The sequence below is a fragment of the Saccopteryx leptura genome, chromosome 1 (assembly GCF_036850995.1).
Source record: "Saccopteryx leptura isolate mSacLep1 chromosome 1, mSacLep1_pri_phased_curated, whole genome shotgun sequence".
NCBI classification, from domain to species: Eukaryota; Metazoa; Chordata; class Mammalia; order Chiroptera; family Emballonuridae; genus Saccopteryx; species Saccopteryx leptura.
In genome coordinates, this window is record NC_089503.1 from 309300459 (window position 1) to 309438562 (window position 138104).

The window sequence follows — 138104 nt, forward strand, 5'->3', positions numbered from 1 at the left end:
GCCCCAGAGGGCTCAGATGCCATCAAGTGGGAAGGAAGTTCTTGGAATTACAAAGGATTAAGTAGAGAGAGTGATTAGTTCTATCTAGGGAAAAGAAGACACTGCTCACAGAAGGATCATTTGAGCTAGATTTTTTTTTTTTTTTTTTTTTTGGTATTTTTCCGAAGCTGGAAACGGGGAGAGACAGTCAGACAGACTCCTGCATGCGCCCGACCGGGATCCACCTGGTACGCCCACCAGGGGGCGATGCTCTGCCCACCAGGGGGCGATGTGGGGCGTCGCTCTGCCGAGACCAGAGCCACTCGAGCGCCTGGGGCAGAGGCCAAGGAGCCATCCCAGCGCCCGGGCCATCTCTGCTCCAATGGAGCCTTGGCTGCGGGAGGGGAAGAGAGAGAGACAGAGAGGAAGGGGGGGGGGGGTGGAGAAGCAAATGGGCGCTTCTTCTATGTGCCCTGGCCAGGAATCGAACCCGGGTCCCCCGCACGCCAGGCCGACGCTCTACCGCTGAGCCAACCGGCCAGGGCCTTGAGCTAGATTTTGAAGAATGCATAGGAGTTCAACAGTTTAGATATGACTCAAATAGTAAAGACATAGATGTGTTTATGAGCATAAATTTAAGTAGAGGGGAGTGGGGAAGAGAGGGAAGGATGCACCTGAGCTGTCTGAGCTGGACAGGAAGGGATCAGGAATCTAGTAAAGGGATCAGGAAGGGATCAGGGGTCTAGTAAAACTAGAGCAGGGGTAGGAAAGGGAGGGTCTACTCTCCTCCTCTTGAAACATAAGGGCTATTGAAGATGATATAAAGTTGAGTGACTTCCGCAGTTAGCGCCAGCATCTTAGTCCTGTCTGGCTGCCGTTCTGCAGGGATGGGAGTACCGGGAATACCCCCTACATTCCCAGGCTTTCGCAGTCTCCCCAGGAGGCAGAGAGCATTGTGGTTAAACTTGGGATTCCCTGAGTCTGGGCCTGCCACTTACTAGAAGAGTAACTTTGTCCATGTTCTTTAGCTCATATGTAAAACACAAAAAACCCACCTCACCTCCACATGTAATATTGAGTACTGAATGAAGTCATCTTGGTGAAGTGCCTAGAACATTGCTTGGCCCAGAGAGCTGTCACCTGTAACCCTCAGCTAACCCCATAAGCAATCCATCAGCAAGTCCTTCAAAGTACACTTGACTTGGTCCCCTTTATCTAACCTCCACATCTTCCCTTGTCCCTGGTCCAAACCACTTCTTGCCTTGGTTAACACACCCACCTCCCTACTGGTTTCTTGTTTTTGCTCTTGTCTTCTGTATTAATCACCTATAGCAGGGGTTGGGAACTTATGGCTCACAAGCCAGATGTGGCTCTTCTGATGGCTGCATCTGGCTCACAGACAAATCTTTAATAAAAAAAAATAATAATATTAAAAATATAAAACATTCTCATGTATTATAATCCATTCATTTCCTACTGCTCATGTTCATGGTTGCGGGTGGCTGGAGCCAATCACAGCTGTCCTCCAGGACAACACCAAATTTTTATTGGATAATGCATAATGTACACAAGTTGTTGTGAGGTCAGGAAGTAAACTTCCCTCCTTTTAATCAAGCAGTCAGCTAGCTAATTGCAGAAACCCTTTTGATGAAGAAGATGGCTAAAAGAAAAAAAAAGATGAGGAGTATCATATTTTTCAGCAGGAATGGACAGAGGAATTTGCCTTTGTGGAGAGAGCAGGTTCTGCAGTGTGTCTAATATGCAATGATAAAACTGCATCAATGAAACAGTCAAATATAAAGTGGCACTTCAACACATGCCATACTACATTTGCATCGAAATATCCAGCGGGGGACAGTAGGAAGAAAGCGTGTCAAGAGCTACTGTGCAGAGTGTAAGCTAGTCAGCAGCAACTCCGTGTTTGGACCCAACAAGGTGACTGGAATTTGGCTAGCTTTGCTGGTGCTTTAGCAATTGTGAGAAATAGAAAGCCATTCACAGATGGGGAGTACGCCAAAACATTCATGCTTGATGTTGCCAATGAACGTTTTGACGACTTTTTGGACAAAGACAAGATAATTAAATAAATAAAAAACATGCCTCTGTCGGCAAGAACTGTTCACAATCGTACCATCATGATGGCAAATCAAATTGAGGCAACACAAGTGAAGGACATAAATGCAGCACCATTCTTTTCTCTCGCTTTGGATGAGTCAACAGACGTAAGCCATTTATCCTAGTTCCGCCTGATTGCAAGGTATGCTGTCGGTGACACACCAAGTGAGGAAAGTCTTGCTGTTTTGCCTATGAAAGAGACAAGAAGGAGGATTTATTCAAATCTTTCACTGAGTTCACTAAAGAAAAAAATCTACCAATGGATAAACTTATTCCGGTGTGTACTGATGGTGCTCCGTACATGGTGGGGAAAAACAGGATTCGTAGCACTTCCTCATGAACATGAAAAGAGACCCATCCTAAGTTTTCACTGCATCCTACATCAGAAGGCACTTTGTGCACAGATGTGTGGCGAGCAGCTAGGTGAGGTGATGTCGCTGGTCATTCGGGTGGTCAACTTTATTGTTGCCCCAAGCTTTAAATGATCGCCAGTTTAAAACACTGCTGGGGGCGCCCGGCTAGCTCAGTCGGTAGAGCTTGAGACTCTTAAAACACTGCTGGATGAAGTTGGGAATAGTTATCCTGGTCTGCTTCTGCACAGCAATGTGCATTGGTTGTCAAGAGGGAAGGTACTTAGCCGTTTTGCGGCTTGTCTGAGCGAAATCCGGACTTCTCTTGAAATGAAAAACGTCGAGCATCCTGAGTTAGCTAACACTGAGTGGCTCCTGAAGTTCTACTATCTCGTGGACATGACTGGACATCTGAGCCAGCTCAATGTGAAAATGCAAGGCGTTGGAAATACAGTCTTATCCCTTCAACAAGCAGTGTTTGCATTTGAAAACAAGCTGGAACTCTTTATCACCGACATTGAAACAGGTCGTTTACTACACTTTGAAAAACTGGGAGAGTTTAAAGATGCATGCACAGCAAGTGACCCTGCTTAACATCTTGATCTCCAGCCGCTAGCGGGCTTCACATCTAATCGCCTGCAGTCATTCAAAGCATGCTTTGGAGAATTTTTGTGAGAGCACTCGTCTTTTTAAGTTCATCACCCATCCACACGAGTGTGCAGTGGACAGCACCCACCTGAGTTACCTCCCCAGTGTCTCCGTCAGAGATTTTGAGCTACAAGCTGCTGACCCAAAGGCCTCAGACATGTGGGTGAATAAATTTAAGTCATTGAATGAAGATTTGGAAGGACTTGCACAACAGCAAGCAGAGTTGGCGAGCAAACACAAGTGGGGAGAAATGAAAAAACTTCAATCTGCAGACCAGCTGATTGTCAAAACTTGGAACACGCTTCCCGTCACATACCACACACTGCAGCATGTGAGTATTGCTGTACTGACAATGTTTGGCTCTATGTATGCATGTGAGCAGTCTTTCTCACATCTAAAGAATGTTAAGACCAACCTACAATCACGTTTAATGGATGGAAGTCTCAATGCCTGCATGAAGCTTAAGCTCACCACATATCAACCAGACTACAAAGCCATCAGCAAAACCATGCAGCACCAGAAGTCGCATTAATGGTAAGAAGAACTTTATTCATTATTGGTTAGCAACAGCATAACAATGTTATTAAAAAGAATTCAGAGATTTATTTATTTAAAAGTGTTAGTCTTACATAAAATGCACACATTTACTTGTATTTAGTGTTAAACATACTGTATGGCTCTCATGGAATTATTTTATTTATTTATTTATTTAAATTTGTAGGGGGAACTGGGAGGAAGAACTTCCTAGGATTTTTTTTTTTTTTTTTTTGTGGCAGAGACAGAGAGAGTCAGAGAGAGGGACAGACAGACAGAAAGGGAAAGAGATGAGAAATATCAATTCTTCATTGCGGTTCCTTAGTTGTTCATTGATTGATTTCTCATACGTGCCTTGACCTTGGGCCTTCAGCAGACCGAGTGACCCCTTGCTGAAGCCAGTGACCTTGGGCTCAAGCTGGTGAACCTTGCTCAAACCAGATGAGCCTGTGCTCAAGCTGGCAACTTTGGGGTCTTGAACCAAGGTCCTCCGTGTCCCAGTCCGAAGCTCTATCCACTGCGCCACCTCCTGGTCAGGCGAAATAACATTTTAAAATATGTGACGTTCATGGCTCTCTCAGCCAAAAAGCTTCCCGACCCCTGACCTATAGGTACATAACAGCACAGGCAAACCTTGGAAATATTGTGGGTTTGGTTCCAGACCTTCACAATAAAGCAAATATCTCAATAAAGCTAGATACACAAATTTTTTGTTTCCCAGTGCATATAAAAGTTATGTTTACACTGTAGTCTATTAAGTGTGCAATATTATTAGGTCTAAAAAACAATGTACATACTTTAAAATATTTCATTGCTAAAAATGCTAATCATCATCTGAGCCTTCAGCAAGTCATAATCTTTTTGCTGGTGGAGGGTGTTGCTTCATTGAGGATGGCTGATGACTGATCAGGGTGTTGGCTGCTGAAGACTGGAGTAGCAGTGGCAATTTCTTCTTATAAGACAATGATGAAGTGTGCCCTATCAATTGGCTCTTCCTTTCACAAACAATTTCTCTGTAGCGTCTGACGTTGTTTGATAGCATTTTACCCATAGTAGAACTTCTTTCAAAATTGGACAGCTCTGACCAGGCGGTGGTGCAGTGGAAAATTGGACAGCAGGCAGCAGGGAACCCCCAGTAGACAGGGCCTGGAATCATCATATAGCCCCAAAGGAGAGTTTAGAGAGCCTGTTTCTGGAAAACTAGAAGTCCAGCCACATGGGTCCAGTCTACTAGGTGACTTTCTTCTACTGTAGCTTCCCAGCTCACACTGCCAGGAGGCTAACTAAGACTTTGGCCAGGGGACTGAAGCTGCTTCTCCAGCCCCTTCCCTATTAACCTCCAGAGGGTCTTATCTGAGCCAGGAAGGTCACCTAAAGTGGAGGCCACCCTCTTCTGGCCTGGTTCTGAGTATCACCTCTTCTGAGGCTCCAGGACCTGTGTTGTGTGACACCTCTTTGAACAGTCCCCCTCCACACACCCAGAGCACCCCAGAGGGATGGGACTACCACAGGGGTTGGTGTCTGGCTAGCTGTGGTTTTACTCCTCTCTGGCTCCCCGGGACCCCTTTACCAGGTAGGTCCAGCATGCTCCACCTGCGGCACAACAGGTGGCTTCCCTTGCCAAATCTAAGTAATCAAGTGGCTTCCCCAGCTGGCGGTAGCTATGGAGGTTTCTTTCCTTGGTGGGTTCTAAGTAACCTGCAGGAGCTGGAAATACAGGGGTACCAGGAAAGGGTGAAAATCAGGGAGATGCAGGCAGACAGCAACTCAGAAAAAGTCACATTTATTCCAGTGTTGTCAGGGGAAAGGAGAGCTTTACCTAGTAATTCTAAAATGTGTCACTGTCCTTGGCTGAAGAAGTATGACCAGCTGGCTGAGTTATGGATGAGTAGAGGAGAAGTTCACTGCTCAGGGCTTCCTGTCCTTCCACTGGGACACACGGGTCTCCAGCGGGGCCCGGTGGAACCACTCAAACCAGGAGCCATCGTAGATTGCCACATCGGGCTTGCCGCAGAGGTAGGCGGCCAGGGCAATGTGGCAAGCGGTGACACCCTTCCGGCATGTGGCAATGAGGGGCTTTGTGAGGTCCACTTTCTTGGCCTCGAACATAGCTCGGAGCATCTCTGTGCTTTTCTCGAAGCCATCCTCAGTCAAGAAGTCCATGAACGGCATGTTGACTGCACCTCGGATGTGGCCTGGATCCAGTCCTGGGCAGGGGTAAAGGACAAAGGAAAGGACAGGGTTAGGAAGGCATAGGGGGTGGGAGCAAGTGGGGCCTGGAGACCGCAACCAGCCAAGGCTGTAGGATAGGGTGCTTCGCAAATAAAAATAACTTTGCCCTCCTCTGAGCTCAACTTATTCCCAGCCCTACCTATACCCCATGCGCATGGCTTAAGACAAAGTGCCCTCTCCCCCCAAACCTGCCTTGAAGTAGGAATGTCCAAACTCATACCTGCTTGGGAGGACAGGGATGAGTCTCAGCTCTACTAACCTTGACCTTGGGTAAATCCTATCACTTCTCTGAACCTCAGTTTTCCCATTTGTAAAAATGCGCTCAGTGGTACAGACTCATCTCATAGGGCTGTTGAGAAGAGCAATGAGATGATTCATGTGAATGCTACTGTGTGCTGTGTCAACCGCTGAGAACACAGCCGAAAGGGAGAGGCTCAGGCCCGCTCCCTCAGAATATGGTCTAGCAAGAAAGCTAGATGTCAAAGAGACCCCCAGAATTCATTCATTAATATTAATATGACTCCACTTTTACAGACGAATACACTGAGGCTGGCAGAATAAAATGGCTTCCCTCAGGCCTCACAGAGAGGTAAAGGCAGACCGAGAATTTCATGAAGTCAATCCTGTTAAGCACACAGCTGTGGAAGGAACATATGACCTGGTGTTAGCTATAAGTTCAAATCCCAGTTCTGCCACTTACCAGCAGGGTGACCTTAAGCAAATCATATCACTTCTCTGAGCCATGGGTATATGGGAATAAGAGTAGTCCCTGTGTCACGGCGGTTGTAAGGAGTGAAGCACTGACAGTTGAGGTTGGCCAACCCACCCTCAGATGCTGTTGCTCCTATCACTTCGCCCCCACCCCAGGAAGCGGGCAAACTGGAGGCAGTGTGGTCCCTTCGGGCACTTCCTAGCAACCCTGAGAGGCAGATGGAAGCAGAATGGAGGTCTAGGCTGGCTTTGGGGTCAATTCCAGAACTGTCACTTTACCAGTGAGGCCCCTCTGCCAAATCTGGCTTCAGAAAAGCCAGCAGGGTCTGGCCCATGGTGGTGCAGTAGATAGTACGCTGACCTGGAATGCTGAGGACCCTGGTTCAAAACCCTGGACTTCCCCGGTCAAGGCATATGACAAGCAACAAGCAAACAATGAAGAACTCAGGTGAAGCAACAATGAGTTGATACTTCTCACTTGTTCCACTCCTCTATAAAATCAATAAATAAAATATTTTTAAAAAAAAGTAGAATATTACACATACACACAGAAAAGCCAGCAAGTTGGGCAAAGTGGACTAGACTACCAACAGAGCTGGTGCCACCCACAAGGTGAAGGCCTTGATCTAGCCCCCAGTGTGCCCAGGCTGCTCCTCTCTTCCTCATGCACCCACACCCCAGCAGCTGGGCACTGGGAGTGAGCTCCAAGACACATTCGAGCTCTCAGGGTGGCAGCAGTGGGAGAGAACCTGAGTGAGTCACCAGCATGCACTGGGCAGTGTGCAGCCAGGCAGGCCTTGAGCCTCGAGCCTGTTTCCCCAACTGTGAAATGGGGAGAGAAGCCCATCTATCTCACAGGCTTGTGGGGAAGTCAGCTACAGTAAGTAAAAGCCCCTGATGACCCCTGGGCACACAGTAGGTGTGTATCAATGTGTGTGACTTTGGGGGCAGAGCACCAGATTTCAAATCCCAGCTCTGCTCTGGCATCACTGCATCACCTTGGATGAATTACTTATATTCTTAATGTAATAATGTATATAAAAAAGCCACTTGTAATGTGTAACATGCTTCCCAAAGGCACCCCTGGGCACACAGTAGGTGTGCCATTCCTCCTCACCCAAGGTCAGAGAGGATTCTGAAATGTGCTGGCATGACTCAAGAGTTCCTTTGATTGAATAGATACCCAACTTGTAAAATTATAGCAATGTCTTCCTTCCTGTGGTGATTTCACCTGTCTGGAAACCAACCTGAGGTTAGATATGTGCTGACCCTACCAATGAGGAACAATTCATCGGTTGGATTCAAGGGTGTTCTTCACCAAGAAACCCAACTTTAAAATGTTCAGTGGCCATGCAGTGGGCTGGACTGAGCGCATTTAAAAGCACAGTGTTTGTTGAGTTCTGAATGCTGTTTTTCCTTACACCCTTCCCAATGAATCAGCCTCATTGTTTTCCTCTGATTACATAAAAGGCACCCCATCGGAGTGAAGGAGTCAGAGTTCTGCAGGCCTGGGTCTCCCACAGCCAGCCTCCTGGGCCAGCCTCAGGAGGTGCGGTCCTCCTTTTCATCTCCACCAGCACCTCTGCCAGGGAGGGCTCAGAGTCTGTCTGAGAAACTGAAATGAGCAAGAATGGTCTGCCTGGGGGGGGGGGGGGATGAACCTTGTCCAGAGTGCCTCGGAGAACAGCCAACTGGAGGAAAGGTTGTGGTGGGCCCAGAAACTCCTGTTTCTCTTCTTCCAAGCCCAACTCCGCTGCAGGCTGGGCTTCCCCTCCCCCCAGCAGGCATGTCACCATGCTCGTAACCTCTGGCATCAGGCCCCCAAACCATGGGTTATCTCAAGAACTTTATCCTCCTGGCACTAAAACAGAGCCTAGGCTCTGAGAGATGAGGTAATTTATCCCAGGACACACAGCACAGGCGTGTGAAGTGAAGTCAGGCCTGCCCGACCCCAAAGCCTGTGTTCTTTGATCACCTGGAGCCTTCCTGGGAAAGGAGGCTGAGGTGGAGGGGAATGGACTAGATGATCCTTCATTCTCCTCTGGGACTTTGTGTTCCAGCTTTGGCCAAGAAGATGCCAGTCAAGTTTGTGAGGCTACTGATAGGTGTGAGTTTTCAAGGTCCGGAAAACCTGTTTGGCTATCTTGCTTTTTTTCTTATAACACTAAGGAATTCAGTGCAAGTAGCCCCAGTGGTAGTCTCCAACCCTGGCCACTGGGAGGCATCTTGGAACCCTCCTGCCCCCCTCCGCCCCCAGCCCCCAGCCCTTCGGGGAAGAAACAGAGGAGCCGCATGATCCCATGCAACAAGGCAGAGCTAGGACCACTCTTCCCAGCCCTGTGCCAGCTTCCATGCAGTGGTCTTGGGAAACAGCAGCCCTGTGATGGCTGCAGACCAGGGTCAGGGTTGCCCACTCTGCCTCACTAGAGAAGTCTCTGCTCCCATTCCGCTGCACATGGGACCAATTCTAACTCCCACCCCACCCGCCCCCCGCCGCCTCCCTGTGCAGGGCTGCTGTGAGTGTCAAGGAGAGTCTATAAAGGGTTCTGCAGTGGAGTGTTCGTTAGGTGGTCAATATTCTCCCTCTTCAGCCTTCCCCCTTTTCCCCCTCAGGGGGAAGGTTTATAAAGACACTGAGCTTAAATCAGTTCCCATCTCTGCTTTCTCTCTTCCCCCAACCTCCCATAAGGTGAGCAGTGTTCATGTCATTAAGGGTTCAGAGGTGAAGGGACTTGCTCAAAGCCACACATAAGTGCCACACCAGGATAGAAACTCAGGGGTCTGACTCTCACCTTGTTCCCCATACAAATGGAACCAAAGGCACTGGGGGCACAAAACTGGGGCCAGAGGGGGAGTTGCTGTCTAAGTTCTGCAGGACGTGGCTGTTGGGTTTCTAAGGGCCTGCTTCCAGTTCCTCCAGGGGACATTCCTTCCAGGGATGTCCAAGGACTGCCTGGGTGCTAAATCTGGACTGCTGAGCCCACAGGCTGCCTTCCTGATCCCACCCCAAGCTGGTACCATGAATTCAGAGAAGCCTCAGGTACCTGAGTCCCCAAATATCTTGGACAGAAGGCCAGCAAAGCCTCTTAGAAAATGAGGGAGGGAAGGCCACATCCTCCATGCCTTTCTAGATGGCCCTGGCCTTTGTACAATTAGTTCCTCGCCCTTCTCAAAACACCCTTCTACCCAATGACCCCCAGATGGGTAGGACTGACATTAACTTTTCTTGTTTTATAATAAAGGAATCCAGAGAAACTGAGCAATTGGATTGAGGTCCCACCACAAAGGAGGGACTGACCTCTACTAGGATCCACCCTCCCCAGGGCTCCAGATGGGAACTGGAGGAGATAGGAGTAGGACCACGGGGGGTAAGGGGTGAGACTTGAAAATCCTAGGCCTCCAGGAGGCACCCTCCACAGAAGCCGGTTCCCCTTTCTGAGCCTCAGTCTCCTCATCTCTAAAATGGGAGTTAGAAGGATGAGTCTGGCATCTCTATTCTTTCCCTTCACTTATTCTCAGGGTGCTAAGGGGTAGGTTGCAAAGCTGTTGGGGGAACAATTCCACATTCTTCTCCCAGTGGCAGCTGAAGTCTCAAGGAGAGAAGGTGTCTTAAACCAGGGCCATGAGGGGGCTGTAGGAGATCCCTGTAGTGGTCTCTGGAAGTTACCAAACAAACTTGAATCTTCAACTCTGGACCTTCAGAGAACAAGCCAAGTAAGGAAAACACAGGGCCTAGGAAAAACCACAATGGGAACAGCAGAGATCTGCATTCTCCTGGCTTGTCCACTAACTAGCCATGTGGCCTTGACCCCTCCCCTTCTTCTGTGTGCCTCTGTCTCCCCTCTGTCCTATGTGGCGACCTTTCAGGTCCTCCAGCTCAAAGAGGGTTGGAAACAGCTTTCAGAGTTCTGTTCCTTGGAGGCACAGAGAGGAAGAGATATTTTTTCAACAAGTTAGGCAAAATGTTGCCCAGGAGTTAGATTCTGCAGAGACATCCTGACTGAGGACAAAGCCACTGCCCCAGGAGATGCCAGCTATCCTGAGGACTCAGGCCAGCTGGGGCCATGAGAGGCCCCAAAAGCACTGAGGATGCATCCACCAGAAGTGCCCCACCCAGCAGGGGTGATGGTAAGACCTCTGAGATCTGTTAAGAGGTTCTAGACTCTGCATTTCCTCTCCTGAGACTATCCCCACCCCCAGCAGTGTAGAATCCTCCACAGGAGAGGGAGAAATCATGTGCTATCTCGCTGCTGATGCCTAGTGCGGGGGCTCCCTCCTGGCCCTGAACGGTTTGGGGTGGGCAAAACGGCCATGCATCCTGGTTGAGAACAGTGGTTTGAAACTAGGCAGCACAGAATTCAAATCTTGACTCTGCCACTTAACCGAGCAAGTCACTTAATATCCTGGCATCTCAGTTTCCTGCCCTCTAAAATAGGGATGGGTAGTAAGCCTCGTTGGATGAGATAATGCAATGTCGAGTGCATAACATGAAATGGCAGATGCTGTTATAGCTTTGCACACGGGCTGCAGCTGTTTGGAAAGGTCAGGGGGCCTGGGAAAGCTAGGAGTGGTCCTGGGGGAAGGACATCGCTGATGTCTATAAGGGTTTCTAGGGAACAGAGGCCCTGAGAAGCTAGGTGTCCTTGAGAGGCTCTGTAAGTGATTCATTTGTTGGCTCAGGACACACCTTTGGGCATGTGGGGAGCTAGTGCCTGGGTATGAATGTGGGTGGATATGTCACCAGTCACCTCTGCAGATGCCACCCCACATGGATGCTAAGTTGCCTGTCAGCACATGACTATGGGACCACATGTGGAGGTCCTCATGCACCAGAGCTGAAAAAGCCTTTAGGTTTAGCTCTATCCTCTCATTTTACAGATGAAAAAACTGAGGCCTACAGTTTTTCTATAATACTGAGGGCAAACAAAACCTGAAGAAGGTTCCAGACATCCTTACTCCCCATCCCCCACTGGGTATTATTCCCCAAGAACCATACCACCAACTGGGACACCTACCTACAGCATCTGGCTCTGGCTCGGTGCCCAGGTACCGCCCTTTGGACCGTGAATCCACCAGCTGGAACCTCTTAGATTCAAGGTTCTCCAGCACCTGCTCATAGGTCTTGAACAGAGAGTGATCAAGTGTGGCTTTGAAGACTGCTGGTTCTGGGAGTGAGGGTTCAGATGTCACAGGGTGGCCTTCCTTCAGCCAGTTCTGGAAGCCACCATTGAGCACCGACACCGTGCGGTGGCCAAACACACGGAACATCCACCAAACCCGAGGTGCATAGTAGCTTCCCAGGTGGTCACCATCATACACCACCACATGTGTATCATTGCTGATGCCCAGGCTCCCCACGTAGTCGGCGAAGCCCTCCTCACTGGGCAGCATCATCTCATAGGGTGAGGACTTGTCCTTGCACTCTTCAATATCAAAGAAGGAGGCGCCAGGCACATGGCACTCTAGGTACTCCTTACGGGCGTTCCGAGTGCCGGGGGAGTACCAGGACACATCCAGTACCCGCAGGCCAAGTCCCAGCTTTCCAGCCCGGACCGACTCCGCCAGCCACTTGCTGGAGACCAGCGCGCGGTAGAGCACCTGATGAACCATGGTTTCAGCTCTGCGCTTCACCTGGCGCGGGTAGGAACCGGGAAAGAGATGGGCATGAGGACCGTGTGTTTAGCGCGGTAGGGCCTGGGAGGAGCTTTTAACCCACTGAACCCACCAGTGTGGAATGGGAAGGTTTGCAGATTCCCTAAGGAAAGTCTCTCCGCCCTTTCCTGGGTCCCCATCACAAAAAGGGGTGGGGCAAGAGCTCTGAGGCCTCTGGTGGGGGGGAGCTGGCCCTAGAAGCTAAACTACTTGCCCTTGGAACTTTGCCAGAAAAGATCGGCGAAAAGATGACCAGGACCGGGGAAGATTGCATTTTGGGCTTAGAATCCCCTTTCCTGGGAGGGCAGGGGAGTGGACGCATAGGAGAAGAAGGTTCGCTGGAGTCCTGCATGGTCCCGTCCCCAACCCCCAACCCTCGGGCACCTCTTGTCTCGCAAACCTTCCAGCGGTTTCTTGGCTGCCAGGGCTCGCGCGCCCCCAGGATGTCTGAGTCCAGCCCTGGTTCGGTGCCCTCTGCCTCAGTTGGGTCAGGGGTTCCCGGGGCATCGCGCCCGCCCTCGCCACGGGGACCCTCCCCTGGGTCGCAGGTGGCCTGACAAGCTGCCCAATCCCGAGCGGCCCGCGAGCTGGTCGCCGCCCCCACCCAGCTGCACTTACTCGCCCTCGCTGCCTCCCTGGCTCCCGCCCCTGCCGCTGAGAAGTTGGCTGCTCAAACCCTAAGCCCGCAACTCCCCAACTGGCCTGCACCATCGCGCCGCTGCTCACGGGGGAGAACGCGCGCCGCCCGCCTCGGCCCGGTGCTGCCCGCCGCCCAGCCGCGCCGGTCCCAGACCGCCGCCCGGCGCGTCAGGCCTCTCGGATCCCCCGACCGCCCTGGGGTCACCGGGCGGCACCCGGGAGGCGCGGGGCGGAACTCGGCCGCGCGGGCGTCCCCCAGGCCCCGCCAAAGGAAGGCGCGAGCACAGGCGGCGCCGAGTGGCCAAGGCTGTGGGCTGTGCCCGAGTCTCCTCCTTTTGGCTGGCCGCAGGTTGGTGGCGGGAGGAGGGAACAGCTGCGGGCGCGGGGAGGGGGCACCTTGCGGTGGGGGCTATGGCCGAGCTCGGAAGCCGAGAGCCCGAGACCCGGGTAACAGCTGCAGCGTTGCGCTTGCGCTTGATTTCTTTAGGGGGAGGCCGATCGTTGGGGTACCCGCGCAGGGCTTCCTGCGGGGCTTGAGTTGAGGAGGGGGCTGCAGTCTCGGAGGGAACGCGCGCCCTCCCGTTGGCCCTAAGGATGGCTGTCCGCAGCAGCTAGGGGCGCCCTGCATGGTGGGGTCCGGGTCAGTGGCGGGTGGGGAGCCATGGGTGGGGGAGGGGGCACCTGGTGCCACCAGAAACGGCAGAAGAGAGGGAGGAAGGACTAATAAAGCCTGACAGAAGCTAGGGAGAGGCCAACTCACCCAGAGGTGCCAGGAGGAGAAACTGGCAAAGAACTTGCTGGAGTGAAACAAAACTAACTTTTGTCAGGGCCTGCGCAGTGAGTCATTTAAGACCAGAGTGAGGAGTTGGGCTGGTTGCCCTGAGGGTACTCGATGTGGTTGAGATCAGGCCGTGTTAGAGCTGAAGCACCCGCTGCCTTTGTTTACCTCCCCAATCTGGAGGCCTCATACTTTTAAAAATTATTGCCCTTATTTCTTCATTTAATTTTAAGTTTATATACTTTGTGTGTGGATTTTTAATTTTTAAAATTTATTTTAGAGAGGGAGAGAAAGAGAAACAAAAATGTCGACTTGCCGTTCCACTTATTTATGCATTTATTGGTTGATTCCTGTATGTGCCCTGATCAGGGATTGAATCTGCAACCAGGAGGATGCTCTAACCAACTGAGCTAACCAGCCTGGGCCTACATAAATTTTTAACAATGAGCTGTGTTTAACAACCAGTTGGCATAATTCCTGAATATCTAACAACTGGTGGGACTGCCCTGCCAGACTCGGCTTTTACATATGCTGTTACTTACGCCTAGAATACTTTTCTCATCCCCCTTTAAAATTTTTGTTTTATTCTAAAATAATTATATTCTTGCAGGAAGTTGCAGGCAGCCATACTTTGATAAGCATTTACCCAGTGACGACTCTGAGCTTTATGCTTTGCAGTGGGGGGCTGAGGGGGCTCCAGGAAGGACAAGGCTGGAGAAGTTCTTGAAGAATGTCCGGTCTGATTGGAGCCCTGCTCTGCCAGGGTCCACCCAGATGTCAGCCTGGGACTCACACTTACCCTATTGTACAGTTGTTTACATTCCTGAGATGGACCTGGGGCTGTCCTGTATGTCCTAGAGTCCTTCACTTCAAGAGTACCCCCCCAACTACACTGATCCAGACCTGCCAAACTCACAGGGACCTGATCCCCACCCTTCAGTGACAGACAGCCTGCTCTCCCAGACCCGCTACCCCCCCCCCCCAGTCTTTTGTGAGAACTGCTAAAGGAGCAGGGAGGGTGGGACAGAATGACCTCAGGCCTCTGAAGGCCCATCCAATCCTGAAATTCTAAGATTCCAGATTTATGGCTGTCTGGTCAAAGGCCACCTATAAGAATAACTTTGAAGAACTAAAGAGATTTTTATTGAGTCGTTTTGAATGATTATTAATGCCAGCCGTATACAGTGCATCATCATGGCCCCTGTATGGTCATTATTTAAAGAGGCAAGGCTTGGAAGCCCCATTATTAGAAATGTGATAGGTCACCAAAGGAGGGACACACAAGGCCTGATGAGTTTTATAATAAACTTATTTATGCATCTGTGAGCAGATGGGCTGAGAGACCCTAGTGGCTTCAGCAGCGAGACAATGAAAAGCCTCATCCTTAGAGCAGTGGTCCCCAACCCCCAGGCCACGGACTGGTACCAGTCCGTGGGCCATTTGGTACTGGTCCACAGAGAAAGAATAAATAATTTACATTATTTCCGTTTTATTTATATTTAAGTCTAAACAATGTTTTATTTTTTTTAAATGGCCAGATTCCCTTTGTTACATCCGTCTAAGACTGACTCTTGACGCTTGTCTCGGTCACATGATACATTTATCATTCCCACCCTAAAGGCCAGTCCGTGAAAATATTTTCTGACATTAAACCGGTCCGTGGCCCAAAAAAGGTTGGGGACCACTGCTATAGAGGATAGGGTATTTCCCGCTGCAGGGAGAAACTTCAGTTACCTATGGCAGTTAATCAGTGGGAGAGGGAGGGTGGTGCTCAATAACAGAATGGCCAGATAAGTGAAGGGGGAATGACTAACTGGCAGGATGTCCCAGGGTCAGGGGGAAGGTAAAAGATCAATCAGGATTGCTCAGGTAGAGAGCTGTGGGAACTGCCCTGGCACTGAATCACCTAGAATTCAGCCTAGTTAGTTGAGGCTTTTGGTAGGGGGCCCGAACCCAAATCTAACAAAATGGAAACGGGCCAGGGAGCCTAACATGCCCTTCTGCACATAACTTGTTAAGCTGCGGAGTGGAATTTGCACTGGCTCTGAGGTGGTTGTTGGTGATTGGGGGTGGGGGGTATTCTGACTCCCAAACCATGGTTCTTTTCACTTTAAATGTATTATTGGGGGGGGGGGGACGAGGAGGCCCAAGAATGGTAGGGGTCACCGGTGGTTGTGGTTCACAAATGAGCTCTTCAAGAGGGAGCCCGCAGCATCCCTCAGCATCATCTAGCTGTGCTGCAACCCACAGACTCTGTGATGATTGCACACCCAAAGCTCCTTTGGCAGCCTCCTCATCCCCAGTCCTTGGCCCCTGAAAGGTCAGATCAGTTTGATTTCCCTGTCTTCCAGGAAGCGTTCCCACCCCTTCTACTCCCACCCAGGCTGAGCTGGTGGCCCCTCTGTGCTCCCACTGAACTCCATCTGTTCCTTAATTACACTCTTTCTCAAGCAGACCTATGGCCTGTCTTTACAAACCCCAGGGCTTGGCAAAATCAAGAGTTTCTCAGTATCCAGCACAGGGCCTGCCCCTGTGGGCAAAGTGGGTCCTAAAAGTCAGCCTTCTGTGAGACTGTGGGAGGGGGCAGGGCATAAGGTAGTACACTGTGGACTCATTAGGCCCTGGGCATCGGTGATCTGGGTTGGGGAAGAAGTCCAGCCTCAGGAGTTAAAATCGTGCTTCAAATCCTGAGGCTGTCCCTGACTTGTTGCAGTGCTTAGCTTGTAGCCAGGCCCAACTTCAACTCTGGTTCTTTACCTACTCTCTTCCCCTCAGTGGTCAGTGGCAGGACTGCCCAGTGTGGATGTAAAGGCCGTGCCCTGTGCAAGGGGTGCACAGCTAAGGAGCTTGATCTGGAGACTCTGCCTCCACCTTGCAGAAGAAGCCCCTTTCTCTAGCCTACACAAAGGCACCTGGTGGACTAGGGGCTGCTTGGACAGGGGCTCAGCATGTTAGGAGCATCTCGGCTTTGAAAGGCTGTGGGCTGGTGTGACAGTGGACTGGTGGACTGCTGTACTCTCAGCTGCTGGCCCGCAGGGAAGTGGAGGGGAGAAGGAGTGAGGCACTAAGTCACTTGTTGCTCCTGCCTCAAGAAGATCCAGAGAAAGCTCAGGCTCAAGGGGCAGAAATCTGAACTTGCTGAACTCTGGGAGCCTGCTCAATGCGTCTCAGTGAGGTCTGGATTCTGGTGTCAGACTGCTTAGTGTGTAGCCTGGTGTCATGACTTCTAGCTATTGACCTTGGTCAAGTTAGTGCACTTCCATGAGCCTCAGTGGCCTCCTCTATAAAACAGTGAGAATAATAACAAACCTCTTGAGGGCACTCACTCAACAAATAATCTAGAGCAGGGGTCGTCAAACTTTTTATAAAAACCGCCCACTTTTGCAGTGCTGGTCAACCTGGTCCCTACCGCCCACTAGTGGGTGGTCCAGCTTTCATGGTGGGCCAATCGCAGTGCCTATTCAGCAACCTGCTGTTTTCTAAGATTTGGTTAGATCTGAATGGTATATACCTAGCTAGGACCCAGTGAATTCAGCTACTCTTCCTGTTAGGCTGCTTATGTAAATGTTTTATGAATTAGTTTCTCCAGGGAGCTTCCTTGGTTTGCAAGTATACCTGGGTGCATCTTAGGGAGGGGCTAAGGCTTTTGCCCCACCTCCAACCCCCATCCACCCTTGCTTTAAAATGCCAGCAGGGCCTTCCTCTGCTTGGGCCCTCTCCTTATCTGCCCTGCAACAGGCAGCAGTGAGTGGCCCTCCTGGCCCTCTCTAAGGGTCATGGTCATTTGGTCACTGTGCTGGGTATATATCCTGGCAGAGAAGGGGAGGGGAGGCCCCATGACCATGACCGAAGTCTACATCTGAGTTCAACACCACTGATTTCTTGTGTTCCATGGACTCTGCCCTCCCCTGGCTCCACCTACCCGGCAGGACCTGCCCCAGTACCAGTCTCAGCGGCTCGAGGCGTTTCCTGTACAGGGACCGGCCCCTTTCTAGGCTCCCCCCTGATATATCCTCTTGTCTCCCAGGCCTGCAGCCCCAGTGTCGCCACCGCCACCATGGCCGCACAGCAGCTCTTCCGTGCTCTGGTGTCTGCTCAGTGGGTGGCGGAGGCACTGCGGGACCTGCGCACCAGCCGGCAGCCCCTACAGCTGCTCGACGCCTCCTGGTATCTGCCCAAGCTGGGCCGCGATGCACGCCGCGAGTTTGAGGAGCGACACATCCCGGGTGCTGCCTTTTTTGACATCGACCAGTGCAGTGACCGAACGTCACCCTACGACCACATGATGCCCAGTGCTGCGCACTTCGCGGAGTATGTGGGGAACCTGGGCGTGGGCACTGCCACCCACGTAGTGGTTTATGATGCCAGCGACCAGGGCCTCTACGCGGCACCGCGCATCTGGTGGATGTTCCGTGCCTTCGGCCATCGCGCCGTGTCATTGCTGGACGGCGGCCTCCGCAACTGGCTGCGCCAAGGCCTCCCACTAAGTTCTGGCAAGAGCCGCCCGGTGCCCACGGAGTTTCGAGCTGTGCTGGACCCCACCTTTGTCAAGACGTATGAAGACATCAAGGAGAACCTCGAATCCCGACACTTCCAGGTGGTGGATGCCCGCGCCGCAGGCCGGTTCCGGGGCACCGAGCCCGAGCCCCGAGATGGTAACAGTGATGGCCAAAGGGGCTGGGAGGTCCTCTGGGGCACGGGATCTGGTGCACTCTGGGCATTGCTCTTGCCTTTAAAGGGCACCGCGTGGGGTGGGGGCCTCAGAGAGGTTTGTTAAATTCAGAAAGTCCCTGCCACATAAAACCTGGCAGAGCAATGTTAACATTAGGTCAAACCATATGAAACTGCTGATATCTAACCATTTTTAAACGTACATAGGTGGCAGTTTCATGTTCATCCCAATAAAGATACCACCTTGAACCTGTTGGGTCCTTCAGCTCAGTTCCTGGGAGGCGTGGAGGGGTGGGGAGAAGGAGTGAAGCAACAGAGGCATTGAGCCAGAGCCAGATCTGGGTTCAGAGCCCTGCCCAGATTGCACTGGCTATGTGACACCTGGAAGGTCACCTAATATGAATTGTAGCTTCTGCATGTGTAGAGTGGCAACAGAACATGGAACTTAAGGGATGTGGTCAAATGGCAGCAAGCATGTAAAGCACTCAACTCTGCGCCGGCACACAAGATGCACTCAAGAAATGGGAAGTGATGTAACGTGCTTCTCTGGTTGTGGCTTTTTTACTGGGGTGCTTCATGCTTGCAGCAATCATGCTTGCGCATTCGTGAAATGGGAGATGACGAGATATACCTAGCAGGCCCATTGTCAAGGTGGACGGAGCTGATGAGTGTCAAGGCTTGATCTAAACCAGTGCTGAATATCACTGTTCTCGTCATTCCCATTCCACAGCCCAAGACCTGACCAAGTGCGCCTATAATTTGCCACATCATTCCAGCAGGGAGAGGAAGCTTGCTTTGCTTGGTAGGGTTCAAGGCGTGGGGCAGCCATGCTCTGACAGTAGCTAGCCTGGGTTAAGAGCTCACTCTGCTTCTTTGCTCCGGGCTAGACTCTACGTAATGTTTCTGACTGAGCCCGAGCCAGTTTCTGCACTTGTTAAGTAGAGATGCATGACACATTCCAACCTCACCATGGACTAGAGTGCTGGCTATACGTGACGTCCTGAGAAGAGATAGTGACGTGGGTCAGCAGTTCCTTGAAGGAGTGTCACCCCATAGTAGTGGGCAAACTGAGGCAGAAGCCACCCTAGAGTCCAAATGGCTGAGATTTGAGCCATTGCCTGTTTGGGTTTGTTTTGTTGCAAATCTCAGTCCTTGGTGTGAGAATGGGGATATTAGTAACACCTGCCTAATAGGGGGTGGTGAGAACAAAAGGACCAGTGGTGGAAGTGAAGCATGTGTAGGGAGCCCTGGGGAAGGTCTTGGAAATGTGGGTGAAGGTATGGCTCTCTAGATGAATGGTTGTCCAGCCTTGCCCGGGTTTCTCCTGCTACTATCAAAATGATCTTTTATTTATTTATTTATTTATTTTATTTTTATTTTTTTTCATTTTTCCAAAGCTGGAAACAGGGAGGCAGTCAGACAGACTCCCGCATGCGCCCGACCGGGATCCACTCAGCATGCCCACCAGGGGGCGATGCTCTGCCCCTCTGGGGCATTGCTCTGTTGCATCCAGAGCCGTTCTAGCACCTGAGGCAGAGGCCACAGAGCCATCCTCAGTGCCCGGGCCATCTTTGCTCCAATGGAGCCTTGGCTGCGGGAGGGGAAGAGAGAGACAGAGAGCAAGGAGAGAGGGAAGGGTGGAGAAGCAGATGGGTGCTTCTCCTGTGTGCCCTGGCCGGGAATCGAACCCAGGACTCCTGCACGCCAGGCCGATGCTCTACCTCTGAGCCAACCGACCAGGGCCCAAAATGATCTTTTAAAAATGGAAGTCTGATTTCTTCTTGCAGTCATGTCCAGGCTCCAAGACTTAACCCAGGCCTTCTAAGATGTTCCCATCTACCTCAGTTTCCCCTCGGGCCTCCGCCTTCCCATGTCTGAGCTTTTGCCATGATGATGTTTAACCCCTCTAAGTGTCATGCTGTTCCATGTTCCCTAGGAGCCCCTGTGCTTGGGATGCTGCTGGGATGCTGTCAGCCCCCGTGGCCCAGACCCTTGTATCTGGCTGAATCCTACTCACCCTTCTCAGAGAAGCTTCCCTGACTACCCCATCCCAGGCAGTGCTGTATGATGGTCAGCCCACAGGCTCTGGGATCTCTCTGCCATTACTAACTTGGGCAAGTTAGTCTGCGAGCCTCAGTTTCCTCATCTGTACAAAAGGGAAAGTAGTAATTTCTTTTCCGTAGAGTTTTGGGGAGGATTAAAGGAGAAAATGCAACTGAGGGGCTCCAAACAGTGCCAGGCACAAAGTGAGCGCTCAGTAATGTCAGCTGTTATCTTAGATGAGGTACCCCATGCCGTGAGGCCTCTTGCTAACACTCATCATATTTGTAATTATTCAGTTATTACCAGTCTTCCCTGCCCGACCAAAACTCCTTGACTGCAAGCCCTACTGGTCCTAGTGAGGCAGAGGTCTTGTTTATCAGTGTTGCCCCAGGGCACATAGTGGGTCCTCAGGAAACCAGGGGTAGAGTGTGGCACTGGTGGGCTCTGAGTTTTGGGTTCAGATTGCCGCCAGCAGTTTGCTAGAGGCACGATCCCGGGCAGTACTAAACTTCAGCATCTCTGAAATGGGAATGCCTATAAATTGTTCCTGGGATTCCAGTTGTGAGGACCACGTGAGATGACACATATAAAGGGTTTAGCACCATTGCTGCATGGGAGGCTCTCAGTACTGCAAGGGCTGTTCATAGTGCCCTTGTATTTGCTCCCTCCTCCTGCTCTCCTGCTGCAGGCATTGAACCTGGGCACATCCCTGGCACTGTGAACATCCCCTTCACGGACTTCCTGACCAACGAGGGCCTGGAGAAGAGCCCCGAGGAGATCCGCCGCCTATTCCAGGATAAGAAGGTGGACCTGTCCCAGCCACTGGTGGCCACTTGTGGCTCTGGTGTCACAGCCTGTCATGTGGCATTGGGGGCCTACCTGTGTGGCAAGCCTGATGTGGCCATCTATGATGGCTCCTGGGTGGAGTGGTACATGCGTGCCCAGCCTGAAGAAGTCATCTCCGAGGGCCGGGGGAAGACCTGCTGAGGCTGGGCAGGACATGACACAGGAAACTCAGGTGACACCCAGCCAGCCACCAGCTGTACCCAGCCCGATTGTTCTGATGCTGTTTTCACCAGAAGAATGTTTCTTCCTCCCAACTTATGTGGCACATGGGGCAACACCCCAGAAGCCAGGAGTTCTCTTGACTTGCAGGCTCCCAGTGGAGGCAGGAGAGAAGGTGACGGTGGGCACAGGGGAAGGGGAGCCCCCACACGGTGCTGAGCTGGGCCCCATCTCCCTTCTGTCTTACTATTGAGAAAATAAAACAGCCAAGTGCTAAATGCTTCTAACTCGGGGGCTGCCTTGTTTCCTAAGGAGCCAGGGGCTCCAGCGTGCCCAGCAGAGGGAGCTCCACAGAGCCTGAGGGTCTTGGTCCCTGCCTCTGAGCAGCGCGGGAACCCCAAAGCCCTTTTATTCCTGTAACTGCAATGCCCTCAACAAACCATCCTCTACCCTGCCCCCCAGTGCTGAGGGTTTCCCTTCTGGCTTCTGGGCTGGGTTTTTGAGGTTTTATTAAAGATTTTATCTGTTCATTTTAGAAAGGAGAGAGAGAAAAGGGGGGAGGATCAGGAAGCATCAACTCCCATATACTCCCATATGTACCTTGACCAGGCAAGCCCAGGGTTTTGAACTGGCGACCACAGTGTTCCAGGTCTGTGCTTTATCCACTGCACCACCATAGGCCAGGCTGGCTTCCGAGCTGTTTAAGCTGAATCTTTCCATGATGTGTCTGGAGTCCCACCCAAAGCCCCCTGTGAGTAAGCAGGACATCTCATTTCCAGACAGAAATGGGTCTAAAACTTAATAGAAGGCTGTACCACACTGAGGAGGCCTGTCCCAGCCCATCAGGGTATACTGGAGAATGGCCGAATTTAGCTAAATTGGAGGAGAATTCAATTTTAGACTCTGGGAGCTCACACTTGGAGACTAGCCCCTGGAGCTGCAGGGTTTGGGCAGACCCAGGGCCCATCCTTCTGCTCAAGAAGAACCTCTTCCCCCCAGCTTCCCTAGGGAAGGGACTCTGTTCTCCTCCCTTTGTCTGTTCTTCTGTGCAGAGGTGGACACAGGTGTTTGGGAAGGCCCCAAATGCTTCCTGTCAGAACCTGGGTCACCCACCCCTCCCCATCTCCAAGTCTCAGAGGCACTTCTCAATAGTAAAAGGCCAGTGTTAGCCAGTTTTGGGGAGAACCCTGGAAGGATAAAAAAAATGAGCAGTGACTTTTCCAAGGTCAGGTGATGAGTTTGTGACAGCTCGGACCAGATCCAGATTTCCTGACTCTGAATATACTCTTCACCTACAACCCCCATCACATTTCCTCTGATGATGGTGGGTCATCTCCCAGGTCCCCAGGGGTGGGGACAGAATCCTGGTTTTCCAATTGGAGCTCCAAAGTAAGTCCCAACCTCACCTGTAAAAGGGGAATAATATGTATTTCAGAAGAAGGAATTTCAGACAAGGACCAAACCTGGGGCCCATAGTGGAGTCCCATCTTTCTAGCTCAGGGTTTTTCAACCTCCGCACTGTGACATTTGGGCCAAGCCATTCTTGGTTATGGGGCTGTTTAGCAGGATTTCTGGCCTCTGCTCACTAGATGTCAGTGGACTCACTCAGTTGTGACAACCAGACCTCCAGACACGACCAAATAAATTTCCCCTGGGGAAAGGGGGACAAAAATCACCCCCAGTTGAGAACCACTGCTGAAGGAGCAAATAACATGGTTGACCACAGCAGCCAGGAACAGTGTAGATGAGGACCTCAACATGGAAGTGAGCCTTCCCTTATGTTTGAGTCGCCAAAGGCGGGACACACAAGGCCTGATGAGTTTTACAGGAAATGTATGAATCTTGAAACAGATGGGCTGAGACCCTAGTGGCGTCAGCAGTGAGATGATGAGAGACCTCATCCTACAGAGAACTCAGTGTGGGTGTATTTCTCGCTGCAGGGGGAAAACTTCTGTTAACCTGTGGCAGTTAAACAATGAGGGGGGCAGGTGATAAATAACCAAGCAACAGAATGTTCGGTAAGTGAAGGGGGGTGGCTAGGTGGCGGTAAGACATCAAACAGGACTGCTCAGGTGGAGAGCTACGGGGACTGCCTTGGTGCCGGGTCACCTAGAGTTCAACCTGGCCAGTTGAGGCTTTTGGTAAGGGACCCTGGACCCGGACCTGACACCCTGGAGACAATTTAGCAGGTGCAGAACCTTCCTTTGGTGCTGGTCTCAAACAAGCCTCATTTCCTCTCCCAAGAATGTCCCTGCCTCTTGAAGGAGCAAGGTTTGTCTGCAAACACATTTGAGGTTCTGCTCTGGCGTCTGTCTTCGCTACCCCATGCAAGGCTGCCTGACCTTGGACACATTTCTGAGTCTTGGTTTCTTCATTTAAAATGAGAGTAACAGTACCTTCCTTGAGCAATATGGGGATTGAATGAGAGAATCCATAGAAACTGTTTAGCTTGGTGCCAGGCACAGAGTAAACATCAACAGTCATTGGGGTATTTACTTATTCGGTATGTTGGTGCCTCCTATACTCCCACCATTGGGGATGAGGGAGTAAGAAATGTGAGAACTTTGTTCTGCCCTGGAAAAGCTCCCCAGCCAGGGAGGAAAAGAGGCCTATGTTGTCATATTTCCAGAGAGAATGGAGTACTGTGGAATGATTCATTTTACAAGTGAGAAGACGAGCTCAGAGAGATTTGCCCAAGGGCACGCAGCTAATTCAAGAGAGGATTAACTGGAGTTGAAGTCCTCTGGGTAGGAGCCTCTCTGAGTCTCCACGGTGCCTGTGGTGGTTTTCTGGATCTCAAGATCAAGGGAAGGATGGAGTGTAACGCAGGGTTTGGAAACAAATGTGACAAGATCGTGTAAAATGGCAAGTGTCTCCCCAGCTCCATAGGAGACACCGTGATCTGTGGGATATAAGCAAGGGGGGTTGGCTAGGTTTCGTTCCCCACCCCAGTGCACCCCCAGCAAGGTGCCCAGGTTCCTCTGAGCCAGGGCTTTTTCTGCTGAGGGTCCTCCTCCATGGGTCTGGATGGGGTCAGAGGAACCCTGCTCAGAGGCAGGAGAAAGGTTGAGATGTGCCTTCTAGGATTCTCAGGTCTTCAGCTTAACTCCCCTTGCCCCATCACCTCCTGCATGCCTGAACTCCCAGAATAAGTCAGCACTCACTGCAGCCTCCCATTCACCCCATGCAGTTCAGGCAGGAACTTGCAACACTGTACAATGTGCATGATGAAATTTTTATCTACCCAGCAAATATTTGCTGAGCACCCCTCTGTGTCAGGGACAGTTGGAAGTTTCCCAATCTTGTCTAACCAGCTGCACTGGAATATGGCCATTCTCTGGGTCATTCACTAGAGGGATCATAGTCTGAAGAAGCCCCTATCCCACACTGGAATCAACTCAGCAAGACCCCAGAAGGTCTGCCTTCCAGGCCCTGCTGGTCATGGCCTCAGTCATCTCCTCTGAAAACTGGGAGCAGACAGCCCTGCCATGCACAGAGTGGGTGTGATGTCAAATAAGGTGATGCTCAGAACAATATGAAGTATCACATCTACTAGAATAACCCCAGCTATATAAGGCAACAGAGCTTTCTTATCCTTAACTCATGGCGAATGAGTCATTCAGGTAGAGATGAAGTTTTCAGGTTAATAATTTTAAGCACCAAAATCTTTCACATATTAACCTATGAGGTTGTGGAACATATATACTGAGGGGACTTGAACTCCCAGTGGCTTTGTTTCAGGTCTTTATTGCACAGTGATACCTTCAAGGACTGTTTGCCCCTGAACTAACTGGCCTCGACTGATGTGCCTTTCCAGGGCTCATGTCCCTGCACCTCTGTCTCAGGCCAGCCTTGCTGAGTCCTCCAGAAGCTCCACCTGCTTCTAGGTGGGACCACTGTCTCTGGTTGATGCCACCGCCCATTCCAGTAGCTTACACCAGTGTGTTGAGCTGGAGACTCTCGACTCTGGGCCTGCAGTGGCTGGCTAGACTCAGATATTCGTGTCCACTGCCTGCTCCGCAATCTGTGTTCTCTGACTCTGCATGGTCACCACGCGGGGCCATCTGAGCCCAGAGTTTTCGGAGACTCCACCTCCCTTGTCCACAACCAGCAAGCACTGAGGGCTTTGGATTTCTACCTCTGTTTCTACGGCCTTGGTCCAGGTCCCTGGCCTAGCATCCCCGAAACTCACAGATACAGCCTGTCATCCGTCAGCTCCAGTATACCCTGAGGGATAGGCCTTGCCTCAGGACCTGGGTGGGGCAATGGAGGCTGAAGACAGACCCTCGGGGAATCGGGAATCGGCCTAGGAGAGAGTGGCTGACCAACAGCTCTCGACAGGTGTGGTGAGGAGTACACAGAGCAGGAGAGGGGGAGCTGGTTGCTGGTTTGAGAGGCACCTCTGCCCAGGCTGACAGCCCCTTTATGAATACCTGGGCCCTGTCTCCTCTCCATGTGGAGACACAGCCAGGGACAGCATTCAAAGCATAGCCCCTGGAGGCACCGGTACCTCCTACTCCCTGGCTCTGAGTGTGGGTGGGCAGGTGCCTCAATTTCCTCATCTGTGAAGTGGGGATAATCCAATACCTGCCTCATAGGATCAGTTTCCTACACTGAGAACAGAGAGCCCTTACTCATAGCCTGTCCTGCTCCCACTCCTGCCCTTGAGTGTAACATCTTTTTTGTTTATTCTTTATTTTATTGATTTTAGAGAGAGGAAAGGAGAGATAGGGAGAGGCAGGAACATCAATCTGTTCTTGTATGTGCCCTAACCTGGGATCAAACTGGCAACCTCTGTACTTTGGGGCAATGCTCTAATCAACTGAGCTATCTGACCAGGCCAGGGTAACATCTTATTCATGGTTCTTCTTCCTGGCCTCAGCACAGTGATGGACATGAACAGGGCTGAATGAACGTTTGGCATATGCATAAATATGTAGGGCTAAGAGAGACCCTAATAATCTCTCCTATTTACTGAGCAATTTTCATGTCCAGGGAGGATGCTAAATGCTCTGTATCCATTTAACCCAACAACTCAGAAGTAGGTATTATTAACCCCAGTTTTACAGGTAAGGAAAATAGGTCACATGAAGACTAGGGCTGGGATTGGAATCCTGGCTAGAATGACTATAGAATGGGGGAGTGGGTCATAGAAGAGGAGTGGGGTTCTCTCTGGATGGGGGGGGGGGTCATAAGCCCTTCCTACAAATGCATTCACATGCACACATGCTCACACCTTTGTTCACAGATGAGGAATAAGGGGGAACCAGAAGCTAAATGACTTCCAGGCTACATGTGCATTCCAATCAGTTTCTCCAGGACTCTTGTATAAGAGATGTATTCCCTCTCTTTAAAGTATGTAGTAACAATCAGCAGAGAAGAAAGCAAAGAAAAAAGCAATCATCAGGTGCTAAAAATCAGGCACAATAATTGGCTGAAAGAATGCGGTAAACTGCAGAATTGTATGTATCAGACTGAGATGGGAGGGGCCTCCAAGAATTTCCAGGTGAGCTGGGTACCCCGAGCTGGAGCAGAGGGGAGAGTTATTACCCCAGTGACACTGATTCATGTGCACTTTCTTCTCATCGCTTCTCTGACAACCTTTGCTCCCTCTCACTTCTGCGTCTCGTAGCCTTTCCCCATTTCTGAACCATGAAAGGCTTAAAAGTCACAAAAGTATCTAATGAAACTATATACGCACTTACCTTATGATCCAGCAATCCCAATTCTAGGAATTCACCCGGAAGATACACTTCCAACAGTATGAAAATATTTATGCATAATTGAGTTACTTGTAATAGCATTGTTTCTCATTGTAAACTTTTGGAAACCACCTAATATATACAGGGACGTTTGAATAAACTATGGTAAGATCCCACAATGGCGAGTTGTGTTGCTGTGAAGGAATGAGGAAGGGCTCTATGAAATGTGTGAACTGATTTCTGAGATGTATTGTTAAGTGAAAAAAGAGCAAAGGGCAAAAGAGCAACTATACTCAGCTGCCTTTTGTGTAAGAAAGAAGTAAGAAAGTATGCATGTATCTCTTCATTCCAGTGAAGGAAAACACAGAAAGAATAAACCAGACACTAGTGGGATTGGCTGCCTCCGGAGATGGGTGGGAATAGAGTGGGACAGATGTGGTAATATCTGCCTACTCTTCTGTATGTGATTTCTTGCATCCTTTGACTTTTAGAATTGTGTTATTATGTTTCACATATTCAGAAAAATAAAATAACAAGGAAGGGCAGGATGAAATGTTAATACATATAGAAACAAGCATAGCAAGCTGTCCTTCAAATAGATCATATAACCACACAGAACAAGGGAAAATTAACCCAGTGGCTTCCCCTGCCCACCCAAGTAACTCTTGAATGTGGTATTTGGGGCTATTTTGACTGTGTCCTTAGCAAAAAGAGCAAACAAAACATAAATGCCCTGGAAATAAATATTGAAGTCTTCTTATTTGTTTGTTTTACACAGTTACGGGTCACCATTATGGAACTAAGACTGAGCAAATATTGTGGATATGAGAACTGACATTCTCCCTACTGGAGAGAGGAAAAACAAAGATGGAAAGGGGAAGCCAGGGGTAGAGTCTGTGGCGCTGGAGTGGAATTGGAGGTACCAGGGTGAACTCAGGATTCCTAAGACAGATATAGAAATAGATATAATGTGTGTGTGCACGTGTACTTGCACATGCATGTCTCCTCGCTCTAGCTCTGTTCCCTGAGAGGGCCTGGAAGCAATGCCCTCCGACTGCAATGAGCCTCCCCAGTGCTCAGATCTTGGCTCTATCTACCATTCCCCATCGAAAGGAACTGGCACTGCTGGGGCAGGCCAAGTGCAATGTGAGCCTGGGTCGTTTGGGTAAACCAGAAACTAAGGAAGTGCTCCGAGAGTGATGGGGACAGGTCAGAAAGATACAAGACACTTGGGGGAGGAGGAATAGAAAGTCATTATTTGTGGATAAAGATTTCAGTTTTTCAAGATGAAGAGGGATAATGATGATGATGATATCACAACAGTGTGCATGTACTTAGTGCCACTGAAATCTACATTTACAATGGTGAAGACGGTGTCAGGGAAACTTGTCCTCTAACCTCGTAGAGGTTTATGCTTGAGATCCTGCGAGTTGTAATGACAAAGGACAGATTAGCAAGAGAAAAGACAGATTTCTCTCACATATAACTGTACACCCATATGGAAGTTCACAAAGAAATGTGACTCAAGGAGGGAATTTTGGGTTTATGTACCATTTTAGGAAGGGGAAGGACAGGGGGAGAAGGGAACTTTGAGGAAAACAAATGACTTCTTTTTTTTTTTTTTTTTGTATTTTTCTGAAGCTGGAAACGGGGAGAGACAGTCAGACAGACTCCCGCATGCGCCCGACTGGGATCCACCTGGCACGCCCACCAGGGGCGACGCTCTGCCCACCAGGGGGCGATGCTCTGCCCCTCAGGGGCCGTCGCTCTGCCGCGACCAGAGCCACTCTAGCACCTGGGGCAGAGGCCAAGGAGCCATCCTCAGCGCCCGGGCCATCTTTGCTCCAATGGAGCCTTGGCTGCGGGAGGGGAAGAGAGAGACAGAGAGGAAGGAGGGGGGCGGTGGAGAAGCAAATGGGCGCTTCTCCTATGTGCCCTGGCCGGAATCGAACCTGGGTCCCCCGCACGCCAGGCCGACGCTCTACTGCTGAGCCAACCGGCCAGGGCCACAAATGACTTCTTAATAGAGGATAGAGAAAGGACACTTATGGGAAAACAAATTACTTTTAAGAAAGATAGCCTGACTAGGTGGTGGTGCAGTGGATAGAGTGTCGGACTGAGATGTAGAGGACCCAGGTTCGAGACTCCGAGATCGCCAGCTTGAGCGCGGGCTCATCTGGTTTGAGCAAGGCTCACCAGCTTGGACCTCAGGTCGCTGGCTCAAGCAAGGGGTCACTCTGTCTGCTGTAGCCCCCCAGTCAAGGCACATATGAGAAATCAATCAATGAACAACTAAGGAACCGCAACAAAGAATTGATGTTTCTCATCTCCCTTCCTGTCTGTCTGTCCCTATCTATCCCTCTCTCTGACTCTCTCTGTCTCTCCCACAAAAAAAAAAAAAAAAAAAAAAAAAAAAAAAGAAGAAAGATAAATGGGTCCTTAGGAGACTAGCTAGGATATATGATAGTTTTGTGACAATACCTATTTAGGTGTAGTTCGTACTTCCAGTCTCCAATGATAAGAATCAGTCTTTCTTGGTGGCTCCTAGAGAGGGGACTTAAGACAATTAAGTTCCTTTGAATTCTTTTGGGGAGTCTGTGCTTTTAGGAGTTCAGAGAAAAAATTTATTCTCAAATATTTTCAGCTCAAAAGAATTTTCATGCCACGGTGCTGTATTCTGGACCACGTCAATGGTAAATTTCATGTTAGGTGTGTTTACTACAATTTCAAAAAATATGAAGTGTTCTATGTTCTAAAAAGGATATATAGGTGCCAGCTTAGAGGGGTTTCCATTGACCAAATTGTAGACAATTTGAGCACCAAAATATATACATACTAACAGTAACAGTTTATAACCCATATAATACAATAAGAATCCAATAGTCCATTCTGAAATAAATGAATGAATGAGAAGGGAAGTATCTCCCTTACAACAGAATGCCACCTGATAAATGTAGAGGAGATGTTAGAATTAGAAGGAAAAAAAAAATCACAATTTGGCAATCATCGTAGTCACAATTTTTTTTTATTATTCATTTTTAGAGAGGAGAGAGAGAGAGAGAGAAGGGGGGAGGAGCTGTAAGCATCAACTCCCATATGTGCCTTGACCAGGCAAGCCCAGGGTTTTGAACCAGCGACCTCAGCATTTCCAGGTTGATGCTTTATCCACTGCACCACCACAGGTCAGGCCCATAGTCACAATTTTTATGGCAAGAATCATTAATGAAGAGGTAAATAAGTTTGATATGGAAAGCAGGATATTTTTGCAACTTTTCTCTAAGCCTAAAATTAGTTCAAAACAAAATGCTATTTTTAAAACATAGGTATTTCTGATTCAGTTTCAGCCAGGGCTGCTAACCGCACCCACATTCTAAAACAAGGTGCTGGAGCATCTAACACAGTTCTTGCCAAGGTGGTTAGGAAACCTTAGGAACTTAGAAGTTCAGAAATCTTAGGAAACCACCCCCTCACCCCGCCTAGGGCAGAGACAGGGAAGATGCCAGGGGGAGCACCGGAAGGCGGACAAGGCTTCCTCTGGAAGTGACGTTGGGATGCTGAGGCACTTCACTTCTCCGGCCTTAGGTGGGGAGGCGCCTCCACCTCTGCAGGCTGAGTGAGAGGGGTTTCAAGCAGGCCCTTTGCTGAGCTTACCTGTGTGTTCTGGATTCTGGGGGGCTCCTAGGCTGGGTGGTACCCAGCGGGGGGGAAGCCTGCAGGTGGCTTGTTGGCTGCTCAGTAGTGGAGTCAGGAGACAGGGAGGTGCAGGCTAAACCCGTCGGGGGAGGGTGGGAGGGTGTGGGGCTCCCGGGGGACCAGCTGAGGTCCTGGGTGAAGGGAGATGGCTTGGGGCTTTATGCATGCAGGGTGCAGGGTGGGTGGGAGGGAGGTGGTCCTTGAGTGGAGTGTTCCAGGAAGCTAACCAGGAGGAAATTGCGGTGTGAGCCACTCCTAGCAATGGGGGCTCCAAAGAACATTCAAAAACAACCCTCCAGGAAAATAACAGCAAAACAAAAAACGAGCCAGTGTGAATCATTGCTCTGGCCTGAGCAAAGCCACAGTGGAGGACGTGGGCACTGGGCAAGGGCAATCTTTCCTATTTTTTCCCATCCTTATCCCACGCTGCCACGGAGGAAAAGGGCGGTGGAGCGCAGAGGAGCAGGAGGAGAATCCGGGCTGGGAAAGCCCACAGAACCCCCCCTGGGCTTGTCCTCTGTAAAATCGGAGTTGCAGTCCATCTCCCTGTGGGGTTAGGATTAAAAGAGATAATGGAGGAAAGGGCTTGGCATAGACCCTCTCGCAGCAGGGCGAGGTCCGAGGGACCCAGGGAATGGAGAGTAGCAGCTGGTTCTGTGTGATTCCTGTTTCAAGCTGTGGAATGACAGCCACAGGAGCCAGAGGGACGTTTGCATGAGAGTGGTATCCCTGGAGGAGGCTGGTTAGAGCTGACTATTATTATTTCCAATTTGGAAATGGGGCAACTGGGGTTCACAGAGATGAAGTGACATTCCCAAGCCGCCCAACTGGCAAGCCACAAAGCCTGGGCCGGCAACCTTGTCTGGGAGCTTTTGTCCCTTAGCGACTGCTGTCTTGGCTCACTTTCAAGTTGATTTCAGAGCCACATTAAAAAGCACCTGGAGCTGCTCTTCCCGGAAGGGACAGCAGGGTGGCAGTGTAACCAGCATTTGGCTTTCCTCCGGGGTAACTGTCAACCCAGAAAGCATCTGAGGAATGTTTGGCTTTATCCTCTAATGGGGAAGGCTGCAAACAACTCTGAAGAGTCCCCGTCTGTGGTTACAAACAGCACTGTCTGGGATTCTGAGTTATGTCAAAGCCTCTTGAACCCACCTCCCCAAACAGAAGCCCCCTCTAGACCAGGGACCACCCTTGAGATTTTTCTTCATCTCTGTGTTTTAATGTCTGGTACACAGTCGTCACTCAACAAACAGTGATGGCACTGAATGATGGCTGGTTGGGAGGGAGGGGTCCGGAGTCCCTTTCCAGCGGTGAGTGTACCCCACCCCCCAATCTCTGCCACCCAAACATGGCTTCCTCCTGACAAAACCCAGCCACAGGTAAGGATGTGTGTCATCTGTCAGCTTTATTTAAGGACCTTGGGTCTTGCCACCTGGTTCTTAGTTGCCCTCATCGGTGAGGTTTTTGCTTCAGGTGGGAACATTTTAGATTCTGGCTGAGGGTTGCTGGTGTCCTGGGATTGGGAGGGTGGGGAGGGCTCTGAGGAAGAAGGGGGGTCAGGCTGGCTCAGTTAAGCTTTCCCCTTTACTTTGAAACCAGAGGTGCTGGCTCAGCCTCCATTGACACCTCCAGGGCCACAATCAGCAGGGCAGCTGTGGTAGGATGGCAATGAGCCCCCAAAGTGATCTCAGTTGCAAACCTGACTATGTCACCCCCTGCCTGCAACCTTCAATTTGCTCTGGTTTTGTTTTAGCTAACAATGATTGAGGCTCGCTGAGTGCCAGGAGCCCTGCTGGTCTTTCAAGACCAGTTCTAGCTAAAATTGGTTGAGGCTCACTGAGTGCCAGGAGCCCTGCTGGTCTTTCAAGACCAGTTCATAACTCCATTCATTCATTCGTTCATCCATTCATTCAATATACTAAAACCAGGGACTATGCCAGGTGTTTTCCAGACATTATTATATAATTTGATTTTCACAGCAATGCTCTAGGACTACCACAATTCCTAATTTTCAAAAAAGAAAACTGCCCTGGCCGGTTGGCTCAGTGGTAGAGCGTCGGCCTAGCGTGCGGAGGACCCGGGTTCGATTCCCGGCCAGGGCACACAGGAGAAGCGCCCATTTGCTTCTCCACCCCTCCGCCGCGCTTTCCTCTCTGTCTCTCTCTTCCCCTCCCGCAGCCAAGGCTCCATTGGAGCAAACATGGCCCGGGCGCTGGGGATGGCTCCTTGGCCTCTGCCCCAGGCGCTAGAGTGGCTCTGGTCGCAACATGGCGACGCCCAGGATGGGCAGAGCATCGCCTCCTGGTGGGCAGAGCGTTGCCCCATGGTGGGCGTGCCGGGTGGATCCCGGTCGGGCGCATGCGGGAGTCTGTCTGACTGTCTCTCCCTGTTTCCAGCTTCGGAAAAATGAAAAAAAAAAAAAAGGAGAGAAAACTGAGGTTCAGAGAGGAAGTTGCTTTATGGAGAAAAACAGAGCCTTGGGTGGTAACAGAGAACCCTCCCCCAGCATGGGGTCAGGCTGCGCAATGTGCAGGGCCTGTGTGTGTAACACTGCAGTCAGTGCGGGTAGACTCAGACCCTTCCCTCTCAGTCTAAGACCAGGACTGAAACATCAGAGAGAAAGTTAAGGACAGTTGCCCTTTTAGCCCTTGTGCCTACTTGGTCCCAGATTTCATGAAGAGCTGCCCCTCTCTTTCCCCATCCTGCAGTATCTACCATGTCAGTGCCCCCTCTGGAGTTATCTGGCTCCTCCTATCCCTTTCCTAATTATAGCTAGGAAAACTGAGACCTCTCTCCCCTTACCTCATTTTACAAAAGTCAGGATGAAAACCAGTTCTCCAGACTTTGATCCAGTGCCCCGTCCACTTTTCCTTCCTAGAAATCTTGCCCAATGAGTGCTGACAATCCATGGCAAGGAAATAGGAGAAAGGCAAGGTGCTGGAAATGCACTTGGAACCCACCTGGGTTTGGGCCAGCCTGCCACTCACCAGCTGCCAGTCACTTCACTTGAGTCCTCATCTATACGATGGATATAGTAACAGCAGCCTCACAGGGCTGCTGAGAGCTTCAGTGAATAATATAGATACAGGAAGCATCTGGAATACAGTGGGTGCTCAGTCAACTTTAAGCCCAACTATGTTGCCTTCAAAGAACTGATGTGGAGAAAGAACCAGCTCCCCTCTCTCCACCCCGCCCTCATACAAAGGGCAGAAGGAAAGAATATTAGAAAACAGATACAGGTAAGTGTTATGGAATTCTTCCCACATTTATCAGCTGTTTGATAACCCAGCTTGGACAAAGGGAAATCAATAACGTGGAAAATAAATGGGAGGATTGCTGATTTAGGGTATCACCCACTATTTTCCCAGTGACTCCGAACTTGACTTTTGCATAAACACAGTAATTTGCCCAACTGGGCTTCTTCAAGAGACCCCAGTTTGTGGGCCTCCCAGAAAGGCAGATTGCGGGCATCCGGGGACCCTCAACCCGGGCGCCCCAGCTCCCGGCGGCGCGGACTACATTTCCCAGCATGCCCCGCGCGCAGTACCTGCCCGCCTCCAGCCCTCGGGAGCCGGGAGGATGCAGAAACGGGGCCCAGAAATGAGGATGGAGGCCGGGGAGGCAGCGCCGACGGCGGGGGCGGGCGGCCGCGCTGCGGGCGGCTGGGGCAAGTGGGTGCGGCTCAACGTGGGGGGCACGGTGTTCCTGACCACCCGGCAGACGCTGTGCCGGGAGCAGAAGTCCTTTCTTAGCCGCCTGTGTCAGGGGGAAGAGCTGCAGTCGGACCGGGTGAGGCCCTTTAGGTGGGCGGTGTGGGGCTCGGGGTCTAGGGCTTTGGGCTCTCTGGTCCGCCACGGCCTCCGGGCTGGGAACCGGCAGGTTTTATTTACAAAGAGCCAGAAGCGGGAAGAACTGGCTGGAGGAGGGGAGGAGGAAGTGGATCCGAGAGCGAGGAATATGCCTATTGCCTTGGCAACGGGAGAACGCCGGGCCTCGGTCATTTGTAGCTTATGAGACTTCCCTGGGCTCCCACTCCAGGAGGCTGGTGGATGGGATCCAAGTCTCCCCCCTTCTTTGGGGCTGTGGGGACAGACAGACAGACACGTAGGGCCCTCAGTCCTTCCCAAACGGGACTTTCACACTGCACGGGGGAAGGAGTGGGTGAGGCAGGCTGCTTCTCCCTCCCTTTGGGGTGTGGGAGGCCTAGGTGTGCAGGGAGCTGGGTGGAGAAGGCCTAGGGCGCTCTCTGAGCTGGGCTGCATTGGGAGCGGTGCTCGGCTGGCAGGCACCTGGTCTGGGGTTCCATCTGGTTCTGCTGTAAACTGCTTGCCTGACCTTTAGGGTTGGCCCCTTCCCTGGTCCAGGCTCAGCCTCCTGTCTGTAACGAGGGGACACTGGTCTGGAGATGACCTCAAGGCCTCCTTCTGCCCCAATCCCTGACCATCTGATGTTGTGACCTTGAGCCAGCTCCCTCACCTCTTGATGCTCTTTTCTCCCTATAGACCTGCCCACTGTGCCTCCCTGCCTCCCTGCAGGCTGAGGGTGTCCAGTGAGATAGCGGCTCCTTCAGAAACCTACAAACACCCAGAATGACTGGGGATTTGGTGGAGACAGTGTAGGGCTTGCTTCAAGGGAACAATACCTCTAAGGAGCCCTACCTTGGGTCGGGTTCCACTGAGACCTCACTGGATGCTCATAGTGACCCCTAGTTATGGGGGAGAGGAGTAAGATTCAGAGAGGCCAAATTACTGGCCCAAGGTCACACAGTCAGGGAGAGGCAGAGGCAGAATTTGAGTATTTTTCCTCCATCATGCTACTTCGTTCCAGGGAATAACAGACTCTGTGCTCTTATTCCTTCCTTCCTTCCTGTCCTGAAGTGAGGGGTAGACAGGGGGAGACCTCACTCTTCCCCTCTCACAGCCTGTGCCCCTCACCTCTAGGATGAGACTGGGGCCTACCTCATTGACCGCGACCCCACCTACTTCGGGCCCATCCTGAACTTCCTGCGGCATGGCAAGCTGGTGCTGGACAAGGACATGGCTGAGGAGGGTGAGTTGGTCCAGGGGGCTGGCCGGGCGCACATACTAGCCCTGCCCTCTGCAGCCTGCCAGGCCTTCTGTGGAGATCCAAAGCCATTTTTCCCAGCCTGGAGAAACAGCTTCTTTCCTCAGTGTTCCCTGCCTCTTCCCATCCCTGATAGGGCTGAATCCCAAAGCTTCTGCCTGGGCTGAGCCCAGGGGCTCTGCCAAGCTGACCAGCCTGTGCTTTCACTGTTGCGGAGGTGATGGAAATATGCCGGCAGAGGTTAGAGGGAGCCAGTGAGGCTAGCAGCCTCCATTGTGAACAGGGCTGCCCTTTCTCCTGGCCTCCTGGGACCAGGTGTGAGCAGGTTGGAGCTGGGCAGGGTGATCCAGCATCTCGGGTGCCTGGTGAGGGTTTGCAGTCAGCAGGTGGAGGACTCTTCCTCCGGTTCAGTAACTTCTGCAGCAGAGTGCTGGTTGTGGGCAGAGGCAGGAAAGGAGGGAGCCTGTCCCCAGCGGGGGTTTCGACCCTCCCAGACCTGGGTGGCTGAGACCCTGTAGATGCTGACTTCTGGGCCCAGTAAATAGTGGGAAAACCTTGCCTGGGGGGATGGCCTCTGGAAAGAGCCTCAGCCAGGGGCAGGGACCACACTCAGTGCCTAGTCAACCGTTCCTTGGGGCACAGGGTGTGGCTCTGGGTCAGCTGACCTGGCCAGGCCAGCTTGGACATTGTCACTTCTTCTTTCTGAGCCTCCACCTCCTGGATATGAAGTGTAGGTGGTGATCTACACTGGGCAGAGCATATTTTACAACAGCTAATGTCATGTACCCTGTGTGTGTCTAGCACAGCCCATCTCTCTTCCCTTGTGGGTCCCCAGTGGGCTAGGACTTCAAAGTCAGAGCCCACTGTGGACACTGGCTCAGCAGGGCCCACAGCTTCCCGGAGAGCCCCTCTGGGAGCACAGGTAGCATGGGCATGGCCTGGGCCCAGGAGCATGTCCCTTAGGGAGGAGAAAAACACTCCAGCTGCGTCATAGCCAACACCTGTTTACAGTTTCTGGGTTTCTCCCTGTTTTGCCATCCCAGCACCTTCAGACAAGGCTAGACCTCCGTGCAGGGGGCCGGGGGTTCTGGGAGGAGACTTGCTAGGTGTGACACCGGAAAAGTCACTTATCATTTTGTGCCTTGGTGCCACATCTGTGAAATGGGGTGACAGTAGCACCCACTTGCTGAGCTGCTGTGAGGAATAGAGGAGCTGACACAAGCGCATCACTTAGTGCAATGTGGACCAGTGCCCTGAGGACCAGTGATGCAGTGTTAGTTTGTCATCCACAGGGCTCCACGAGGGGCCCTAATACAGCACCACTCACTGACCGCCAGCTCTATATTAGGTGCTGTGTGGACACCGGGAACAGCGGGTGGGTCAGACATGGGCCCTGTGCCTAGGAAGCCCACAAACCAGTCATGGAAACAATCAGAAGAGTCCCTGACCTGAAGGAGCTTAGGGGCGTCCAAAGGCTTGGGGCCGGTCCACTTCACTGGAGAGGTGGTTCCGTTTCCTTAACAGTATGGGCACAATAATGCCTGCTTCCTCATGTCCCCAGGGCTTGGGATGAGCCCAGGAGGGGCTTCACAAACTGTAAAGTATGGTGGTCAGGGATATGCACCTGCACAAGGATCATGCATTTACAGTGGGCTCTGAAGTTAGTAGGGCTTGAGTTTAAATCTCAGAGCTGCCGCTCAGTGGCTGTGTGGACTGAGATGAGCTGCTTCTCTTTCTGGCCCTTGGCTCCCATTTCTTCTGTGGGGCAATGGAATTACCTACTTCTAGTTCTGAGAATGAACTGCAATAAAGAATGGAAAATGCCTAGCTTAGCGCCTGGCCCTTGGTATGTGCCTCATGGAGGGGAGCCTGTAATAAGGGTCAGCCAAGGCCCTTCTCATTGTAGCATTCTAGGGTCCAGTTCCAACAAGTCTGCTGCCTCTTGATAGCTCCCGAGCAGCCCCCAGATTAGGAGACTGGTAGGCATCCCTCAGTCACCATGCTCATCACGGCAGACATGTTGGGCCACTGAGTGGCGGTATCTCACCCTTTCCACAGAGAGTGTAGGATACGAGGAGGGAAATATTCCTTCTTGCTTGACCCCTGAATTCAGAGATGCTTGTCACCCTCGTGTGACTGGAACAGGAGGTACGTTTGGAGGTCGAAAAGACATGGGGGCAGTGAGAGTGATCCAGGGACGGTTCTGTCTGTGCCAGGGGTCCTGGAGGAAGCTGAGTTCTACAACATCGGCCCACTGATTCGCATCATCAAAGACCGGATGGAGGAGAAGGACTACACCATCACCCAGGTCAGGGAGCAGGGGAGCAGTGGGGCAGCACCCACAGTCCGAGCAGTTAGTGATGGGGAGAGGGCGGTGGGCAGAGGGGGGGAGGCGGGAGAAAGGTTGGGGGGGGCAGGGTAATTGTCCAGCTCCCAGACTGCCCAGCAAAGCCCCAGGCTGGGAGATACACACTGGTTCTTTCCCTGCCCTGGATCTGTTTGCTCTGTGACCTTGGGCCAAGCACATCCCTCTCAGGACCTTGATTTCCTGTGGTGGAATACAGAAGGGCCAAGAACTGTCCGCCCTTCCCTTCCTCACAGGTGAAATGGGTTCAGTGTGGGGGTATAGGGAGCCCTTTGGGGAGCAATACAGGATTAGTAAATTGTCTATTTCATGGAATCAGGTGGTCCCCTGGTGGGCACAGTACACCTGTTGGAGCTGGCATTTCTGAGCTTGAACCCTGGGCCTCAGTGACAAGTCTGTAGGAGGAGCTGGAGAGATTGTCCACTGCCCTGGCAGAAACAATCTGAGTTAACCTGAGATCAGATTTGCCCTTAGAGAAGGGGAAAGGCCTGGCTAGCCCCTTATCCACAGCCACAGACACGCTCCCTGTGGAGGTTGGAGGAGGGAGAAGGCTGGGCTCCCTGGGGTGGCTGGCCAGTGTGGAGGAAGGAGCCCCATCCAGGAGCCAGGTGTGGTAGGAAACAGGTTGTAAGGCACCATCTCCTAGCCTCAGATTGAAGGCAGGGGGCTCCGTGCCTCCTGGAGGGCCTGTCTCCATTAATGATCCAGAATGTCCCCCCAAGTCCCTCCCTTCCCTCTGGCATCACCTGTGTTCCAGTTCTGGTTCTGCCACTCTTTAGCTGGGTGACTTTGGTCAAGTAACTGACCCTCTCTGAGCCTCCATGAAAAAATCCCGTAATTTAGAGTGTTTGGAAGGATTGAGATCACGAATGTCAAGTGCCCGGCACAGTCGGCACTTGGAACATGGCTCCCGTCTTCCCACACTGCCGCCCTCCTCTTCTCTTTCTAGGGTGTAGGAGGAGGGAGAAGCTAGGGAGAAGGCAGGTGCTCATCCCCCTCCTGGGGTGCCCGTTGCCCCCATAAGTACCCTTCATATTGCCCTTCTGCCTCCAGGTCCCGCCCAAGCACGTGTACCGCGTGCTGCAGTGCCAGGAAGAGGAGCTCACACAGATGGTGTCCACCATGTCTGATGGCTGGCGCTTTGAGCAGGTGGGCTGGGGACATGGGGACCATGCCCAGGATCTCCCAGTCTCCAGGCAAAGCAGGCCCCTCGCTTCCTTCAGCTACAGCCTTGAATTCTCCATTGCCGCCTCCACCTGGGGTGTGGAGGTCTTCTTAAGTTTAAGTAGACAAAATTAGGGAAGGCCACACTTTGGCAACAGATTGACCGAGACAGAGAGAGTGGAAGCCCCACTTGCTGCCGGGCAACTCCACGCATCCTCCTCGGTGGGAGTGTTCACAGCAACCGGTAGTAGTCCATACGGTAGTATGAGCGAGTCTCTGGTCCCAAGTGACAGCTCGGTTGCAAGGAGTTGAGATCCACATAGGTGAGCCAAGCCTGCGTAAGGTTAACACCTCCTGGAACAATTCCATAAGCACAGCTCCCTGCATCTGCAAGGGATGTACCTAGTTACAGGCGTTGCCACATTCAGGGGAGACCAGAGCTGCGGCTTCTGAGGAATTTATAGTGACCTCTAGTTCCCAGTCCAGGTGCAGGCTCCCCATCAGGGAATTTATTATCATAAGCGGTGTTGCCCTAGTATTACTATAGCAGGCGTCCTCCGGTTTCCAGAGGAGCAGAGCCGGTGAGTTAACCTGAGATCAGATTTGCCCTTAGAGAAGGAGAAAGGCCTGAGTAGCCCCTTATCCACAGCCACAGACATGCTCCCTGTGGAGGGTGGAGGAGGGAGAAGGCTGGGCTCCCTGGGGTGGCTGCCAGTGTGGAGGAAGGAGCCCCATCCAGGAGCCAGAGGCCTGATTCACATCTAGGCCTCACCAGTGACATGCAATCACATCTCTCTGGGCCTCAGTTTCCTAATCTATGATTCACACTGTTATGAAGATTAGAAGGATTACTGATAAAGTCCCTAGCCCAGGGTAGGACTCTAGACATTGGCACAAGTTGGCATCATGCAAATAATTAGAAGTATTTAAGTTTGTAAGACCCCAGAGAGGCCTTGGGATCTGAGTCTAACTCCAGGTCTACTCTTCCTGGCTGGGGCCTTTCAGCAGGTCACCCCCTCTCCAGGCCTTGTCTGCTGGATCAGCTGGTATTTTTCTCTGCCTGTGGGTTGAGGGTCCCTGCGGGCTGAGTGAGGCCTGTCATGTGCAGGGTCTTTAACAAGCCAGAGGGCCAGTGGGTGTGGTTATTCTAGGAACCCCAGAATAAAGGTGGCACCGCCCTTGAGAGCCTATGAGAGTCTTTGGCAATTGCAAGTCAGAGCCAGTAGGTCAGGGACCACTGGTCATTTATCCTCTGGCCTAAGGAGTGAGTGAGCCATCCTACCTCTGCTTCCAAAAATGAACAGAATATTCTTTGGGGCTCCCCCATGCCAGTCTGGTTCTAGGGCTGTTTCAGCACATCTGGTACAGAAGGTGACAGCCTGCCCATGATAGGTCTCCTGCTTTTAGGAAGTGGTCTGCTAGATCTAGGCTGGGCCAGGGCTGTGGGGTGGGAGGGAGGGGCAGCAGTGATACCACCCCTTCGTCCAGGGCCCAGGCCCAGCCAGGCCCAGTGGAGATGGGGGAGGGGGGAGATTTGACTTTTAGCCCAGAGTTGTTCTCAGGAAACCCAGGGATGTGCCTGAGCAAGCAGCCAGGTCAGGACACAAGTTGGTATCTTGACAAGTGCTAATGTCCACCTCCTCCCTTCTCACTGCCCCCCAACTGGACCTGTCATCTTTCTCCCCGTGCGGCACCCCTCTAGCTGGTGAACATCGGCTCTTCCTATAACTACGGCAGTGAGGACCAGGCGGAGTTCCTGTGCGTGGTATCCAAGGAGCTCCACAGCTCCCCCCACGGGCTGAGCTCTGAGTCCAGCCGCAAAACCAAGGTGAGCCGCCAGCTTCAGCCTTCCGCTTTCCTCCCTCCCTCCCTGCCCTCCACAGAGTCATCCCTGCTTCTTCTTTCTCCCTCCCGCTGCACATGCATAACCCCTGGTCACAGCCAATGCCATACATCCCATGCCACCTGTGGTCCTGTCTGCTCACGCTGGTCACCCAGGCCTAGGCTCGGGGAGCAGTGAGATGGGACCATCCCAAGGGCACAGCGAGAGTGACTTAGTTGCCACTTAAATGGTGGCCACATGGTGACCATAGGGCAGCGTGGCACAAGGAGGAATGCACTGGACTGGGGTCTGGGCATGGTATGCCTCACTCTGTGTGACCTTGGACAAATCCTGTACCCTTGGCACCTTCGTTATATTCTCTGAAAACTGAGGGGGGTAGATCACATCCTCTCTGGTGCTGTCAAGCTTGGAACTTCTGGGATCCTAACGGCCAGTTGATTCCCAGGGGCGGGTCAGCGACCCCAGCTGGCTTAGGCCAGGATGGGGATGCCAAGTCTGTTAGTCCTGCCCCTTTCCCAGGCCCCCTCCTCGGCACTCTGCAGGAGTGGGGTCGTGATTCTGGGGGGTCTACCCTGTGTTTCCACCCTGGACCCGCAGCTGGTCGGAAGCCTCAAAGACCTCCTATAGGGCCAATGGGACAGGCAGCAAGCCAGGCCTAGAGGAAGGGAGACCATTCCTTCTGGGCCTGTCCTGTGTGTTGGAGATATGACCTCTGGCTTCCTGTCTGTCTGTCTGCCTTCCCTGTGACTTCTTTTGCCCATCTCCCCCATCAAGGCCAGTGGCTGGCCCTGTCTTGCAGGGGTGCAGAGAGAGCCTTCTGCTTCTGCCTCTGGGACAAAGCCTTGGGACCTGGGGTGCCACAGCCTGTTGCTGGCATCCCAGGTCTGGGTGATGTCTGCCCTTGCCCTTCCCTGGCTTCATTTCAAGTCTGAGGCAGCCCTCCTAAAATGAGGCCTTCCCAGGCCCTCCTCAAGGAGACCCCAGCCAGCCACACACCCACCCCAGTCCTCTTCCTCCCCTCACTCAGCCTGCGCCGTGTCACAGCCGCTAGACCGACCACGAGCCCCCCACCAGGGCCCGTTCTCTGCTGGTTCCTCCAGTCCCTTCCCAGGCTTCCCGGGGGGCTGGACAAGATGCCCGGCTTCTTTGGCTGTAGCCCTCCCCTCTGCTGGAGGTTCCCTTCCCCTAGCCTGCCCGCCTGCCCTGAGCTGGGCCCCGTGGGGACAGCCGCCCGCAGGCCCCCTCGTTAGTTCTCCACTCTTTCTTCCCTGGGTCCGCCGGCTGGTTCACAGAGCGCGGAGGAGCAGCTGGAGGAGGAGCAGCAGCAGGAGGAGGAGGAGGTGGAGGTGGAACAGGTGCAGGTGGAGGCAGATACACAGGAGAAAGGTGCAGCCCACCCCCGAGGAGAATGATTGCTAACAGGAGCCGGAGCCTCCCGCCTGCTCCCTGCCGGAGCCAGCCTCGGAACCTGGGGGGCCGGGGGCTGCTGGGGGCGGGCCACCAGGGTTAGCTCAGCCGTCTGCCTGGCGCCTCACCTGCATAACCATCCCTTCTCTCACTTCTCTTTGCAGCCCAGTCATCTCAGGATCCCGCTAACCTTTTCTCCCTCCTACCACCGCCTCCTCCTCCTCCGCTTCCTGCTGGAGGTCCTGCCTCATCTTCATCCACCTCTTCTTCTTCCTGGATCTCATCTGCACCCTGCCTCTTCCCTCTCTGCCCCTGTCCGGGTTTTCTCTCTGCCTGCTCACACCTCCATCCCGGGGCCACCCTGGCCCCAACCTCCTGCGCCCTGCACCCAGGCGCCCCGGCCTTGCCTCTCAGAGCATCCTGCCTGCCACCTCCTGCGCCCTTCCTGGCAGCTCCCGCCTCCTGGCCTGGGAAGAAGTGTGGCTGCCCCTCCTCTGGGCCTGCCGCCCCCACCGGGCTCCTCTGAGGCTGGGCCGCCCGCCCCAGCACCTCACCTCTGCGCCTCCTCCTCACATTTCCTCCTTGCAGGTTCCTGTCTGCACCCCCTCACACCTGAGGCTTCGCTGGCAGTGAGGGCCTCTGCTCCACCCCTCGCCCGCCCCCAGAGCTGCCGCCCCTGGTTTGTCGCTTGGTGGAGCTGGCGGGAGGGCGGAGGCCAGGAGGGTGATCATCTCTTGTTCCTTGGACTTGGGCCAGACTTTTGGCTGATTTTCTCCCCTCACCAAAGTTTCTTGGCCTATCTTGGCCTTGGGTAGGAGGCTCTGAGAGGAGAGGAAAGTTGGGGGTGGAAACTGGCATCTGCCCATCAGTGCCAGAGCAGGCTGGGAAGGAGGGAAGGGAGACAAGCCAGGGGCCTTGGTCTCCCCGCTTGCACAGAGGAGCTCCTGCCTCACGCCTTGTGGCACTGGGTTCCCTGTCTCTGCAGGGGTGGGAAGCACCGGCCGTGCTTGGATTCCCTTGGCCTAGGAGGAGTCAGCTAAGGATCGGGGTGTGGCTGAAAAGGCCCTGGTCAGGTGCCCGGAAGCCCCAACTCAATCTTGCCTGCCTGCTGTGTGACTTGGAGCAAGTCACTGCCCCTCTAAAATGTTGGTTGCCTCTAAAGTGGGGATAGATAGCTGTTCTCTGTGACCTGCCTCTCTTGGCCTTGAACCGCTGGCCAGAGTCTTGGCAGCACCTGGCCTCCTAGGCAGCTACCAGCAGCCCAGAATGAGGCATGGGGCTCCCAGACAGGAGAGCTGGGTCCCTTTCCTGTTCCCCCCTTCCCCGGGCTCTGAATCCACCTTCTCTGGGCCTCAGCCCCCCTCCCTCCTCCCAGAAGGGACCCTGTGACTCACCTGCCTCTTTCTCTCTCCCTCTCTCCCCCACCCCTCCCTCCTTCCATTTCAATCTCCTCTCTGTCCTCTGGCCCCTCATCGCCCTCTCCTCACCGGCCCCACCCCTCATCCCTTCCCGGTGTTCTGACCACCCCCCACCCGTTCCCCTGCCCCTTTCCCTCTTATTTTCTAGCTGTTACAAGCCAGAGGCACCCGGATGTGAGGCCCCAGATCACCTCCAGACAGTTGGGGTTCCGATCTGAAGTCCTTTATTTTTGTACCATGGGGTGGGCCCCCAGCTCGAGGTGGAGGAAGCGCTCTGCCCGCTGCCACCTCTGTCTACACCTGCGGGGCTGTGATCTACTCCTGCCTCCCTGGTGGGTCCTGGGACCCCTGGGCAGGGCCGCCTGCCTGTGGCCAAAGTGTGGCGCTGTCCAGCTGTGTCTCCCAGGCCCCTATGTCCCTTCCTCCCAGACCCCCAGCTGCATGGTGGATATACTCCCTCCTGGCCCAGTCACGTCACCTCCTTGAGCCTTAGTCTCCCTGTCTGTCTGATGGATTCACTCTTCCCCTCACCTACCTCACAGGGTTGTTGTGAGGCTACATCTAAGGGAGCAGAGTCCCAGAAAGCACTCCCTCGGGGAGTAAGTGCCCACCCAGGGTGGTCCCCCTTCACCCTTCCCTTGAGGGGAAGGACCAGTTTAGCCCCAGAGGAGGTTTGGATATTGGTGAAGGATGAAGGGTGGGGGTTGGCCCTGTCTGAAGGGGCCGTGGGTGACTCGGCCTTCACCTGGACTGCTCCCACATGTCGGTATGCCGGGGACAGAGTGCCCTGCCCAGGAGTGGGCAGGCAGTGGCTCGGCAGGGGCAGTGGGGCCAGTCAGGAACTGCTGATAAGGGAAAGGGGGACACTCCCTCCTCTGTTCAGGGGACTTCCTGCATTTATGACATACCGGCTGGGTACTTCTCAGCTGTGTCTGGCCCCACTGTGTAATAAAATCAGAAGAAGCAACCAGCCTGGCCGCCTCCCTCTTTTATTCTGGATCACTTTGGGGGGTGGGTTAAACTCAGGATGGGATAGATGACCCAAAGGTCATGAGGCTTTTTCCTAAAGCCCAGGGACACTGCCCTGTTGTTTGTCACTCCCCCGTAGGGGGTAGGGGACTCCTGGCTGGATCCTCTGCCCAGATGCCAATAGCATCAACTTTCCCTTGCTGGTGCCCACCCTTCTCTGGGCCTCAGTTTCCTTATCTATAAAATAAGTGGTTGGATTAAATGACTTCCAAGCCTCTTGAGTCATAGGGTCTGTTTCTGCCTCCAGGCAGCCCTAGGCCTGCCGTGGTGGCTGAGGGGGTAGGGGGTCGGGATCCAGTAGACCAGGGCCTTCTGACTGGCTCCTGTCCTCCTGCTTGCCAGCCTTGTCCCACTGTTCAGAGGGCCCTCTGCTTGCTGGCACCACTGCTGCCTGAGCCACCTCTGCTCCATCCCAACCTGCTTCCTGCTGACAACTCTTAGTCACCTCTACCCCACTCCCCGCCATTGCTCTACCCTCAGCGCAAGTCCCAGGAAATACGTACACCCAAGAACCCGTTCCACTCTTAGAGTACCCTGGACCCTGGCTTCTCTCCTGCCCTACCAGGAACACATCCCGTCCCACCTGGCTAGTTCCTTCTTCCTAGTCCTGCTGAGTGTCCTCTTTGCGTAGTTTATTGCTGCTGGGGGACACCCCTGCAAAGCCGTGCAGAAGCTGTCCCCAGGGCCAGGTGAGGCCCTGCTGCTCAGCAGTCGGAGGCCCTCACCACTTCCCCTCAGAGCACTCTGCTGAAGCTGAACTCACACTTTATGTCCAACTTTGCTGCAAACAAGTCCACCAGGAAGGAGGCTTGTTAAACACAGATTAATCCCCCCGCCCCACTCCCCCTGCAACTCTAAGATTGGAGTAAGTAAAAGACTCAGTATTCTCTGCCCTGTGGGCCTACTGGGGTAGGAATGCTTCAACATCCTGCCCCAGCCAAAAGGAGTCCAGCCACGCATTTGCTCCACCTGCTGGCTCCTCCCCACAGACACGCCCAGGGCTGGCAGGCAAGTGTGCTCCTGGGCTGCTCATACACCTGTGGACAGGTAGCACCTCCCTCAAGTCCAGGTCTCCTCTGAGGCTCCCCTACCTCCTCCCAGCTAGGCTTCAAGAAAGGCTTATCCATACTGGCTCTTGCCTTCCTCTACCACTGCATCCTGGAGGCATCAGCGACCCAGGGCCTGGCCACCCCCGACTGAGGCCATGGCCTTGGTGCTAAGACCCCTCCTCGGTCTTCCTCCAGTCTCTGGCTACATCCTCCGCCTCCTATTGCCTTTAGTGTCTCTCTTTCCCTCATCCTCTGTTTCCTCCCAATCACCTCCCAGAGATGCTGGCTCATGATACTTGCCACAGCCTTTTCCTCCCCAGGTGCCCCAAGTGAGGAAGTGGGTCCTCCAGTGGCCAGCTGCTCAGGCCAGATGCCAGACCAGTCAGGAAGAGTGGGCCTGGGTGTCTCCTCCTTCACTCATCTCAATCCTATGTCCATCCCCACAGCCCTACCCAGGCCAGGCCCCATCCTCTCCTGCCTGGAGTTCTGCAGTGGCCTCTACGCTGGCCTCCCTGTCTCCCGCTCCATCCACACTGAGTGCCAGTGGTTGTTTGAACATGTGAATCACTCGTATGTCACACCTCTGCTGTAGAGTCTTCAGCAGCACTCCCTCAACTTCTGTTTAACTAAAAACAGCTTACTGTTCCCATGCCTGACCAGGTGGTGGCGCAGTAGGTAGAATGTCAGCCTGGGATGCTGAGGACCCAGGTTCGAAAGCCCGAGGCCGCTGGCTTTAGCATGGGATCATAGACATGACCCCATGGTTGCTGGCTTGAGCCCAAGGTTGCTGGCTCAGCTGGAGCTCCCTCAGCCCTCTAGGTACAAATGAGAAAGCAATCAATGAACTAAGGTGCCGCAACTATGAGTTGATACTTCTTATCTTTCTCCCTTCCTGTCTGTCTCTCTCTTGTCAAAAGAAAAAAAACAACAACAAAACAGCTTACCATTCCCTAATATACCATATACTTTGGGACATTATACCTTTCTTACTTTTTTTATTTAGTGAGAGGAAGGGAGGCAGAGACAGACTCCTGCATGTGCCCTGACTGGCAACCACCTGGCAAGCCCACTAGGGGGCAGTGCTCTGCCCATCCAGAGCCCTTGCTTGGTTCCAACTGGAGCCAATTTTTTAGCGCCTGAGGCAGAGGCCATGGAGCCATCCTCAGCACCTGGGGCCAACTCACTCTAATCGAGCCATGGCTGCAGGAGGAGAGGAGACAGAGAGAGAGAGAGAGAGAAGTGTGAAGGGGAGGGGTGGAGAAGCAGATGGGCACCTCTCTTGTGTGCCCTGACCAGGAATCAAACCCAGGACATCCACATGCCAGGCCAACACTCTACCACTGAACCAACTGCCAGGGCCTAGGGACACTATACCTTTGCGTATGTTGTTCCACTGCCTGGAATGTCCTACCCCACCTTGGCCACCTTGGAGCCCCAACTCAAGTCTCACCTCTAGGTAGCCTTCCCTGACTTCCCTGACTTAGAGGCTACTCCAGAGCCTTCACAGGAAATTGTCATCTCCACCCCTTCTGAGATCAGGAGTCAAGTTCTGTGACTGTGGCCCCAGCACAGTACTTGACACTTGGTAGAAACCTGTGAGATGCTTACTGAATAAATGACTCAGACTGCAGAGGGTCATGCTGGTGGGAAAGTGGTAGACTGGGAACAGGAAACGGCTTTTAGCACCAGGCTCCACCTCTGGTGGGACCATGAGGATATCTCTACCCCTCTTTGAGCCTTATTTTCCTCCCAGGGTTTCAGAAGGAGTACATCACTTGTCCCAATCTTCACTCTGACCTGAGGGTCACTGTTGGGTAAAGAAATGTTTTTTAAGTTTGCTTGCATGTATTGAGGCAGCACCATGTGTCTATAGGCTGGTGCTTGCCCTCGGAGCAGCAGATTGCAAATTGTGGACTGCCTTCTTGCTTGGGAGGGGCGATTGTTTTTTCCCCCAGCCTGTTTTGCTAGGAAGAGTGCAGAGAGATAGAGACATAGAGAGAGCACACGCTGAGGGGCTTGGGAGCCCTGCTGAGGCTGGTGGGGGCCTATGACTCCGGTAAAGCTGGAGAGTGAGTCCAGCCTTTGGGAGCCCTAGAAGAAAGGGAAGTGGTCTTTCCTGCTTGTTTGCTCGTTGGCCCTTACGAGACTTTAATAAACAGAATGGCCCACCATCCTCCGGCTCCGCTGTTCTTTTACTGTCTGCCCAAATTCAATGTGAACCTGCATGGCCATGGAGACAGCCGCTGGCCTAACAGTCACCAACCATTGCCTGCCTGGGGTTGCTCCTGGGACCTGGGCAGCTGTCCTGGAGGCTGCCCTTGCTGCCACTGACCCCACTGGCTCTGGACAGTTGGCAAACAGGCTGCGCAGGAAGTAGAGTCTGCTCAGTCAAGGGTATGAGGTTGGTGCCTAGGGCCCCATTCAATCTCCAAGACAGGGCCTTGGGTCAGACGGTTTATTCCAGGGCAGCCACGCTCACCTAGAGGTGAGAGTGGGCAAGGGAGGTCCAGAGGCAGGTAGGGGTGTGGCAAGAACCCTGGACCGGTGCTGCCTCCCTTTGGCTCACAGTGGCAGCCAGCCCACTTGGCTATCTCCAGGGCTCTGAGGGCCCCTCCTGAGGTCACTTCCACCCCTCCCTCTTGCATTAGGCCGGGGGTGTCACAGGCTGGAATTTGCTTTCTGGAGCGGGTGCTGCCCAAGCAGCCTCTGTACTGGGGTGGGGTAGGTGGTGGGGGTTCAGACACTCCTACTGGGACCTGGAAGCCACATCCTCACTGCTGAACCATTACCCCCTAAGCCAGCAGTGGACGGCGGGGCAGGAGGAGAAAGAATCAGGAGGCAACAGGCTGGCCTGGTGACCATTTGGACACCAGAAAGTCTTGACCACCATTTGTCGGCCCTCCTCCCTCCTTGTGTCCTCTCTGGGTTGATGTCAGGGAGCAGGCAGGGGATAGGAGGCTACTCTGGCTTCCACAGGACCCTGCCACCCCAGAATCCTTGTTCCCCTGCTTAATGGGTGCCCTGGGCTCTCTGAGTCCAGGTGGTGGGCCCCTGAGGCAGCTCCTCAGGTCAGCACCTGCCGGATCCAGCCAATCACACCGGTGATGCGAGTATAGACGCCAAAGTAGTTGGGCCGGCCGCAGCCCAGGCCCCAGCTGACCAGCCCCGCCAGGAACCAGCGGCCGCTGGGCTCCCTGCACACCAGTGGGCCGCCCGAGTCGCCCTAAATGGGGAAGGAGAGACAGGACTGCATTAAGGGAAGGGCACCCCCACTTCCAGGAGGGAGTCCTGACTGCTGGGGATTTTCTGAGCGACAGCAAGAAAGTCACATTGTCTCTTAAAGCCTCAGCTTCTCCAAAACATTGGCCTGGCCTCCAGTGTGTCCTGACTATCCTGAGCTGGGGATGTGTGTCCACACACCCCATCCTTCTCTGCCTCCTCCTGTGGGCTCCTTCTAGTCCTATCACCTTAGGCAAATTGCCTTGTGGTGGGCAAGGAGCAGAACTGGGTTTGAGCCTCAGACTTGCCTGCCCACAACAGGTCTCTTCTGACCTGCAGCCTGCAACCCGGGGCAAGTCCCTCAACCTCCTCGAGCCTTGGTTTTGCTGTCTGTAAAGTGGGGCAGCCATCCCCACTTTGCTGGGAGCCTGTGAAGCTTCAGCAAGCTGATGGCCAGGCCCTGGGTGATGTGATATCACCCTCTCCCTCCTCTCGCCCAGCCCTGTGGGGAGTCACCTGGCACGCATCCTTCTTGCCCTTGTGGTAGCCAGCGCACAGCATGCGAGGTGTCACCTGGTAGCGATAGGCCTCATTGCACAGGTCCTGCGGGATCAGCTGCACATCCACCTTCTGCAGACCGTTGCTGGTGGGACCTGCCCGGTGGGGTCGAGGCCAGAGGGCAGAGTGAGAAGATCCAAGATGCCCGGGAGCTCATGCCCTTCCTTCCACTGTCCTGCCCCACCCACCCTCCCCACTCCCACATCATGGCCACTCTGTTCTGGCTCCTTCCCGGCATGGCCTGCGGGCACAGAGCCCCACCCGAAGCCTGTCTGCCTGGACTAGTGTCTTCTCCAGCTTTTCCTCCCTTTCCTCCTCCTGCTTGAGGCCTCTTGGCCACCTCCCCTCTGCTCTGTGACAGCCCATAGAGGGAGAGTAGACAGGATATGTGTTCTCACATTTCCGATCCCTCCACTCTCCCTCTAAAACTCAGCATCTCCCAACCCTGAGCTCCTCCACAAAGGCTGCGTGTAGAACCACCAGGAAGCTTCAATATGCCCAGTGCCTGGTCTCACTCAGAGATCTGTTCACCCTGGGGGGATGGCCCGACCATCAGTGTTTTCCCTGAAGCCCACTGGTCAAGATTCTTCCTGCAGATGCTCAACCAGATCCCCTTTCCCTGGTTCCCTCTGGTGCTGGGTGTTCTCAGGCTCCCTAGATTGCCATCTGTCCCCCCACTGGGAAGGCCTTTCCCCTTTGCCAGGATACTGCCAACTCATCCTCCAAGCCTCAGCTTACCCACCCCTCTCCCAGAAGCCCCCTGACCCCGCCTGGGAGACACCTCCACTGGGCTGCCTGTACCTGCCCATCCAGGTCAGCTCATAGTGCTGCCTCTCCCACGAACACTCTTTTCATCTTGGTATCTCCTTCGCCCAACCTGACGTCTGGCATGTGCTCATAACTATGTCACTGAATGAATGAATGAGCGAGGGAACCAGCCCTTGCTTTACCACCGTCACCCTCTTGGACAAGTCACTTTTCATCTGAGCCTATTTCGTCATTGATAACCGATTTCTACAGTCCTGCCTACACGTTGTAAATCACTGTACACATTCTTAAAGCCACTACCAGAAAGGGCTCAGGGCACAGCTGTAGTTCTGCCAGCCCAGGCCTATGTTCACAGAACTGGAGGCAGCCTCCGGAGGGCTGGCTCCGGGTGGTTTAGGCAGGAAAGGGAGAAGCACCCTCCCTGTTTCTGAGAGACAATAGCGGAAACAGCAGGGACTCTGAGGTCAAGCAGTCCTGGGTTCCAGTCTGCTCCAACCCTTTCCGGTTATATGTCTTTGAGCAACTACTAAATGCCTCTGAACCTCGGTTTCCCCAAAATGGAGCTATAATACCCACCCTAGGATTATTGTGTGAATTAGATGACATTGCATTCTCTTAAAATCCAACCTTAATTAGGAGCCTCTCCTGCTTCCCTCCTCAGCAACACACACTCCCCCACCCCCCCACTGCCAAGGAGCTTGCCTGTGGGCTGTGGGGTCCTTGGCCTTCCCCTTTACCCCACACAAATCCCCCAAGGTAATCTTCCATGTGTTTGGTTCTCCTTAAATGCCCATCCAGGAGGAAGGGAAGGGCCAGTAGGGCAGGGGCCCACGGGTAGTAAAAGACTTTTTTTCTGTGACATCCAACCCAACTTAATCCCAGGAGTGGCAGTCCTTGGGGGGCAGAGCCTGGGCCCCCTTGCCTGCCTGCTCTAGGCTACATATTGGGGGAGGCCCAGGGCACCCATCGCCCCACCCTCAGGCCTGCTCACCTCCCTCGCGCAGGGCGCCCCAGCCCGTGATCCAGCAGTGCAGGCCCGGCTCGAAGAAGTGGGAGCGCGCAGGCAGGCAGATGGGGCGCACGGCGGCCGAGCGCACCACGGGGTGGTCCAGCTGCAGCAGGGCCACGTCGTAGTCGTGGCTGTCCTCCTCGTGGTACGGGTGCAGGAACAGGCGGCTCACCTTGAAGGACACCTCGCCCGGCCAGCGTGAACTCTGCCACACCTTGCCCAGGAACACTGTCCACAGCGCTGGGGAGGCCATGCTGGGGGCGGGCAGGGTGCCCTGCTTAGTGGCTTTCTCTCTCATGCCAGACCTTTAGAATAGCCAGCTTCCCCACCTGGGACACCGCCCCCTACACCCAGCCCCTCCTGCTCTGGAAGGCCGGGTACCTGGTAGCTGGTGCAGTGTTCATTGTCCACCCTGGGGCCCACCTGCCTGGGTTCCAGCCCCAGCTCCATTCTTTCCTAGATGTGTGCCTCTCTAAGGCTCAGTCTCCTCATCTGTGAATTGGCACTAGCATCTTCTACTCATGTTTTCGGGGAATGCAATAAGACTGCACATAAAAGAATTAGTGCAGCGCAAACAGCTGACAATATCTCTCCTTTTTCATCTGTGCTTTGTAGGCTGCAGGACTCGCTAAGACTCATCATTCCTCACTGGAGAGATAGGCGTGGAGTGAGGTGGTCAGACTGCACTTAGGTAGAGTCCCTGGGTACCTGGGCAGAGGATGCAAAAGGGAGCTGGGCTCTGAGCTGCTGGGTGGTGGTGGCAGTGTGGACGGATAGGATGGACGGGCAGCATGGACAGGCAGTGTGGACGAGCAGCATGGATGGGCAGTGTGGATGGATAGGATGGACGGGCAGCGTGGATGGGCAGTGTGGACGAGCAGCATGGATGGGCAGTGTGGACGGATAGGATGGACGAGCAGCATGGATGGGCAGTGTGGACGAATAGAATGGATGGGCAGCATGGACAGGCAGTGTGGACGAGCAGCATGGATGGGCAGTGTGGACGGGCAGCGTGGACAGGCAGTGTGGATGAGCAGCATGGATGGGCAGTGTGGACAGGCAGCGTGGACAGGCAGTGTGGATGAGCAGCATGGACGGGCAGCGTGGACAGGCAGGATGGACGGGCAGCATGGATGGGCAGTGTGGATGGATAGGATGGACGAGCAGTGTGGACAGGCAGCGTGGATGGGCAGCGTGGATAGGCAGTGTGGACGGGCAGCATGGATGGGCAGTGTGGACGAGCAGCATGGATAGGCAGTGTGGATGGATAGGATGGACGAGCAGTGTGGACAGGCAGTGTGGACAGGCAGTGTGGACGGGCAGTGTGGACGGGCAGTGTGGATGGGCAGTGTGGACAGGCAGTGTGGATGGGCAGTGTGGACGGGCAGCGTGGACAGGCAGGATGGACGGGCAGCGTGGATGGGCAGTGTGGACAGGCAGTGTGGATGGGCAGTGTGGATGGGCAGTGTGGACAGGCAGTGTGGATGGGCAGTGTGGATGGGCAGTGTGGACGAGCAGCATGGACAGGCAGGATAGACAGGCAGTGTGGACAGGCAGTGTGGACGGGCAGTGTGGATGGGCAGTGTGGACGGGCAGTGTGGACGGGCAGTGTGGATGGGCAGCGTGGACAGGCAGTGTGGACGGGCAGTGTGGATGGGCAGTGTGGACGAGCAGCATGGACAGGCAGGATAGACAGGCAGTGTGGACAGGCAGTGTGGACGGGCAGTGTGGACGGGCAGTGTGGATGGGCAGTGTGGACGGGCAGTGTGGACGGGCAGCGTGGACGGGCAGCGTGGACGGGCAGTGTGGACGGGCAGTGTGGATGGGCAGTGTGGACGGGCAGTGTGGACGGGCAGTGGTTGAGGATTCGTCTGGAGCACTAAGAAGACTCGCAGCTGTCTGGCTCTGGCTGTACAAAGGAGGGGGTGCCCTGGCAGCTCCAAACCTTTGGCTGGGGACTGTGTAGACCCTGAACAGAAGAGGAGGTGTCGGGAAAGGAGTCTAGGGCTGTCTGTGCTGGGGGCCCAGCAGATGGCTTGGGGCTGGGAAGGGGGCGTTGTAAGCCCACCACTATGCAGATGGGGAAGATGTCTGTGAGGCCGGATGAGATGTCCCTAGGAGGCACACATGGAGGAGGGGAGCTGTGAGCAGGCCAGGCAGCTCTGCTCTCTGTTGACCTCCAGCGTCAAGCACAGCCCCTGGCACATAGCAGGAGCACAACAAATGTTGCAGAATGGATGCAGAGTGACTGAATGAGTGAATCACTGACCCATCTTAAAACAAGACACTGAAAGGAGAGCACAGAGAGGTTGAACAGCCTGTCCAGGGCCACAGAGTATGTTGTGGTGGAGCCAAGACTAAAAGCTAAGTATGGAACGGCCATTTTGGGTGGCTCTCCATCCACCTTCCCTCTGTCTGCTTAGCGCTTAGGGACTCCAGACCTCCTAAAATGCCTTCCCTGCCCCCATGTCTTCTGGTTTCAGTGCCCACGTCCACCCCCTCACCTGTCCTCCTGGAAGCAGTGGGCAGCTGTTATCACCCAGCGGTCAGCGATGAGGGCCCCCCCACAGATGTGTCGGCCCCGGACCTGGAGGCTGGCCTGCCATGGCCACTCACCCTCTGAGGACACAGCCCCGCCCACAATGCGGCCAGATGGGCCCTGGAGGCCACAGTCTGGGGATGGGGGAGAGGGCAGGAGGGACAGAGGTGGAGGGCAGGGGGGAGGCAGTGAGATGCAGAGACAGAGAGAGACAGAGAGGGAGAGAGAAAGTAGGAGAGCAAAGGAAGACAGGGAGGGAAAGAATGAAGGACAGAGGGAGGGACAGAGGCAGGCAGGACCGAGGTAAGGGGGAAGAGATGGGATAGACAGATGGACACATGGTGAGCTTCCCTCCAGCTTCCCAATGTGGACACCTCCCTCCCTCCCTCCCTCCCTCCCTCCCTCCCTTCCATGCTCTAGGGCAGTGGTCCCCAACCTTTTTTGGGCCACGGACCGGTTTAATGTCAGAAAATATTTTCACGGACTGGCCTTTAGGGTGGGACGGATAAATGTATCACGTGACCGAGACAAGCATCAAGAGTAAGTCTTAGATGGATGTTACAGAGGGAATCTGGTCATTTTTAAAAAATAAAACATCGTTCAGACTTAAATATAAATAAAACGGAAATAATGTAAGTTATTTATTCTTTCTCTGCGGACCGGTACCAAATGGCCCACGGACCAGTACCGGTCTGCGGCCCGGGGGTTGGGGACCATGCTCTAGGGCCCAGCGGGTGGAGAGGGTCTTTGGCCCACCCACCCTGTCTGAGCCCTCGGGGGCAGGCTGGCAGGGCAGGCTCACCACAGTGCTGTTCATCGGAGCCATCCCTGCAGTCGGGCTGCCCATCACACTGCGGGTTGGGCTTCTTCACGCAGCTTTGATCCTCACACTGGAAGGTGAACGTCCCACAGGGCACCCCTGGGATAGAGGGGGTGGGGGCAGGGCACAGTGGGTGGGTCCCTGAGCCCAAGGGAGCTCCAAATCAAGGCCCAGGGAAGACGAAGCCTAGAAGAGGCCAGGAGGTGATTGGTAAAGGGTCTCTTGATCATAATGGTTCCCCTGAGGCTCCTTCAATGTCTCCTAAAGGCAGGCTCTGTCTCTCCTCCCTCTACCCTGCCCCCTCCCAAATGTTGAGAGCCAGGCTATCTACGCTTCCCCCTCAGACTGGCACCCCAACAATAGGGTCATGCCTCCCCCTTCGGTGTGGTACCTGAAGGCAGGACTGTGCCTCCACTTTTAGACTAGGCTCGAAAGAGCAGGGCTACGCCTCTCTTATCGGACTAAGGTTCCTACCTAGCCTGGCAGCCCTCCAGGTCCTGGCCCCACCCAGCCGCCCATCTGCTCCTCACTGCCTTCGCTGTGGAGAACTTTCTGCTCCACCACCTGTGTTTTCCCTGGTCTCCTTTCCTCCTGCTTATTTGCATGTTACCTCTCTTCAAGGCCCAGGTCACAGCCTGCCCTCTCTTGGAAGCTTCTCCCGCTTGGTTGCCTCTCTGCCCTCCAGTCTTCCCATGTTACTGGACAGAATGTCCAGAAGGTTTTGGGCAGAGAGTCACCTATCATGTCTTCCTACTAACAGATAATCCCAGAGGGAAGGGATCATATCTCTGGTAGCTTTTACTCCCAATCTCTCCCTCTGCCTTGCCTTTCACTGGGTAGTCTGCCGGTGTTGGATGATTGGTCAGTGGGTGGATAGATAGATGGATGGGTGGACGAGTGGATGGGTGAATAGATGGTGGATTGATGGATGAATGGATGGATGGATGGATGGATGGATGGATGGATGGATAAACCAGTGAACACAGATTGGAGGTTGGGCAGACTAACAAATGGGTGGATTGATGGTCCAGCAGGGAGACTGACAAACAGCTAGAAGGATGGATAATCGAGTGGATGTGAACACCAATGGACAGACAGGCAGTTGGAAAGATCAGTGGATGGGTGCATGCACACATGCATTTATGGGTGGAGAATGGACCAATTAACAAACAGCTGGGTAAACCAATAGATGGGTAAATTGATGGTTCAGTGGATAGGAAGACAGACGGTTGGACAGACCGAGGGATAGATAAATGAGTTGTGTACACTCAAGTTCTTGTTGGAGAGAACAGAGGATGGAACGATAAATGAATGGACGGTTGGATGGACAGATGGATGGTTGGATGGATGGACATGTAAGCATACACACAGAGGGATTAGAAAGTATTTAGAAAAAAGAGCAGAAACTTTGCCTGACCAGGCAGTGGCACAGTGGATTGAGCATTGGACTGGGATCCGGAGGACCCAGATTCGAAACCCTGAGGTCGCCAACTTGAGTGCAGGCCCATCCAGCTTGAGCCCAAAGGTTGCTGGCTTGAAGCCCAAGGCCTCTGGCTTGAGCCCAAGGTCACTGGCTCTGCTGTAGACCCCTGGTCAAGGGACATATGAAAAAAGCAATCAATGAACAACTAAGGTGCCTCAAGGAAGAATTCATGCTTCTCATCACTCTCCCTTCCTGTCTATCTGTCCCTATCTGTCCCTTTCTCTGTCTCTGTCTCTGTCTCTGTCGAGAAAGAGAGAGAGAGAGAAAGCAGAAACCGCTGCTAAAGAAGCATGCAGAAGGGCTGGGCTGTCTGGCTGAGACCTGTTCTTTGGTTTCCCTCTAGACACCTGGTCATGCCCCACCTTACCTTCTTGGCACTGCTCTTCGTCACTTGCATTGAGACAGTCAGGCTGCCCATCACAGACTCTGGACAGTGAGATACATGTGCTGTCCTCTTGGCACTGGAATGTGGCTCTGCACACTGTATGGGGACACAGAGAGGGGGCAGGTAGGAGGGAGCCGGAGGAGCCGTGCTGGGACTTCATGATGCCCGTAGACCACGCATTGCACGTCATAATCACAAATCTCTTTCTCGGCCACTTTACACTCGAGTTCCATGGCATCCTAGTGAGATGCCCTATTTTATTGATGAAAATAGAAATAAAGTGACTCATCGAAGGTCAGCTGGCTCAGCTAGAACTTGAAGCCAGATGTTTTGGTTCCAAATGAGGCATCTTCCCAGCACCTGGGCAGGATCATCCTGGAGGAAGGCTTATCTCCCTTCCTTCTGGCTTCTCTCCCCACATATTGAAAACTTTGATGGGATAGGGGGGGAGGTAAGTCTGGGGAGGTCAGACTGGAACAGGCTGTCCTGATAGTGACTCAGGATCAGAAGCCAGGATTCAGAGGAAGAGGTATTATTCCAAGAGAGCCCTGGCTTGGAGACCACCAGGTCCCTGAGCCTCTTTTACAAGACTAGTAGTGGTGAGCACAGCTCCAGTAAGAGTTGTCAGCTCCAGTCTGAACACCTGAAGTGGAGGGGTGAGGACACCTCAAGGGAGGGAGGTGGAGGATTCTGTCCTTGGCCACCCAGGGCCTGCCTGTCCCTGCTTAATAGCCTCTCCCTCCGGGTCCTGCCCTCACCCGCTCTGTTTCTTCTTGGATGGCTGGCTGGAACAGAGGCCGAGGGTGATGGCCTGGTGGAGAGAAGCCCTGAGCCCTGGCCAGTTGGCTCAGTGGTAGAGCGTTGGCCTGGCGTGCGGGGGACCCGGGTTCGATTCCCGGCCAGGGCACATAGGAGAAGCTCCCATTTGCTTCTCTACCCCCTCCCTCCTTCCTCTCTGTCTCTCTTCCCCTCCCGCAGCGGAGGCTCCATTGGAGCAAAGATGGCCCGGGCGCTGGGGATGGCTCCTTGGCCTCTGCCCCAGGCGCTAGAGTGGCTCTGGTCGCAGCAGAGCGATGCCCCGGAGGGGCAGAGCATCGCCCCCTGGTGGGCAGAGCGTCCGCCCCTGGTGGGCGTGCCGGGTGGATCCCGGTTGGGCGCATGTGGGAGTCTGTCTGACTGTCTCTCCCCGTTTCCAGCTTCAGAAAAAATACAAAAAAAAAAAAAAAAAAAAAAAAGAAGCCCTGAGCTGGCAGTCAGGAGGCCTGGTCCCAGTTTGTCCCTACCGTTGCCCCAATGGGTGGCCCAGGGAGGCCGCTTTCCCACTAGGTGCTGCCATCTGGCCATCTGAGCACACAGAGAGATCCCCACTTCTTGTATGCTCAGAATAAGAACTGCAGGTGCGGAGGGTCTCTAAAGGGTGGGCTCGAGTCAGTGCAGAGGAGGTGTGGAGAGGAGAAGGGTGCCAGCAGCAGACTGCTCACCGCAGTTTCTCTCATCCAGGCCATTGGGGCAGTCCTTGACCCCGTCACAAGCGGGCACACAGAGTCCATTCACAGAGCAGAGGAACTCTCCAGGGCAAGCTGGGGTGGGGAGAGAGTGCCATCAGGACATGTCATCATGAAAACACATATGCACATCCATGTCCAGTCACACGCATGCAGCACACACGCAGGGCTGTGTATACCTAATGAACTCATGTGACTGCTTTGCATATGTGGGCACACACAAAGCTGTGTATCTGTGTACACACATGCACATGTGTTCGCAAGTGTAGGCACACACACACACACACACACACACACACACACACACACACACTCCCTTTGTCTAGCCTCTTGGTGTTTCCAGGGACGGCAGAGGCCGGAAGAAGCGGCGGGGCTAGGGCTGCCGCCTTGCTCCCAGCCAGCTCATACTCACGATCTGACTGGTTGTACAAGCTGTAGTGCACCTGCACGCCGGGCCCGGTGAGGGAGATCTGGGAGGTGAAGTTGATGGTGATGCCGGCGCTGGCCACCACGGGAATCCTCTCAGCATAGGGCTGCAGGGTGCGCAGGCCACACAGCCTGGGGGTGACAAGAGACAGACTCAGGGCCACTGGGGCCTGTCCAAGGGAGGGGGCAGCTGGGCCCTGGTGCAGACAGAGCAAGGACAGGATGAAGAGGAAGGAGGAGCTGCACCGCCGCCCCCACCTGCTCTGCCTTGAGTGACCTCTCACCCCCAGAGTCATCTTCTAGAAAGCAGCCTAGCCATGTCAATCCCTGGCTCAAAAACCTTCAATGGCCTGACCAGGCAGTGGCGCAGTGGATAGAGGGTTGGACTGGGATGTGGAGGACCCAGGTTCAAGACCCTGAGGTTGCCAGCTTGAGCGCAGGCTCATCTGGTTTGAGCAAGGCTCATCAGCTTGGACTCAAGGTCGCTGGCTCGAGCAAGGGGTCACTCGGTCTGCTGTAGCCCCCCGGTCAAGGCACATATGAGAAAGCAATCAATGAACAACTAAGGTGTTGCAACGAAAAACTGATGATTGATGCTTCTCATCTCTCTCCGTTCCTGTCCGTCTGTCCCTATCTATCCCTCTCTCTCTCTCTGTCTCTGTAAACACACACACACACACACACACACACACACACACACACAAACAAACAAACAAAAAAACCCCTTCAATGACTCTCCATTGCCAACAGGATAAAATTCAAAGTCTGGATTCTAATTCCTGTTACCTAGCAAGTCAGGGTCCTCTGAGCCTTACTTTCCTCTCATTAAATAAGGGATATTTGATCTCTGTTGACCTGAAATCCAAAAATAAGACTTCAATGTGTCAGTAGAGGCAGAAGTACTGACTGTTTTGCTCTCTGTAGACAGGAAAGGATGTCCCCGCTGTGCTCCCTGTGGGGTCAGAAGCCAGCGGCCATCTGGCTCAGGCACTGTCTCTCCCATAGAGACACCTCCATAGCCCTGGTGGTCTCCAGGTGACCCTCTGGGCATGAGGGAGGCACTGGTCCTGCTCCAGGGCCAACAGTGCACTCGTGCCCAGTACAACCATCCCCCCACCAGGGGGGCACCTTCAAATCTCTGCTGGACCCCCTCCCTCTTAAGAAGATGCTCTTGTTTCCACAGAGCTGGTAGGAGAACCTCCACCAAGAGGCAGAGTGCTCTCCAGAGAACAGGTAGGGATATTTCCATCTCCGTGATGGGAAACAGGGAGCTCACCCCACACGGAGTCTGGTGGACCCCGTCTCTCAGAGCAAGTGGGTACACTGTCATGGAGCAGGTAAAACCACACCCCCAGAGCAGCGGGACCCTTCCCAGAGAGCAGCGTAGGGGACCCCACCTTCCAGATGGGAGACTCTCACAGAACTGATGGAGCGCTCATGGAATGCCCCCACCGGGGAGGGAGTACCCCTCAGAGCAAATAGGAACGCCTGCACCGATGAGGAGACACATCCAGAACACAAGTGGAAAGATCTCCAGAGAGAGGTAGAAATGCCCAGCAGAGGTCGATGTCAAGAGAGCAGGTAGGAATGCCCCAAAGCATGCTGGGAATATCTCACATAGAAGAGGTCACCTAATTCCCAGGGGCCAGGTACTTCCTCTGAACTTCTAGAACATGCTAAGCACTTCAATTAATCAATCAGTGAGTTAATCAATGAACAGTTGAGGATGAGCTTTGGGGGCTATGTTAACATTTCAAAGCGAGGGGTTGGGGCTGGGCATGGCTGGGCCTTATCCCACTCCTGCCTCACTGGCTGTGGCTTTGCAAACTCTCATTGTATGAGTTTTGAGGTTCTTGAAGCCATTTCACCCTGTGAGGAAGGAATTGTTCCCAAGGCCAGAATCCAGCCTCCTCAGGACCCATGGGGACCCACTCGGCCTGCTCAGGGGGAGGTGGGCCTACTGACTCTCATTGCAACAGGAACTTCAGGGACTGAGCCCTCCACATTCCCCACGGCCCCCGCAGACCTGGCCTAAGGTATAGCCTCCCTGTACTGTGAGGCCACAGTGACCATATTCTTGCCCCCATACCAACAAATAGTTCTCAAAGTAAAAATCATTTTCATAATAATATTCAGATATCATTTGCCTTTTCAACTGTCTCTCACAAGAATATAGTGGAAATTTCCAGAGATCACGTGATGGTCCCGATTACACGCAGAAGGAAGGTGGGGACCTAGTTGTGGTCTTGCAATCCAGTTTTTTAAAAAAGGTGCAAAAGTGTGAACCGATATTATTTTTCTCACCAAATGTTACTGGTTCTGGAAAATATAATTTATAAGAAAATACGTTAAAATATAATGGGTCTATTATTATTTTTAATGAATTGACAAATATTTTAAATTTTTCTCAGTTTTAATTTCTAATACTGTACATATAGATTTTATAACCAGTATAAAAACTCTTTGGGGTGCTCAATAATTTTAAAAAGTGTCAAGGCCCTGAGGTGGAAAATTTTGAGAACCACTGCTCAATTCTCACAGCCCAGGGGGTGACCAGGCTGGGATAAAGCACCACCAGGGGGCACCCCTGAGCAAGACTGGCCCTTCTTATCTTTAAGGAAACAAGGGAATTTTGTCTTCTGTTTTTAAAGGGGAGAAACAAATGTTATCATGGATTGTTGTCCCCAGAGAACTGCTTTGGGGAGCGGACAAAGGAGCCAGGGGTTGGAGAAGACTAAAGATGACCTGTTTAGTCTATGCAGTGTTAATTTTTTTTTTTTTTTTTCAAATTTAGTTGCTAGCTAATTTCACATAAAAATCTAGACTCTTGTTCTCCTGAAAAATAAGTCCTGGAAACACTGGCTGTTGTTTAGACCACCCGAATCAGGCAGGGCACTTGTGGCCCTGCTAACCAGGTCCCTATCTGTCCCACTTTCCCCAAGCAGCCAGCCTCATGGAACTACACACCCGCCTGGTCCTTTGGCACCTCTGCGTTTCTGGTTTCTGTTACAGAGCCTTTGGGGGCAGGGTATGCATCCTCTAGCTCTCCAATTCCTTCCCACCCACCAAATGTCACTTCCTTCCCTACAAGCCTTCTCCAAAAATCCCCAAAGTCGGAAAGCTGAGGAGCCTACTTCTCTTCTCAGTCACATTTTTACACTGTGGTCCGCCTTGCTTTCTTCTCCCTCTGGATTTGGGGATTCTTCCTTCCTGTCTCATATGGTAAGCAGAGACCTTGTCAACCATCTTCCATATGAGCAACTCCACACAGGGAAGAATTCAAGAAAGATTGGATGGGTGGATGGGTGGATGGATAAATGGATGGATGGATGGTGGATGGATGAATGGATAGATGGATAGATGCCAGGGTTTGTAAGGAAGAAAGAAGGAAGGGTGGGAGGAAGAAAGGAAAGATGGAGGAGGGAGAGAGGGAAGGAGGGAAGGAGGGATGGAGGGAAGGAGGGAAGGAGGGAAGGAAGGAAGGAAGAAAGGAAGGAAGGAAGGAAGGAAGGAAGGAAGGAAGGAAGGAAGGAAGGGAGGGAGGGAGGGAGGAAGGAAGGAAGGTGGATGGATGTGTTCGTTCCCTAGGGCAGGTTAAATGGGAAGGAGGGTCAGAGAAGACAAGCAGTAAAGAGGGAGGACAGCAGCGTCTGGCATGGCGGCCAGAGGCCTGGACCTGCAGCTGCAGAGCTGAGTTTCAGGCCCAACTTTGCCACATGCAGCAGCTATGTAACCCTGGGCATACAGCTCAACCTCAGCAAGCTTCAGTTTCCACATCTGTAAAACAGAGGTGAAATCATCTCCCTTGCAGGACATTTTAAGGAATACATGCCAAAATGACTTCTTTGAAAGCCAGTTGCTGACGTCAGGCTGTGAGTTCATTGAGGACAGCAGCTGGAGCTCTGCCTCCCTCACTGCCAGCACCCAGCGCAGGGCCTGATGCTCAGCAGTGTCCAGGGAGCCTTGGTGGTTGCAGGCAGTGCTGGTCACCCCAGGGCTCAGGGGAGCAGAAGCACCACCCCATAGCCAGGCCAGGCCAGCGGGGTTCCAGTAGGCCTAAGGAGCCAGTGGTTCTGCTTGTCCCCATCAGTAGGAGAGAAGTAGAAGAGGTTGGACCATCAGAAAAACAGTGACATCAGAGGAGAGGAAGCTGGCTAGAGGCAGGTTCCCGGAAAGGGGGAAGCCTTGCCACGGTGACGCCCAGCCAGAGTGGGTTCTGTGAAACTGAGCAGCAGCCGGTGGCTGGGTCTCATGAGGCCCAGCCCCGCCCCCGCCTCCAGGCCACTCAAAGGGCAGAGGGCCTCAGGTGGGCACCAGGAGAAGCTGGGTAGAAAACAGGGAAGTGGAGGGGGAGGGACAGAAAGGGCTCAGAGGAGTGAGGCAACATGCCCAAGGAAGCCCAGACAGCGGAAGGAGCCCAGGCAGCCTTTCCTCCTCACTATGCTGGCACCTGAGGGGTAAGACATCCTCTCCCTGACCCCCTGACCCACCTTCTGTTGCTACTCATCAGTGGTCACTCTGGACCCAAGGAGAGTGCCTCCCCCTTCCTACAAACCGGGCGTGGCAACCGACACCCTTCCCCAGACCTCTCATGTCTTTACCACCCACACAAGTAGATTTTCCAACAAATGCTCATCAAAAAATTTCCCGCATCTACATAGGATGATCACTATCAAAAAAGAGATCAGAACTAGAGGAAACTGTCTGTCCGGTGCTTATAGTGTGGAGATACGCCTCTGCCTTCCCTTCCACAGTCACTCACACATGGGCAGAAGCCTGGGGGCAGGGGGGTATGAGCCTCCATCTGGGGACCCTAGACCCTTAACAAAGGTCTGAAAATGCAGAGATGGGGCTTTACAGGCTGCTCTTGGAACTGGTGAGAGCCACGGAAACTGTCAGCCCTCGCATCGGGATGCCAACTGATGGGTCAGTCGTGCCTTGGCCAAGAGGGTGAACAGCTAGCACGGTTGCTCAGAGACTCTGCGGGAAGAATCTGCACAAGTATGAGCCCTTACATGTGTACACGCATGTGCATGGATGCACAGGTACATGTATGTACACCCACACATAAGGTCTGGGATCAGACTACCTTGCTCAATTCTTTTTCTCCAGTTACAAGCTGGGTGACTTTATGGAAGTGACTTTGCCTCTCTGTGCCTCAGTTTCCCCAGTGGTCCATGAAGGCAGTGCGGAGACCTGCTTCCTCATCAGATTGTAGAGGATGAAGGAAATGGCACCTAAACCCCTTAGCTTAGGGTTTGCCCGGCACAGAGTCATCAGCCAATTATTAATTTGTGGTTGGTGCCTTCTGGGGCTTTTCCCAGGCCTGTAGGAGCCTGTGTCCTCCCTTCAGTGTCTCAGCCTTTCCTGGGTAGGGAGCTGTTTTATGTCCATTTTCCAGGTGAGTCACCTGAGGCTGGGAGAGGTGGGTCCTTGCCGAGTGGGAAGGAAAAGAGCCAGGATCTGAACCTTATTCTGTCTGCTTTCCACACCTAAGCTCTTTCCACAATGACATTTCTCTAGGGACTAATAAACACAACATACTGGGCACCTCTCTCTGATGGGTAAATAATAACAAGTTGGGGCCCTAGGCTGGCCTAACCCCCTTGTTTACAGGTGAGGAAGGGTGTCCCCGGAATTACATGCAGAAGCCAGGTGGCCCCCATGAGGAGAGAAGCGGTATGGAAGAGAGAGGAAAGGGGTGGGAGCACTGGGCCTCCAGCTACCCCCTGGCTGCACCCTGAAGTCCCTCCTCACCATTGCAAGGCAAAAAGACAAGGACAAGAGGCCAAGTCCTAGTCCTCTCTAGGCCTCAGTTTCCCCACCTGTACAATGGGTGAGGGTTGAGTTCGATGGCCTGTTCACTTCACACTTTCTATAGCTCACTGGTTCTTTGAGACATTGGGAAGGGGAGCCCCCCACCACCCCCATTAGAATCTGTCACAGTGCCTGAAATCCTGTCATCAGGGCATCATTTATTTAAATTAAGATTGTTCCCACCCATGGTCCACACTTTAAACCCAAGGGTAGCTCCTGAAGTCCCTAGTGCCCAGTGCCCACCCTCTTGCCCGACCCCTCCTGGTTGTATCAGGAAGGGAGGAAGAAGGCTCTCTGTAGGGAGCACGGTGTGGACTGTCACGCGTCCTGCTGTTTACGATGGTAGGCATGGGAGAGGCCCCGACGGTGGACCATCTGGGCATCACCTAATCTCACTGAGCCTCGAGCTCCTTCCCTGGGAACAGAACGATGCTCTAGTGGACTGAATGCCTGTGCTGAGCACCGAGCTGGGCGCAGCCGAGCGCCCGGGGCCAGGGCTGGCTCCTGGCTCATGGAATGGCCACGGGGCTGGGCAGGGAGGGGTGAGGGCAGGCCTGTCAGGCCCAGGACCCTTCTCCCTCCTCCCTAGCCCCTCATTGAGATATCAGATTCAGCTCTGTGGTTGAGAGGGTTACAGGAAAACACATTGTCATCCTTCAAAGAACTGTGAATCATGGGCCACCGTCAGGGTCACTCTGTGGACTCCTGAGACCGAGAGGTGAGCCCAGTTCTCCTCAGTCTGGGCAGGCCCCAGGCAGTGGAGAGGGACCCCAAGGGAACGACATGGAGGATCAAGGAAGTCATGTCCAGAAAGGCCACCCGCATGCTGGGAAGGGTAGAACAAGATGCCTTTTGCTCCCCAAACAGCACAGGCCTAAAGTTTGTCACCTCTCAAAAAAAACAAAAAACCAAACAAACACAGCACAGGGCCAGAGTCACGCTATCTAACATCATCCCCCCAGCAGCACGGGCTTGAAGTTATACCCTCTGGCACCACCTCGAAGAGCACAGTGCCACTCATATTCTCTGATGTCACCCCAACAGCTTGGGCCTGAACTCACATCATCTGTCACCCTCAAAACAGCACTGGCCTGAAGTCACCCCATCTGTATTTCTTCTTTGTTTTTTTAATCACAGTCCCTGATAAATTTCAAAAGATCTGGGAAGGATGATGACGAGTCAACCAGCATTGTCAATCCCTGTCACCTTTGTCTGGCTGATGCTTTAGAATAGGGTCCACCTATGAGCAAAGTATAATGACGAATGTGAACACCAACCCCAGAACCCAAGCATTCCAGACTTTTAATTTATTGGAATCTTGTATATTCAACGTTTGTAAAGCTAAGAAATCAGACCTGGCATTAGAATCCCAGCTTGTTACACCCCCAGGACTCCAGCATTGGAAGGGAGGGCAGTGGGCCAAACTGCTATCTATCGGATGTAGAATCTTTTATTCGGTGTCCGTGGGCCCTAGGTGGGGATGGTCTCCTGGCCTGCAAGGCTACGTCAAGGTCCTTCTTTTCTTCCCCAAGCCTCTGCTCCCCATCCAGGCCGCCACTCCCCCCCAGCTCTTCCCTCCAAGCCTTATCACCTGCACCTGAACCTTCATCCTCTCTTTCTCTCTACTGGAGTTCCCACAGGGCATTTAGACATGGAGCCCTCCCATGTAAATATTCCCTGCCTTAAATGTCTACTGTCTCCTCTTCTGCCATTGCACCGCCTCCCTGCCCACCTTTGTAGCTGTCAGGTCCACCAGCAGCCCCAGGCTGCCCACTCCACTGGGCACTGACCAGTCCTCATCCTACTGATCAAGCTGCAGCCACGGCTGACCCCAGAACGGCCCCTCCAATGACTTTGTCCCACTGTGTCTTGCCCATCTCCCTGAGGGACTCACTTCCTCAGAAACTCTGTCACCAGAAGAGCCAAGGGCAGGACAGGTAGCAGGGTAGGTGTCCCACAGGGAATGCAAGTGACACAGGGTGACCATGGTTACCGAGCCATCAGGTTAGCAAAAGCGTTGGGCCTACTCATGCAGCTTTCAAGAGCAAGGAGAGTGCTAAGGGAGGGCCTCCAATAGCACCAGCATGGTTTAGGGACGGGCGCTCTGGCACTGTGGGTCCTGTGGCTGCCATATCACCTCATTTAAGAATTTGGGGACCAGACAGTAGGGTGACAGCATCCAAGGAAATGAAACCATTTCACTCTAACTAGGATGATCATCCAAGGTGTCTGATGACAAATGTGTGTCTGAGACGCTTGGGGGGCAGGAAGGGAGGGTGGGGCCAGGTGGGAGTGTGACAGGGACAGGGTCAAGGGGTAAGGCCACAGGCTGAGCAGCCTGCCTCCTCTGTCCTCCTGTGCTATTCTTCTGAGGTCTGGACCTGGGCTCCTACGGGGGTGCCTGTGGGGAGAGGAGGGGCTCCAAGGGGTAGGTACCTCCGGTTCTGGATCATCCACTGGCCCTGGGTGCATGGCAGGTCATATTTCTGCCTCCGCAGTGCATAGGCGTCAAACCAGAGGGCCAAGCCATAGTCTAGGGAGGGCACCTGTGACAGAGAAGCTGGTCACCAGATGACCCATGCACTGGGGCTGCTCTGATGAGCACCTTCTAGAACAATAAAGAGAGAAGGAGGCCTGCCAACACAGAGTGCTGGCTGGGGCTGAAGTTTGTTACTCAGTCAACAAACAGGTTTTGTGGTAGCTAGCAGAGCCAAGATGGCCATACCTGCCATCCCCCCTCCTGGAGCAATCTGGGCCCGGGCTCAGCCTGTGGGTGCTTCAGCAGAAGCAGGACAAGGAACCCCTCCCAGCCAGGGTCCTTGGAGGTCCTTAGGACAGAGAGCAGGTGGGCGGGCAGAGTGCAGGGCTTACCATGAAGTGCCAGGAGCAGTGGGTGCCGGGCGAGTAGTAGCTGGGGAAGTATGGTGTGCTGAGGACGCCCTGAGTCTCCACCTGGCTCTCCAAGGTCAGGTTCACCTCGCAAGCTGGTCCAGAGAGCAGTGGTTACACAGGCGGTCCCCTGTCCCCATCCCACTGCACCTCCCAGCAGGGGAGGGGACAGCTGTAACCCCACCACCCCTCCTGTCGCAAAACAGTAAAGCCTAGAGGTTGCATGTGACTGATCTTGGGCCTTAGTTACCTCATCTGTAAAATGGGGACAATAATAATATATACTTCATAGGGTAGTTGAGAGGATTAAATGGACAAAAAATATTCAAACAGCTTGGATTGTAGTAAGTGGTCAGTAAATGTCAGCTATTGACATGCGCTATGCAGCATTGGACCATTTACTGAGAATACGCATGACCATGACCGGGAGAGCCTCGGTCACAGGCCTCAGGGGAAGAATAATCTGTGCCCTTTTCAAAGACGGGGTCGGAGAAGAGGAGTGACTTAGCTGAAATCACACAGTGAGAGGGCGAGAGATCAGCAGCTGGAATGTCCCCAGCTGTCCTGCCACCTCTCCATGGAGTCAAGGTTCCCAAAGCCCCTGTTCCCTTCCCTCTAGAACTGTGTCACAGACTCCCCTGAGAGCTGAGCCAGCTCAGGCACCTCCTTAGTTCCAGGGACCCCTCGAGGGCAGCCAGCACCCAGCGGAGTACCTGTGCACCTGCACCACTGCCAGGAGACATGGGGGGGTGACACCAGAGGGGGAGAGAAGACTGAGTGGGAAGAGGCCGGGTGGGGGGCACGGAGAGGAGGAGGGGGGAGCAGCAGCTGTGTGGTCTCCTGTCTGGGTCCCTCCCTACCCGGAGCTCTGAAAACTGCTGAGTGTGCTGTGCCGGCCCAGAGGCATGGCTACTGCAGACCCCAGGACAGCCTGAGAGAGGGGGTGGCGAAGGGGGCCTGGGACAGGAGGGTGGGGGCAGGGGGAGGGCCAGTGCGCAGCTGGGGAGAGCCTTTCCCATGGAGTCGCCCTCTCCATGTCCCCAGAGGTGTCTGGGTACATCTTTGGTAGGAGACGACTATCTGGAGGGGAATCTCAGTTTCTCAGGCCTGTTGACCACAGACTCTACTGTCCAGGCTCAGCTGTGGTGAGTGTAAAGGGAGGGGACAGGGAGGTGGCTGCGGAGAGGAGACTTTGAGCCAGGCTGAGGAGAGAATGAGGACGGAGGAGACACAGACTCAGGAAAGAAAATCAGAAGGCAGGAGAGAGGCGAGGAAGAGATGAGTGAGTGGCCAGTGTCTCGGGAGAGAGTGGAGAAGATGAGGGAGGTGGATGAAGAGTGGAAGGAGGAGGAGAAGGGCTGGGGTGTGGGCAGGGAGGCGGGTGGAGGGCAGAGCTCTTCCAGGACCTGTCCCCTCCCTCACCCCACATTAGCTACAGCCAAGAAGGGGAAGGGCATGTGCAGGGGTGCATGCTCAGTCTCTGCCACCTCACTCGTCCCCTCCCCAGGGACCCGAGCCCGCACCCTGGAAGGCCACGGCCTGTACGGAGAGCACGAAGGGGTCGTAGTAGCTGTGTAGGCCCTTCTTCCACACCACCGCCATGATGGCGCCTGACGCCAGGACCTCCACCACGGGCTCCTGGCGGCTGCAGCCATAGACCCTGGGGGGACAGAGAAAGGTGGAGAGGGTGAGCCAGGAGGGTACCTGGGAGGAGCACAGGAGGGCTGACTGGCAACCTGTGCATCTGAATGTGCAGCCAGCCTGCTGTGTGTTCACAGACAAGCTGTTGACCTTCTCTGGCCCCAGGGGACTGATTGGATAATCTGTAAGGGTCAGGCTAGCATCGCAGGTGACAAAGCCAGGAGGATGCTCAGACTTCTTGAGCTTATATTCGACTATGCCAGCTGACTCCAGTCCCACAGTCTTTCCTATCCCCTCAGAATTTTCCTGACCTCTGAGTATCCTTCCAACCTGTTCCCAAAGGATGACCAGACTGGCACCTGTGGGGACCACACCTTCCAGCTGGCCATACCCTGACTCCTGGTCTTGTTTTGGGTTCTGGGCTGGGACAGAGAGGAGGCAGGAATATGGTCTGGTGCCCCCTCGGGCAGGCACCGCAGGACTCCAGCAGAGCCCGGTGCCTGGGGTGCACGGAATAATGGCATCTGGAGTGTCAGCCCTGCAAAGGCTTTTAGGAGATTGGCAAAGTCAACTACTTGGTTTCTAGGTGGGGAAACTGGGGCTCAGGACCATGTCTAGGCCCCAGGGCAGTTTCACAGCAGAGATAGAGGTATGCTGGTCACTGTCTGTGACAGCACCTTGTGTCCTCTCCCCATAGGTGTCCCCTGGGCTGCAATCTCAAGCAAGGGTGCTCCCGGCTTCCCATCCCTTCTTACCTCCATCAAACTACCTTCTGTCTCCAAAAGAACCTTCCAAGCCATTGCTAATGCACAATCCAATTCCCTGGAAGCTAATAACCTTGTCTCCCAGAGTGGGTGTACCAGCATCCATCAACAACGTGCTACTGCTCATCTATGATGTGTTGGCCGTGGACTTGACCAGAGGGAGTGGGCGCCGATGGGGGCACTGCAGGCATCCGAACAAGTGCATGCCTGAGATCCAAACCAGTCTCAAAAACCAGTGGAGTGAGTGAGCCCAGGAGTTAGTTCCCCAGGGGGGTCCTGGGGCTGAAGTGTCCCGGGAAGGGGACCTGGCTGCAGGCCTTGGCTCTTGCCAGGGAGGGAGATGACCTAGCTCCCCTAGTTCTCTTTCCTCTTGCATTTACCACCTGGTTTGTTCTCACTGCTGGCTGCCCCCTTCCCACGCACACACCCTTCCCCCCTCTCCCTCATCTGCTCATCTCCCCCAGACAGTGGGACATAAGACAGTAGGGTTCAGAGGGATCTGGAAGTCACCTTTATTCTTTGTGTGTGTGTGTGTGTGTGTGTGTGTGTGTGTGTGTGTGTGTGTGTGTATTTTTCTGAAGTTGGAAATGGGGAGGCAGTCAGACAGACTCCCGCATGCGCCCAACCGGGATCCACCCGGTGGCAATGCTCTAGCGCCTGAGGCAGAGGCCATAGAGCCATCCCCAGGGCCCGGGCCACCTTTGCTCCAATGGAGCCTTGGCTGCGGGAGGGGAAGAGAGAGACAGAGAGGAAGGAGAGGGGGAGGGGTGGAGAAGCAGATGGGTGCTTCTGTGTGCCCTGGCCAGGAATCGAACCTGGGACTCCTGCACACCAGGCCGACGCTCTACCACTGAGCCAACCGGCCAGGGCCTGGAAGTCACCTTTAATGGGGGCTTTAGCTTTTTTTATTATTATTATTGATTGTAGAGACAGAGAGCAAAGAAGAGAGAAAGAAGAGGGAGAAACATCGATTTGTTGCTCTACTTATCTATGCATTCTTTAGTTGCCTCCTGTAGGTGCCTGACCGGAGATTGACCTACAACCTTGATGTATCGGGATGACCAACTGAGGTACCCAGCCAGGGGCAAAGCTTCAGCTCTTAATGTTGGAAGTTTCTTTTATTTTCTTTTACTTATTCAGCAGCAGAGCCTTGTTGTGACTGAAATGTCTTCAGCCTCCCAGGGTGTGGAACACATGAAAGCCAGCCAGGAAGGTAAAATGGGCACGGGTCTGCTCGACAGACCACCAAATTTACTCTCACACGCTGGGGTGCCAGTTGGAGGGCCCTCTCCTCCACCTAGCCTGTCATTTTAGACGTTGTCTTTGGGTCTGAGGTGGAGTGAAACACCTGCCCAGGTGCCACAGGGACAGAGCTGTGCCCAGCGGCCAGGCCCCAACAACAGCAGGATGGGGAAGTGGGGGACACTCCGAGAAGCCCCAGGGGAAGTTTGTAAGCATCCCCGCCCTCCTGAGAATCAGATATCAGCTGACTTCTCTGCACTTCCCAGAGCCCTCCAGGAACCCAGCCCACACACACCCAGATTGAGGTCACCAGGTGGCAGGGCGGCAGGGCTGGGTGCTAAGGGCGCATGCCCCCTCCGAGCCTGGAGATTCAGGGAGGCCCCGGGGAGGGGCCTGGGAAGAAGCTTCCCCCAGCTCATCCCCAAGGACTGCCCATCATCTAAACATGCAGGTCCCGCCCCCATCCCTACATCCCCTGCCTGGAAGCTGGCCCAGCCCAAGCAGGACAGAGAAGGCAGTAGCCTGATGCCCCACCCTCAGGTCTCCCATACCTGCTCCAGAGCCTTGGAGGCCCAATCCCCACTCCCTACTCTGCAGGGAGGCAGCCCAGAGCCTAGGACATTTGCAGCCCAGTTACAGTCACCCCATCCCCCGCTACCTGCCCTCTGACCTGGTCACTGCTGCACTCCACATCATACCCTGTGTCCCAAAGCCCTACTCCTCTACTCAAGAACATGCAGTCAGTGCCCCACTTCCCAAGTAGCAAAGTTTAAATTGCTCCTGGCAACTAGAGAGCATTACTGTGTCTGAGGGTCTTGGCACCAATGGGCAGATTTTAATCCTCACAACAACCCTACAAGGTAAGCATGATTGTGCATCCATTTTACAGGTGAGAAAACTTGAGGCTTAGGGAGGCAAAGTGACTCCTAGGGCACACAGCTAGGATGCAACAGAGTGGAAGCTGGAAGTTGGGGCTGCCAGACTGAGGCAACAAGCCATGTGGCATCCCGGAACTGACCTCGGGCCATCTAGTACAACTGTTTGTTACAAATGGGGACACTAGAAGGGAAGGGGGCTGCCCACAGCCACAGCCACTTCCAGCTTCTCCTCTCCCTCTGGGGTAGCCTACCATCTCCCAGACAGTGAAACTGAGGTCACAGGGCCGCTGCTCTCAGGACGCCTGGTGTGACCGTTGACCCCACACCACCATTTCCTTCACAGACCCCCACTGCCACCCCCACCTCCCCAGGGACTCACGAGGTAATGAGCCTTCTTTCCAGGGGCCCAGCCACGTCGTATACGGCGAGCCGGTCCCGGCAGTCGGCCAGCGTCCACTCAAGCCGGAGTTTGAGCATGAGATCCTCAGGGCCCTGCAGGTGCCACAGGCAGCTGGAGACCAGGTAGTCGGGCCCCTTCAGCTGGAGGACCTGGCCCTGGCTCACGTAGCTGTAGCGGTAGCAGCCTGGAGAGGGAAAATGGACAGGCCCTCTGACCTCTAATAGCTGGGAGGAGAGACCTGAGGAGCCAGCCTGCAGGTTCTCGCCAGGGCAGGGGTGGGGAGGAAAGAGCAGCTGGATGCAGGTCAGCCTACGGGTACTAAGTCCCATTTTCCTGGTTCCCTGTGTTTTCGTCTCCAGGCTCCTCATGCATGCACGCATTCATTGGTTCATTCATCCATTCACTCAGCACTCACTGAGCTCCCCATGCTCGGTAAGTACCAAAGAAAGGCCCAGCCACTGCTGGGAATGTCAGAAACAGTGAGGACAGATACAAAGCCCAGCAGCAATAGTTTCGGAGGTGAGGTCTCCAGCCTGGCCGGCGAGGCAGGGAAGTCCTGGGGGGTCACAGTGTGAGCAACCCACTGCCAGCCGAGGCGGGCAGGAGCAGAGGCAGGCTTGATCACAGACTCTCTGGCTGCAGGAAGCAACATTGAGGGGGCTGGAGACCCGCCGGGCAGCTGTGCCACACAGAGAGCAGGGTGAGGATTTCGTTTCAGATGGAGAGAAGGGGCAGCCCCAGGTAGAGGAAGTGAGCTCTGGCTAATGGCAATGAAACAAGGAGAATGAAACCAATAGCACTGAGCAAGTGTCTGACATGCTGGAATCGAGCTAATGGCAGTACACTTACCCCCTCATTTAATACCTCTGGGAAACAGTTTCTATTATTGTTCCCATTTTACAGACCTGGAACAGACAGGCCTGGGTTCCCCTCATCTCCACCTAATCTTTCCTGGGGCCTTGGGGACAATGGCATCATCCTGGCAGGGCTGTCACAGAGCTTAAGTATGATGCGTGCTTAAGAGCTCAGCGCAGTCCCTTGTACACAGCAGATGCTCAGCCTATGCAGTGGCTGTTCTGTAGGTGTGGGGGGGAGAGGGAGAAGGTGAAGCTGGAGTGAAAGTCCCGTGACTTGTCACCCTTCAGCTGACCCCACTGGAGGCTCAGACATAGCTGACCTCATTGGCTGCCCTCACTTCACACCTCCTCCACGACACAGACACATCCTCCCACACCCACAGCTTGTGCCTCCTCTCTTATGTGGAAGCTGTGGGCTTTGTATGCAGTTCTAGAACTTGCAAGCAGGACCACCTACACCATTCAATCATTCAACATCATTATTGGGAACCTACTCTGTGTTTGTTTTGGGTACCAAGGACCAGCTGTGTAACTATCTCATTTAAACCTCACCAGAAGGCCGTGAAACAGGGGGCCTGTGTGTTCTGCCAGGAAGCAGAAGGGATGTGGGACGGAGGCCCAAACGTAAGAGGCAATCTGGAATCCACACCCTGCACAACGGCCCCAACACCACCTCTCACCGCTGTGTGACTCTGGGTCAGTTACTTCGCCACTCTGAGTTCTGTCAGTGGACACAACGATATTCCCTGTCCTACCTACTTCTCTGAGAGGCTCTGAGGACCGAGAAGGGAATGGCAGTAAACATGCTTTGCTCGGATCCTGCTGCCAGTTGCTCAGTTCCCTTTTCCTGACCCCTGGCCATCCTGATGCCAGCGGGGAGCTGACCTCCTCCCAAGGAGAGACCTCTGCCATCTTCGAGGGGCAGGGATAAGGCCTGTGATATCTGCCCCAGCCAGCAGCTGGGGAAAGGTGCCTGGCTGCTCCTAGGCGTTTGTATGCTTTACATCTTGCTCCAAGCTGATGCTTTGCTTTTGCCATTTTAATAATTACTTTTTCTTTTTAGGCTAATTAAATGGAGAGGTAAGTGCTGGTGTCTGTTGATAATCAAAAACACCTTTAGGGAGCGTAGTACCTCTGGTCGCTGGAAGAAAGTAAGTGAACTGCCTTATGCGCTTTCCTCATCTAGTGTCTGCTCACGCCGTTCCCTCTGCCCAGACTGCCCTTTCCCCTCCTGCCTGACAGATCCTCACCTATTTCTCACTCCTGAGTCTGCGGCCCCCAGGGCCCCCCAGGCAGGAGCGACTCCTTCCTCTGAGAGGCATGTCCCTTCCTCTGCTTTGGATTGTAGCCCCTGTCCCCAGGCACAACGATGCCCTCTCTCCACTGCCCCTGGGGACTCTATTCCAGCACTGGCACTTTCGATGTTGTGAGATTCTGTTTATGAGTCTGTCTCCCTCATGGAGTTCTGAGCTCCTCTGAGAGCAGGGCTGAGGACACAGTCACCTGGTGTCCCCAGCATGGGCATGGGGCCTGGCCTGGAAGACATGCTCAAAAACCTGTTCAAAGGATTTTGATTGTCATTCTTATCCCATTAAACACTATGGCAGGGATCAGCAAACTCATTAGTCAACAGAGCCAAATATCAACAGTACAACGATTGAAATTTCTTTTGAGAGCCAAATTTTTTAAACTTAAACTATATAGGTAGGTACATTCTTTATTGAGGTAGCGTCTGCACATGGTATTTTGTGGAAGAGCCACACACTCAAGGGGCCAAAGAGCCTCATGTGGCTTGCGAGCCGCAGTTTGCCGACCAGAGCTCTAGACATTCACGGAACCAAATAACAGTTAATTGCAAAAAACTGCCAGAAACTTGAGGACACATGGCCACCTGGCACAGGCAAGGGCAACAGGAAGACCTTTCCCAGACTAAGGATCAGGGCCACGAGTGTACCAATGCAGTGTAAGATAGATAGATAGATAGATAGATAGATAGATAGATAGATAGATAGATAGATAGATAGATAACCAGTTTCCTGTGTTCTCCTTTGAACCAGCTTTACTATTCTATTGGTTCCCTCATTACAGAATTAAATAAACGTCTGACATGTGCTCACTGTATCTGCATATGAAAATCACTATTTTAACTATCTAAAAGTTGTTTGCAGACCCCATTACCTCCATCCACCAAGGAAGTAAGCATTTGCCCAGCCCAATGGGAGGAAGGGAAGGTCCTGCTGGCACTGTGCTCCCCAGGGCTCAACAGGGAGACTGTGGAGCCTCCTGGAAAAAGCCAGGTGACTCCAGCAGTATGGCCCAGGGGTGGGGCGGGGGCCGAGGGCAGATAGCCTAACTGGCTGAGAAAGGGGAGGAAAAGGTGGAGGGAGCATCCTTGACTGAGACGGCAATATCTCCAGAAGACCAAGTTTTAAACCCAAAGTGACCAATATACCTTGAATTGGTAAGATTATTTTCTACCACTGTGCAAACAGTGGCTTGTGGGCAAACTGAACTCAGTGATAGAAAAGTAGAGTCACACTCTCACACCCCACACAGGCAACACATACATACTTGTGTACAAGACACTCACACGTGTTCACACATGCAAACACTCCCTGCTCTCCTTCTACAGTCCCCACGCTTTGCTTGGGACCCCTCACTGACCGAGTCCATCATAGCATCCCCTAGGTGACTCTAGGCCAGTGCCCCCTGCACTGACCATAAAAGCCATGTGATCCCCTGACACTCGACCAAGCCAAGAAAAACACCAACTCAAAAGTGGAAGAAACAAAAGCAGCGTACCCAGCGTGGAATTCAGTGCAACTATGTCTTTTACACTGGCTTCTGTTAAAAGGAAATGAACATATGAATAAATAAAGACAAATATTAAATGCATAAAATGAAAATAAAAATAAGAAGAGACCATCAGAGCCGGCCTGTCTGAGGTTTCCCCTGAATGCCACCCACCCACACCGGCCTCCGGCCCAGTCCTGGGTCCCTGGGGGCCCACCCTGAGAGCATCCCAATCCCAGTGGGCAGCTTCCTGGACCTCATCAGACCATCCCACATTCCCCCTCCCCAGAACTGACCCAGAATCACAAGGCCCTCGGGGTCCGGCTCATACTCTGCCCTGTAGGAAGTGGGGGTTGAGCTGTTGGCCGTGGACAGCAGCTCCTCCACCAGCAGTGCCCGCACCACTTCAGGGGTCAGCATGGGCCGGCGGTGCTCAGGAATTTGGAGGATGAACCAGAAGAAGCAGGTGAGAGGTCCCTCCCTAAGGCGGGCAGAAATGACAGGGGCTGGGGAAGGGGCCTGCAGTCATCGCTGCCCAGCCCCTGCTCCTGTGGGAAAACACCGTCTGTGGCTCGGGAATGAGCACTCACTACCTCCCAGGCACTGCTCTCCACCTCCACAGGGAAGCCTTCTAACCAGCTCTGTGGCAGGTGTTCTCCTCATCCCCATTTTGGAGGTGAGGAAACTGAGGCACAAGAGGCTAGACTGGTTGTATGCTACAGACCATGTCAAAGTGGCAGACTCAGACACGAGTGGAAGAGTTGGGCCACCCGCCACTAACACCCCCGCCCCGTGGCCTCATCTAATACGTGCCATGCCTTTAATGAGCACACTGTAGCCATTGTCTAGACAATTCCTCCCACACCTCTGTGCCCACTTTGTAGATGAGAAGACCAAGTGCAGTGAAGGAAGGTCACACGCAGAAAGCCAACTTGCCTCTTCATATCTCAGTTTTCTCACTTTTAAAAATGAAGGCATGGCCCTGGCCGGTTGGCTCAGTGGTAGAGCGTCGGCCTGGTGTGCGGGGGACCCAGGTTCGATTCCCGGCCAGGGCACACAGGAGAAGCGCCCATTTGCTTCTCCACCCCCGCCCTTCCTCTCTGTCTCTCTCTTCTCCTCCCGCAGCCGAGGCTCCATTGGAGCAAAGATGGCCCGGGCGCTGGGGATGGCTCCTTGGCCTCTGCCCCAGGCACTAGAGTGGCTCTGGTCATGGCAGAGCGACGCCACGGAGGGGTAGAGCGTCGCCCCTGGTGGGCGTGCCGGGTGGATCCCGGTCGGGCGCATGCGGGAGTCTGTCTGACTGTCTCTCCCCGTTTCCAGCTTCAGAAAAAAAAAAAAAAAAAAAAAATGAAGGCATGACATCAGAAGTCATTTGCCCTACCCTGTGTTAGCAGGGGGTGGGTCAGAGGGGCCAGGTGACTCACCCAAAGGAGTAGACGGAGCTGGAGTTGTAGTAAGTACCCAGGCGGCTGCTGGAGATGAGGTCCTTGAGCTAAAAGTAGGGTGAAAAGTAACCCCCTGGTGACCGTCTGCAGAAGCCCCTCTGACCTTGAGATGGCTTTTCCCCTCCAGGCAGCCCTGCTTCACAGGGAGCCTCCAGGGTAGAGTCTCGCCTGTGGCCACACAGTGGGCAGTGGCCACACCAGGAAACCTCAGACCCTTTCCACTTTTTCCCCTCCCACTAGGCACTCACACCGACTCCTTCCTCCAGTTCTGGCCTCCATTAGACCACCAAACACCTCTGGCTCCCCTTGTTGAATGTCACTCAATTCTGAGAAGCCCTACGTGGCTCCTGAGTCCCCTCCTCATCTCCAGCCACCAGGCATGGAGCTCAGCTGGCTGGTTTTTGCATATGTTCAACTACAGTGCTGACAGCAGGAAGGGACACAGGGTGGCAGGGTGGTAGAGCGGGTGGCAGTGAAGCACTGGGAACAGCATAGAGGCGATGTGCCCCTTACCTCATTTCAACCCCACAGCAGCCCTGAGGATGGGCACTGTTAGCATCACCCACTTTACAGAGGAGGAAAGAGAGCCTTGGGGGGGGGGGGGCAGAAGCAGATCGAGTCAAGGACGTGAGGTAAGTGGTTTATATGGAGGTGGCTCTGAGGAACACCGGTAGGGGTTGGGGAAGAGGGACTGGAATAGGGAGCAGCTAGCACAGCAGTGAAGTCACGAAGTAGAGCTATTGCGGCACCATCCACCCACAGGGAGCTCTGGGAGATAAGGGGTCATACTCAGAACTGCACCGCCCCAGGTCAGGGTTGCTGGTGTGTTTATTCCCTGCTCTGTTACCCACGGTCCTGAGGCCCTATAGCAGGAGTCGGGAACCTTTTTGGCTGAGACAGCCATGAACACCACATATTTTAAAATGTAATTCTGTGAGAGCCATACAACGACCCGTGTATGTTATGCATTATCCAATAAAAATTTGGTGTTGTCCCAGAGGACAGCTGTGATTGGCTCCAGCCACCCGCAACCATGAACATGAGTGGTAGGAAATGAATGAGTTGTAATACATGAGAATGTTTTATATTTTTGTTTTGTTTTTTTATTTTTGTATTTTTCTGAAGCTGGAAACGGGGAGAGACAGTCAGACAGACTCCCGCATGCGCCCGACCGGGATCCACCCGGCACGCCCACCAGGGGGCGATGCTCTGCCCCTCCGGGGCGTCGCTCTGCCGTGACCAGAGCCACTCTAGCACCTGGGGCAGAGGCCAAGGAGCCATCCCCAGCGCCTGGGCCATCTTTGCTCCAATGGAGCCTTGGCTGCGGGAAGGGAAGAGAGAGACAGAGAGGAAGGAGGGGGTGGGGGTGGAGAAGCAAATGCGCGCTTCTCCTATGTGCCCTGGCCAGGAATCGAACCCGGGTCCCCCGCACGCCAGGCCGATGCTCTACCGCTGAGCCAACCGGTCAGGGCCGAGAATGTTTTATATTTTTAACATTATTTTTTTATTAAAGATTTGTCTGTGAGCCAGATGCAGCCATCAAAAGAGCCACATCTGGCTCATGAGCCATAGGTTCCTGACCCCTGCCCTAGAGCAAGTGCTGGCCTTGGTAGGCCACCCCCACACACAGCAGGGAGCCTGTTGCTCTAGAGGGAGGGGGTGTGGGAGGGCCCCAACAGTTTTCTTGCACTGCCCTAGCTTCCCCAGGGTCGTGTAACTTGTAAATGGCACGATCAGGCTTTAATCCAATTATATTTGATACCAGAGTCCTCTAACTCTCCCACTGCCTTACGCTGTGTCCCCTTCCATCACACCTAGAACAGGCCTCTCTCTGCTCCCAGTGAGCGTCTGTATGGACTGACCAATGGGTTTGACAGGATCAGGCCCCTCCTTCCCTTTTTACTGCCACTTCCTTCCCTGCCATTCCTCAAATCCTCTCCTACCATCTTCCGGGCTTTGGCAGTTTCACTGCGGAAGGCACTGGACTCCCGGTGGGCAAGGTCCTGGGAGAAGTGGCGGTTGAGCACGCGGAGGCTACCTGAGTACGCCTGGCTGACGGTCACCTCTGCCTTGTTCCCTGCCCAGGAAGAAACCAACAGGTTAACCAAGGCACAGCAGGGATGCTGCTGTCTCCCCCATACCCTCTCCTCCACCCGCCTCACCTCAGCCTCAAGGCACTCTCATCATCCTCATCTTTGACATTGTTATCATCATCATCCAAAGTTTATTTAGTGATAAACTGGCCCCAAGGTAGCAGGGAGAAGGGAGGCCCACAGATGGATGGTTTTACTCTGAGTGAGATGGGAGCCGTGGGGGGTTTAAAGAAGAGAAGTTAGATGATTTGGTTTGCTACTGTGTTGAGAACAGGGCCTAAAGAGGCAGGGGCAGAAGCAGGGAAGCCTGCAGGCAGTGGTCCAGGTGAGAGGGGCCAGGGTCAGAGGCGAGGGAGCTTGGGACAGGCATGCAGGTGAAAAATGGTTGGAGTCAAGCTACAATTTGGACTTAGGGGTGACCAGGTGTGCTGGCAAATGGAGAAGGAGCATTCCTGGAGCCCAGCCCTCCCCACGTGGGGCCCAGGAGAGCTTAAGAATAGGCAGCAATGGTTCATCTTGGGGGCAGGTGGGAGGGCAGAGCATGTGGGTGCTGCTGGGAGGACATCGAGGGGCTTCCCTTCTGACTGGTTCCACTTCCTCGTTGGAACAGGTGGCAAAGTGGTGGGGGTGCAGGAGGTTTGAGAGGAAAGTATAAACCTGTCACACAGGACAGCAGGAGAGGGAAAGGACCAGGACACACATTAGGGACTGGGGCCCATCTCCCCTGGGAAGCCCGCCCCACCCTCTCCTCTCCTGGGCTGCTTTCTGGACCAGGCTGCCACTCACTTTGGGCTTATCCTACTCCAGTGTCCTAGGCCCCTTCCTGTCTTCCCTTCCAGGCTGGGCAGGGCACATCTGGGCACATCTCTGCTTCGCCTCCTCACCCAGTGCCCGCTGCCTGGAGCACAGTCTGGCTGGGGCAAGAGGAATGGCTCAGACATCTCCTGAAGTGCCTCCTCTACCCTAGTCCCCTTGCTGGGTGAAAATTGACTTCCCCCAGCTGAGGTTTGGGAGCATGCTGCCCTGGGTCCTCAGCCCCACGGAGCACACCCTCCGGAGAGCAGTTTACTCCCGGAGCATAATCAGGAGAAATTAGACTTATCTGCAAAGAAAGACAATGGCAATTGGCAGGTGAGTTCCTGGGCCTGCAGCCTGATGCTCTGTGGTTTAACCTGAAGACTAATTATCCCGCAGTCTAAGGAGGCCTCAGCAGCCCTGTGCTATTTGGGGCGCTGGCTTCCTGCCGGTGGTGAAATGCATGCAGCTCCCACTCCCTGCCGGCGTTACTCGGTTCTGAGCAGAGAACTACCATCCACTCTGGGTCATGGCAGGCAGATTCACATCAGACCTGGGCTTCCTAACAGTGTCTGACAGGAGGCTGTTTCCAGATGTCCCCTACCTCAGCCCCCACTGGAGCTGGGCCTAGGCTGAGCTCCCCATGACTGCTCAAAAGTGGGTCCCGGGTCCTTTCAATGGGCCTGAAATTCCATGAGATTTAGCCAGTATGAGTACTTTCTAACTTTTGCAGAGTGTTTAATGGGAAGTCTCTGATCATGTGTCCCTGCGATGGCTCTCAAACTCCTCAGCTTCCTCTATCCTGACACATGCCATGCTTTATGGTGAGGCAGGGCTATCTTCAGAGCCTGATACAGAACTGGTGTATAGGAGGTGCTCAGGAATGAGAGGATGAATGAATGAATGAATGAATGAATGAAGAGTTTTCGAGAGTGTACATGAAGCATTTTCACAAGCACAATATAACTTGGTTCATCCATTATTTTCCATAGCCAAGACTTGGAGGAATGAAGGAGACAGTCTCTATCAGTTTTAGAGAAAGACATAGGTGCTTAAGAGTGTTTATTGAATGAAAGAGTAAATGAATGAATGAATGAATGAATAGACAAATAGGCCCAGAACATGGGCCGCTTTCTTCCAGGTGACTGACTAAGGGCTGTGATACCACAGGAGGGGGGGGGGGGACAATATTCAGAACCTGAGAGAAGCTCTGAGCCACCTGCTTTGGACACTCCAGGCCCCCCTTTCCCTGTGTGTTGAAGTCCACATGTGCTCGAGCTGGGGGATGCAAGCCCTCTGTGGGTGTGGACAGCCCCCGGGATGCCTGAGTCCTGTGTCTCTCCTCCCCTTCATCCTCATTCATGCCAGCCCTGGAGACTCAGAGGTGTTAGAGCTGTGGTCCCATGCTAGAGGAGCTCCCAGGCGGGGCTCAGGTAGGCAGAGACGCTACTTGGTGCCAGGAACCACGGCACCACTGGGCCTTCTCCTGCAGAGCCAGTCGGCTCAGAGCCCCAGGGGCAACACTGGAGGGTGCAGGCAAGGATGTTTATACTGTACTCCTTTGGTTGTCTCTTCACTAGAACTGGGTGCCAGGAGATCACTCCTTCCCTATCTGCTATGAGCTGGGGTCACTTGGCCTAAGCAAGGACATAGCACTTGTCCTGAGTCCCAGGACCTACAACATAGGTGCAGCAACACTCCCATCTCACAGGACAGGAAGGGAGACTCAAAGAGAGGAAGTACTTGCCCAAGGTGAGTTGCTAGGCATTGCTGACTTGGAATCCTCGTTTATTCTGTTGTGCCCCTCACAACCACCCCAAGTTCTTCCCAGGTCCCTCTCCTGGGCAGGCCCACACCTTTACCTAGGAAATACCAGAGCAGGAACCCCCCTGAAGCCAGCACGACCAGGGCCAGCCACAGAGGTGCCAAGCGGATGTAGTCCCGGACTTTTCTCTTGGAGTCCCCAGAGGTCTTGAACATCCCCTCTGGCTCTGCCTCCTCTCCATCACCTCCGTCACCCACCTGGGGGGCCTCAGCCATGGGCATCCTAGCAGGGAAAGAGACCGGGGTTGAAAATGGCCTGGGATTTGCAAGGGAGCCTTTGCTGAATGCCAACAGTGCACAGAAATAAGACGGCCGCCTTCTGGAGTAGGATGCTCCTATGTACCCGGTAGTAAGCAGTGATGGAAAGTGGACAGTGAGCCACTCATGGGGGAGAAAGCAAAGCAGGAGGCGGAGCTGGACTGGCCTGGCTCTGCGACCCTCACCTTTGCACCTGCCTCAGCCTCTCTGTGGTCAGAGGACAGATGGAGGTTTCAGTGTGTGAACCCTGCCCCCAGTGGCTGTACCCACAGATGAAACTGAACAACATGGTACAAACATGGGAGTCCAAAAAGTTGCCCCATTCCCCTTCAGTCAGGGGCTGCTTTTCATTCCTCCAGGTTCTCGATAGAAGAGCTTCCCAAAACACCAACGCAGTCAATTCACTTAGCCCTCCCCCACAAACCCCTGGACCAGTGCTGTGCTGGGCCAGGAAGCTATCCCTCAAAGAATGCTGGCCCTCTGTCTCCCCACCAGCCCAAAATTCTCCTAGGGGCAGAAGGAGACAAGAACCAATATTTATTTAGTGTCTATGAAAGACATTTCACGGGTATCACCTCATTTAATTCTCTGGTCACCCAGGGATACAGGGACTATTGTCCCCAAGCATTCTTCTTCCTCAGGCCTGCTTTGTATGGGCACTTTACGTGTATTATCCTGCTGAAAAGCCCCTGTCACCTTTCAAGTTTCTGCACCCATCTGATAGATGAGGAAACTGAGACCCAGAGTGTTTGAGCAATTATTCAGTCCACGGCTTTCCTGACCCAGCCTCATGTTCCCAACGCAATTTGAACATCTAGCACCCACTACCAGCCCCATTTTACAGATAAGAAAACCGAAGCACCAAGGGCCTAAGCCACTGGCCCAAGGAAACACAGCAGGTCTGTGGGGGGCGCATCCAGGTGTCCGACTCCCTGATCCTTCCACTACTCCTGGCTGCCTCCTGTAAATGAGCTGGTAAATGACAAATCATGATTCAGTTATAACTGATTAACTGACTGCCATCCGTCTCAGGGCCCTGGGCCTGCAGTTCTATCATCAGACCCCCCCAAACCCCCACCCCAAGCAAACTGCTGAGCATCACCTTTCTTCTCGGACAAGTTTTCCCACAGCCCAGAGAGGCCCTCCACCCACCCACCTGCCAGCAGGGCGAGGGCTCCAGACCCTGAGAAGTTAGTCTCTTCTCAGGTCCGTAAATGCCACCATGTCTTTGAAAAGCATCCCCAGGTGTGTGGGTGTGGGGAGTTCCTCTGGGCTGTGTCTGAAGTTTTCACACAGGGGTTTTCCCAAAATGAGACTCCTTGGTGATGTTTAAAGACCTCGCACCAGGATTCAAGGGGCACCCAGCTCTCCACATGCGTCCCCAGTTTCTGCCACTCCTCCTGGCATTGTTCCCAGTCAAGGGTTTCTGGCATCCAGCCATGGTGACCCTCTTGAGTGGCTTCTACCCAATGCAAGAAAGAGAGGGATTCTCAAGCGGGTATGGAACCCGTCCCCACCCCTAACCAGAGGCCATCTAGACATGTGGGACGGGCCCTCTGGCTTTATGGGGCTAGGCCAAGGATGGTAAATATCCCCAAATGGGTGGGCCAGCCCCTCCCACTCTCCAAAGAGTCCACAGCACCCCTGGTGAGAAACTGGCTCAGCAGAGTGGCTAGATCAAGGAGAGCCCTGTTATGGCCCAGGTCCTCATCCTCTCTCAGTTCTGGGTTCCCTCCCTCCTCCAGACATGGCCACACCCATTTTATTCTTGAATCTGGATTGCCAAGGACCTGCTCACAAAAATTAGGGGATCAGGGAACATGCAGATGCTCCAGTATTTTCAGCCTTTTGTATAGAGCATTTTCACCAATGAAATAAAAGTTGGTTTTGCACCACATTTGCATAATCAAACAACTTTCTTTAACTTGTCGTTTGCTTTTCTGCTGTTCTTGTTTAATAAAAAAATGCTTCTTTCTTTTTATCGCTTCATATTCATTTTGAAATATCCCTTAATTTTTGTGAGCAGTATATTTTGGGATGACCCACAGAGCTATGGAGACTCAGGGCCGCTAGAAGTGACAATAGTTGGCATTTATTTCAACTGTCCCTAGTATTTTATATCCACTATTTCACGTAAGCCTTACCCTGTGAAGGGTAAGTTATTTAATACATATTTTCATTTCACAGATGAGAAAGTTGAAGCACAGAGAGGTTGAGCATCTTGGCCAAGGTCAGACAGTTGGTTAACAGCAGAGTCAGGCTGCAAACTCAACCCACCCCTATGCTCTACTGCCTTACATATCAATATCACCTGGTGACTGAGGGGGAAACCGAGTCTCAGAGGTCATAGGTCCATTGGAAGAGTCAGCGAGAGGAGCAGTCCAGGGTAGTATACTTACCAGGCCTCCTCTTCCCTCTCCCCCTTATCCTGGCCAGACTGGCACTCTGAGGATTTCATCCCCCTCATAAATAAATGCCCTTCCTGTCTGCCTGGGAAGACTATAAACACCACAGAAAAGCCCACTTTCAGAAAATCCACTGTGCCCTTGGCCAGGTAGCTCAGTTGGTTAGAGCATCATCCAGATACACCAAGGTTGCAGGTTCGATCCCTGCCAGGGCACAGTGAGTACACAACTAAAGGGAACAATGAGTTGATGCTCTGTCTCATTCTCTCCCTTCCTCTCTTTCTCTAAAATCAATTAATTAAAAAAAGAAAGAAAAAGAAAACCCACTGTATAAAAACCCAAGATTAGATGCACCCCAAAGGTGGGGGGTGCTGTTCACCTGGGCTTCCAGCTGACTCCCACCTGGCCTCCTGCGGCAGCCTTCTGCCTGGGCTCTCTGCCTCCCCTCTCTCCTCTGGTACATTATTCACACATTGTCACCAGACCACGCCCCCTACCCACCTCCAGCCATTTACCACTCACAAGCCTCTCATGGCTCCGAGCCACCCCTAAACTCACACCATGGCACCAAGACCTTCCCTGGCCAGGCTTCTGCCCACGCCCCTGCAGCCCTAACTTCCGTCAGGCACATCCCTCTGCAGGCCCAGGAGACCCTCACCTTTGTGTAGCCACACCCTCTGCCTAAAGGACTGTGGGAACCCTTAAAGGCAACTCCAAGGCCACCTGCCTGGCCATGGTTCCCTGGGTCCCAGGTAGTACGTTGCCTATGCCCCTGGGCAGCCTCTGGTCACATCAAGCCTTTGGCTGTCTTTTGGCTTTGCTGCTCTCCCTCACAAGGAAGTGGGCCTGTGTCTTTTTCACCCCTGGTTCCCTGGAGGACACAGCACAGGGCCTGTACGAGTGAATGCTCAATGGAAGCATGGATGCACAGAGCTGCAGGTCTCTGGACTCTCTCCTACATCTCGCTACCTCCAGGAAGCGGGACTGGGGTGGTCTGGAGCTGTTGCATGGATGATTGTGTTGGCCATGGAGTCCTAGACTCAGTTACTGAGCCACCTCATTTTTGTCGAGCATATCTGCTTGATGGCAGGCTCTGTGCTGGACATGAGGGGTACACTGGTGAGTATGAGACCCCATTCTCATTCTCTTGGGGCTGACAGCCCAGCAGGAAGTGGCCAACTATGACAACTGACAGCTGCGAATATGACCACACCACTCCTTTTTTTTTTTTTTTTTACTGCTCCTATTTTTTACAATGACTTCTCCATTGTCTTAAGGGCCCAGTCTATCAGAAAGGTCTGTGGCTCTACCTTCGAGATGCTCCCAGAATGCAACTCTTTCTTGGTACCTCCATGACTCCTGCCATCAATCATCCAGGTCAACATCATCTGTCACCCTGACTCCTGCAATAGCCAGCCATCTGGCCACCCCCAGTAGCAAACAGCCACACAACCACCAGAATGGTCTTTTTACCGCATGCCCTGTTCACAAGCCCTGCATGGCTCCCGTCCACCTAGAACAGAGCCCACAGGGGCCTATGTGATTCTGCCTTGGCTCACCTTTCTGTCCTTGCCCTCCCTCTGCTGCACCCCACCCAGCTCCTTGCCAGACCATCGACGTATCAAGTACACGCCACTTAAGGGCCTTTGCACTTGCTATTCCCACCATCGGGAATGCTTTTCCTTCAGTTTGCCTCATGGCTGCTCTTTTTCCTCCTTCAAGTCTTTGCTCACATGTTACCTCTTCAGTGAGGCCTTGCCTGGCCACGCCCCTCTCTCTGCTGCATTTTTCTTCACAGCACTTCTCCAGACCTAAATTGCAGAGGTGCTTATGTGTCCTTACTCTGTCCCCTCCCTGGCTGGGAGCTGCATGGGAGTGGAGCCTTTAGTCATTTCACTGCCGTGTGCCCTGCTCCAAGGGCAGAACTTGGCACTCCCTAATTGTTGTTGAATGAATGAATGCTAAGACCCCAGTTTCTGCTACATGGCTCCGAGGTGCTGTGTGCACATGTGGCTGGCCGATGTCTCTTGCCTCCTTTCTCCCCATGCCCTCTTTTTCCTGTTGCACTTTGGTGACGTTGGACTTTACAGTTATCAATTTTAATAATAAATGTAGTAGAAAACTGTAACAAATCGAGGGCTCTTAGCCAGCTCTGGGGGAAGAGCAAAGCACAGACTGGTTCTCAAACACCGAAAATTCTTGCTTACTGCCTAGCTTTCCCATACACCCTTCCTTCTACCTGGGCTGCCCACCTCCTGACCTGGCCTTCTCCTAGATGGCCCTTCACACCTCCTCCTGGAAGCTCTCCCAGAGTGCCCTAGGAGAGGCAGATGGCTGCCCCCATCCATGGACAGTTCACCTTTGGGGACATTCTCTCTGTCCCATTCACGGTGAGCCTCTGGAAGAAGGGACTAAGTTTGCCCCAGCTGCCACAGGCCCCGGGGCTCCTCCACGATCTGAGTATGTGGGCCCCACCCTGGAATCTGCTCCTCTCTCTTCCTGTCCTTCTGACCACTGAAGAGTCCTCGGTCTGCCTGCTGGAGGCTGAGCTCAGCGGGGTTGGGCCGCAGCTCCTGCGTGCCAGCCTATATGGGACAACACCGCAAACCACAGTCCACCTCACCCTTCAGCAGCCTGGGATGTTTGCCTTGCTGTTTCTATTTAATGGTGGGGAAACTGAGGTATAGAGAGATAAAATTACTCACTCAAAGTACTTAGCCAAGGCAGGAAAGAACTGGAATTCCCATCTACAACCTTGCAATGAGGCCCTTTAGGCCCAGAGTAATTCCCTGCTATGAGCTGCTGTGACCATGTGTTCCCAAATGCGGGGGTATGGGTGAGTCTCCCTTCCACACACATAAACTCACACACAGATGTATGCAGATGGAAACACATGGAGGTACACATAAACATCTATCTGTGACACAGATTCATAGATGCACACTTCCACTTCATAAACACTACACACACACACACACACACACACACACACACACACACACCCTACCACCTCCATTCAACCCTGAGCCTGGGAGCTAAGAGTCCCCTGTTTAGTGCAGTGTGGGGCTCTGGGCCTGCCTTCCTCACCATACAGCCCAGCTGGGGCCCCTGGGCATGGAGAAGACAGCATGTCCAGTCCTGCACAGTGAACTAGGGGTGCTCAGCCAGCAAATCAGGCCTCTACCCTGCCTTGTCCCTGCCCTAGAACCCACCAGCCCCACCTACACCCAGGCCTCCCAGTACCTGAAGCCTGCAGCTCCTCCACTGCCCCTAGACGGTCCACTCTCCTGGCCTCACTCCACCTTGTCCTGCCCCAGCCCCAGCTCTGTGGACCCCTTGCCTTCCGCTTACCTGCTCACACTCTGGCTGACGAGGCCCTGCGGAGCTGGCCTCAGAGCAGGGAAGACAGCTCAGATTCCAGGGAGCAAGGCCTGGCTCTTAGAGTAGACACTGTCACTGGGTCATTCATAGATCCTGGTCCCCTGTCCTGGAGGCCCCCACTTGCCTTTGGGAGTGGCAAGTGGGTGCCGGGCCTGCATGCAGACCTCACAGCCTGTTTGTCCAGGCCAAGGTCTCCCCACCCCCACCTGGCCAGTTGGGGCTGGATCAATGGCCCAGAGCCATGGCTGGGGTGTCTGGCCCTTGTCCTCTGTGGCCTGTGGCCCCAGGCTCCATGGAGCTACTGCTAGGTTCAGGAGAGCACTGTGACTGTGCTCAGGTAAACAGTCTAGAGGCAGGAGACAGGCCGTGCCCGCCCTGCCTGGCCCCGCCCCATGGGCACCCCAGAGGCTGGCAGGCAGGTGCAGGAGATCTGAGCTGTCCCCCGAGGCATGTTGCCTGGTGACATTCCTGCCTGGTTACAGGCCCTGGTCCCCTAGAGCATGAGCTGGGGGTGGTGAGGACTGGGGGGCTCTGCGAGGGGCCTCTGTGGTGCACGCAAAGGTTCATGTGGGTCTCCATACCTGGACAGGTAAGGCCAGAGGAGCCAGTGGCCCAAAGAAAAAAGGAGGCTCCTGGGACAGAAGAGAAGAGAGTGGAGTGGGGGGTTGGGCTTGATGCTATTTTCTGTTTAGCTGAAAATTATTGGAATTTCTACCTGATTCTATAGAACTGTGCTGTCCATTTTGGTGGCCACTGACCCTATGTGGCTCTTGAGCCCCTCGGAGAGACAGTCTGAGCTGAGTTACGCACCAGGTTTGAAGGTATAGTACAGAGAGGAATGCAAACTACCCAAGAAGGATTCATTTATATTGATCACATGTTGAAATGGTAACACATTGGCTACACTGTGCTAAATAAAATATATTATTAAACTTCGTTTCACCTGCTTGATTTCATATTCTTTAATTTGACTACTAGAACATGGAAATCACAAGTGTGGTCACACTGAAATTCACGAATGTGATTTGCAATGCTAGTAAGAAAAGCCACAGTGGAGATGGTGGGCCTGACCCCCATGAGCTCCAAAGCACATGTTGAGCACTAGGGTTTTCTGGGTGTATATAGGCAGGCTGACCGAGGTTGGTCCTGATGAGGAAGTTGCATACCTGAGACCCTGTGTGCTATAACCTGTGGGTCCCAGCATGTGTGAGGTGTGTGGCTGTGTCCAGTGTGTCTGGGCTAGATCAGCATATCCACAGAGTTCTGGGTGAAGGTAAGGAAGGCTGTTGTGCAATATCTACCATGAGGCACCTCACAGTGTCATACACCTGCATGTGCACACGCCTGCGTGTGCTCTGTAATGAGCCTGCTGTATAGGGGGTCTGCATGTGTCCCAAGGTGTGTCCATCAGAAGAGAGAGTTGTGCGCAAAGGTGTCTGGGAATAAGCCCTGTATAGCTGGAGAGTCTGAAAAGCACATCTTGCACAATCAGAGTCCTCTGTTCTTGTCACTTGCCCAAACATCGATTTATCAGCCACAGCCTGAGGGAGTGGCTGGCATGGAGGGCAGCAAAATGTGGAGGGAGATATTTAAAAGAACGCACAATGGCCCTGGCCGGTTGGCTCAGTGGTAGAGCGTCAGCCTGGCGTGCAGGAGTCCCAGGTTCGATTCCTGGCCAGGGCACACAGGAGAAGCGCCCATCTGCTTCTCCACCCCTCCCCCTCTCCTTCCTCTCTGTCTCTCTCTTCCCCTCCCGCAGCCAAGGCTCCATTGGAACAAAGTTGGCCTGGGCACTGGGGATGGCTCTGTGGCCTCTGCCTCAGGCGCTAGAATGGCTCTGGTTGCAACAGAGCAACGCCCCAGATGGGCAGAGCATCGCCCCTTGGGCATGCCGGGTGGATCCCAGTCGGGCACATGCGGGAGTCTGTCTGACTGCCTCCCTGTTTCCAACTTCAGAAAAAAATAAAAAATAAAATAAATAAATAAAAAATAAAAGCACTTGCAAGAGTGCCACCTCCCCAGTGCTCAGAGAGCTATGGGTATGGGCAGCCTGTCACAGAGAGAGGGTTTCCTTCTGTCAACAGGGCAACCATGTGGCCTGGATACCCTTGTCACCACAGCAGAGGAACAAACTCGCACACAGACAGAGGACGAAGAACTCACTGTTCTCCGCGAGCCCATCTTTCACACTAATCCTGGGTGCCCTTGGTGTCTAGAAGGAGGCTTGGCTGGTGAGGCTTGGAGGCCAGACCTCAGCGTGCCCACCACACACAGGTGACAAGGATCCAGCCAGGAGCTGGAGAAGGAGAGGATGTGGTCAGGATCCCAGTCCCTCCACCTGTTGGTGATCTGGCAAGACATGTCATCTCTCCAAGCTGCCCTCTTGTCATCTGTGGGTGGGGAGGATAAAGCTGGGTGTTGAAGAGAGAAAGATGGAACTGAGTGTAAATTACATGTGCTGTGCCCAGCACGCGGGAGGCCCTTATGAAAAGTTGGCTGCCTTTCTCTAAGGTTTGGGTAGAGTTGGGGGGAGGTGGCAGGCAGCTGTGTGCTCCCTCACATTCTACAGCAGCCATGTGACAAAGGTCATCCAGGTCCTGGCAGACGCTGTGAAGACCACTTACCATGGGTCAGCTGCTGTGCCCAGACCTTCATGGGTATTTCATTTACTGCTCACAGCAATCTTTTTGTTGATGCCATATTTTAGCCCCAATGTTCAGAAAGCAAGACTCTGGTGAAATGTAAACTCGCAACTCCTGGTTTATTAATTACACAAACCTGTATTAAGTGCCTACAATACCTCAGGCCTTTACTAGGCTCTGGGGACAGGGACATGAAGGAGACATATCTGAATTTTTCCCAGAGGAGCCAAACGTTGCACAAAAGTCCTTGGTTTGGAAAGAAAACAGATGGCCATCCAACATCCCATTTCTTAAGACATTCTAAAGATGAGCTGGCACACAGAGGGAGGCCTAACCTCAGTCATGGTGCCTTCCATCAGATGGGTACTATCTGCCTTCCTGGAGGCACAAAAAAGATGTTTGTGATTTGTTGAACTGTGTCCCCCAAATTCATTTGTGGAAGTCCTAAAACCTCAGTCCCTTCAGATGTGTCCTTATCTGGAAATGGGTTGCTGCAGATGTAACAAGTTAAAATGAGGCCACCCTGGAGTGGGGTGGGCCCCTAATCCAATGACTGATGTCCTTATAAAAAGGGGAAATTTGAAGACAGCTGTACACACAGGAGAACTCCATGTGAAGACGAAGGCAGAGATCAGGGTGATGTTTCCCTCAGCCAGGGAATGCCAAAGATTGCAGCAAACCACTAGAACATTGAAAAAAGGTATGGAATAGGTTCTCCCTCACAGCCCTCAAAAAGAACCAACCCTGCCAACACCTTGATCTTGGACTTCTTGCCTCCAAAACTGTGAGACAATAAACTCTGTTGTTGAAGCCACGTAACTTGTGGTACTTTGTTATGCAGTCCCAGTAAACTAACCAAATGCTGAATAAACCCTTGGGTAAATGATACTAAGGCCTGTTTGTATGCTCCACCTCCTCCCAGAGCCCTGCACACAGTAGGTGCCCACAACTGTTCACCAAAGAGGCCAAGACGCCAAGATGGCTGCATTTTTACCACGCCTCAGGCAGTGCCATATCTTAAGCGGTTTACTTGTCATCTCTCCCTGCCCACCCCTATGTGAGCCCCATGAAGACAAAGTCCCGCTGTCTTGTCCCCTACTGGATCCCAGCCTAGAACAGTACCTGGCACATGGGACAAACAAACATTGGCTGAGTGAACAAATAACAGTCACTGTCAACTCTTTCGATGACAGTACAGTAAGGCTGTGGCTCTCTGGCCCCAGGCTGGGCTCTTCACCATGATGCCTCAAGTCCGGGCTTGGGAGTGACATGTCCCCACTCAGCTGAAGAAGATACCAAGGTTCTGAGAGGAGAGGCTGACCTGCCCCAGGTCCCACAGGCCATTGTAGGTGGAACAGGGACTCCATCTGTTCCCTTTGCTGGGAGGTGTATCAGTTTCCTGGACTGCCATTACAAATGACCATTAACTGGGTGGCTTCAAACAATTTCCTCTCTCCCAGTTCTGGAGGCCAAAATCAAATGTCAGCAGGTCCATTCTCGGCTCTAGGAAAGAATTCTTCCTTTCCTCCCCCTAGCTTCCAGTTGTTGCTGGCAGTCCTCGGGAATTCTTGGCTTGGAGAAGCATCTCTGCACTCTCTGCTTCTGTCTTCTCTGTGTGTCTAGTCTGTGCCCCATTTCCCTCTTCTTGTAAGAACACCATTAGTGTTGGATTTAGGGCCCATCCTATCCCATATGAGCACACCTTAATTTGCTTGTATCTGCAAAGGTCCCGTGTCTAAATAAGGTCATAGTCACAGGTTCCAGATTTTCAGGGGGACACTATTCAATTAAGTATAGGAAATGAAGGTACTACTTTGGGAGACCAGGGTGGGGGTCCCAAGAGAGCTGCCCCTCCTAATCATCCTGTTTTGTGGGTCAGCCAAGCCTCAGAGCTCAAGAAAGACCTTGTTGGGGGCAGAGGGGTTGAGACTTCAGCCCACCCTAAGAAGGATGTCTGCCGGCCACGCTTCTCTCTGAAACCCTCTGGGGAAGTGCACAGCTCACCTAGGGGGCAGGCTCTGTGCGCCTCAGCCAGACACTGTCTAGACAGGCAGAGTTCGGGAGAACCAAGTTCCTCTGGGTTTCAAGGTAGTGTATTCCTTTCCTTGGACTGTCCTAACAAAGTGCCATCAAAAGGGTGGCTTAAAACAACAGAAATTTATTGTCTCACAGTCTGGAGGCTAGATGTCCAGGATCAAGGTGTTGGCAGGACGGTGGTCTCTCTGAAGGCGCTAGGGAAGGACCCTTTCTGCCTCCTCCTAGCTGCAGTGCTGCTGGCAATCCTGGGTGTTCCTTGGGTTGTGGCAGCTTAACTTCAATGAGTCTCTTCTTCTGTTGTCACACGGCCATCCCCCTGTGTGTTTTTCCCAGTGTCTTTCTCCTCCTCTTACAGACACTGGTCATAGGTCATATTGGTTTAGCATCTGCCCCAATTACCTCATTTTATTTATACCTACAAAGACCCCTGTTTCCAAATAAGGACACATTCACAGTTGGAGGGGGAGTTAGGACTTGAATACCTCTTTGGAGGGGGACACAGTTCATTCCTTCATAGGCAGGGACAGGGGGGTGGAAGCAGGCTGATAATTGACAATGTAGTGGACTGCTCTTCCAAAGGGCCATGTAACCCTGGATCCTCAAGTCACTTCTGAAGCATGTCATACCTCCTGGAACCCCCTCATCAGAGATTCATCCCTTTGGATGCTCAGGCACCATAGAGAGAATCACACCCTAAAATTGTACACTCTGAGACTTACTCAGGTGCTTGGGGAAGACAGACAGTGAGGAGCAAGAGGTTGGAAAGGGTGAGGAGGTGGGATAAGGGCAATAGAACCCCCACCTGCAGTGATTCCAGGTTAGCCCTGCCCCAACAGCAAGCCAGCTGCCGCCACACCTGCAGCCCCGGGCTTCCCCTGGTCACAGCCCTGTCCCTGCCTGTCCCATTTCTTTCGAGTACTTTACATACACGCACATCTTGAATCCACACAACTGCCCCAGGACTTCCCCTTTCTTACAGATGAGAAAACAGGCACAGAGAAATTTAGGCATTTGCCCAACGTCACAGCTGGTAGTCAGCAGAACCAGGATTTAATCCAGGCTGCCCAGGTTCAGAGTTAGTGCTTTAACCACCACGCCAGCTGCCGCACAGAGGGGGCAGGGGCCTCAGGGCAGGATGGAGGGTGTTTTGTCGACCACAAGGTCCCCAGCACCTAGCGCCGTGATCCACACTTCATAGGCCCTCAGTAAATGAATGTTGAGTGAACAAAGAAATGAATAAGAAAAATCCCCCCCCTTCCAAGAGCCATCCTCAAGCAGCTGTATCCCAAACCAGCTGAGCCACGCTGAGCCCCTCTCTCTAACAGGCCATACGGTGGTCCACTCTCACGTTCCCTCCCAAAGTCAGGAGACCTCTCAGAGCTTCCCCAAGCCAGGCATTTCTCATCAAAGCTCTGGCTGATTTTCTTCCACGAGGCAGGGTGTGACTGTCAGTTTTCTTGTCGGTGCCCTCCATGGTCACTCCCTCCCCCGCAGAGCTGGGGACTGTGCACACAGGGCAGTATAGTCAGGCTCTGTGGCCAGTGCCCAGCGTGAGGCCAGCTACGCTGAGGAATGGAAGATGATGCGTGTCCTGCCAGCTCCTCCCTCACCTCTGCGTCCTGGCTTCCTGGAATTGTACAGTGGGTACCCAACCCCCTTGCCTCTCTCTCCCCTCTCAGCACTTCCTGCCTTGCTTTCCCACAGCCCTGAACACCGCCACCCCTCTGCGGTGCTGTGATGGGAGCATCGAGTGTGTCATACCTGTGGTGGTGGAAAATGTCTCTGAGCAAGCCAGGAAGGGGATGTCCCAAGACTGTCATAGGGGCCAGGCTAAGGCCACCGGCGCTGAGCTCGTTTAATCAACAACCCAACGCCTGTTCCTCGTCCCCAATAACAGTGGTCATAGGTTGTCGGATGTAGGGGTGAGAGCCCAGGATTCCAGTCCTCCCCTTCTGGCCCCTATGTTCACTGTGTGGCCTGAGACATGGCACCATCTTCTTGGGGCCTCCTGTCTTCACTGATAGTGCAGGATTCAGACTTTCCATAATTCTTGTCTTGCTAGGTCGCCGAGAGATTTTATAAGACTCTAAACATGCATACCCTTTAAGAGCTATAAAGAGCTTGCCAAGTGAGTGCTAAAGACTGCCTGGCTTCAGCCTGGCCTTTGGTGGCGCTATGGATAGAACCTCGACCTGGAATGCTGAGATCACCATGTCCGAAACCCTGGGCTTGCCCAGCCAAGGCACTGTGACAAGCAGCAAGCAAACAATGAACAGCTAAAGTGAAGCAACTGAGTTGATACTTCTTGCTCCCCTCCCTTCCTCTCTCTGCAAAATCAATAAATTTATTTTTTAGGAAAAAAAAAAGACTGCCTGGATTCAAATCCTTGTTCTCCTGTGTTCTAGCTGTGTTACCTTGCCCAAGTCATTAACTACTCTTTGCCTTCTCAGCTGTAAAATGGAGCAGGAATGGTTCCTCCCTCCTCCCTTCTGGCATTGTTGTAAAGATCAAGTGAGTTAATAACAATGCTTAGAACAGAGCCTGATGCACACTAAGTGAGGAAAACTCTTGAAGAGACCCCGAAGGACTGAGACTGAAGGACTGAGATGGTTCCACCTTGAACCTCACAGTTGTCCCTCCCCCACTGCTTATTGATAGAATTCAAAATGCCTAACAGTGGCTGCTAATCTGCAAGGACAATTCCTCCCTTTCCCAAGAACCATGCTCAACCAACCATTTCCAAAACTAGCTGAACTGTGGCAAGCCCCTCCTACTAAAGCCCCGGACAACATTCACCTTGCTTCCCTAAGTTAAAGGATTCCTTCAGTCTTTTCATGCCGGTACCTCTGAACAACGGTTGGTGCCAATGAAGTCTGGTTGATTCTCTGCCACAACTATTATTATCTCCCCTACATTCCCAGAGGGAATTCAGAAGGGAACAGAAGGAGGCAGTAATCAACGCTACTTGGGACAAATCAGAGGAATGCCCAGACGTGGAGATGCTTGAGTGGGGTCCTGTGTAGGAGTCTGGGAGTGTATTGTTTTGGTATCAGGACTATTTCAAGCCCAAGGACCAACAGATGCCAGACTAAATGAGTCACATGTGGTCCTCGCCTTTATCCCTAGCCTTCTACTCTCGAGGTGAAATACATGCAGTCCTAGCCACAAGAATGTGGCATCTGAAACCACAGAATATCAGACCTGAGAGCACTCAGAAATCATCCAGTCTGACCACCCCATTCACAGATGGAAAGACTAAGGCAGGAGTTGGGAACCATTTTGGCTGAGAGAGCCATGAATGCCACATATTTTAAAATGTAATTCCGTGAGAGCCATACAATGACCCGTGTACATTATGCATTATCCAATAAAAATTTGGTGTTGTCCCGGAGGACAGCTGTGATTGGCTCCAGCCACCCGCAACCATGAATATGAGTGGTAGGAAATGAATGGATTGTAATACATGAGAATATTTTATATTTTTAACGTTATTATTTTTTTATTGAAGATTTGTCTGGGAGCCAGATGCAGCCATCAAAAGAGCCACATCTGGCTCGCGAGCCATAGGTTCCCGACCCCTGGACTAAGGCATGAGAGCAGATGGGATCTGCTGAGGTCCCTCAAGTCATGGACTTGAGCCATTGTCTTGAAGACAACAGGGAGTCACTGGGGGGTAAGGCAGGGTGTGGCATGGCCAGACATCACCCAGGGCAAAACTACCCTGGCAGGGCTCAGAGATGAGAAGATTAGAGGGACAAGTGGACCAAGGAGGAGGCTGAGCAGGGATCTGGTCTAGAGATGATGCCAGGTCACTGGAGTGGAGCTGATTTCACCACAATTATAATCATAGAATGTGGGCCGCTTTTTTCTTTTTTCTTTTCTTCTCTTTTCTTTCTTTCTTTCCTTTCTTCTTTCTTTCTTTTTTGTTTCTTCCTTTCTTTCTCTTCCTTCCTTTTTTCTTTTTGGTTGCCAGTAAGTTTAGAATGGAATTTTGCTTGGTTTCTTTTTTCCTTAATGTAATTGTCTCCTGTGCAGGTTTGTGCGTGCAAAGGGCTGAAAGCTCTGGAGTTACATGTACCTGAGCTTGAGCGCTGGCTGTACCAACAGCAGCTGCATTTTTAACCTCCCTGAACCTCAGTTTCCTTGTCTGCAAAGTGTGAAACATAACGCCTGCCTCACAGGGTCCTTTGCAGGTGCTGAGAGATGATGCTTGGAAAGTGGCTGCCACCGTGTCTAAATACATACAAAAGTTAGTTTACTTATTCCTTTCTCATGTGCCTCTTGACTAGTTTTGGAGCTATCTGGAGTGTCGCTAAGTAGGAGGACAGTGGTAGGTTGCTCACCCTCCGCATGGTCTACTCCACAGGTTTCCGTAACTGTGGGCACTGGAAGTTGCTTGTAGTGGGAGCTGGGTGGTGTGGTGGGGGAGGGGCGCAGAGAGATGAGATACTGGGGGATTGGGGAGTTGAGGGAACAAATACAGCTCAAGAAATTGGAGACTCGAGAGGTTGAAGGTTCCTCCCACCTCTCCTCCCTCTTCTCTTATCCCCCAATCTGCCCTGGCTGCCTCCTGCTTCCTGCTCTGCACCTGCCAGCTCCCGGCCCTTAGGCTGCCTGGTCCCCAGCTGCTGCGGCTTCTCTCGCTGCAATTGGACCCAGGTGGGCCCATCTCTCCATTATTCCTTCCACCCTTGTCAGTTGCTTCCTCCTTGCTCCAGCTCCCCAGGCTCATACGCCAATCCACTCTGCACCATCAGACCATCTTTGCCTGGTGTAAGGTGGCCCCTTACTCCTCTCACTGCCAGCTCAGGTCTCTCATCAGAAATGGTGGGGACAGCTGGGTTCCCTGGGCCTGCCTGCTAATAGGCCCCTCTCAGCTTTCCAGCCTTCATCATCTCAGCCTGTTTTTCCTGCCTGGAAAATGTGAGTCCGGAAAAATAAGAGTTTCTGTTGTGAAAGGAACATGGTCCAGAGATGTCACCAGGTGCTAGCTTTGATCTGTCGGGACCTGCCTACAGAATCTAAAGCAGCACCTAAGTTCCAGAGGAAAAAGGAGCGTGATCCATTAGCAATGTCTGCCATGCATGGGTGCAGTTGATTAGCAATGTCTGTCATGAGTGCAGTTTTATGAATGCCAGATATTGCCATCCATGATCTGGTCCAGCTTTTCAGAGTCAAGGGTGCTAAAACAAAACAAATACATAAATTTTTTGTATATACTTCTCAAGCATCATCTCTCATCACCTGAAAAGGACCCTGTGAGGCAGGCGTTATGTTCCACATTTTGCAGATAATAAAACTGAGGCTTGGGGAGGTTAAGAAATGCATTTGATGGTTGGTACAGCCAAGACACATAGAAGTCAAGTGCAATATTTTCCCATGAGACCATGTCAGATGATGCCTGGACAGAGGATAAGAAAAATCTGACTCCTGTTAGTGAAAATGATAGTTTCCGTTGCAATCCTTCTGCTTTCCCTTGAGAAGGAAGTCTCCGGTGGGTGCTGGCATGTCTCCAACCCTCCACAATGCTTGGTAACCTCCCCTTTAAGCTAAGAGACAGAAGAGATACCCAGCAGGCCATGAATTAAAACTTTGTTTATTGTACTTAAATTTTTTTTGTTTTTTGTTTTTTTTTGTGACAGAGACAGAGAGAGCCAGAGAGAGGTACAGATAGGCAGGAAAGGAGAGAGATAAGAAGCATCAAGTCTTTGTTGTGTCACCTTAGTTGTTCATTGATTGCTTTCTCATATGTGCCTTGACCGTGGGGCTACAGCAGACCGAGTGACCCCTTGCTCAAGGCAGCAACCTTGGGCTTAAGCTGGTGAGCCTTGCTCAAACCAGATGAGCCCATGCTTAAGCTGGTGACCTCAGGGTTTCAACCTGGGTCCTCCGCATCCCAGTCCAATGCTCTTCCACTGCGCCACCACCTGGTCAGGCTGTATTTACTTTTTACAGTTACCTTCTATTTATAGCAAATATCTAATGGTCGTAAGTTGCATAGGTCATAAGTCGATCAATATTTGTATATAAAAAGGATCAGGGCTTGAAAAATGTAACCCTCTCAAGAACCCCGCAAAGTGGAAAATGGCTTGCAGAGAGGTTTCCTAGTTTAGCCCAGGACACACAGCAAAGGTCAAGGCATTGATACTTGGGCCATTACTGAAGAGCCTAGTGGCTCAGAACACAGGGCACTCTATGGCCAGAAATGGGAAGTGAGACTGCAGCGTAATTAATTAAGCTATTCCATAGTAAGAATTCAAGACTCAGGCAACCTCAGGAAAGGGTAGTTTATTTGGGAAATAAGGGAAACAGGCATCCCGTATGAAGGGCCAGTTGCCCCTCAGCAGTTGGAGTCTTTGTATCAGCAGACAGGACTCAACTCCTCTCTTGGCTTTTCCAGTGCCTTTTCCATATGAGCCTACTTCCAGGGACCTCACCCTTTCCATGCCCAAGAATGAGAGAAATCGAATTGGCCAGCACAGATCCAGCCTCCCTGATTGGACAGAGCCTCTGTTCTAAACCATGTCATAGGTTGCTGATCAGCCTATGGGTGAACTTGTGTCCAGACCCAGTCAGCTGTGAGCAGGGCCTATAAATACAGGCACTAAGTACGAGGTTGATGCCTTCCTAAGATTCCTAGTCAAGGAAGAAGTTTGTGACAGACATCACAGGTGCAATTGGTGCCACAGACAGAGGGGAAAGAAGTAGAGGGGTATTTGGGAGCCTTGAGAAGGAAGTGGGGGGAGGAAAACGGCCATGAGAGGATGAGACTCTTGCTAGAGTGGGCATGCTGGAACCTGGTAGGCATGGGGCTTTGTTTCTCTGAGTCCTGACCTTAGAACTGTCAAGGTGCCAGAGTGCTTCTGTGAATTGGATGATGCCCCTGCACAGAGGGCACACCGAGCACGCGCCCTGGGCCCTGACTTACAAAGAGCCCCGCAAAAGCCCAACTTTACACTTTTTTCTAATGTAAGGGGCCCAATATTTTCTTCTGTGCCTGGGGCCTCAACTGACCTTAATCTGCCTCTGCCCATGCGAGAACGCAGCTGGGCACAGAAAGCCCAGGCAAGGTGGTACCAGATAGCTCATTAATTCATCTGGGGGACACGATGGGGGTGCCAAGTGCACTGTTTCAAGTGCAGTGAATGGAGCTGCCCTTCTGGATGAGGTGTGCCAGCCTCTGGGCTGCAGAAGAGGCCCAGGAGCGGGCTCCCTATGACAGCATCGAACCCATCGCCAGAAGGGTTTTCTTTCCAGCAACATGCTATGACTCTGTGAAGCCATTGTGGAAGGTCCAGCCAGTGTTCACTTTGTTGGGGGATTTGTGACCATACTTGGGCCACAGTATTTAAGGTGCAGTAGCCAAGCTTTTTGAGGTCATGAGAGATCCCAAAGGGAAGTAACAGGGCCTCCTTGCCCAGCTGCCTTGTGACCCTGAGAAGTTGCCCCACCCCCACCCCGGCACTGAATCTCACAGTTTGGGCACATTAAGGGAGGCAGTGTTTCCCTCCGGGGGAAGCTGAACCACACTTGAAGGATAAGGGCCGTTTGTCACCTAGATGAGAAAGGAGAGGGCACTCCAGGCACAGAGAATGGCATGTGCAAAGGTGTGGGGGCATGAGGAAGCTCCCGGAGGCTCAGGAGGACCCCTGAGAGGGTTCTAGGAGGGAATGACCCAAAGTGACGCTGAAGGGGCAAGTGCCAGGCCGAGAAGTGAGGACAGTGAGGAGTCACGGCAAGGTTTTAAACAAGGACAGCATAGCCATACTGGTGTTTTGGAAAGAGCGCTCTGGCTGACCCATGGAGTGGGGGTGAGAGGGGTGATGGGGTGAGACTGGTCAGGAAGCCCAGTGAGGAGACGGTGCAGACTCTGGGGAGCCACAGAACTCTCCTTGAGGAGCAGCGGCAGGGTGGAGAGAGCGATGCTTCAGGAGTAAAACCCAGAGTACCCCATGACTGACAATGGGGGGAGTCAAAACGCCCCCCTGCAGTTTCTGTTCAAACAGTAAGTAGGACCGGGGAGCAGCAATTGAGGTTTGGAAGTGAATGGCCAAGTGAGCCATCTGGGCGAAGATGTCCATGGGGCAGCTGGACACCGAGTATCTCAGCAGTGGACAAGCCTTGGAGACAGACAGAGCTCAACTGGGCCTGGAGCAACAGTGGACAGCCACCTGCCCTCCCCCCACCTCTGGCGATCTGTCTACACCAAGTGAGCTGGGTCCTGATCCTGCAGCTCTTGGAGGGACAGGTAGACATCAGTGTCCAGGGTCAGGCAGGAGGTGGGGGCCCTGACCTGGCACTGCCCAGGAGGGCTGGCCCAGGGGAAGCCAGCCCCCTCCCCAGGGCCAGGGCCAGGGCCAGGGACCACCTCTCCTGCTTCTCCTAATGCATTCTCCAGGGGTGACTGGAAATCCACCAGGTCAGTGGGAGACCCCAGGGGCTGAGGGGCCCAGTCTTTGGGCACTCCCTCCTGCAGAGAGGGGGGAAGCCCCTCTTTACCAGCCCCAGGTCCCCCCAGGGCAGTGTTTAGGGGGCTTGGACCACCGAGGAGACTGGGGGAGAAGAGCAGCAGATCATCCCTGGGAGGGAAGGTGCAGTAGGCATCATCCTCCCCTGGCAGCAGTGGCAGGGGTGGGAAGAGAGACCCCTCGGGCGCTCCAGGCCCACCCTCGTCCAGCTCCTCGGCACAAGGGTCATAGGTGAAGTACACCTGGCAGGCCTCAATCTCCAGAGCGTCCGGGAGGTGGAAGAAGAAGTAGCCTTGGTTGGTGAAGCAGCTGGTCAGTGAGTGGCCACTGGTCTCAAGGGAGGGTGAGCGCCCCTTGTCTTGCTGCAGCAGGAGCAGCTGTGTGGCCTTGGCGTCTCGGTCCAGCACCTCCAGCGGGGAGATCTCAGGCGCTGGGCCGCTGGGGCTGAAGGAGGACGAGGGGAAGGGCGAGGACAGCCACTTCTGCCAGGACACAGACCAGTGGCGGGTGAGTGGGAGGCCTCCTCCAGATTCTTAGCAACAACTCCTAATTCCTGCTCCAGCCAGCCACTCTAGCTGCCCCTTCAGGGAAGTCTCCCTGACTATCCCTCATACCCACCTCCCTGCCCGCTGACTTAGGGAACCCTCTAGGTCAGCCCACGGAGGCACTGGCTTCCCAGCACCAGCACAGGCCTTCCTGGCTCACTACAGGTGGTCAGGGAGCATGCTGGCCCAATGAGTGACCGCTGACTGAGCACCCAGTATAATCCTGGCACTACTCTAGGCACTGAAGACATAGCAGAAGGTAGAGCATCAGTGTCTGGTGAGGACTAGTGAGAATGTGTGACCCAATCAACCAGTACTGAAGCAGAAAGGACAGAGAACATCTCTTGTTACTTTACAGATTTGCCCTGGCCTGATCACCAGCCAGCTGGCAGCTCCCCACTCACATTGCCATGGAAACATCTCTGGTGGGGAGCTAATAGCCCCCAATTCACTTCTCCCTCCCAAGGTCCTGTGCCTCCACAAAGAGAGGAAAGTGCCCACCAGAGCACTTCAGGTGCTCCAGAGTCTAGACAGCCCTGGCCAGGAGTGGGGAGACACTAGCTGTGTGACCCTGGGCAGGTCCCTGCACCTCTCTCAGCCTCACTTCCATAGCAGTTAGCTGGCTTTCCCCTGCTTCCTCACTGGGGACCTGCAGGGCGCTGTCAAGTAAGAAAATGAATGTGGAAATAGCTTGCACAGGGTACAAGGCAGACTACACAGCAGAGATGTGGGGGGTGTACATCCCACAGGGTGGTGTGATGGGGGCCTCAGGTGAGTGCATTTGAGAACCCCAACAGCTCTCTTTCCTGGGAGCCCTCAGCAGCTGGACCATGGCCCCCAGAGCGCAGGACTGGTGAGCTCCTTCCTGCCTCCCACGCCCAGCACAGGGTCTAGGGGCCTAGTCAATACAGTATTCAGATAAATTAATGGACCAGTAGAAAAACGTCCTGTTTCTTTCTCCCTGGAGTGAGTTTCTGGAGCTAAGCCAGATGTTATACAGACACACACACATACATACGTGTGCACATACTCCATTCATATATATGCACACACATGCACCACATACACACTACTCAACAAAATATAACCCCTCCCCCACCAGGACTTTGTAACAGGAGAAAAATGCAAGAGAAAGAGAGAGAGAGAGAGAACCTAAGGCAAACTGAGGATGGCAAGGAAGGGCTGCCAAGTTGGAGAGATGGAAAGAGCACCAGCTGGGTGGGGTCCGCAGAGCCATGGGGGGCAGAGCCAGCTGCACCGAGCATGCGGCCAGAGGAGAGGCCATTCCTGTGGCCAGTGCTGGCGTGCCAGGCCTACCCGGGCCCGCACAGAGGTGTGTGTGGTCAGCCACTTCCTAGGCCTGTGCCTCCATCCACAATGCCCTGAAGCGGGATAGAGGGGCACAAGGGGAAACTCATCTTCCTTCACGCGCACACACACTCACATGCACTCCCAAGCCCCATGGACAGGGCAGTGGGCCTGTGGCCTTGCAGCTGGGGGTCCTGGGATAGAGAGAGAAAGAGGAGCAGGCCTCCCACTCTGACGCAGGGTGGGGGGGTCTCTCTTGGCCAGCCCCACCCCCTAGCCACATGGTGTGTCCCAAGGACTCCTCCACACACTAGGCCTGGGGCCGATGTCTATAACTGGGGATGACCTCCTAGGAAGATGGAGTGGTTTGAAGCTCTCTAAAGACCTTACTTTTACCTCAAAATGCCTCAGTCCATAGAATCAGAAACACTTCAAGCTGAAGGAGGACTGAGAATGTATCTAGCCCAACCTCCAACCAGGTCCAATGTAGGAATTCCTTCAGCCATGTTTGACACAAAATCAAGCAAGGCTTGCTTGCATACCTTTGTTGATGGGGAGATCACTATCTTTAGGGCTGAAGGAGGAATTTTCAGTTGCTACATTCCCCCACACTGAGAGTACTGAGGGTAAGACATCCCAGTCTTTGGAGTTTTCCAAAGAATTCCAGCAGGGGCCCTGACCAAACCTGATAGAGAGCCCCAAAGCCAGCTCATGACAGCTCTAGTCCAGTATGACTTTCCAGCCCTTCAACACTCCTCCTGACCTCCCTCCATGCCCACCTCATCCTCTCCCCCCAGATCTAGGAAGCCTCAGGTGGGGCATTGGTGGGGTGGTAGAGGCAGCCCACCACATCCCCTCTCCCCTGGAAGCTTCCTTCCTGAAGTGGGGTGGACGGGGGAGGGGAAACAACAACCTTGAATGGCACTCAGCGCTATGATAATACGGGCCAGCTCTTTTCAAATGAATCTGTGTTTTGTGGCTGGAAGTGACCAGAGGGCTTGCGAGCATCTGTGAGAAGTGATGGAGCTTACGCAGGGATTCTTTCCAGGGACAGAGAGAGCACCATCCCTACAGAGCAGGTCTGCACTCTGGTGTGGGGAGAACTTGTAACCCACAGAGCAGAGTGAACCGGGCGGAGGGATTTAGGAGAAAGGCCAGACTGCAGGCCTCCTAACCATGGTGTCATAGATGGTGGATCAGGTTGTGAACAAGGCATGGGCACCTGGTTTGGGGCTAGGGAGGAGGCTGAGTTTCAGCCCATGCTCCACTTGCCAAGACCTGTTCAGCCAACAGACTGGTAACAGTAACTCTAGCTAGGGCCCCTTCAGCACTGACTCTGGGCCAGGCAATGTTCTGAGGGCCCTACACATAGTGTTGCTCCCATTTTAAGGTGAGGAAACTGAGGCACAGAGATGTTCTATAACTAGCCCAAGGTCACACAGCCAGGACGTGGATTAGAACCAGGCAGTTTGAGAATGCTGGGGGAAGGGCCCCGCCTCACTTTGGCATTAGTCTGCCCTCACAGACTGCCTACACCCACTGCTGCTCCACTGCCTACACCCTGGTCAGCGCCCACCTATGCCCTCCACCTCCAGACTCCTACCTGGAAATCTCCGCCATGCTCTGAGCTCAGCTGCAAAAAGAACTCCGAGGGGTCTGGGATGTGACACTTCAGAACCTTCTTCAGCCTGAACAGGGGGGAGGGAAAGAGGGTGAGAAGGGAGGGGGCCACGGTGTCCTGCCGTCAGCCCACAGTGCTGAGGCTGGGGCATGAAGCCACTCTACATTCGATCATTTATGTGTCAGTGTTTATTGAATGTCCAGTAAGGGAGGACACTGTGCTGGGTGCTGGGACACAAGAGTGGATGACAGAGAAGGTCTCTGCTCTCAAGAAGGTGACGTTCTAATGGGAGACAGGCAGTGTTGGCAATGCTGCCATTCATTCTGTGGAGATGAAGAACAGCATGCTGTGAAAGAGAAAGATGTGGGGCAAGACCACATGAGCCAGGGTAGTTAGGAACAGAGAGGCTGGAGCAAAGTGAGCCAGGAAGGGGGAGTTAGGACAGAGATTGTGGGCCTCCTACGCAGGCTGCCATGGTAGTGGTTAAGGCTGTGCACTGCCCGAGGCACCTGTCTGGGGACAGGTGAGTAGTTCAGTCTGAGAGCGCCAGTATCTGGATACATCTGTGTTGAAATAAATGCTACAGCCTGGAGACCCAGAAAGCCTGGCTGCAGCCCACATGCCCACGCTCAAGTCAGCGCTCTCGCCTACCCACTTCTGGTCTCCAGCCACAACCACCTCCCTGCACTCTTGGTTTCTGAAATGTTCCTCCCTCCTTCCCACCCAGGGTCTTTGCACATGCTGCTTTCGCTACTCTCCCTGTCACACCCCTCCCTAATCTCCTCCTTCAGATTTCAAGGGAGTTTCCCCTGGCCAGCCCTCACCTGAGGTTCTTCTCTCTCTAGACTGCTTCCAATACCTTCTTTCACTATCCTGATCACAGTGTGTCATTAATATGTATATGACTAATCAGTATCTGCCTCCCCTCCAGGAAGATGGGATCACATGCCTGTGGCCAGCCCTTGGATTCCAGCACTCAGTGCCATGGCACTGAGTTGGGCTCAGTAAATAAAGGAATAAATGAATGAATGAATGCCCAGACCCAGACAGAGCCACTACACACAGCAGCTGGCATGCACACACACTCAATTCCTAAGAGTACTTTCCAGGCAGATCCGCACCCCCCAGGACTCCCCCTCCCCCACTCCCATCAGGCTAGCTCCATGGGGCTCCACCTTTGAGGATAGATCACAGGGAAAGGCCAGGTGTTAGGCAGGGCAGACACCTGGCAGGGCAGAGGAAGCCTTGGTGTGTTGGAGCAGGGGGCTCAGCCCAGAACCGGACCTGGTGAGGGGTGTGTGTCAGACTGGAGAGTTCGGGACCGGTGGGGAAGCAGGCGCTCTTACCATGGCCCGAGGTACCGGCAGTTGGCCAGCAGGGAGGCTAAGATGATGAAGCCAAAGGCACCGAGGATGCCCACGAAGACATGGCCCCACGAAGGGGAAGGGGCTGTGCACGAGTGGGAAGAGAAACAGGGAGGGGGTTAGAGAAGTGCCCTGACTCACCCAGATCACTCCAGGACTCCAGTTTGTGCTGAGGGGCAGGCTGATCTCTGACCCAAGGCCTTCACAGCACCCCGCTGGCCCAGCCAAACTGCTGTGTGCCAGGCATACATGCTTTCATCACAGAGGCCCTGCATCGCTATCATGGTACCCACTTTACAGATGAGGAAACTGAGGCTGAGAGGTGAAAGCAGCCCACCCTGATTCTGGCAGAAACCAGGAGTTTGGAGTTTCAGGATGGAGAAAGTGAAAAAAGCCTCTCTGACCTCCCCTCTAACTCAAAAGGTTATGAACAAGTCCCATCCTTCAGTGAGTCCTGTTCCCATCTATAAAATGGGCACAATTGTCCCCCCGCTGCCCACCCTGCAAGGTCACATTGAGTGAGCTAATGATGACAGATGAGCACTGTAGCCCCAGCCCCAGGCGTCCCCCAGCCGTTTCCCCCAGAGCCACACCCAGCCACCCCTTCCCGTCCAGCTCTGCCTTACCTTCAGGCCTTGTCCTGAAGGCCAGCGGCTGGCTCCAGGGGCTCCAAGCCCGGTGGTTGCCCTGCTGGGCCCTGACCCGCACTTGAAGCTCATACTGGGTGTTTGGAGTGAGTGTCTCCAGGCATATCCATTGCTGGTTCTGCCTGATGCTCAGCAGGGAGGCCTCCTGCAGCAGAGACAGGGCTGTCAGAACAGGGGGCACCCCCACTGTGCACCTCACCTCCAATGGCAGGGCTGACCAGGAGGCTGAGCCAAGCAGCACCTTCCTTTCTCCCCTCCAGCCACCCTCCCTCCTCCACCCCAAACCCATCCTCCCAAAAGGCTTCTTGACTACCCAGTGGCTGGGGCCTAAATTCTAGGGCCATCCTATAACCCCTCCCTCTCACTCATCCCCTCCATCCAAAGCCATCTGCCAACCAAAAGGCTCCACCTTCAGCATCTGGTTCCACCTCTGGGACCTACTCTGGACCCTCTCCCTTCTCTCCTCTCTGCTCCAGGTCAGAGCTCCCAGCACCTCTCAGGTCTGAGGCTGCTCTCCCTGCTTCCACCGCATTCACTACAGCCGGTTCTCCACACGACCAGAAAGAGGGGGTTTTCTGCAGACCTCCCTACCTCTGCACCTTCCTTATGATTCTTCCCGTCTCCCCCACACCCAGGCAGTGTTTTGCTTTTGCAGTGGCTGCTTCTTCTATTTGGAAAACCTCCCCAGATCTCTGCAGGATCAGTTCCTTCTTGACCCTCAGATCTCAGAGCATCCTTCCCTGGTCACCTGTCCGGGAAGTGGCCTGTCCCAGTCTCTCTGAGAAGTGTGATCCCATTTTGTTTTCTTGATAATTTTTATCAATATCCTACAGTCTTCTGTTTCTGTGTTTGCCAACTGTCTGCTTCCCCCCCCACACACACATACATATACATGTGAGTTTCCTGAGAGCAGAAAGCTTGTCAGTCTGGCCCTCCACTCTCTCCCTAGCATTCAACATATCGTAGTATTCAGTAAATGTTTGTTGAGTGACTGAATGAGCAAATAAAGGAATGAGTGAATGAATAAAGACAGACCCGTGTGGATCTGGACAATGCTGAATTTGAAGAGTGGAGAGGTGGTGTCCCAGAGCCTCTGAAATCTCACAGGGAGGGAAGTTGCCTGTCTCTTAGCTATATAAATCTTGCCCTGTTGCCAATCTGGAATCTGCCAGGAGCTGGAACGCCTGGGTTGTCAGGGGTCACATGGACGGAGGGAGAGGCAGGAGCAGGCAGTACAGAGGAGCAGCAGGGGTTGCCTGGGGGCTGCTGTGCCTTTGCTGAGATGAAGGATGGACAGGGTGACCAGTGCAGGAAGGAGGAGTCAGGACAGTTCAGACTGGGCCCTGTACTCACCTCCCAGCTGTGGCCTGGGGACCTTGTCCTGGCCTCAAATTCCAGGTTATTTTCAAGGTAGTGGGACGTCTGGGAGACATTCCAGGTTATGTTGCATCTGTGGGTCTCTTTGTGAGTGACTTGGAGGGCGTTAGGGGCCATCAGGCGAACTGGGGGGGGGGGAGAAAGGGAGAGCTAGCTTTGGGGATGCTGGATCACGATGCTGAGATGATCGAGTCTAGACATGCTTCCACCTCCACCTTTGCATCCGCTGTTCCTCCCTCCCGGCGTGCCCTTTCCCCAGAAATCCACAGGTCACCACTGAAATACCGCTTCTTCACATCCTCCTCGCCGTTTCATTTTTCTCCTATCACTGCCACCACCTGGGTTCTTTGTTTTCTGTCTCCCTCACCAGACTGAGCTCACTGGAGGCAGGGACTTGGTTTTCTCATGTGTTCTCAGTGCTGGGAACATTACCTGGCGTGCAACAGGTGCTTAATTCAGTATCTGCTGAATGGATGAATCAGGGCAGCCTTTCTCTGCACTCAGAAATAACCTAAGAGTTTTAAATGGATCATCTCATTCATTTAATTTAATTTAATCTCATTAATCTTATATGATTAAGATTTTGTGTTAGATTGATCTAAGTCAGTGGTTTTCAACTGCCAGTCCACGGACTGGTGCTGGTTCGGCAGAGATTTCATGCTGAACCAGGATGAAAGAGTTAACCACACTGACTGCACAAAATTTCTGGTGGACTGGTACCAGTCCACGAACCAGTGGTTGAAAAACATAGATCTAAGTTTTATAATTCTGACAGATTGTAGAGCTCCACGAACAATGAATGTATCTTTACTGAGCATGTGCTAAGCAGTTTCTGAGTCTTGGCTTAGAGACTCCTAACAACAACCATGTGCAGCAGGTAATTTGTTATCCCCATTTTACAGATGAGGAAACTGAGCTCAGACATGTTAAATGTACTGCTAGTCAGATCACACTCAGTTAAGGCAGTGGTGCATTTAGAACCTTGCCTGGATCTCACCCTCTGTTTCACCTCTTACCTAGAGATGGCCTCTAAGGTCTGGCCTAGGGGCGGGGCCAGGCACTCAGTCATTCAACAAACCTTCCCAGAACTGAATACTGAGTACTCAGAATGGAGACATAGGAATGGCAGAAGTTCTGCCTTCAGGGAGCTCATAGCCCAGTGAAGGAGGCAGACCCTAATCAGGCAGTAATGACCCAGGACATAAGCACCCTGAAATAAGAGGTACAGAGGGCTGGGAGAGTCTGGGAAGGCCTTCTGGAGGAGACTCTTCACTGAGCCTTGAAGGGTGAGTGGGAATCTCCCAGGTGGGAAAAGCCTTCCAAACTGTGTGACCAGCATGTGTAAGGGCTCAAAGGCATGGATGGGCAAGCTGAGTTTGGAGAGCTGGCCTTCGGTGTGGCAGAAATACAGGCCACAAGAGGAGGATGCTGGAGAGGGAAGCCAGGCAGCTTCCCAAGCGGCTTTGAACGCCAGGCTGAAGAGCCGGGACTGCATCCCATGGGCAGCAGGCAGTGAACTTGTCAGATACAGGTGTGGAAGTTAATGGAGAGAGACTCTAACAGTGCAATCCCAGCAAGAAGATGGGGAAGGAGGTGGCCAACCCCCCACTCCCACGCCCACCCCACTCACGGTACTCAAAGGGCTTGAAGTCCTGGGTTATCATCACCCTCCACCTCTCCCCTTCAAGGCATATCACATTCATGTTGACGATGTCTGCTGAGGTCAGCTTCTGACTCTGCAAGGCAAAGGGGCAGACACACTGCACCTGGCATCTGCAGTGGGGGGGAGGCCATCGGGGTGATGATGGGAGGGGGCTGGGGGGAGGAGAGGAGGGGAGACCAAGACTGCAATGTGCTGTTTAAGGTAGGGTGAGTGGGAATTTCCTAGGTGGGAAAAACCTTCCAAACTGTGTGGCCAGCATGTGCAAGGGCTCAAACTTTCCCTGTAAAGGGTTAGATAGTAAATATGTTTGGCTGGTCATATGGTCTCTGTTACAACTGCTCAACTCTGTCATTGCCATAGACAACACGCAAGAGAAAGGGTGTGGCTATGTGCCAATAAAACTTTATTTACAAAAACAGACAGCAGGCTGGTTTTGGCGCATGGGCCACAGTAGTTTGTCGACCCCTCATGTAAAGTGAAGTGAGCTACCTTGGAAAGGAGGAAGTTCCCTGACACATGAGGTGTGCAAGCAGGATGAGTCCTCAAGAAGGAGCAGGGCTGGGACTATACCTGTGTAATAGCTTTGAGTGTGGAAGTCTCCCCTCCCCCATCTCTTCCTACCCCTCCCACCCCCACCCCCACTCCCGCCCTAACTTTTCTAGAAGGAAATGGCCAGGTATTAAGCATCTGAAGGCAGGTTCCACTCAGGTGTAGCCACTGCTCCGGCTGATTCTTATGGTAGTCCATCCCCACCCTGCAGGGGAGAAACCTGCAGCTCAGGTAGGTTAAGGGACTTGCCCAATGTCACACATAGGATCAGCAGCGGAACTCAGATTCAAACGCAGGCTCTGTGTCCAGAGTCCCACAGAGGCCACAGCCTGGCCCGCCACACCTGACCGCGGGCCACCAGGTGAGCAGCTTACGGCGGCCTCCTCCCTGCACAGAGGCAGCCCTGCCTCCCTGCAGAAGGAAGGCCTGGTGCGGGCACAGTTAGCATCTGTGCTCTGGCCGGGGTGCTGCTTGCAGGTCCAGGACCCAGGGCACAGTCCCTCGGCCTTCTGTGGGGCCCACTGTGACCAAACCTTGAACCTGATCATCAGAGTTCCTGGGGCTGGGAACAGTCCTTCCTTCTGTACCTCAAGGACTCTGCCCTTGCCTTCTTCCTGCTTCTATGGGAGCCACTTTTTCCCAGAGAATAATAGTATTATCATTATTATTATTGCTATTATTGTTGGTGTTGTAAAGATACTAATAATACATTCTGTTGAGTAATTAGCCTCAACGGGCACTCATAAATGTTATCTCGCTTAATTTCGCAGTATCTATGAGACAAGTACTGTTACCATCCTCATCTTACAGTGGAGGAGACTGAAGCACAGAGAGGTTTAGGGACTTTCTTAAGGTCACACAGTTAGAAAAGTCACACAGGTTAGGTGGGACCACATGCAGAGCTCATGGTCCCAGAGGCTGAGCCTTTATCAGGCACACTGTACAGGGCCATCTCCACTCGCGCCAGCCCCTTGGGAATGTATATAACTTGATGATGGTTGGAAAATATGGTCTGGGCATCCCTGGTGCCCTCCCACTGCCAAGGAGGGTTTGCCAGACAATAATTTGATGCACACCCACATAGACACGGCCACATGCTCTTCAAGAGGCAGACTAGTGCCATGGTGAAAAGTCCGGGTTAGGGGTGTGACAGACCTGGGTTCAACCCAGCTCCACCGCTCCCTGGCTGTGTGGCCTTGGGCAGGGACTGCACTTCTCTGAGCCTCAGTTTCCTCAATATTTAAGAAAGGGACACTGCCAGTGCCCACCAGAGTCATAGGGATCCCCTGACGATTGTGTCAGGTACATGCTATACTCTGGGAGGCATTCCAAGTGCTTTAACACTCAGATCAGCCCTACGGGTAGGCATCATTCTCATTCCCGTTTTATATGAGGGGAAACTGGGGCACAGAAGCTGCCGATGTCACCCAGCTGGTGGACAGTAGGTCCAGGGCTAGAACCCAGACCGTCCAGAGCTCCAGAATCCACTCCTACCCCACACCACCCTGCACTCAGAAAGACCTTGGGAAGAGTCAGGCGTGTGGTTATTATTGTTACCGGGGTGCTCTCCCTGCCTTATGAGGAATGCAGATGTGTCAGGAGACCCACAGCATGGGGGAGACCGCGGGAGCAGAGGCGGACTGGGAGCCTCACTGCCCCAGGTCAGGCCTGCGTTCTGGCCTCTGCATGCCGCCCTCCTTCCTGCCTCCTCCCAGCCCGGGCAGCCCGCTCCACCGCAGCTTGCTGGCCATGGGCTTGCTGGGCCCCAGTCGTACTGGAAGGACACCCTTGATACCCACCTTCCCCCCTGCCCTCCCCCCTCAGCTACAGATACTCACATCTGGGGGTCCAAGGATCAAGTTGCAGGACCAGGATGCAGGCACCACTGGGAGCAGCTCACAGGACGCGTTCCAGGGCCTTTCAAGGTGAAAGAACCACTTTAGAAAAAAGGAGAGACCCCAGAGCTGGCTCCTGGGATGGTCCTTCACGTGGTGAGGCCAACCTCTGTGTCTGTTCTATGCCAACATTGCTGGGGTGCCAATTCCCCCATCTGCTGTACCTCCCTCACAAGCACCCTGCCCTGCCCTCCCCACCCCAGCCTGGCCCACAGCAGCCAGAGCGATGTGCTAGAAACAAACTGGTTCAGGACACCGACCTCCCCACCTAACCCCTTGCAGAGTCTTCCCATGGGGCTTGACTGGGCTTTGGGAGCCTCCTGGAGTCACCGCCCATGGGAGTCTTTGCTGCTGTCACCAGATGTTTGCAGCACCGCAGTCCCTTTGTCAGCTCCCCTCAAGCGCCCCAACTACTCCTTAGTCGCCTGTTCCCACAGCTGCTGTCAGAGTCTCTCAAAATCCCAGGTTACTCACAGAGCTTGGGGAGCCCCCTTTGAGCCCCTAAAGTCGAGCCCAGCCTCAGCAGCAAGCTCACAGCTCATGTCCCCAGTCCACCGTGTCTAGCACATCTCCAGCCTAGACTCCCACACCCCGGCTCCTACCCAGGGTTCAGGAGTCTGAATATCTAATTCTGACTTTTCCAGACTCCTGTAATAAAAAGAGTCTGTGGGTGCTATGAGCCTAAGCTTCTCAAAGAGAAGCCATCTTGGAGTCAGAGAATTAAGATTCCAAAAGTCTAAACATCAGCGCTTGTCAGATCCTACTGTCCTGAGATTCTGCGGTTTAGCCAGTCGATCCCACACTCACCGCTTATCAGGCTGGGCATGGATGTGGCAGGATGTGGCCTGCAGGCCCCCATCCTGGCTCCAGACACAGGAGATGTTGGCTTTCGAGTTGTAGAAGCAAGTGAGCTTGGAAGCATCTGTTAGCAAGACAAGGTTTAAGGGGTTAGCTGCAGGGTGCTCGCTGCCCTTCCCTTCGGGCCCACCTACCATCCCTGCTCCCTGCACCATCAGCCTTCCAGATGTGGAGGTAAGCAGCCCTGATGGGCAGAGAAGGGGTTAGCGACCCATTTCAGAGAGGACAAAACTGAACCCCAGAGCCTGCAAGGTCCCCACAGGCAGACTGAGGCAGGACAGGGATGTGAAGTCAGTGTCCTTCTGTGGCTTGGAGAGGCATGTGGGTGCAGTGAGGGTAGGACAGAGGATGAAGGGAGAGGATGGACACCTGATCTCTGGTCCCATTGCCCCCGCCTCCTGCCCTTGCTGATGGACCTTCTGCCCAGAAGCAAGCTCCCAGGAGGGCTCTAGAAGGGTCTTGGCCTCCTTTCTGAGGGAAAGCACAGCTGCTCAGATGCAAGGATCCTCACCATTCACAACTGTGGATGCCTGAGGACTGTCCAGGTTCAGGAGGAAGATGAGGACGGACAGACACCAGGACAGAGCAGAAGCCGCCATCACATCCACAGGTGGGAGCTGGGGAAGGAAGCCCTGGAAGGAGAAAGAGGGAGAGAGAGCACAAGTAAACAACTGCCCCTGCCCTTCCTGGGATGTGCAGGTCTGCTCTCCACTACACAACACAGTTCAGCCTCAGGGCCTTTGCACATGCTGGTCCCTCTGTCCCACACATGCTTATTCCCTTCCTTCAGAGATTCAGGGACACACACATTGTCATTGCTGATAGGGCTCTCTGAGTAAGACCAACCCCTTTTTCAAAATTGGGGAAACTGAGGCTCAGGAAAGGGAAAGACTTGCTCGTACCCACCTAGGGAGGCCAGCACAGAGCTGGGATGAGAGCCCACCTCCTCTCTACTCTGCGCCCCCCTTTTCTGCGTCCTCCTTTCCTGCACGAAAACCACTTGTCAAGATGTTCTATATGCCAAGCTCTGTTTTAAACTCTAAATGCAGCAATAGATAGAGCCTCTATTGGAGATGCTCTTATTATCCCCGTTTTAAGATGAAGAAACTGAGGCACAGAAAAGTGAAGAGCAAGTTACCCAAGGCCACACAGCTGGTAAGAGGCAGATGTGGGTCTGAGTCAGGACAGGAGCACAGAACCCAGGTGGGGCCCCTCCTATGACTTCTCTGACTAGATCTTCCCAGCTGCTGGGACATTCACAAAATCAATAAACACACACTGACTACCTCATAACAATACTCACTGTGTGTGCTGAGCACTCATGCTTGCCAAGGGTTTCGGTACACTGGCTCATCTAATCTTCCCAGCAGCTGGGGGTTTAGGAGTGCTGTGTTATTCCCTTACACAGATGAGGAAACCAAGGCTCTAAGTCATGAACCCATCCAAGGTCATGTGCGCAGAAAAGGCAAAGCTGGAATCCAATCCCCATACTGCATCCCAAGGTCTGTTCTCTCACCAAGACCATTCCATACTGTGAAACCCCGGTTCCAGGCACTAGTCCCACAGGTAAGGCCAATAGCCATCCTGCCCTGGGGCAGCGGGCCCACATGGGCACAGGCCAGCTGACAGCATCTAACCTGGTGGGGGAAGCGGCCCAAAGAGGTACCCATGCGCTCCTCCACGCCCAGTCCACCATCCCCACTGCCAGGTAAGCTCCCCAAGGTGGATGCTGGTTGCTTCTTTTTTTGGACCCCCTAAATATCACAGGGTACTGGGTTGGGACTCCAAAGAGTATAGAGCCCAGCAAAAAGGTTCCCAGCAGCCCCTTCCCCCGTTCCCCTTAGTTATTTGATCATCACTCCGGGGTGCAGGCATTGTCAGTTCCCTGCAGGGTATCACCAGCCAACAGGCCACCCCATGCCCAGGACAAGACCCGATACCAAGCCCCAGGGTGAGAGGAAGTGGGAGCCAAGACACACAAGACTGCTGGAAGGTCAGAACCACAGGCCAACTGCGGCGAGCCTGGCGCAGGGACAGCATTGTCTGGAGCTCCTGCCGTCCCAGCCAGAGGCTGCAGCATGTACCAAGAGGGCACAGTGCCTGGGAGGAGGACGAGGAGGGACAGGCACCAGGACAGAGCAGGGGTGTATAGAGTGTGTCAGAAGGGCGGGGGTTGGGGGCTCCTAGCAGTCTCTGAGGCTGCACCATCCCACAGAAGAGGAAACCGAGTCTCAGTTTAAGAAACTTGCTCAAGGTCACAGAGATCCAGCCTAATAGAAGACAAGTCAGACTTCTGAGTTCCAAGCACCTCTGTCCAGGGTCTCACACACATCCACACGTGCTCTCCATGACTACAGGGCCATTCACCCTGACTGACTCATTAGGTTCCCAGCATCACCCCGGGAGGTGGGTGTCATGGTCTCCTTTTTGACAGATACCAAGACTGACACACAGAGCTGCCCAAGGGGCTGCACTCAAACCAGGTCATCTGATTTCAAGTTAGAAGAAGATGCTGATAATGATGACAGTGACAAGGAGGATGACGAGGATGACTAATATTCAGCTCCCGCTCTGTGCCCGGCACTGTCGTTAGCACTTTGTAGATATATATATATACCTCATTTAATCCTCACAGCAATCCTCTGAGTAGATACTATTAATGAGCCCTTTTCTCAGATGAGGAGACCGAGGTGCATGTGAGTGAGCCTCTTGCCCAGGCTGGAGGCTGGTGGAGCAGGGCAATGAACCCCATCAGGTGTAGCAGGAGCTCCAAGGGACAGAGACTGTGGAATGTGGAAGTTCATGGGGACTGAGAGAGGATGTGAAAGAGGACCTCAGTAGCCAGAGATGAGTCCCACCTGACCTCTGATCTCGACAGACATGGCCATCCCTCATCCCTTCTGACCCCCCCCCCCCCACACACACACACACAGGGCTCACTCTTGCTGTCTCACTCTGCGCGGCCGGGGGTCGCCAGCAGGTGTGGGATCCTGGTTGTGAGGGAAGGAAGGGGACCTTAAGGATGGCTCTGCCCTCCAGCGGCCCCATTCCCAGGGTGCTCCAAACGCAGCTAAGAGCAGCAGTCTTAGCTCCCAGGAGAAGAGAGAGAGTGTGCCCTGCAGGCAGCCCCAGGGAGGGAGTCCCACCACACCTCCCAGCAATGCCGGGAGACACTCCTGACCTGCCCAGTTACACAGCCAAATAAGGAACCATTCCAGACCCAAACCTCAGAGACCTCCCAGCACCCCCAGTTCACTGCCCGGTCTCCTCCCTCACCCCACAAGCCTCCTCAGCAGCACATTACAGAGGAGCCTCCCCAGAGTGGGCCCCATCCCCACGACCTTCCCTCTCAGCCCGCTGAGGCTAGTGGCAGGGGGCAGGAGGGAGCTATAGGTTCTTGGGGACCAGCCCAGGCAGGGTGAGGGTAAGGTGGCGTTATCACCTGGCTGAGACATGGGGCTCTGGCAAGCTCTCTCCGGCTCTCTCTGCTGCTGAGACCACAGCCATCTCCCCAGGGTCCCACTCCGCCTCTGGTGACTCGGGTAGCAGACTGATGGGGGCAGCAGACTGAAATCCCAGGGCCAGCCCACTTCCTGTGCAGAGGCTGGAGGGGGCAAGGCCTTGGGGTGGGGGGGCGGGATAGATCTGGTTGCTGAGAAAGCCTGAAACTCCTGAAGCACCTAGGGGTGAGATAAAGATCTCCCTCCCCCGCTGGGGGGGCGGGTGGGGGCGTGGGTGTTGTGGCATGTGCACATGCACTCTCAGACACCTTGCTGCACACAGGAGCCCAGGGGATGAAGCCCCTTCTCTTCCCTCCTACACCAACCCCACCCCATCCCACACAGACCACCTCACGCCGCCTTTGACACCTTCATCCCCCACACACCCGCCCACTAACACCCAGGCCTCACACAAACATGTCTCTCTGGGGGTCCCCCAGCGCTTCTCACTCTCATAAAACCCATCTCTCCGAGGCCCTGGCCAGTTGGCTCAGTGGTATAGCATCAACCCAGCGTGTGGAAGTCCCAGGTTTGATTCCCGGCCAGGGCACACAGGAAAAGCGATCATCTGCTTCTCTACCCTTCCCCCTCTCCTTTCTTTCTGTCTCTCTCTTCCCCTCCCGCAGCCAAGGCTCCATTGGAGCAAAGTTGTCCCAGGCACTGAGGATGGCTCCATGGCCTCTGCCTCAGGTGCTAGAATGGCTCCTGTTGCACGGGAACAAAGCCCCAGATGGGCAGAGCATCGCCCCCTGGTGGGCTTGCCAGGTGGATCCCAGTCGGGCACATGTGGAAGTCTGTCTCTCTGCCTCCCTGCTCTCACTTAAGGAAAATACCCCTCCCTCCCAAAAAAAAAACACACAAAAAAAAATCTCTGAGACCTTTCTTTCCACTGTTGCCCTTCATGAAGCCCCATATTCACTTTAGCATTCAGAAGTGACTGTTTTGAGGGACATTACAAACAATTTGATGACCACTTATTGAATATTCTAGAATCTTCCTCTTCTTTTCAAGTCATGGTTCTTAACCATTTCTCCCCTCTTTTTTTGAGGGGTTGGGGGTCAGCTCGGTGCTTTTTTTTAAAATGATTATAACTTTAAGGTGGAGCCCTCTTTAGAACAGTGTATGTTTATTCATGTGGAGTGTCACAGGCTCAACTACTCTGAAGTTACAACCAGGATCCTAAAGAAGCAGCTCCATTCCTTCCCTTTCTCCTGATTCTAACAACCCTGCTTGTCAGCAGCTGTCACTTTCAAAGAAGGGAATGAGGCAAGCTGGGGGGGGGGGGCGGCTCGGCAGGACCCCTCTGCACAGAAGCAAGAAAGCAGAATGGACGACACTGAGAGAGAACCAGGCCCAACCCCTTCTGAGCGGGAAGTGCTGCCAGTAAGCCCTGCGTCAAGGCTGCTTGGAAGCTGTGCCCCTCACTGGGCAAGCGCAGCTTTTGCGGGTATATAGGTATGTGGGGTATGTGGAGTTTGACTATGAGAGGGCTGACAATGGCTCGTGGCAGTGACCACAGGTAGCAGGAGGCAGTAAAGACCAGTTCCTCTCCCACCCTCCCTAGCAAGGCTTTCTAGCTGCAAGAGACAGTGATAACGCAACCACCACAAAGATGAGAATACTACCTAAGACATAGTTCTTTAAGCTTCTTAAGAAACCAGGAATGGATTGAATTTCTTCACTTTGACATTCAGAGCACTGGGCAGAAATCACATCGCGTCAACACCCGCCGTGGGCCTTCGCGATGCTTTGTTTTAATATAACAGTCGGATTCCCTTGGTCTGCACCAAAAAAAGGGGGGGGGGGGGAGAAACCAGGAATGTCGTCTGGCTGTATAGCTCGGTTGGTTAGAGCATCGTCTCCATGAGCACAGGTTGTGGGTTTGATCCCCTGGTCAGGGCACACACAGGAATAGATCAATATTTTTGTCTTTCTCTCTCTCTCTCTCCCCCCTTTCTTCTCTATCTCAAATTAATAAATAAATTTTAAAAACGAAAAGAAAGAAAGAAACCAGGAACAGTGGTTCTCCTGGGAAAGAAAGCCAGGTGAGGAAGGGGTAGGAAGGCTGTTTTTCACTGCAGACCTTTTTGTACTACATGATTGTATTTTCTGCCCCAAAATACGTGTATTCAGTTAAAACTTAGAAACACAAAGAAAGAAAAAAGACATTTTCAGGCAAAGCCAGAAATTATGAACCCAGCTTGTAATAAGCACTTCTGCCAACAATGTTGCCCGTGGGGATGGTTTTGGCCTGCCTGCACGGCTGCCCGAGGCTCCTCCTCCTCTTCTGTCCCTCTCCTTCCTTCATTCATTCAGCACACAGCTGCTGAGCACCTGAGGTGTCCCAGTGGCCCGGCCGTGTGCAGAGGAGCCCAGGTGACTGGCACAGGCTCTGCCTTTATGAGCAGCACACAGGCCACAGTAGGAGTGGGGGGAAAGGAGGTCTCTCTAAGCAGCCAGGTGTCCTTGTGGTGAGGTGGACAGGAGTTCATCTGAGGCTGCTTCTACAGTGGAACTAAAGAGGAAAGGTGACAGCCCCCTCACTCCTCACCCCCCACCCCAGGCCCAGTGGGTCTTGCTTTTGCCAAGGGGCTCAGGCCAGAACATCTCAGGTGGGCTGTACTGAGCCATGAGAACCTCAACACTGCACAGTCCTCGCATCCTCCACCTAAATCTCAGCTGTGGGGCCACATGGAGGGGGCACACCAGAAAGAAGGTGGGAGTGTGTCCCCACTCCCACTGGGCATCTACTAGACTCCATATCCCAGCCCCCCTTGAAGTTAGATGGGGCCATGAACTGAGTCTGGCCAGTGGGCATCAGTGGAAGTGAGTTAATTTCCCTCCAGGCCTGAAAGCCCTCAGCTTTGATCCCTCTCTGTGTCTCTCAATGCCTCTCTCTCTTCCTCCACTACCCCTCCCTTCCCTACCCTCTCTCCTCTGTCTCCCTTCCCTCCATCCCTTGCAAGAATCCATTGGATCAATGTGAAACCTGGATAATCCATACTGGGCTGTGACATGATCAAAAAATAAACTTGTACTGCATTCTGCCTCTGAGGTTTGGAGGTTTCAGCAGCCAGTGGGCAGTAACTGACTAATACAGAAAGGGCCCCAGGTAAGGAGGGTGAGAAGGGCATGCCAGGCTGGGGTGGTGACCAGGTACATAGAGAAGTGCAAGTACTTTGTGCGGCCCCACCCCTGTCCCAGCTGCCATCTCCTCTGCTGCTCCCCAGCCAGGTCCCCTGACTGGCCTCTCTGTTCTCTCCCCTGACCCTTCCAGTCTATTCTCCACTCAGTGGCCAGAACATGCTTTTCCAGACCAGATCAGGTCACTGGGTCACTTCACTGCACCTCCCCCCCTCTAAAACCTTCTAGGAGTTCCCAGTGCATTAGCAATCATATCTGGACTCTTCATCTGGACTCAGATTCCCACATACGCAGGCCCTAGCGTCATCTCTGAACTTTCCTCCTGCTCAGGCTTTGTTGGAGTTCAGCCAACATGCCAAGCTGTCTACGCCTGGGGGCTTTTCGCATGCTGACCCTTGCTCTGTAGAGAGCAGCCTTTCCCTTCCCATTTTATAGGCAAGAAAACCGAGGCTCACAGGCCATCCAGTCAGAATATGACAGTCAGAATTCAAGTGGAGGGGGTCTGTTTAACAGAGAACATTAAGGCTCTCTCTGAGATAACCTGCAGAAGGATCCAGAAGACTCTCTCATGGCAGGGGCCTGACAGTCTGCTTATACCTGCCCAGAGCTTTGTCTCAGGAGCTCTGGGGGTCAGACTCAGCCTCCTCCAGCAGGACGCTCCCCTCCGCACCCAAACCACCATGTACATCAAACCCTCGTTCCTTCAACTGCCTCTCCTGCTTCCCCACACCCACATCCCTCCCCACTGTGTCCTTACCGCATCCCTTTGTGAACCATGTTCCCCGCCCCTCAGCTTCTGTGGACACAGCCCCAGCCAGCCACTCAACAACCACTGAGCCTAGCCCCACCCAGGGACCCCACTTTCAAAGGTGCCATGGGGCAAGCACCAATCTGGGTTTTCCGGTTCCGTGTTCTACTCTGACCATGACTTTTCTACTTGCCCACCATAGGGCTGTTTCGCTGGGGGTCAAGTCAGGCCATCGAACCCCCGTGCCCTCCTTACCCCTGGCATCCCCCTCTCCCCGCCCCTTTCTCCACTGCGACTCCCAGGAGACAGCAGGGTCCCCGTCTCAGCCTCCGACTCCTGGACCACCTTCTCCCCGGCTCCTCTGTCCACCTCCGCATCGAGCCCAGCCCAGCCCATAATGGAACATTGTCATCACTCTAGCTTGTGCCAGCCCAGGGCTCTGAGACTGCCACCTGCCTCTTCCTACCGCCACCCTCTTCCACATACAGTAGCGTCCCAGTTAGGATGGAGCCCGGCTGTGGGCATCCAAAGAGAATAGAAGACGATGGCAGTGTCATAAAATCAGGAAGACTCACACGTAAGAGAGGATCTGACATAAAAGAAGCCCAGGGACAGGCAGTCCGGAGCTGGTGGGGTCTCTATGATGCCATCGGGATCCTGAGCTAAATCTGTCTTGCTCCTAGAGCATCGCCAGTCTCTCTCCCCTTCCTCACAGAGCGAGAGAGCTGTCCAAGCTCCATCCATCGCATCTGCATGTCTGTGGCCACAAGGAGGAGGAAGGCGTGAAGAAAGGCATGCCTCTGCCTCTTAAGGACCCTTCCCCAAAGTGGCCCTTGACACTTCTTACCTCCCACTAGCTATCACTGAGTCACATGACCAACAGAGCCACAAAGAAGGCTGGAAAATGGGCCTAGTGATGAATAGAGAATACACAGCCCAAGGGGACATGTTTGGAGGGACCATTCGCTGTCTCTGCCGTAACTGTCCCCTGCCATCACAAAGGTCTCCAGCATCTCCCAGGCCACCCTCCGCCCCCTTGCTCAGCCGGGATGGCATAGGTGCTTACCCAGCAGACACTCTCACACCCACCCTCACGTCTTTGTGCCCCACGCTTCCCCAAAGGTAGCTGGATCCGCAGCTGGAGAAAATCCTACCTCTGTAGAAGCAGGCTTCACAGGCACCCAGAGACAAGTCCTAGTCCCTGGCTAGGGAGCAACACCACAGTTTGCATCCAGCCCTCAGGGTAGTCACCCTTCTCAAGCCTGTGGGGTGCCCTCACGTCAGTGGAGATCACAGGGTGAGAGGAAACCTCAGATAGGACAAGGAGAAAGAGCAGCCTGGCGGCTGACCACCCGGAGGGCTCTCCTCTGACTCAGCCCCTCAGCTGACATCCACCCTTCATTGGACACCCCACCCATCAGTCCCCAAGCCAGAATGTGGCCATCCTCTGTGGCACTTCCTCCCCCTCACCCCCCACTTCCAAGCTATCATCCTCACCATCTCTGCTTTGCCACAGAGTCACCTCCTCGCTGACCCCCCAGGCTCCAGACCTCACTACCTGCGTTCTGTGCTCCTCTCCGAGCAACTGGTTCAGCAGCCCCTCCAACACTGGCACCCTGAGCCACCCATGTCTCGTGCAAACCATGCTGATCCTGTAGAAAGTCACTCCTTGTTCCGGTTCCTTAGCAGGACTACTCCGAGGGACCAGCTGTCCTGCTTTGCCAGGGCCTGAAGGGGTTTCCAAGACATAGGACTTTCAATGCTAAAACTGGGACAAAGTTGGTTGCCCCATTCCCACCCCACTCTCCCCAGACTAACTCAGATCCCTGGTTTGAAACCAGGCCTTTCCCAACCTGCGACCTCATCCAGGCCAGGTGCATGTAGTCGTCACCTCACGATCTTCTGTTCACGTGTCAGGACCCATGTGCAATTCCTCCAAATAGTCCCAGAGCCTCAAACATTGCCTGACATACAGAAGGTGTCAAAATGAAGGGATGGAATGACCAAAGGAAAAGAGAAAGAATCAAAGTTTCCAAAGCTTTAACACTCTAAAGTTTCTGGAAAATACATACAACCTGGGGAATAATGTATTTGAAGTTTTGAAAGATTTGCCACCAAACTCGATCTGAAAGGGTCTGCCACCTTGCTGGTGTGCACTCAAAGTGGCACCAAGCCCTTGGGGAGAAAGTTTGACAACATCTATCAGCATCTCCAGCACATGCCTCACATCTGGTACCACAGCTCAGACCCATCCTGCAGAGAACCACACGCCCGTGTGGGAAACGCATCTGCAAGGAATTCACGCAGCAGTGAGACTGGAGGCAGCCTAAATGTGCATCCACAGAGGACCGCTGTAAAGAAATGAAACTAGGGGTCACCCACCTGGTGGAGTACAGTGTAGCCCTGACCAAACAAAAGGAGGGTCAGCTCTCTGTTCCTGACATGGAATAGTTCCCAAGATTCATGGGGAGGGAAGCCAAGCCCAGAAATAAGTGTGTAGTGTGCCACTGCTCGTGTAGAAGCAAAACGGGCATATGTGAGTGAGTGTGTGAATGTGAGAACATATGTGCAAGCGGGAGGGGGGGGTTTGTGAGGGTGTGAGAGGGCGTGTGAGGGCGTGTGTGTGTGTGAGAGCAAGCCTGACTGTGTGTATGGACGGCTGTGCACGTGTGTGAGGGTGTGAGGGCGAGTAGGTCTGAGTATGCATGCGTGAATGTGATGAATGTGATGGGTGTAGGGTGAGCCTTCTGTGAGTGAGGTGGTATGCATGTGTGAAGGTAAGTCCGGTGTGTGAAGCTGCAAAGGTGTATGTGTGTGGTGTGTGTGCATGTGTGTGCGAGCGTGTCCATGAACTAGCATGTATGTGCTCTGTGTATCTCTGGAAGAAATCCTTAGAGACGGATAACAGTGTTTTCCTTCAGGGATGGGAGCTCGGAGACCCCACAGGCAGGGAAAAGTGGACTATCCTGAACAATCTTATGTGCTATTTGAGCCATGTGTCACGGGAACATGTGCCTACTTAAGGGAATAAATAAAATTACAACCAAATCAAAATAAAAGGTGTGGGACCCTTTATGGGAGATGGAGTGCCCCTCAGGGCTCCCCAAACACCAGCCCTCCTAGCACCCCGATAATCTCTAACTTCTCCCAAGGAACCTGAAAATGTACTCGAGTCACCAGGCTAGTGGGACCAGGGGGACCAGGGAGCCCAGGGAGGGAAATATTTGGTCCACAGCCACTGACTCCTAATCCTGTCTCTGCCTCCTGACAGCCAAGCCAGGGTCCTGTCGTGGGGACAGTCAGGAAAGCTTCCAAGGCCTTCCGACAGCTCCTGCAACGGTTTCCCCCTTTCCCGTGGGAAACAAGTTAAAAAGAATCTTTTTTACTTTTTCTTATTCTTAAGTAGGTTTCACCAAGATCTGTGACCTTTCTCAGAACTCAATCTAGGTGTTACAGCGGGGAGGAGGATGTGTGATGTCTGCAAGGTGTCTGCGAGCAGTTCCTCTCTACCTAACACTCATTCTCGCTGCCTCTTTTTCTTAGTGTTTTCATTTTTAAAGTCAGAAACATTTAAATGTCTCTCTAAGGTGGTTGTGTCTGGCTGTCCCCACAGCCTACCTACACTGTCTGCTTGGAGGAAAGCAATAAATAAGGTCAGAAATCTGCACCAGGATTTCTGGGGGTTTTAGAATGACCTCGCCCAAGTCAAACCTGAATCCAGGGCCAGGCACCGTGGACCTCCAGAGGACAGGGGACCCTGAACTGCCTTATCAGTGACAAGGACAGCTTCAGGCAGTGTGCAGGTACAAGGTGGGCCAGCTCGGGGTGCCGCCTGGCCCTACATCAGATATGAGACCATAAAATCTTCCCCCAGCCCTTGACTCCTGGCCTGCTGTCTTGTTGGTCGCGTTGACACCTCAAGAATCTAAACAAGGTGGCCTAAGAGAAGAGATGCAACTATATTTTGACAGCTCCTAAAACAGGCCACGACGTGCAGGGGTCTCCTCCACAGGATAAAGGGACCAAGTGAGCCAGGGCAAGGGGAGTTCTGGGCACGTGCAGAGCTTCGGCATGTGCCGGGCCATCACAGGGATGCGTGAGGAGCCCCTTCGGAGAGCCCCCCGGGGAGGCACGGTGGTGTGTGTCCCCGTCGTTACTCCCATGCGTCTGTGTTCACAACCCGCGGCCTTGTCCAGCTGCGTGCTCATGCTCACACGGGTACCACTGACTTTAAGACAGGACTCTCTTGATGTTGTTTCTGTGTTTTCAGGTGTGTAGGCACACTCCAAGAGCCACCCCAGCTGCACTGTGAAGGCATCATGGGCCAGTGGCATTCTTGGACAATCAGCAATTAATTAAAATACACCTTACTCTCTTGACCTCCCAATTATCGATGGCTTTCGTGCGAGGGAGGCGGCCCAGTGTCTCCCTCACAGTGGCTTTGGGCAGGAGGGCCCCACTAAGACGCCCACGGGGAAGGCAGGAACCGAAGTGTGGGGCTGGGGGGTGAGGACTGTGGGAGAAATGGCTCAGTACTGGCAAAAAATCCCGAATGTTCAAGAAAAGCAGAAAACTGAGATTTTTTTTAAAACGTGACATTCTCTCACTGAAAACACCGGTCATTAATTCAACTTAAACACACAACAAAACGCCACCACCAGGCCTGCCAGCCTGCACGCTGCGCAGAGAGGCCGCTTGCTGAGGGAGCGGTGGCGCTGAGGGCCCAGGCAGACAGAGGACCCTCAGTCGGGGACTCTCAAGTGCTGGCTAGATACTTATCTCACACTGTGGTCACAGCAGCTTTGCAAACCTTTCCTGTGTTTATGCTGTTTACTTCTTTAGGAGTTGTACGTCCCAAGCAACAAGCAAAAACAACTTCCCAGCCTCTCTTGGAGCATGTGAGCAGGCGCCCCCAGTCAGCAGTGCAGTGAGAGAGAGATACAAATGAGGAGGCCGAGAATCTCGGGAGGCTGGTGGGGGTGGCATCAGAGCACCGCGTCTCCGATGCTGCCCCCGCCCCTACCCCGCCTCAAGCGGGTCTGCCAGGCCTGCCTGGCATTCCGGAGCTTCAGAAAATCCTGAACACTGTGAATCCCTTTCCTAAGGAGAGTACTAGCCAGGTTCCGTTCTATGGTTTGCAACTGCTACTCCTGGCAGACGTAGGTGCCTTTGCCCAGCATGGAGGGACAGTCACCTAACACACAGATTAAGGCTTGAAGTCATCTGTAATTACCAGCCCCCCACCCTGCCCTTCGGCTCTGGCTGACCAGCCGGGGTGGTGGGAAGGAGGGAACCGAGTGAGGGAAGCAGAGGGTGTGCCTACCCCCACAGGTCTTCACTCTGCTGGGGCCCTTGAATAGGATCAGGGTCGCCACATTGACCCCACAGCCAGCTGTGGGCACTGGATCTCAGGCAACACAGGAGGAACCAGGACAAAACTCCCTCCTGCCTACTGTACTCTGAAAGCGGTCACAGCTGAGAGTCCTCCCGGCTGGCTACGAGGCTGATGCCTGACTTCCACGTGAGACCCATGCACATCCCAGCTAGCTAGCAGATCTTGAATCTTGACTCAGTGGCTGATTTCCATTTTTTAAAATATAAAATGAAAATCTTTAGTCAGATAAAGTGGCCTACGAGCTATATTTGTGTGCCTTCTCATTTGCAAAGAAGTCAAACACTTAAATCAACCTTATATGAAGCAGAAAGCTTATTTAGAGCTGTGCAAGATGCAAGTGTCAGCACACTGGTAAGAGGGCTTGAACTAATGCCAATCACAAACTAACCCTGACTTAAGCTACACGATGAGCATCAAAGCCGTGGGCCTGTTAGGAGGCTCTGGTGTGGCCTGCCTTCATGGTTTCCATTTTGAGTGCTGGTTAGAAGGAGACAGGCTGCCAGAGCTCTCAGAACTAGCTGAGGCCCTCGTGTTTGGTGGGTGGCTGGTTTCGCTTTCAGAGTGAGTTAGACACGGCCCCATGTGAGTCCTCCCACCGCACAGAGTCACATACCCACCATGGCTTGTCTGAACCAGGTCAGTATGCATGCCATTTACCAAATCCTTGTTCCTTGGAGCGAGGGGGTGAGGGGGGTGACACCTCTCACCTCGGTGCAGAGTTCCCACCACATGTACTGGGCAGGGTCAGGACATGTGTGAAGGCCGCAGAGAGCCTCACTGGTGACCCCTCCCCACCCCCGGCCTGCCCGGTTTCTATGTGCTTCCTCACATTCTGCCCGGCATCAAACCACCAACACCCCACCCCAACGCCTGGCAACAGATGGGACACTCATTTCTTCTCTTCAGTTCTTCATTTCAGTCCTCCCACTCCTCTCAGGCCAGAGACTCCTCCCAGGAGACATGAGCACTGCTTGGGAGTCTAGGGACCTGGGCTTCACTCCCAGCAGGGCCACCAGCTCGCTGGCTGCATGTTCCTCCTTGCAGTAATCACTCTTCTGGGGCTACAGACCACAGGAACAGACTATGACTAAGTTGAGCCAACAGAAGTAGCTAAAAGGATCTGGAGTGGTTCACAGTTTCTGAAGCCAGATGAAGACCCAGACCTCGGGGGGCTCAGGCTCCAGACCAGCTGCAAAGGTCTAGCTGCAAAGATCCTTCAAGGCACCGACCGCCAGCTGTTCCTTGGCTTTATTACACTGAATTCAGAGAATCTCTTTGGTGAAATGGGGTCAAATGCCAGCCCCACTGGCTAGAGAAAATGGGGTACTGACTGAACTTGACCTAGATCTCACCTATTACGGGAAAGTGGATCTCCAAAAAGAAATGGGTGCTGCTACCAGAAATAGGAGGCCAGAGGACGCTGAGCAAGCAAGAGCCCAACGTGCCAGGCCTCCCTCTTTGGGCCCAGCCTTCCCAGCCCTGCAGGGGTGGGATTGGGTCCATAATCCTGAAAGTTCTTCCAGGAAAAACATCCTCCGGTTAGAAGAATCCAGACTGGACACCTTGCCTCCCTCAGAGGAGAAAGGACTGTTCTCAGCCCTCAGAAGGAGCTCCTGGCATGCGGAGGCCTTGCCCTCCCCCCTGAGGCCTTCCGTTTAGGAGAGAACCAGCTGAATGGAAAGGAGGGAAGTTCACTTCCACCTCACACATGGGGCTTGAACCAGTGACCTTGATCTCATGACCGAGACAGAGCATGAGCCAACCTGAAAGCAGCGAACGATGAAGAGCCCCGGCCTGTCACACTGTCCTGGGGCAAAGCTGGAGGAACACTGTGACTAGTTTGCCCCTTGGGGCCCAGAGCTGCTCTGTGGGAAATGACCTCAAACTGGAGCTTGGGGCGCAACCGGCTGCACCTACCAGAAGGCCCTTGCCCACTGCTAACTGATGGAGGTGATTTGTGTTCCCGGACAACTTTCCACAGGTCGCTGCATGGGACCTCTTGAAACCAGCCTGGGAAGTAGGAGACAAAGACCACAGTTCAAGGGTGTGCAGGGAGAGGGAGCTCATGAGGGCGGAGCTGAGACACTCAGCCGTCAGTCTCCCCAGCAGGATTCTCCCTCGACAACCTCTGCCTTCAGCCCCTCCATTCACCCACCTCTTACCCCCTTGACTTCTTCAGGACACTGAAGAACCCCAGCCTTGCCCCTACCCAAACCCGGGCTCAGGGGCCAGACCAGGCCTGGCCATTGCGCCAGTGGCTGGAGGTGTGAACAGAGCACTGCTCTCAGGAGGATGTGGTTCTGGCCTGTGGTTCCGGCCCAGAAGTGCTGCTGGTAACCTGGCTGAAGTCACCTGTGCCTTTCCTGCAGGAAACAGGGGGCGGCGAGAGCGGAGGGGCGGGGGAAGCTGTGAGGTGTGTGGTTTAGGCTGCGAAGCCCGGACAATCACTATGAGGGGTGAGGGGGCTCGTGAACCACCTCTTGCCACCAGCCCTCTTCCTGTTTCCTTCTCAGCTCTTCCAAAATCGCCCTCCGCCTGCCCCCAACACCTGTCCCTCCTCCTCTGGGCCCAGAACACAGACCACCGAGGAGATTCAGAACAGCCCACCTCAACATCAGAGGCTACAGCATCACCAAGGCTCCAGAGAGTAAAGCACCATGAAGGATGGAGAAGGCAGAAAGTTCTAGAAGCCATAGCCCTCCTCGAGAGATGCCAGGTAACATCAGCTAGCAGCACCTTCCCCCACGCTCACCACGCACCAGCTCTAAGCACCTCACGTGTATTAACTCCTGGTAGCCAAGCGAAGGGCCACCAGAATCAGCACCCTAGGAGCTCATCAGAAATGCGGTATCTCAGCGGCAGAACCTGCATTTTAATCAGCTCAGCAGGTGATCTGCACGCACATGCAAGTCTAAGAAGACTGGTATTAACTTATTTAATCCTGGCAACAATGTTTACAGGTAGGTACTCTTATTACCCTATTTTACAAATGAAGTAACTTAAAGCACAGAGAGTTAAATATCTTGCCTGAGATCGCTCAGGTGGTAAGAGCCAGGGCTGGAACTTGAACCTAGGCCATCTGGCTCCAAAAACCTACTCCCAGCTGCTAGGCTGCCGCTGGGTTTGGAATGAGAGGGCCATGGGAATTGCAGGCACTGCTAGCCATTCTGTGCCTGTCCTGGCTGTTCTGCTCTGGTCTTCCTACCACTCCTCCCTCCAGGAGAGTCTGATTCACGCTTTCCCAGGCATAGAAGATAAAAACACTTAGCAGTCAGCATGGAGCATTTGTCAAGTATCTGCATCATCTCAGCTCGGGTTGAGAGTTACAGCAGCTATAAAGGATGCTTAAGATCCAGCCCAGCCCCAAGGGGTCCAGGGCCTGGAGGAGGAGACAGGAAACGGCACACGCAGGAGTGTGGTGACAATAACTCGAGTTTGTGAAAGGTGTTCAGACACTCTCTGGGCAGTTTAGGCTTCATGGAGGAGGAGGCTTTGAGCCAGACCTTGAAAGATAGATAATGGCTAACACAGGGCAAGGCTTAGAGACCAGCCTGAGCAAAGAGGCAGAGGCAGCAGTGGACACAGATGTAAAAAGGCCAGTGTGGCTTAAGCCGGTGCCTGGAGCTTTAAACATCCCCAAGTTCAACCGTCATCCGATGCTCAACTGCCCTCCACAGCATCTCAGACTGCCCAGACTCCCTTACATTCCCTCTGGGACAAGAAGGTCACTCCCTCCCAAAAGAGCAAACCCATTCCAACCCTGGGGGACACACAGGTGGGTTTGCTCCAGCACCCCTGTGTAGCTGTGGACCTCCTGCAAGCAAACCCAAGCCATGTAGATTCAGCCAGCCCAGCTGATGACTGGGGAGTAAGAGAGGCCTCCGTGTCCAGGGTCTCTGCTACGCTAGACAGCCCCTCCACCCACCCTAGGCCCTTGCAGCCCTGGCTTCTTGGAAGTGCCACTGTTAATCAGAGTGTATCTGCAAAGGGCCTGCACAGCTGGGTCTCCCCACCAGAGCAACTTCTGGGGGACCCTCCACTGCACTGCAGAGACAGCACTAGACAGGGCCTCTGTCAGCACCTAAGCTCCTCCTTGCCTAGAGGAACCCCAAGACTGGTGCATCCCACACAGAGCAGTGTGCCTTTCTGGATGGCAGTCACCTTTGAAGGCACATGTGTTATCAGTGGAGCCCGGGCTGCACTCCAGGCACGATGCTGGTTAATCCCCACTGCAGCCCCATGATTGCCACGGTAGGGATGAGGACACCCAGGACGGGGGTAAGTCCGGGTGACTCGGCTAAGCTCTGAGCATCACACACAGGACTCCTTCCCCCTTCTCCTCACTGCCCACTCTTTCATGCCTGCCTCAGGTCATTACACACAAAAGGCGCTCAATAATTGCTTTAAGAATACTTGAGCTAGCCTGACCTGTGGTGGCACAGTGGATAAAGCATCGACCTGGAACACTGAGGTCGCCAGTTCAAAACCCTGGGCTTGCCTGGTCAAGGCACATACGGGAGTGATGCTTCCTGCTCCTCCCCCTTCTCTCTCTCTCTCTCTCTCTCTCTCTCTCTCTCTCTCTCTCCTCTAAAATGAATAAATAAATAAAAATAATTAAAAAAAAAAAAAGAATACTTGAGCTAAAACAAAGCAAGGCACAGAGACATGCGGGCCCAGAAATTGCCAGCAGAGGGCGATGCCTGTCCCTCTGCTGCCTCTACACAGGGCCTGTTCTGCAGGAGGGAGATGAGCCAAAGCGGGAGAGCCACTCAAACTGGACAGTATCTTCTTCCTCCCTGGGAGTTCCAGGGGCCCGTGTGACGAGATGGGAAGAAGGCAGGGACCCTGAGTTCCAGTAAGAAAGCAGGAGGGGAGCCCAAGGAAGGACAAAGCCAAGACCACTGACATGCAAGGGATATTAGAACCTCTCCTGCGGTCACACAAGTGGAGGGCTTGAACTCTGACCTCCAGTCTCCCAAAGCCATTCATTCCACTTACTATCTAGCTAGAGCAAGGAACTTAACCCAGGTGGCTCCTTATCTTCCTTTAGCTGGTTCAGGTAAAAAATGGGTTTACCCCTTCTCCTGGCCCCGACTGTTAGGGCTCCTGAGACAACCCCAGACCCAGCCCTGTGTCCCTTCTACATCCCTTTCCCTTAACTCTGGTGATGGCATCCACCCCTACCTCCAGCCCCAACTGCCCCTGAGGGCTGAGGACTCACAGTCCTGCGCCCCCGGCCCTGACCCACGTTCTCTGCCTTCCCTCCCCTTGTCCATCCATCAACTCTGCCTCCTGAGTACCATTGCTATGCCCTTTGCGCCAGCCACTGGCCTCTTAAAGTGAAAATCATATAATAGCATGTCCCTCACAGGATTTCTGCTGAACTTACGATAAACATCACCTGGCTGCCCTGAAAGACCCAGGCCGCCACCCCTGCCCCTGGCCGCCAGTCGGTTCCTAGAAGGCTCAAGGCTCTTCCCCGTTGGCCCTCTCCCGTGCTGCTACCTCAGCCTGAGGGCAGCCTCTCAGAGGGATCTTTCCTGGCCTGCCCCACCCCATAAAAAGCCAATGTGAACCTGTTCGGTCCAGCACCTGCCCTTCTCCCCAAACACTTGCTTCCATTTGTAATTGGCTGGGCACTGGTGGAAGATTTGCTTGTGTCTGTCTTCCTAGCTGGACTGTGGCTCCTCAAGGTCAAGTCCATGGAGTCCCATGGTGCCTCTAGCACCGAAAGCCATGTGTGACTCAGGGTAGGTGCTCAAACTGTATCTGTTGAAAGGATGGATGGATGGATGGATGGATGGATGGAAGGAAGGAAGGAATGAAGCCTGGAAGTAAGGAGAGTCCTGTTATTAGGATGAGAAGGTGTCGTTCATTCTTTTGTTAATTTCACAGGGCTTGACTGAGTTCCTGCTGACAGCACCATGCTGGGCACTGTGGGAGTTATAGGGACGTGTGGGACCTGAAGTCTGCTAACTCAGGGAAACTTCTCTCAGTACAGGGGTTAGATAAATGCAAGTAATTATAACAAAAGAAGCATGTTAGTACAATGACCGACACAAAAAATAATTTTTCAGACCATATAGGCAATTTGTCTTTAGAAAATGTGGTGATAATGGTAGAAGAAACAGACAGAGTGGGTCCAGTTCAACAAAGCACATACAGGGGACAAAAAACAAAGCCGGGCATTGATTGTCTGGAGCACACAGGGAAGGCTTCCCCACATGCCCCTTGACCTCCCCAAACTCTAGGACTCACATTCAGCCAGTCAACAAATATTGTGGTTCCACTTCCCAAACCCCAGGACCATCTGGGCTGGGGCCTCCCTTGGAGCCATCGACCACCCTGGCCACCAGGGGGCAGGGTAAAGTAAAGAGATGCGCCCTGGGTGGGGTGGGGCATGGTAGTGGGGTGAGGGGTGCCAGGGAAAAAGGAGATCGCTGAATCTGGGGACCACATTCAGAGTAGCTCCTTTACGAGGCCCGCTCCCACCTGAGCCTATTTGTACTTGCCCATGAGTGAGAGGCCCCGAGGACTCCAGCCTCCATGAATTGTTATCATGGTGGGAGTAAATGCACTGCGGAACACCCTTTCATCACTGGAGGCCTAGACTTTTAATGAAAACTTTATTTTGTAAAACTTAAAATAGTAATATTTGCCATCAGTGTGGTGTAAGTATTGCCACCATGCCGATTTCAAGCTAACATCCTGTGTCTCTAAACATGAGGTCGGGAACAAATGTACCAGCACACCTCTGGCTATGGGTGTCAAGGTCCAAGGGCACGAGCTCCCCATGGACTCCTGTAGGAGTCCTACCCTATCATAACTCCGGCTGATAGACCTTGAGGAGATGCGACATCCTTTAGCCATCCTCTGAGAAACAAGAGCTCAGGTGTGGACATTTGTCAGAAAGGCCTGAGTTTGAATCTGGGTCCACCTTTGACCCAATGATCTAAAACTCCTTCAGGTGCTGCCCATTGGACAGACCCAAAATCCCAGGCCCTGCCAACCTGGCTGCTTCCTGCCTCCTGGCCCTTCTTTCCGTTCCTGGGAAGTGGCTCAGCAAGTTCCTGCCTCCAGGCCTTTGCTTATGCTGATCCCTCCACTTGCAGTGCTGTTTCACCCACTCACCCTGTGGGTCTCAGCTGAACCACCTCTTCTTCAGAGAGGCCTTCCTTGACTGCCCCCACCCCACCCCACATTCCAAATTAGCCTCTCCCATGATCTTTTGTGTGTGTGTGACAGAGACAGACAGAGAGAGAGAGAGACAGAGAGAGGGACAGATAGGGACAGACAGGCATGAAGAGAGAGAAGTGAGAAGCATCAATTCTTCAATGCAGCTCCTCAGTCTCCTTAGTTGTTTATTGATTGCATTCTCATATGTGCCTTGACCGGGGGGGCTACAGCAGACCAAATAACCTCTTGCTCAAGCCAGTGACCTTGGGCTCAAGTTGGTGAGCCATTGCTCAAGCTGGATGAACCCACTCTCAAGCCGGCGACCTTGGGGTTTCGAATCTGGGTCCTCCATGTCCCAGTCAGACACTCTATCCACTGCGCCACCACTTGGTCAGGTGCCTCTCCCATGATCTGAAGCATGAGAGCACTCACCCTGATCTGAAGTCCTTGTGGGATAACCTGCACCGCCTGTTTCCCCGCTAGACTCTAGACCACATGAAGGCAGGGACCGTGTGGGTCTTTTGTTCACTGCTTTGCCCCCTGTGCCTAGCACAGTGTGGACCCTAAATAGGGAGTCAATCCATACTCGGTGAATGTATGAACACATGATATGTGAAGGAAATTATCTAGTCTCTCTGCACTTCACAGTTTCTTCTTCTACAAAATGAGTATAATAAAGCGTCTACTTTATGATAGTATCCAACATGTATAAAGAGTCTACTGTGTGCCAGTCTTTTACATATACTTACTTCTTTAATCCTCACAACAGCCCTACCTCTATGGAGTAGATGCTGTTATTATCATCCCCTTTTTCCAGGTGAGGAAACTGAGGCACAGAGGAGTCCGGTGACCTGCCCTCACTTACCTAGTTAGATCTGAACCCAAGCAGTGCATCTCCAGCAGCCTTGGTTGCATTCAGGGAAACTCAACTCTGCCTAGAAGGCTGGAGTGGGCTCCTCTGGTGGTGACCTTGGAGCTGGTATAGCCCCCATGCCCTGGAAGCTTGAAACCCAATGGGCAGGGCTGACAACTGATAAGCATTGTAATCAAGTGACACTCAGGGCCAAGGCCACCCTTCAAGTTTGAGAAGGCTTCCTAGAAACAAGATATTCACATCTGACAATGTAGCCAAAGAGCTCTGATGGAAAATGAACCAGCTATACTTTAACCACTTCTCTCTCACAACCCCTCTGACCTTGCTCGGAGGTCAGCCCAGACCTGGGAGTTCAAGAAGAGTAAATCCTGCTTCCCATAATCTTCCTGTTCTCCTTCCCAGAGGCTGAGGTACTGCAGTCATGTGAGTGGTTCTGGTCAATGAAAAGTGAGGAGAAGCAGCTGGATAAAAGAATCATCTGGTTCTTCTTTCCCTGACCCTCCTCATGCCTAGTGTGACACATGGACCAGGACACAATCTGTGGCCACCATCTTGCAGCTGCCATTCTGTGGCCCCGAGGGATGCTGGCCGAAGAGCAGGGCTGTTTCAGTAGGTGTGTGAGTGGGAACAAGGCAATCCCGGGTCCTCAGTGACACTGCTGAGCTGCTGAGTGTCCCAGCCCCAGCGCTGCCCTACCTCGGGACACACGGTTATTTTTCCTTCATGCTTCTTGGGATTGATATATGTTTCTTACACCCAAAAGCATCCTAACCAATACAAAAGGGATATGTTGCAAAAAGCAGAGGAAGGAAGGGAGTCTTTTCCAGGTTCTTAAGTTTCAAAATAAGAGAGAACCTGTGTGCCCAGCCAAAAGTTTTGGGAGAGGATATATTGAATAGACACATAGTCCCTCCTCTAACACCCAAGATGGCCCCGGGGGGCGATGGGCAGGAGAGCAAGGAATGTGTCAGTGCTGGGGTTCCTGGCCAAAGTATAAACTGGCCCTTCTAAGCCAACTGAGCCTGGGGGGTGCAGAGAAGACCCCCCAGCAGGTTTGGGACATCAGAGATTCAGAGGCACTATCCCTTCTCTCCAGGCAGAACCCTGGGGAGGCAGCTGAGACCTCAAGGAAAAAATAAATGGCCACTTAGTGATCCAGACAGATGGGGCCAGGCTTAGACAGCCTTCTGAAGGACACAGAATCTGTGAGGTAAGCACCTGTGCAGAGAGGACCTGAATGCCCCAAGAGGGCTGAGGGCCCAGGAGGCTCTGCAGGAATGAGCCTGGTTCAGCAGGTATATGGGTGAAACCCAGAGCAGATAGGACATTGACAAACTCAGCAGATGTCATATGAACATGCAGTACCAGGTGACCCCTCCCCACTGCCAGGAAGGGGCACTTCCTATGCAGCCTCCACCCCCCAAGAAATGTGGTAGGAGAGGAACCCTTGCTGGCAAAAGCGCATTTCTTTGACTTCAGCAGAAAGGAAGTGTCTAATGGAAATTAAGTTAAGCCGTGGAGAAATAAGTTCTAGGTCATGTACATCAGATTTGTGACATCAATGTACCACCTTCAGTTGTGAAAGGCAGTCAGCCAGATGAAGGTCGGCCACCTGCACCCCCTCCCTCACCCTGCTGCTCCCCGCAGAGGGTCCCCTTCTCCGTGTGCCTGGATCCCAATTACTATTTCCTCCAGCTCACACTGCCACCTCCGGGCTGCAACTCCACACCTCCTCCTGACCCTGCCCTGCAACCCCGTGTTTCCTGGCCACCCAGCCTCCCATCCCGTTGGGTTTGCAGGCCAGGGGCTCCCAGCCATGCGGCTTGGCCTTGCTCCCTCTTGACTCGTGTCATGGAAATCCCTCCTTCCTCTCTGGCTCCCAGGCGGCCTGCTGGACCCAGCTCTTCCCCCCTTGGCCCCACCCATAATGTTTTTGCCATCTGTTTCTGGTCATGCTGAGTTTCTGCCTATGTTATTCCCTCTCTCCAGATGTACACGTGGCAGTGTGTGGCTACTGGGAGAAACCTGTGGAGCTGGCAGGAGAGGCAGAAGAGAACGGTGCACGATTTCAACTACCAATTCTTGCTTCCCGCCACCCCTCTCCTACTGCTGCTCAGCGCAAGCCATTCACCCAACAAATGCTCTTTTGAGCACACAGTATGTGCTGCCACCCAGAATGCACAAGAAATACCATCACATTCAGCCCTCATTGGGAGCAGTACCGAGACTCGCCTGGAGGAAGTGACAAGCCCAGGTCACACGTACAGGAAAATAATACTGCCTATTCTGAGCCAGGAGCTATTCTAAGGAAATATGGATCTGGGATCAGAACTTCCTGAACTGGCTCCAGAGCCCACACACTAAAAATTGAGCTTCTCTTAACATTTTTTAAACCCCTATCACATGCACTTTATATTTTCTGGAACAGTTAGCAGTAATTTCACACTTTCTGCCCCATAGTTAGTCCATGGGTCCTAATTTAGGGTTCTGAAAATACAGTCATGTGTATAGCCTTGAATACGCCCAAAGTCCTCAATGGGGCAAGAGGATGAATTTTAAATCTGATACGACAGATAAAGGTAGTGATAGGGTCCAGGGAGTCACCCTCCATGCTTTGAATCAATCAAGTGACTCACTCGGCAGAGCTGGCTCAGGAGACACACACACACACACACACACACACACACCCCTACCCAGGCCTGCCCTCCTCCCACTGTCAGAGAAAAGTCGCCTGGTGGGTACATCACCCAAGCTGGACTTCCACCTGGCTGCCTCTTCCCACCTCTCTGCTAGTAAATCTCTTGCCTCCTTTAAAGTGCAGTGGGGACACAGCCCTCTCCCCCAGAATGACATTCACAATTCACCCAGTTCCTAGGTGTCCCATGTCCTCCCCTAGATGACAGCACAGCCCCCTAACTGCCTCCAGCCTCACCCTGCAATCCATGCTCCACCCGGCCTCTTTGTCTAGTGGGGCACCCAGCACATGGTACGTGCTCAATAGATGTGGTTTAAAGGATGAACTCAGAGCTCACCAGGTGGCCTCTCTTCTAGTCCTGATGGCCACCCCACGAGGTAGATAATCATCATCTCCATTTCTTTTTTTTTTTTTTTTTTTTTTTTTTTTCATTTTTCTGAAGCTGGAAACAGGGAGAGACAGTCAGACAGACTCCCGCATGCGCCCGACCGGGATCCACCCGGCACGCACACCATGGGGCCACGCTCTGCCCACCAGGGGGCGATGCTCTGCCCATCCTGGGCGTCGCCATGTTGCGACCAGAGCCACTCTAGCGCCTGAGGCAGAGGCCAAGGAGCCATCCCCAGCGCCCGGGCCATCTTTGCTCCAATGGAGCCTTGGCTGCAGGAGGGGAAGAGAGAGACAGAGAGGAAAGCGTGGCGGAGGGGTGGAGAAGCAAATGGGCGCTTCTCCTGTGTGCCCTGGCCAGGAATCGAACCCGGGTCCTCCGCACGCTAGGCCGACGCTCTACCGCTGAGCCAACCGGCCAGGGCATCTCCATTTCAGACAAGGAAACTGAGGCTCAGAGTAGTGGGAGCCTTCTCAAGGCCACAGCCAGGGTGTCATACAGCAGACTCTGAGCTGGGTCCACTAACTCCAAAGCACACTGGCTGCCGAGTGACTGAGGCGCTGGTTTCTCTGTGGGTGGGGAGCCCATCGAGTGGTGCTCTGGGCTGCCTCAGTTTCTCTGGAGCTCTGGATCTGGACCCCAGGAGACCCAGGACTGGCTGCCCTTCCAAGGTGAGCAGAGGGCACCAAGTAGTAGAAAGAACCAGCCTGTATCGCCAAGAAGACACACAACCTTTAATCATGTGGAACAAGCAAGGCAAAGTGCAGATGGGCTGGGAGTGGCTGTAGCACCGGCCTTCGCACTTGGTCAAGCCTTGCTGCCTCCGCCAGCCACACGGCCATGGCTCCCTTGGCTATGAGTACCAGAAATCACCACCACCACCTGTTCCCAGAATCTGCATAAGCACCAATGGCTGGAGGCCACC

At 53.4% G+C, this 138104-nt stretch overlaps 6 protein-coding genes across 20 annotated transcripts in view; 2 read left to right on the forward strand and 4 right to left on the reverse strand.

The window, feature by feature from the left end:
• Positions 1 to 5393: 5393 nt before the first annotated feature.
• On the reverse strand, positions 5394 to 13080 carry TST (thiosulfate sulfurtransferase). 5 transcript variants are annotated; one of them, XM_066358304.1, is made up of 3 exons: positions 12948 to 13080; positions 11585 to 12200; positions 5394 to 5833 (listed from the first exon to the last, which is right to left on the reverse strand). In XM_066358304.1, the coding sequence occupies exons 2-3, from the start codon at positions 12177 to 12179 to the stop codon at positions 5535 to 5537; spliced, it is 894 nt and encodes a 297-aa protein (XP_066214401.1). In that variant the 5' UTR covers positions 12180 to 12200; positions 12948 to 13080; the 3' UTR covers positions 5394 to 5534. The 5 variants fall into 5 exon arrangements, with proteins under 5 accessions (XP_066214401.1, XP_066214400.1, XP_066214399.1 ...); XM_066358303.1 differs by having other exon boundaries at positions 12924 to 13051; XM_066358302.1 differs by having other exon boundaries at positions 12840 to 12969.
• Positions 13055 to 21644, forward strand: MPST (mercaptopyruvate sulfurtransferase). Of its 2 annotated transcripts, none has more exons than XM_066358307.1 (3): positions 13055 to 13209; positions 17666 to 18293; positions 21041 to 21644. In XM_066358307.1, the coding sequence occupies exons 2-3, from the start codon at positions 17696 to 17698 to the stop codon at positions 21337 to 21339; spliced, it is 897 nt and encodes a 298-aa protein (XP_066214404.1). In that variant the 5' UTR covers positions 13055 to 13209; positions 17666 to 17695; the 3' UTR covers positions 21340 to 21644. The 2 variants fall into 2 exon arrangements, with proteins under 2 accessions (XP_066214404.1, XP_066214403.1); XM_066358306.1 differs by lacking the exon at positions 13055 to 13209 and adding an exon at positions 13225 to 13307.
• A 12673-nt stretch (positions 21645 to 34317) lies between these two features.
• KCTD17 (potassium channel tetramerization domain containing 17) lies at positions 34318 to 44983 on the forward strand. Of its 6 annotated transcripts, XM_066358314.1 has the most exons (9): positions 34318 to 34541; positions 35693 to 35801; positions 38033 to 38124; positions 39235 to 39330; positions 41048 to 41173; positions 42481 to 42574; positions 42760 to 42834; positions 43184 to 43274; positions 44162 to 44370. In XM_066358314.1, exons 1-9 carry the CDS (start codon positions 34332 to 34334, stop codon positions 44229 to 44231), a joined length of 963 nt encoding a protein of 320 aa, XP_066214411.1. In that variant the 5' UTR covers positions 34318 to 34331; the 3' UTR covers positions 44232 to 44370. The 6 variants fall into 6 exon arrangements, with proteins under 6 accessions (XP_066214411.1, XP_066214409.1, XP_066214407.1 ...); XM_066358312.1 differs by lacking the exon at positions 42760 to 42834; XM_066358310.1 differs by lacking the exons at positions 42760 to 42834; positions 43184 to 43274 and having other exon boundaries at positions 44162 to 44983.
• Positions 44984 to 47093: 2110 nt separating this feature from the next.
• Positions 47094 to 93281, reverse strand: TMPRSS6 (transmembrane serine protease 6). 4 transcript variants are annotated; one of them, XM_066358347.1, is made up of 18 exons: positions 93098 to 93281; positions 82280 to 82464; positions 79473 to 79606; positions 77509 to 77576; positions 76381 to 76565; positions 76094 to 76135; positions 72414 to 72618; positions 69033 to 69169; positions 67492 to 67604; positions 67057 to 67166; positions 58790 to 58935; positions 58354 to 58452; positions 56855 to 56968; positions 54987 to 55103; positions 54150 to 54318; positions 51628 to 51899; positions 49827 to 49963; positions 47095 to 49314 (listed from the first exon to the last, which is right to left on the reverse strand). In XM_066358347.1, exons 2-18 carry the CDS (start codon positions 82461 to 82463, stop codon positions 49156 to 49158), a joined length of 2391 nt encoding a protein of 796 aa, XP_066214444.1. In that variant the 5' UTR covers position 82464; positions 93098 to 93281; the 3' UTR covers positions 47095 to 49155. The 4 variants fall into 4 exon arrangements, with proteins under 4 accessions (XP_066214447.1, XP_066214444.1, XP_066214445.1 ...); XM_066358348.1 differs by lacking the exon at positions 93098 to 93281 and adding an exon at positions 92932 to 93083; XM_066358346.1 differs by lacking the exon at positions 93098 to 93281 and adding an exon at positions 88256 to 88603 and having other exon boundaries at positions 47096 to 49314.
• A 5956-nt stretch (positions 93282 to 99237) lies between these two features.
• On the reverse strand, positions 99238 to 122003 carry IL2RB (interleukin 2 receptor subunit beta). 2 transcript variants are annotated; one of them, XM_066358316.1, is made up of 10 exons: positions 121806 to 122003; positions 113771 to 113891; positions 113209 to 113323; positions 112345 to 112423; positions 109925 to 110030; positions 108271 to 108419; positions 106897 to 107062; positions 106253 to 106355; positions 104889 to 104973; positions 99238 to 101914 (listed from the first exon to the last, which is right to left on the reverse strand). In XM_066358316.1, the coding sequence occupies exons 2-10, from the start codon at positions 113856 to 113858 to the stop codon at positions 101165 to 101167; spliced, it is 1641 nt and encodes a 546-aa protein (XP_066214413.1). In that variant the 5' UTR covers positions 113859 to 113891; positions 121806 to 122003; the 3' UTR covers positions 99238 to 101164. The 2 variants fall into 2 exon arrangements, with proteins under 2 accessions (XP_066214413.1, XP_066214412.1); XM_066358315.1 differs by lacking the exon at positions 121806 to 122003 and adding an exon at positions 116702 to 116832.
• Positions 122004 to 137905: 15902 nt separating this feature from the next.
• The window catches only part of C1QTNF6 (C1q and TNF related 6), a 6153-nt gene continuing 5954 nt past the window's right edge, over positions 137906 to 138104 (reverse strand). Inside the window, exon 3 of the mRNA XM_066358317.1 lies at positions 137906 to 138104. This exon is cut by the window's right edge and continues 2019 nt beyond it. The gene's annotated coding sequence lies outside the window, so the exon portion shown is untranslated.

Coding starts and splice junctions, on each gene's coding strand:
- TST (XM_066358301.1), bottom strand. CDS start 12,728: ATGCCCCGGGAACCCCTGACCCAACTGAGGCAGAGGGCACCGAACCAG. Junction 12,201..12,605: donor GAAGGTTTGCGAGACAAGAG/GTGCCCGAGGGT, acceptor TACCCGCGCCAG/GTGAAGCGCAGAGCTGAAAC. Junction 5,834..11,584: donor GCCAGAGCCAGATGCTGTAG/GTAGGTGTCCCA, acceptor ACCCCTGCCCAG/GACTGGATCCAGGCCACATC.
- MPST (XM_066358306.1), top strand. CDS start 13,272: ATGGCCGAGCTCGGAAGCCGAGAGCCCGAGACCCGG. Junction 13,308..17,665: donor GCCGAGAGCCCGAGACCCGG/GTAACAGCTGCA, acceptor CTTGTCTCCCAG/GCCTGCAGCCCCAGTGTCGC. Junction 18,294..21,040: donor CGAGCCCGAGCCCCGAGATG/GTAACAGTGATG, acceptor CTCCTGCTGCAG/GCATTGAACCTGGGCACATC.
- KCTD17 (XM_066358309.1), top strand. CDS start 34,332: ATGCAGAAACGGGGCCCAGAAATGAGGATGGAGGCCGGGGAGGCAGCG. Junction 39,331..41,047: donor ATGGCTGGCGCTTTGAGCAG/GTGGGCTGGGGA, acceptor GCACCCCTCTAG/CTGGTGAACATCGGCTCTTC. Junction 41,174..42,480: donor AGTCCAGCCGCAAAACCAAG/GTGAGCCGCCAG, acceptor GCTGGTTCACAG/AGCGCGGAGGAGCAGCTGGA.
- TMPRSS6 (XM_066358347.1), bottom strand. CDS start 82,463: ATGCCCATGGCTGAGGCCCCCCAGGTGGGTGACGGAGGTGATGGAGAG. Junction 76,566..77,508: donor AGCTCCGTCTACTCCTTTGG/GTGAGTCACCTG, acceptor TGCCCGCCTTAG/GGAGGGACCTCTCACCTGCT. Junction 72,619..76,093: donor TGCACTGAATTCCACGCTGG/GTACGCTGCTTT, acceptor TTCCCTCTCCAG/GCTGCTACCGCTACAGCTAC.
- IL2RB (XM_066358316.1), bottom strand. CDS start 113,858: ATGGCGGCTTCTGCTCTGTCCTGGTGTCTGTCCGTCCTCATCTTCCTC. Junction 113,324..113,770: donor GGCATCCACAGTTGTGAATG/GTGAGGATCCTT, acceptor TCTTGCTAACAG/ATGCTTCCAAGCTCACTTGC. Junction 106,356..106,896: donor CTTCAGGACAAGGCCTGAAG/GTAAGGCAGAGC, acceptor ACTCGTGCACAG/CCCCTTCCCCTTCGTGGGGC.